The sequence below is a fragment of the Ranitomeya imitator genome, chromosome 2 (assembly GCF_032444005.1).
Source record: "Ranitomeya imitator isolate aRanImi1 chromosome 2, aRanImi1.pri, whole genome shotgun sequence".
Classification (NCBI taxonomy): Eukaryota; Metazoa; Chordata; class Amphibia; order Anura; family Dendrobatidae; genus Ranitomeya; species Ranitomeya imitator.
Genome location: NC_091283.1, coordinates 202,064,147 through 202,208,325, shown reverse-complemented (window position 1 = coordinate 202,208,325; position 144,179 = coordinate 202,064,147). Strand labels below are relative to the sequence as shown.

At 46.3% G+C, this 144,179-nt stretch overlaps 1 protein-coding gene across 11 annotated transcripts; it reads right to left on the bottom strand.

Annotated features, from left to right (window-relative positions):
* Window positions 1-42,219: 42,219 nt before the first annotated feature.
* On the bottom strand, window positions 42,220-132,490 carry GAPVD1 (GTPase activating protein and VPS9 domains 1). 11 transcript variants are annotated; one of them, XM_069748494.1, is made up of 27 exons: window positions 132,377-132,490; window positions 91,429-91,640; window positions 89,843-90,686; window positions 88,979-89,065; window positions 88,023-88,157; window positions 87,307-87,493; window positions 86,129-86,209; window positions 78,591-78,742; window positions 75,892-76,021; window positions 74,635-74,760; window positions 74,374-74,547; window positions 70,866-71,006; window positions 70,268-70,414; window positions 70,050-70,169; window positions 68,056-68,208; window positions 67,414-67,775; window positions 67,070-67,157; window positions 66,287-66,364; window positions 66,075-66,197; window positions 64,407-64,536; window positions 63,621-63,730; window positions 61,778-61,937; window positions 60,755-60,942; window positions 59,944-60,157; window positions 51,956-52,028; window positions 47,851-48,048; window positions 42,220-45,125 (listed from the first exon to the last, which is right to left on the bottom strand). In XM_069748494.1, the coding sequence occupies exons 1-27, from the start codon at window positions 132,488-132,490 to the stop codon at window positions 44,985-44,987; spliced, it is 4,668 nt and encodes a 1,555-aa protein (XP_069604595.1). In that variant the 3' UTR covers window positions 42,220-44,984. The 11 variants fall into 11 exon arrangements, with proteins under 11 accessions (XP_069604595.1, XP_069604599.1, XP_069604597.1 ...); XM_069748498.1 differs by having other exon boundaries at window positions 68,056-68,139; XM_069748496.1 differs by having other exon boundaries at window positions 70,268-70,402.
* Window positions 132,491-144,179: the final 11,689 nt, after the last annotated feature.

Genomic DNA, 144,179 nt, shown 5'->3' with positions numbered 1-144,179 from the left:
GTACAGTGGCCACTTTCTCCAGTGAAAGTTCTCATGCAGCTCCTAGGTCACCGGATCATAACAGTACAACTGGCCAACAATGAGTTAATTGCATCTCAGAAGAAGGGAGGAAAGGTTTTGAGCCATTTTTTTTTCTCAGCCTGTTTTGTCTTCTCCTCCCTCTTAATCTCTGGGTGACTGAGGAACCTAGTACTAACATGAATGTTCAGGAGTTAGCTTCTCGTGTGGATCAGCTTGCTGCTAGGGTACAGGGTATTTCGGATTATATTGTTCAGACTCCTGCTTTTGAACCTAAGATTCCCACTCCTGATTTATTTTTTGGTGACAGATCAAAATTTTTTGAGTTTCAAAAATAACTGTAAACTGTTTTTTGCATTGAGACCCCGGTCCTCTGGTGATCCCATTCAGCAGGTTAAAATCATCATATCCCTGCTGCGTGGTGACCCACAGGATTGAGCATTTTCTCTGGAGTTTGGCAATCCTGCTTTGCTTAATGTTGATTCTTTCTTTCAAGCATTGGGGTTATTGTATGATGAGCCTAAGTCTGTGGATCAAGCTGAGAAGACCTTGTTGGCCCTATCTCAGGGGCAAGAGACGGCTGAATTGTATTGTCAGAAATTCAGAAAATGGTCTGTGTTGACTAAATGGAATGATGATGCTTTGGCGGCAATTTTCAGAAAGGGTCTTTCTGAATCCGTTAAGGATGTTATGGTGGGGTTTCCCACACCCTCCAATCTGAGTGATTCTATGTCTTTGGCCATTCAGATTGACCGGCGCTTGCGGGAACGCAGAACTGTGCGCGCTGTGGCGTTATCCTCAGAGCAAATTCCTGAGCCTATGCAGTGTGATAGGATTCTGTCTAAAACGGAACTACAAGGTTTCAGACGTCTCAACAGGTTGTGTTTTTATTGTGGCGACGCTTCTCATGTCATTTCTGTCTGACCTAAGCGGACAAAAAGGATCGCAAGTTCAATTACCATCAGTACTGTACAACCTAAATTTCTGTTATCTGTGTCCTTGATCTGCTCATTGTCGTCATTTTCTGTCATGGCGTTTGTGGATTCAGGCGCCGCCTTGAATTTGATGGACTTTGACTTTGCTAGGCGTTGTGGTTTTCCCTTGCAGCCTTTGCAGAATCCTATTCCTTTAAGGGGCATTGATGCTACACCCTTGGCTAAAGATAAGCCCCAGTTTTGGATACAGGTGACCATGCGCATGGCGCTAGCCCACCAGGAAGATTGTCGATTTCTGGTGTTGCATAATTTGCATGATGCTGTCGTGCTGGGTTTCCCGTGGTGCAGGTCCATAATCCTGTTTTGGATTGGAAGTCCATGTCTGTAACTAGTTGGGGTTGTCAGGGGATTCATAATGATGTTCCTCTGATGTCAATCGCCCCTTCTCCCTCTTCTGAAATTCCGGAGTTTTTGTCTGATTTTCAGGATGTATTCGATGAGCCCAAGTCCAGTTTCCTTCCACCGCACAGGGACTGCGATTGTGCTATTGACTTGATTCCAGGCTGTAAGTTTCCTAAGGGCCGACTTTTCAACCTTTCTGTACCTGAACATACCGCCATGCAGAGTTATATTAAGGAGTCTTTGGAGAAGGGGCATATTCGTCGATCTTCTTCACCGTTGGGAGCAGGGTTCTTTTTTGTTGCTAAACAAGATGGTTCTTTGAGACCCTGTATTGATTATCGCCTCTTAAATAAGATCACGGTCAAGTTTCAATACCCCTTTCCTTTGCTTTCTGATTTGTTTGCTAGGATTAAGGGAGCTAGTTGGTTTACTAAGATTGACCTTCGGGGGGCTTATAATCTTGTTCGTATAAAGCAGGGTGATGAATGGAAAACTGCGTTTAACACGCCCGAAGGCCATTTTGAATACCTTGTGATGCCATTCGGACTCTAATGCTCCATCTGTTTTTCAGTCCTTCATGCATGATATCTTCCGGAGTTATCTTGATAAATTCTTGATCATTTATTTGGACGATATTTTGATTTTTTCCGATGATTGGGAGTCTCATGTGCAGCAGGTCAGGATGGTTTTTCAGATCCTTCGTGACAATGCCTTGTTTGTGAAAGGGTCTAAGTGTCTTTTTGGGGTGCAGAAGGTTTCCTTTTTGGGCTTTATTTGTTCTCCCTCATCTATTGAGATGGATCCGGTTAAGGTTCAGGCCATTCATGATTGGATTCAGCCCACATCCGTGAAGAGCCTTCAGAAATTTTTGGGTTTAGCTAATTTTTATCGCCGTTTCATTGCTAATTTTTCCAGCGTGGTTACACCCTTGACTGATTTGACTAAGAAGGGCGCTGATGTGGCGAATTGGCCCTCTGCGGCTGTCTCTGTTTTCAAGAACTTAAACGTCGTTTTTCTTCTGCTCCAGTGTTGCGTCAACCGGATGTTTCTCTTCCGTTTCAGGTTGAGGTTGACGCTTCTGAGATTGGGGCAGGGGCCGTTTTGTCTCAGAGAGATCCTGTTGGTTCCTTGATGAAACCGTGTGCCTTCTTTTCCCGTAAATTTTCGCCTGCGGAGCGCAATTATGATGTCGGCAATTGGGAGTTGTTGGCTATGAAGTGGGCATTTGAGGAGTGGCGACATTGGTTTGAGGGAGCTAAGCACCGTATTGTGGTCTTGACCGACCATAAGAATTTGATTTACCTCGAGTCTGCCAAACAGTTGAATCCTAGACAGGCTCGATGGTCCTTGTTTTTTTCTCGTTTTGATTTTGTGGTCTCGTACCTTCCTGGTACTAAGAATGTTAAGGCTGATGCCCTCTCTAGGAGTTTTTTGCCTGATTCTCCTGAGGTTTTGGAGCCAGTCGGTATTTTGAAGGAAGGGGTGGTCCTTTCTGCCTTTTCTCCTGATTTACGACGGGTTCTTCAGAAATTTCAGGCTGACAAACCTGACCGTTGTCCTGTGGGGAAACTGTTTGTTCCTGACAGATGGACTAGTAGAGTGATTTCTGAGGTTCATTGTTCTGTGTTGGCTGGTCATCCTGGTATTTTTGGTACCAGAGACTTGGTTGGTAGGTCCTTTTGGTGGCCTTCTTTGTCGCGTGATGTGCGGTCTTTTGTGCAGTCCTGTGGGACTTGTGCGCGGGCCAAGCCTTGTTGCTCCCGTGCTAGTGGGTTGCTCTTGCCATTGCCGGTCCCCGAGAGGCCCTGGACACATATTTCTATGGATTTTATTTCCGATCTTCCTGTTTCCCAAAGGATGTCGGTTATCTGGGTTGTTTGTGACCGATTCTCTAAGATGGTTCATTTGGTGCCTTTGCCTAAATTGCCTTCTTCTTCTGATTTGGTTCCGTTGTTTTTTCAGCATGTGGTCCGTTTGCATGGTATTGCGGAGAATATTGTGTCCGACAGAGGTTCCCAGTTTGTTTCTAGGTTTTGGCGGGCCTTTTGTGCCAAGCTGGGCATTGATTTGTCTTTTTCTTCTGCATTTCATCCTCAGACAAATGGCCAGACTGAGCGAACTAATCAGACCTTGGAGACCTATTTAAGATGCTTTGTGTCTGCTGATCAGGATGATTAGGTGGCTTTTTTGCCATTGGCCGAGTCTGCCCTTAATAATCGGGCTAGTTCGGCCACTTTGGTTTCGCCTTTTTTTTGTAATTTTGGTTTTCATCCTCGTTTTTCTTCTGGGCAGGTTGAGCCTTCTGACCTTCCTGGTGTGGATTCTGTGGTCGACAGGTTGCAGCAGATTTGGGCTCATGTGGTGGACAATTTGGTGCTGTCTCAGGAGGAGGCTCAACGTTTTGCTAACCGTCATCGGTGTGTTGGTTCCCGGCTTCGGGTTGGGGATCTGGTTTGGTTATCTTCCCGTCATGTTCCTATGAAGGTTTCTTCCCCTAAATTTAAGCCTCGATTTATTGGTCCTTATAGGATTTCTGAGATTATTAATCCGGTGTCCTTTCGCCTGGCGCTTCCGGCCTCTTTTGCTATTCATAATGTCTTCCATAGATCTTTGTTGCGGAAATATGTGGAGCCCGTTGTTCCCTCTGTTGATCCTCCGGCCCCTGTGTTGGTTGATGGGGAGTTGGAATATGTTGTTGAGAAGATTTTGGATTCTCGTTTTTCGAGGCGGAAGCTTCAGTACCTTGTCAAATGGAAGGGTTATGGCCAGGAGGATAATTCTTGGGTTTCTGCCTCTGATGTCCATGCTGCTGATTTGGTTCGTACTTTTCATCGTGCTCATCCTGATCGGCCTGGGGGCTCTGGTGAGGGTTCGGTGACCCCTCCTCAAGAGGGGAGTACTGTTGTGAATTCTGCTTTTGGGCTCCCTCCGGTGGTTGTAGATGGTAATGCAGTTGTGCCTGGACTGCAGGATTGGACAGGTGTATCTGCTAATTGCAAGGCTGACTGGGGTATTTAGCTTTGCAGGACTCTTTAGTCCCTGCCAGTTGTCAATGTTCCTTGTGAAGTGTTGGATCACTTTCTGGCTTCTCCTGCTCGCTGCCAATTTCAGCAAAGATAAGTGTTTGGTTTTTGTTTCTGTGGCACACTGCTGCTGTGCTTGTTTCAGTTTTATTCCTGCTCTTATTGTAGGATTCACTGGAGTTGCAGATATACGCTCCTGCATCTTCTAGTAGATGTAGGAAATTTTTGTATATTCTGCAGTGGATGTTTTGAAGGGTTTTATACTGACCGCACAGTACTCTGTCCTATCTAGCTAGAGTGGCCTCCTGTGCTAATCCTGTTTTTCTGCCTGTGTATGTTTTTTTCCTCTCCGACTCACCACCAATATTTGTGGGGGGCTGTCTATCCTTTGGGGATTTTCTCTGAGGCAAGATAGTATTCCTATTTCCATCTTTAGGGGTGTTTAGTTCTCCAGCTGTGATGAGGTGTCTAGGTGTGTTAGGTACACTCCACGGCTACTTCTAGTTGCGGTGTTAAGTTCAGGATTGCGGTCAGTACAGTGGCCACTTTCTCCAGTGAAAGTTCTCATGCAGCTCCTAGGTCACCGGATCATAACACACTTCCGTCTTTCTGTCTGTCCTTCTGTCTGTCTACGGCAGCAAAATGGCTGCTTCTTCCTCCCCGCAGTCAGTGCCCGCTCCATACTTCCCTCCAGTCAGCGCTCACACAGGGTTAATGGCAGCGTTGACCGCGGTGTAACGCACTCGGTTAACGCTGCTATTAACCCTGTGTGACCAACTTTTTACTATTCATGCTGCGTTTGCAGCATCAATAGTAAAACGATCTAATGTTAAAAATAATAAAAAAATAAAAAATAGTTATATACTCACCGTCCGTCGCCCCCCCGGATCAGGAACAGGCCTTTCCCGCTCCTCGCGACGCCTCGGTGACCGCTCCATGCATTGCGGTCTCGCGAGATGATGACGTAGCAGTCTTGCGAGACCGCTACATCATCATCTCGCGAGGCCGCAATGCACTCTTTAGACCGGAGCGCGCGAGGAGTGTCGGTAACCGCTTCGATCCGTGGGCCAATGGAGGGTGAGTATATCACTATTTTTTATTTTAATTCTTTTTTTTAACAGGGATATGATGCCCACATTGCTATATACTGCATGGACTGTGCAATATACTACGTGGGCTGGGCAATATACTACGTGGCTGGGCAATATACTGCGTGAGCTGTGCAATGTACTGCGCGGGCTGTGCAATGTACTGCGCGGGCTGTGCAATATTGTACGCGAGCTGTGCAATATTGTATGCGGGCTGTGCAATGTACTATGCAGGCTGTGCAATATACAGCGTGGGCTGTGCTATACACTACGTGGCCTGTGTTATATACTGTGTGCATGGTACTGCGCGGACTGTGCAATACACTACGCGGGCTGTGGAATATACTACGTTGGCTGTGCAATATACTCTATGGGCTGTGCTATATACTCCCTGGGCTGTGCTATATACTCCCTGGGCTGTGCTATATACTTCCGTGGGCTGTGCTATATACTCCGTGGGCTGTGCTATATACTACGTGGCTGTTCAATATACTACGTGGCTGTGCTATTTAGTACGTGGGCTGTTATATACTACGTGACTGTGCTATATACTACGTGGCCGGCCGCGAACAATCAGCAACAGGCGCAGTCCTGTCTATTCAATGTATTATTCTAAAATCTTCATAAATAAACTACATACATATTCTAGAATACCCGATGCGTTAGAATCGGGCTACCATCTAGTGTAATGTATAATTATATACCATGTAATATAGGAAATCTGCATGCAATGTATAATTATATACCATGTAATATAGATAATACATATGTAATATATAGTTATATACCATACTAGATGGTGGCCCGATTCTAACATATCGGATATTCTAGAATATGTAGGTAGTATATAGCACAGGCTACGTACTATATTGCACAGTGACGTAGTATATAACACAACCGACGTAGTATATAACAGAGCTACGTAGTATGTAACACAGCGTACGTAGTATATAACATAGCCACGTAGTGTATTGCACAGCTATGTAGTGTATTGGTCAGCCACGTAGTATATAGCAGAGCCACGTAGTATATAACATAGCTACGTTGTATATCGTAGTATATTACACTGCCACGTAGTATATAACAGAGCCACGTAGTATATTGCACAGTTGACGTACTATATAACAGAACCGACAGAGCCGTATAGTATATAGCACAGAGCACGTAGTATATTGGACAGTCACGTTGTATATTGCACAGTGATGTTGTATATTGCCCACACACAGCCCACGTAGTATATAGCAATGTGGGCACTATATGCGTAGTGGGTCCTCCACCTCTCTGTGAGGGTCCACTCCTCTGAAAGTGAACCTTAGTCTTTTGCTTCTGCGAGTCCAAACTGACTCCATGTGCAATCTTAGCAAGATCGCCTGGGGGGCAGGATCTCCAATCTGGTCTACTTGCCATCACCTTCTCTCTCACATACTTATCAATCCCTTGCATATATGCATGACTTAACCGGGAGTGTAAGTATGTAGTGTTTGTTTTTTTTTACATTTACACTGGTAACCAGGGTAAATATCGGGTTACTAAGCGCGGCCCTGCGCTTAGTAACCCGATATTTACCCTGGTTACCAGTGAAGACATCGCTGAATCGGCGTCACACACGCCGATTCAGCGATGTCAGCGGGAGATCCAGCGACGAAATAAAGTTTCAAACGATCTGCTACGATGTACGATTCTCAGCGGGGTCCCTGATCGCAGTAGCGTGTCAGACACAGCGAGATCGTAAGAATATCGCTGGAAAGTCACGAATCGTGCCGTCGTAGCGATCAAAATGCCACTGTGTGACGGTACCCTAACCCATATCAGACCATCGTTGTTGCAACCTGTAGAAATAATCAATGGGGAGCTCCTTCGGGTCCTGTACACAGTCTTCCAAATGCACCAATACTTCCTCCTGTCTAATCTTACAGGCTTTTTCTAGTGCCTCAACAAAGTCAGACCCTGACCTGGCATTGTTAGATTCTCCGCCTTGGGGACCATTTCCCCCTGGGTACATTTTAAATGTCTCAGCTGTCAGTCGGGTAGAAGGTGTTCCCCCAGGGCTGAAAGCACTAACTGTTGCATGTCCTGTCTGGTTGCCTGGTAAGTGTGCTGTATCACCCCACACTGTCTGGCAAAAGTCATTACTGCCCTTACTGCTGTATGGGGCCCGGTCAGCAGCAGTACACAGAGGGGCCCGCAGATCCGTGGCCCCACTGTTGTGCTTCTACTGATTGGGCCCCATCATGCACTAATACTGTGCACTGCAGCGCACACGTCAGCGCTGGGGCGCGGGAGCCTTCTTGGAGCTGTGCACGGCCGTCTCACCTAGTCGGCTGTAGCTAGTATGTATGGGCTCCTGTCAGGTCCTCTCAGCAGCCCATACATTCTAGCTGCTGCTTCACTGCTGACAACACTAGACTCCCCAGGAACGACTGAGGTAAGTATGAAAAACATTTTTGTTTTTTTTTTAAATGTGTGAGACTGCAGATGATGGAGTGTGTTGGAGGGGGTACTGCACATGGTGAAATGATAGGGGGCTGCAGATGATGAAATGATAGGGGGCTGCAGATGATGAAATGATAGGGGGCTGCAGATGATGACGACGTGTGTTTGAGGGGGCTGCAGATGATGAAATGATAGGGGGCTGCAGATGATGAAATGATAGGGGGCTGCAGATGATGAAATGATAGGGGGCTGCAGATGATGAAATGATAGGGGGCTGCAGATGATGAAATGATAGGGGGCTGCAAATGATGAAATGATAGGGGGCTGCAAATGATGAAATGATAGGGGGCTGCAGATGATGAAATGATAGGGGGCTGCAGATGATGAAATGATAGGGGGCTGCAGATGATGAAATGATAGGGGGCTGCAGATGATGAAATGATAGGGGGCTGCAGATGATGAAATGATAGGGGGCTGCAGATGATGACGTGTGTTTGAGGGGGCACTGCGCATCATGAAATGATAGGGGGCTGCAGATGATGACGTGTTTGAGCGGGCACTGCGCATGATGAAATGATAGGGGGCTGCAGATTATGACGTGTTTGAGGGGGCACTGCGCATGATGAAATGATAGGGGACTTCAAATGATGAAGTGTGTTTGAGGGGGTACTGCACATGATGAAATGATAGGGGGCTGCAGATTATGACGTGTTTGAGGGGGCACTGCACATGGTGAAATGATAGGGGGCTGCAAATGATGAAGTGTGTTTGAGGGGGTACTGCACATGATGAAATGATAGGGGGCTGCAGATGATGAAGTGTGTTTGAGGGGGCACTGCGCATGATGAAATGATAGGGGGCTGCAGATGATGAAATGATAGGGGGCTGCAGATGATGAAGTGTGTTTGAGGGGGCACTGCGCATGATGAAATGATAGGGGGCTGCAGATGATTAAATGATAGGGGGCTGCAAATGATGAAGTGTGTTTGAGGGGGTACTGTACATGATGAAATGATAGGGGGCTGCAGATGATGAAGTGTGTTTGAGGTGGTACTGCACATGATGAAATGATAGGGGGCTGCAGATGATGAAGTGTGTTTGAGGGGGTACTGCACATGATGAAATGATAGGGGGCTGCAGATGATGAAATGATAGGGGGCTGCAGAAGATAACGTGTGTTTGAGGGGGCACTGCGCATGATGAAATGATAGGGGGCTGCAGATGATGAAATGATAGGGGGCTGCAGATGATGACGTGTTTGAGGGGGCACTGTGCATGATGAAATGATAGGGGGCTGCAGATGATGAAATGATAGGGGGCTGCAGATGATGAAGTGTGTTTGAGGGGGTACTGCACATGATGAAATGATAGGGGGCTGCAAATGATGAAGTGTGTTTGAGGGGGTACTGCACATGATGAAATGATAGGGGCTGCAAATGATGAAGTAAGGGGGACTGCAGATGAAGTGAAGGGGGATAGGGGACTGCAAATGATGAAGTGGGGGTGATGGGGCATTGGGGACTGCAAATGATGATGTGGGGGTGATGGGGATTGCAAATGATGATGGGAACTGCAAATGATGAAGTGGGGGTGATGGGGACTGCAAATGATGATGTGGGGATGATGAGGACTGCAAATGATGATGTGGGGATGATGGGGACTGCAAATAATGATGTGGGGATGATGGGGACTGCAAATAATGAAGTGGGGGTGATGGGGATTGCAAATGAGGTGGGGGTGATGGGGATTGCAAATGATGGAAACTGCAAATGATGATGTGGGGGTGATGGGGATTGCAAATGATGATGGGGACTGCAAATGAAGTGGGGGTGATGGGGACTGCAAATGATGAAGTGGGGGTGATGGGGACTGCAAATGATGCAGGGGTGATGGGGACTGCAAATGAGGTGGGGGTGATGGGGATTGCAAATGATGGAAACTGCAAATGATGATGTGGGTGTGATGGGGATTGCAAATGATGATGGGGACTGCAAATGATGATGTGGGTGTGATGGGGATTGCAAATGATGATGGGGACTGCAAATGATGAAGTGGGGGTGATGGGGACTGCAAATGATGATGTGGGGGTGATGGGGACTGCAAATGATGATGTGGGGATGATGGGGACTGCAAATGATGATGTGGGGATGATGGGGACTGCAAATGATGAAGTAGGGGTGATGTCAACTGCAAATGATGATGTGGGGGTGATGGGGATTGCAAATGATGATGGGTACTGCAAATGATGATGTGGGGGTGATGGGGACTGCAAATGATGCAGGGGTGATGGGGACTGCAAATCAGGTGGGGGGTGGTGGGGATTGCAAATGATGGGGACTGCAAATGATGATGTGGGAGTGATGGAGACGGCAGATGATGAATTGTGTGTTGAGGGGTACTGCACATGATGAAATGATAGGGGGCTGCAAATGATGAAGGAAGGGGGACTGCAGATGAAGTGAAGGGGGATAGGGGACTAAATGATGAAGGTGGACTGCAAATGATGAAGTGGGGGTGATGGGGACTGCACATCAAGTGACTGTGAGGGACGGGGACGACAATTGAATTGAAGGTGGGGGTGGGGAGAGCAAATGGTGTATTGAAGGTGGGGAGAGCAAATTTGTGGGTGGGGAAGAGCAGTTGATAATGAATAGAGAGTGGGAGAGAGAAGACATGACAATGAATTGAGGCAGAAGGGGCATGTAACTATAATGAATCGGGGTAAGGGTTAGAGCGGGAGGTACATAGTGGGGTCGTTGAGGATAAAGTGACTGGCAATTAATTGGGGGAGATAGTACATGTGCTCATTAATTTATATAATAGCGAAAGTGGTTATGTACAGATAGTTGGGGCACAGTGGCGGATTATAATTTATATTTGGAATGGTGGGTTGCATAATAACCAATTATATATTAATGGTGGGTGAACATCTGTATTCAGATGTGTAGGAGAAAGGGAAAAAGTGGGGACTGTGCTCTGGAAGCGGTGCTCTAGATAACTGTTAATTTATGCAGAGACGAGTCCTGGCTGAAAGAAGTGATGGCGGTCTGCGCTGGATTAAAAGAAAAGCAAAGATGAAGGATTTCAGCTAGAAACGTCACTGGTGAGTCAGTGTGTTACCTGTACACTGACACCATACACTGTATACTATATACAGAGCTCCTGTGTATAATGTCACTGATGATCACTGTATTACCTGTACACTGTACCCTATATACAGAGCTCCTGTGTATAATGGCATCGGTGATCACTGTGTAACCTGTACACAAACACTGCATACTAAGTACAGATCTTCTGTGTATAATGGCACTTATGGTGATAGTATTTTTTTTTTTTAATTAATGATCAGTATTGTACTATTCAGTCACAATGTGGTGGTAATATGTTGTCTGGTCATGGTGTGGCGGTATTTGTTCCTTGTATGTGCTATTATTTGGTCACTATGTGGTGGTAATATGTGGTCTGGTCACGGTGTGGTGTTATTTGGTCCTTGTATATGCTATTATTCGATCACTGTGTGGTGGTAATATGTGGTCTGTACATGCTGCGGTGGTATTTGTCCCTTGTATGTGATATTGTTCGGTCACTGCGGTGGTAATATGTGGTCTGTACATGGTGTGGCTGTATTTGTTCCTTGTAGATAGTATTATAGGTCAGTATGTGGTGATAATATGGTGTTTGGTCATGGTATTGTGGTATTTGTCCCTTGTATGTGGTATTATTGTTCATTTGAAAAATTGAAAAATAAATAAAAATATACCTAAATTGTATTGCATATTTTAACAAATGTTTAATAAGTTAGAGTAGAGTAGGGCCCAGCCAAAATAGTCTACCTTGTCGTCGTGGCAGATTAAAAAAAACCTTTTGGCCAAAACAAAATCGGCTGTCTGTGTGTGATCTGGTGATGAGAACTGTTAATGTGTAATTGGTGAGAAGTGGAGTTTTTCCAAGAGAGCGGTGGGGCTGTGGACAGTTCAAGGGGTGGAGGCAGGGCTGGGGTGGAGCCTGGGCGGAGTCTTAAGGGGGCCCCGAAAAGTTTGCCAGTATGGGGCCCTGAAATTCCTAGTGGCAGCCCTGGCTGCCATTATTGTTCTCATGGGCAGTCACACGTACAAAAAATCGTCCATCTGAACAGTCATATTACATGACATTGATCAGTGCGCTGTCCGTGTGCGATCTGATTGATAATCAGACGGCACACGGACAACGTAAACGCTCGTCTGCATGGGCCCTAACGCTCCGTTCACACATCCATTGAGAGTGATAAAAGCCAAGAGAAACAGCCCAATGTCTCCTCAGTGCCGTCCTAGTTGACCCTATTTGCTTCTGTGTGGAGGGGTCTCACGGATCCCCATAGACCCGAATGACCGAGTCTGATCCACTGATGGGATCAGATTAATCTGTGCCGAGTTATAGGATCTCACTACGAAATCCATAACGATGTGTTAATACATCCATTCTACTCTATGGGACGCAGTGCTATCCGAGGGAAAAATACAAATCAGACAGCACCCTGAGGTGAATTATCCTGAGGTGCAGTCAGACGGCCGTGTAACATGGACGACGATCACATCGCAGTGCTCGGACTGGCCGGCGGCTCTCCTCACCCGAGCGTGACAGCTGTATAGACATACACTCAGGTCAGGAGAGCCGCCGGCCAGTCCGAGCACTGCGATGTGATCGTCGTCCGTGTTACATGGCCGTCTGCCTGCCATAAGGTCCTGCAATCAGGATTTTGTGCACAAAATCTGCAGCATCAAAAACCCATCACACAGCTTAATGTGCTTGTCTCCAGCTGCGGTTTTGCATTTAAAAATGCAAGTTTTTTTTCATGCGTTTTTTTTCATGAAATCACATCCACTTTGCTTGGAAATTTAGACCGTGTTCACATGTAGCTTAAATGCTGCTCGTTTTCTGCTGCTTTTTGTGCATAATCTGTCCCATCTTTCTATTGTTCAAAAGTTGGGAGGTGTGTAGCTTGCACACCCATCTAGCATGCACCCCCCATGTACCCCACATATATCCTGCATCACTATATGTACCCCCCACACACACAGCCTGCGATCCCATGATGTACCCCTATTCCCTAATTACCTGTCACCAGTGCCTCTTCCTGCCCCAGAAAACACAATCGCTTGTAATGTGAGGCATGGCTCCGCCCGTAAGTCACTTGGGCATGACATCATCAATGGTCCTTCATCTCTATGATCCTCTTACATCGGGGCAGGAATCTGATCGATGCTCCTCTGATCATGCACCCTCCTCGAAAAAATAATAAAGAAGGTGGTTTTCCACCTCAGTCAGGCAGAGGTAAGAAAAAGCGGGAGATTGAAAAGAAACAAAAACATTTTTTTTCCAAATCTTCCTTGATGGTGGTGCCGCCCCCTGCAACCTGCCACCCTAGGTACTTGTCCTTGGGTTCCTAATGGCAAATACAGCCCTGCATGTAATATAGGTAATACACATGTAATGTATAATTATAGACTATGTAATATAGATAATAGCTATTATTACTACTGTTTAATTAACCTATTAAATGCCACTGTCAATCACAGACCTCGGATCATATGTACATATAGACATGTAAAATTCCGCATTTAAAGGGCTGATTATTTTTTCTTGTTTATCATTAGGGTGCCCCAATGGGTAAAATCCATTCTGGAGGTGTCAGCTAAGATGAAGGATGACAAACTACGCAGGAGGAAGGCATACAGAATGGTGCGGAGACAATTGGTATGTTACGAGAGCATGACGCCAGACCCAGTTTTGTGACTACCCAACTGTTAATTGTAAAGGAACCTTCAGGTGATTTATACAGTCCAGACTGTGGGAGTGTATACCGTCCAGTCTGTGGGAGTGTGTACAGTCCGGTCTGTGGGAGTGTGTACAGTCCGGTCTGTGGGAGTGTATACAGTCCAGTCTGTGGGCATGTATACAGTCCGGTCTGTGAGGATGTATACCGTCCGGTCTGTGGGGATGTATACAGTCCGGTCGGTGGGGATGTATACAGTCCGGTCTGTGGGAGTGTATACAGTCCGGTTTGTGGGAGTGTACACAGTCCAGTCTGTGGGCATGTATACAGTCCGGTCTGTGAGGATGTATACAGTCCTGTCTGTGGGAGTGTATACAGTCCAATCTGTGGGCATGTATACAGTCCGGTCTGAGGATGTATACCGTCCGGTCTGTGGGAGTGTATACCGTCCGGTCTGTGAGGATGTATACCGTCCGGTCTGTGGGCATGTATACAGTCCGGTCTGTGGGCATGTATACAGTCCGGTCTGTGGGCGTGTATACAGTCCGGTCTGTGGGAGTGTATACCGTCCGGTCTGTGGGGATGTATACAGTCAGGTCTGTGGGAGTGTACACAATCCAGTCTGTGGGCATGTATACAGTCCGGTCTGTGAGGATGTATACAGTCCGGTCTGTGAGGATGTATACAGTCCGGTCTGTGGGAGTGTGTACAGTCCGGTCTGTGGGAGTGTGTACAGTCCGGTCTGTGGGGATGTATACCATCCGGTCTATGGGAGTGTGCACAGTCCAGTCTGTGGGAGTGTATACAGTCCGGTCTGTGGGAGTGTGCACAGTCCGGTCTGTGGGGATGTATACAGTCCAGTCTGTGGGAGTGTGCACAGTCCAGTCTGTGAGAGTGTGCAGTCCAGTCTGTGGGAATGTATACCGTCCGGTCTGTGGGAGTGTATACCGTCCGGTCTGTGGGGATGTATACAGTCCAGTCTGTGGGGATATATACCATCCGGTCTGTGGGAGTGTGCACAGTCCAGTCTGTGGGGATGTATACAGTCCAGTCTGTGGCAATGTATACCGTCCGGTCTGTGGGAGTGTATACAGACCGGACTGTGGGAGTGTATACAGACCGGACTGTGGGAGTGTATACAGTCCAGACTGTGGGAGTGTATACCGTCCGGATTGTGGGAGTGTGCACAGTCCGGTCTGTGAGGGTGTGCACAATCCAGTCTGTGGGAATGTATACCGTCCGGTCTCTGGGGATGTATACAGTCCGGTCTGTGGGAATGTATACCGTCCGGTCTGTGGGGATGTATACAGTCCAGTCTGTGGGAGTGTGCACAGTCCAGTCTGTAGGAATGTATACAGTCCAGTCTGTGGGAATGTATACCGTCCGGTCTGTGGGAATGTATACCGTCCGGTCTGTGGGGATGTATACCGTCCGGTCTGTGGGAGTGTGCACAGTCCAGTCTGTGGGAATGTATACAGTCCAGTCTGTGGGAATGAGTTGAAATAGTAGCAGAGAAGCATTGGAATGGGGATGAGGTGATATTGGAGAGGGTAGATACAGCTTATTTTGTGTTTTTTTTTGTTTGTTTTTTTTTAACCTAGCGCTATTGGCTCCTGTTAAAATGTATTTGTACTTGCTGGACAATCCCTTTAAGACTTTTCATTTCTTTCAGTCTTGAAAACGAACCTTAGGCCGGGGTCACACTTGTGAGTGCAATGCAAGAAACTCGCGCCTCAATATCCAGCACTCGAACCGCAGTGTGCGGCTCCATGTATTTCTATGCAGCTGAACGCTCCGGTCCGAACAGCCGGCAGCAGTGCCAGGTATTGAGAGTTTCTCGCTTTGCACTCGCAAGTGTGACCCCGGCCTTAGTCTAAACCTCTGAGTTCAAAAAAAGTGTCTGGAAAGCAGCATATGCATGGCAGGCGGTAATCTTCTGGTTGTATATTGCTTGCAGATTACTGTGTGTGTGTGTGGTTTTTGTTCTAGCAGTTTGATGGCTAGAAGATGATGGTTGTATCAACTGACCAAAAGATTATGGACTGTATAGAAATTAGTATGTTAAAGCAGATCTGAAACCAGATTTCACAACATAAACTGCATACATTAATAAACGGGTATCTTAGACCTGATAATATAGGTGTACTTACTTTGAAAATTCCCATATGAATGACAGTATACTCCTGCTATTAAAATGAGCATAGTACAAGTCCAACTAAGTATGAGAGAGCTAAGGCGTCCAAGTCTATTCTGTCTCTGCAGCTGCCCCTCCCTACAGCCTGACTTACAAATGCAGCTGCCTTGTGCAGTGTGAGACCCCAGCAGGGAGGAGGCACACTGAGCAACTATCAATCAGGATAGGTGGGCAGAGATTGAGTTTCAGGCCACACTCACATTATCAGTATTTGGCCAGTATTTTCCATTAGTATTTGTAGCCAAAACCAGGAGTGCGTGATAAATTCAGAAGTGGTGATGAGTTTCTATTAATCGTACTTTTCCTCTGATTGTTCCACTCCTGGGCTTGGCTACAAATACTGATATAAAACACATGCAAATATTTAGGCCACGGCCAGTATTTGGTCAAAGATTAACGACCATTGTGATCTGAATTCTCACAGTAAGTACACCAGCCTCATCAGGTCTGAGATATTTTTCCATGAAGTATGCAGCTTGTATTGTGAGATCCGGTGACTGAATTGCTTTAAAGACCACTGGAACGTTTCGAGTGTTTAGGAGGCCGATTACAAGGGCTTTCAGCAGCTTTCTCCCTTTTCCGTTTCTGGATATTATATATTTGATGAATCATTCGTGTGTCTTCTCTTAGTGGGCTGCTGGAATAGGACTTGACCGTGTTTCCTTCCCAACCTACGTGTACCCGGGAAATCTGAAGGCTTTGATCAGATCGCTGTTCCCAGAGAATATCTGCAACTATCCTGATCCTGATCATGATAAGGTAAAGCTTTTCCTGAATCCTGCACATCCAAGTTATTTTTGTTGGGATGATCAATGTTGCTTTCTAATTATCATTATTGTAAAATCCTTCAATTTGTTTTTGAGGTGCTTTCTATTCCCCATTCAAGGAATTCTCCAAGTAATTGTGCTCAGTGTCTGGGAAATGGTTTCTGGAAAAGGAGGCTATTTTGGGCACATATTGTATAAAGGAGGCTATGTGAAGGCTCACATTGTACAGTGCCTTGCAAAAGTATTCGGCCCCCTGGAACTTTTCAGCCTTTTCCCACATATCATGCTTCAAACATAAAGATGCCAAATGTAAATTTTTGGTGAAGAATCAGCAACAAGTGGAACACAATTGTGAAGTTGAATGAAATTTATTGGTTATTTTAAGTGTTTGTGGAAATTCAAAAACTGAAAAGTGGGGCGTGCAATATTATTCTGCCCCTTCACTTTCAGTGCAGCAAACTCAGGGTGGTTTCACATTTGCGTTTTTGCGGTAAAAAACGCAAAAAAACGCATGCGTTTTTTTCCCTATACTTAACATTAAAAACGCATGCTTTTTTTGCATGCGTTTTGACGCGTTTTTGCAACGCATGCGTTGTTTTTTATCTGCATGCGTTTTGTTGCAGAAATGCAGCATGTAGTAATTTTAGCGGCGTTTTTTTTGCCGCGAAAAAACGCATGTGTTTTTTTCGCGGCAAAAAAGCCTATTGATGTCTATGTAAACGCATGCGTTTTTAAGCACATGCGTTTGCATGCGTTTTTATAGAAAAACAAGAATACACACCTATAAGCCACCCCCCAACCCTAACCCAAACCCTAACCCAAACCCTAACCCAAACTCTAACCCAAACCCTAACCCCAACCATAGCCCAAACCCTAACCATAGCCCTAACTCTAAGGGATCCTAACCCTAACCTTAGGGTTTGTGTTAGGGTTAGGGTACCTTAGGGTTACGGTTAGGGTTTGTGTTAGGGTTAGGGTACCTTAGGGTTACGGTTAGGGTTTGTGTTAGGGTTAGGGTACCTTAGGGTTACGGTTAGGGTTTGTGTTAGGGTTAGGGTACCTTAGGGTTACGGTTAGGGTTTGTGTTAGGGTTAGGGTACCTTAGGGTTACGGTTAGGGTTTGTGTTAGGGTTAGGGTACCTTAGGGTTACGGTTAGGGTTTGTGTTAGGGTTAGGGTACCTTAGGGTTACGGTTAGGGTTTGTGTTAGGGTTAGGGTACCTTAGGGTTAGGGTTTGTGTTAGGGTTTGTGTTAGGGTTTGTGTTAGGGTTTGTGTTAGGGTTTGTGTTAGGGTTTGTGTTAGGGTTTGTGTTAGGGTTTGTGTTAGGGTTTGTGTTAGGGTTTGTGTTAGGGTTTGTGTTAGGGTTTGTGTTAGGGTTTGTGTTAGGGTTTGTGTTAGGGTTTGTGTTAGGGTTTGTGTTAGGGTTTGTGTTAGGGTTTGTGTTAGGGTTTGTGTTAGGGTTTGTGTTAGGGTTTGTGTTAGGGTTTGTGTTAGGGTTTGTGTTAGGGTTTGTGTTAGGGTTTGTGTTAGGGTTTGTGTTAGGGTTTGTGTTAGGGTTTGTGTTAGGGTTTGTGTTAGGGTTTGTGTTAGGGTTTGTGTTAGGGTTTGTGTTAGGGTTTGTGTTAGGGTTTGTGTTAGGGTTTGTGTTAGGGTTTGTGTTAGGGTTTGTGTTAGGGTTTGTGTTAGGGTTTGTGTTAGGGTTTGTGTTAGGGTTTGTGTTAGGGTTACGGTTAGGGTTTGTGTTAGGGTTAGGATCCCTTGTGTTAGGGTTTGTGTTAGGGTTAGGATCCCTTGTGTTAGGGTTTGTGTTAGGGTTAGGATCCCTAGGGTTAGGATCCCTTGTGTTAGGGTTTGTGTTAGGGTTTGTGTTAGGGTTTGTGTTAGGGTTTGTGTTAGGGTTTGTGTTAGGATCCCTAGGGTTAGGGTTTGTGTTAGGGTTAGGATCCCTAGGGTTACTAGGGATCCTAACCCTAACCCTAGGTATTTATGTTTATAGTGGGTTTTCCAGTTTATTTTGATGATTGGCAGCTGTCACACACTTCTCATCATGCGTTTCAAAAACGCAAACGCAGGAAAAACGCGTTTAAACGCGTCAAAACACGTTTAAACGCAAAAACGCATGCGTCTAAAAAACGCACCAAATGCGTTTGCGTTTAAAACGCAAGTGTGAATCCAGCCTCACTCCAGAAGTTCATTGTGGATCTCTGAATGATCCAATGTTGTCCTAAATGCCTAATGATCATAAATATAATCCACTTGTGTGTAATCAAGTGTCCGTATAAATGCACCTGCTCTGTGATAGTCTCAGGGTTCTGTTGAGGCACATGGAGCATCATGAAGACCAAGGAATAGAACAGGCAGGTCCGTGATATTGTTGTGGAGAAGTTTAAAGCCGGATTTGGATACAAAATGATTTCCAAAATTTTAAACATCCCAAGGAGCACTGTGCAAGCGATCATATTGAAATGGAAGGAGTATCATACCACTGCAAATCTACCAAGACCCGGCCGTCCCTCTAAACTTTCATCTCAAACAAGCAGAAGACTGATCAGAGATGCAGCCAAGAGGCCCATGATCAGTCTGGATGAACTGCAGAGATCTACAGCTGAGGTGGGACAGTCTGCCCATAGGACAACAATCAGTCGTACACTGCACAAATCTGGCCTTTATGGAAGAGCGGCAAGCAGAAAGCCATTTCTCAAAGATATCCATAAAAAGTGTTGTTTAAAGTTTGTAACAAGCCACCTGGGAGACACACCAAACATGTGGAGGAAGTTGCTCTGGTCAGATGAAACCAAAATCGAACTTTTTGGCAACAACGCCAAATGATATGTTTGGCGTAAAGGCAACACAGCTCATCACCCTGAACACACCATCCCCACTGTCAAACATGGTGGTAGCAGCATCATGGTTTGGGCCTGCTTGTCTTCAGCAGGGACAGGGAAGATGGTTAAAATTGATGGGAAGATGGATGGAGCCAAATACAGGACCATTCTTGAAGAAAACCTGTTGGAGTCTGCAAAAGACCTGAGACTGGGACAGAGATTTGTCTTCCAACAAGACAATGATCCCAAACATAAAGCAAAATCTACAATAGAATGGTTCACAAATAAACGTACCCAGGTGTTAGAATGGCCAAGTCAGAGTCCAGACCTCAATCCAATCGAGAATCTGTGGAAAGAGCTGAAAACTGCTGTTCACAAACGATCTCCATCAAACCTCACTGAGCTTGAGCTGTTTGCCCAGGAAGAATGGGCAAGAATTTCAGTCTCTCCATGTATAAAACTGATAGAGACATACCCCAAGCGACTGCAGCTGTAATAGCAGCAAAAGGTGGCGCAACAAGGTATTAAGTTAAAGGGCCGAATAATATTCCACACCCCACTTTTCAGTTTTTGAATTTCCACAAAAAATTAAAATAACCAATAAATTTCTTTCAACTTCACAATTGTGTTCCACTTGTTGATTCTTCACCAAAAATTTACATTTGGTATCTTTATGTTTGAAGCATGATATGTGGGAAAAGGTGGAAAAGTTCCAGGGGGCCGAATACTTTCACAAGGCACTGTACATAGGAGGCTATGTGATGGCTCATATTGTATATAGGAGGCTATGTGAGTATTGATGAGCGAGCATGCTCGGGTGACCTCCAAGTATTTGTTAGTGTTCGGAGATTTAGTTCTCATCACGGCAGCTGAATGATTTACAGCTACTAGCCAGGTTGAGTACATGTGGGGGTTGCCTGGTTGCTAGGGAATCCCCACATGTATTCAAGATGGCTAGTAGCTGTAAATCATTCAGCTGGGGTGGTGAAAACTAAATCTCTGAACACTCAAAAATACTCGGAGATCACCCAAGCGTGCTCAAGAAAACCCGAGCAACGCGTATCCTCGCTCATCACTATATGTGAGGGCTCATATTGTAACTAGTGGACTGTGTGTGGGCTTATACGGTATATGGAGGTGATGTCAGCATACTTAATTCTGCTCAATATTAAGTTATACAATTAATTAATATTAATCATAATTAATTTCAATCTATTGGTTCAGCCCTCTACAACAGTCAGAGTCTCTCATGTGGCCGTTAGGAAAATTGCCCACTCCTACCCTAGAGGAATTCCTTGAGGTCTTTTTGGGAGTGTTTTGTTTTGGCACCTCGGGTCCTTGGTAAATCTGAATGGTAAAAATATCCAAATGGAAAGACGACCCCCAAAAACCCACAAGATGTTCCTTCACTTTATGAGGCCTGCGTATGAGTCAAGTAGGGCCAGGTCAGACATATTTAGTTATAGTAAATATTACGCTGTCTTAAAGACGTGAAACATGCGAGGTGGAGCCTCAAGCATAGCGCTTGAGCACCCGCGATGTGTACCCTAGCACCCCAATGCACGCTCGCTCATCACTAGTGACTACCTAAAGAATCCTTCCATGCTGTGTGCGATTAAGTATTATTACATAGTCGTCATTCTTGATGAATTTAGCGCATTTTTCAGCTACAGTGCGGCGCCCCCAGAATTGTACTCCAGTCATAGATAAGAGTAACCTTCTGTTGTGTCTGACACTTTTTTTTTGTCATAAATTATGCTGAGTATGTTTGATATTCTTGACCATGACCGCTCTCGACTAGTGTAAAAAATACAACCAACCAAAATTTCATAATGTTTGCACAAATACTAGTTTTTGCTACATTTCAAGCGATATTATGCCAGAAAACTACATGATAAACCGGGGCCAAAAATGTAGATGACATCAGATCAATTGAAGGTGTGACTTATTTTATATCATTGGCTTAGATATTTCAGAAATCGGTAAGAACGCTCCAGCTTCCATATTTACTTATACAGCCATGAGAATTTGTCTGGATTTCAGACATAAAATATATACACTGTTCAAAAAAATAAAGGGGACACTAAAATACCACGTCCTAGATATCTCTGAATGAAATATTCCAGTTGCAGATTTTTATTCATTGCATAGTGGAATGTGTTCAGAACAATAAAACCTAAAAATGCTCAATGTAAATCAAAATTGATATCCCATGGAGGTCTGGAGTTGGAATGATACTCAAAATCAAAGTGGAAAATCAAATTACAGGCTGGTCTAACTTCTGTGGAAATGCCTCATGACAAGGAAATGATGCTCAGTAGTGTGTGTGGCCTCCACGTGCCTGTATGACCTCCCTACAATGCCTGGGCATGCTCCTGATGAGGCGGCGGATGGTCTCCTGAGGAATCTCCTCCCAGACCTGGACTAAAGCATCCACCAACTCCTGGACAGTCTGTGGTGCAACGTGACGTTGGTGGATGGTGCGAGACATGATGTCCCAGATGTGTTCAATCGGATTCAGGTCTGGGGAACGGGTGGGCCAGTCCATAGCTTCAATGCCTTCATCTTGCAGGAACCGCTGACACTCCAGTCACATTAGGTCTGGTATTGTCCTGCATTAGGAGGAACCCAGGGCAAACCGCACCAGCATATGGTCTCACAAGGGGTCTGATGATCTCACCTCTGTACCTAATGGCTACCTCTGGCGAGCACATGGAGGGCTGTGCCACCCCACACCATTACTGACCCACTGCCAAACCGGTCATGCTGGAGGATGTTGCAGGCAGCAGATCACTCTCCACGCTATCTCCAGACTCTGTCACATGTACTCAGTGTGAATTTGCTTTCATCTGTGAAGAGCACAGGGCGCCAGTGGCGAATTTGCCAATCCTGGTGTTCCGTGGCAAATGCCAAGTGTCCTGCACGGTGTTGGGCCTTGAGTACAACCCCCATCTGTGGACGTCGGGCACTCAGACCATCCTCATGGAGTCGGTTTCTAACCGTTTGTGCAGACATGCACATTTGTGGCCTGCTGGAGATCATTTTGCAGGGCTCTGGCAGTGCTCCTCCTGTTCCTCCTTGCATAAAGGCGGAGGTAGCCGTCCTGCTGCTGGGTGGGGGGGAAGAGTGTGGGCGGTGCGTGGGCGGACACTAGGTGTCTGTGTGTGCCTACCGGGGCTCTATGCGGGCTGCCGGGGCTCTATGCGGCGTGCTGGGGGTCTGTGCGTGTGTGCAGGCATCGTCCGATGGTACTACAAGTCCCATCGGATGATGCCTGCTACACTGACAGTGATTGACACATTAGCCAATGATGGGGCAGTAGTAGTCCCATCATCCGGCTAATGTGTTGAATGAAAAAAAAAAAAAACTCCATACGTACATTAAACATAGAGTTCATACTCACCATTACGTGTCACTTTGTTCCCGAAGCCAGTGTCAACCTGTAAAAAAGATTAAAATAACAAACAACCAATATACTCCCTGTCTGCAGAAATCCACGAGTGTCCCACGACGATCTCCTGTGGAGAACAGCAGCAACAGCTGATGCGACCGCCTTCCAGGGGCCCCAGAAAAACAATGACGGGAGGAAGGTTTTCCTCCGCCGCTGTAAAAATAAAAAAAATAGTCCCTAGTCTGACTTATGGCATTGCTGGTGAGTCATTTTCCCACGCAGCAATTTCCATAAAGTAAGACTTTGAACTTTAGTAACCTCAGTGATGCACTGCAGGAGCCATTGTCTCCTGTCAGTATGTCACTGAGGGTCCTATAGAGCAGTGACATCACCCGATGTCACTGTTCTATAGGGGAGATCTGTTATGGACCTGGTGGTTAAGAGCACCCGGAACGACCTGATGGTTAAACTCACACAGGACAAGCTCTGGGAAGTGGGAACTCTGCTAACCGCAACCCCTAATCCTATCACACAACTAGAAATAGCCGTGGAGCGTACCTAACACGACCTAGACGCCTCTACACAGCCTAAGAGCTAACTAGCCCTAAAGATAGAAAATAAAGCCTACCTTGCCTCAGAGAAATTCCCCAAAGGAAAAGGCAGCCCCCCACATATATTGACTGTGAGTAAAGATGAAAGTCACAAACACAGAGATGAAACAGGTTTCAGCAAAGGGAGGCCAGACTTACTAAACAGACTGAGGATAGAAAAGGTATCTTTGCGGTCAGCACAAAAAACTACAAAAAACCACGCAGAGTGTGCAAAAAGACCTCCGCACCGACTCACGGTGCGGAGGTGCCACTCTGCATCCCAGAGCTTCCAGCTAGCAAGACAAATATATGATAGCCAACTGGACAAGGAAACAATGAACAAATAACTAGCAGGGACTTAGCTTCTGCTGGAGTAGACAGGTCACCAGAAAGATCCAAGAGCGAACTGAACCAGTACAAGAACATTGACAGCTGGCATGGAGTAACGATCTGAGTGGAGTTAAATAGAACAGCCAGCCAAAGAATAAACTACGTCACCTGTGGAAGGAGCCTCAGAAGCAGCAGCTCCACTCACAGCCACCAGAGGGAGTCCATGGACAGAACTCGCCGAAGTACCATTCATGACCACAGGAGGGAGTTCGATAACAGAATTCACAACAGAGATCGTCGTGAGACACTCGCTATTAATTGGACTACGGCGGACAGGGAGTATACGGTTTATTATTCTACGTTTTTTGCAGGCGCTTAAGTATGGTTAAATGAAGAATATTAAAATACTTTTTTCCTAACGTGTGCGTGTTTTATTAACCCTTTCTTACTATTGGATTAATAATGGATAGGCGTCTTATTGATTGATGCCTCTCCGTTATTAACCCGGCTTAATGTCACCTTACAATAGCAAGGTGACAGTAACCCCTTATTACCCCATATCCCACCACTACACGGGAGTGGGAAGAGAGGGGCTAAGTGCTGGAATTGGCGCATCTCAATTCAGCTGCCCCGCTCATGCATAGTAAAACTCGTACAATCAACAGGCAGCCCTGGCTGACCAGCCTGACCAAAGAATTGAGACGGGCTTCCAGGATTGCCGAGCGGGGATGGAAGCAATCCCGCTCTGCTGACCACTTCACTGCATACAAGCAGTCCCTCGCCAGCTTCAAGTCTGCGCTCACTGCCGCAAAACAAACTTACTTCTCATCTCTCATATCCTCCCTGTCTCACAACCTTAAACAGCTTTTCAACACTTTCAATTCTCTACTCCGTCCCCCAGCACCTCCCCCCTCCCCCCTCATTTCTGCTGAAGACTTCGCCTCTTTCTTTAAACAGAAGATCGATACGATCAGACAAAGTTTTGGCCCACAGCGCCCACTGCCCCTCTTAGCTGCTCAACCCTGCTCCTCCAAAACCAGCTTCTCCACCATGACAGAAGATCAGCTCTCCACCCTCCTGTCAAGATCACACCTCACCACCTGCACGCTTGACCCGCTCCCGTCCCACCTCATCCCTAACCTTTCCACGGTCTTCATCCCAACCCTAACGCACCTCTTCAACCTCTAACTCACAACAGGTGTCTTCCCCTCATCCTTCAAGCATGCCAAGATCACACCCATCCTCAAAAAGCCCTCCCTCGACCCCATCCTCTGTGTCTAGCTATCGCCCGATATCTCTTCTCCCTTATGCCTCCAAATTGCTGGAGCAACACATCCATCTTGAACTGTCCTCCCACCTCTCCTCCTGCTCCCTCTTTGATCGGTTACAATCAGGCTTCCGTTCCCATCACACAACTGAAACTGCCCTAACTAAAGTCACCAATGACCTACTAACTGCCAGGAGCAAGCGACACTACTCTGTCCTCCTTCTCCTGGACCTGTCTTCTGCCTTTGACACTGTGGACCACTCCCTTTTGCTACAAATCCTCTCATCTTTTGGCATCACGGACTTGGCCCTTTCCTGGATCTCGTCATATCTGACAGACCGAACATTCAGTGTCTCCCTCCCCAACACCACCTCCTCACTTCGCCCCTTGTCAGTCGGTGTTCCTCAAGGCTCTGTTCTAGGACCCCTACTCTTCTCCATCTACACTTTCGGCCTGGGACAGCTCATAGAATCCCACGGTATGCAGTACCATCTCTACGCTGACGACACGCAGATTTACCTATCCGGACCTGACCTCACCTCCTTACTTACCAAAATCTCGCACTGTCTGTCTGCTATTTCAGCCTTCTTTTCTGCTCGCTTTCTACAATGTCAGTGGCTGCTCACTTTCCTCAGTCCCACACGCCCGGTGCCTCGGGGTGATCCTCGACTCTGCCCTCTCTTTCAAGCCACATATCCAAGCCCTTGCCTCCTCCTGCCGTCTCAAACTCAAAAATATTTCCCGGGTCCGTGCTTTCCTTGACCGCGACACCGCTAGTGCATGCCCTTATCATCTCCCGCCTCGACTACTGCAACCTCCTACTCTCTGGACTCCCCTCTAGCACCACTCCAATCCATCCTACACTCTGCTGCCCGACTAATCTACCTGTCTCCCCGCTATTCCCCAGCCTCTCCCCTATGTCAAGCCCTTCACTGGCTTCCTATCGCCCAGAGACTCCAGTTCAAAACCTCCACAATGACATACAAAGCCATCCACAACCTGTCTCCTCCATACATCTGTGACATGGTCTCCCGGTACCTACTTACACGCAACCTCCGATCCTCTCAAGATCTCCTTCTCTACTCCCCTCTCATCTCTTCTTCCCACAAACGCATCCAAGACTTCTCCCGTGCTTCCTCCATACTCTGGAACTCTCTACCCCAACACATCAGACTCTCGCCTACCATAGAAACCTTCAAAAAGAACCTGAAGACTCACCTCTTCCGACAAGTCTACAGCCTGCAGTGATCCTGAAGTTACTGAACCGCCGCACAACCTGCAGACTGTGAGCCCTCGCGGGCAGGGTCCTCCCTCCATATGTACCTGTGTGCCTTATTTGCTCATGTTTAATGTACTTGTCTATATTTGCCCTGTATTCACATGTAAAGCGCCATGGAATAAATGGCGCTATAAAAATGTATAATAATAATCTCACAGATGCACCGTTTCTGGGGCGGCTGCGGACTGATATTTGTAGCCGGGGGGCCCTCTCTAGGCTATGAATATCAGCCCGCAGCTTTCTGCGTAGCCTTTACTGGCTATTAAAATAGGGGAACCCCCCAAAAAATGACGTGGGGTCCCCCTATTTTAATAGCCAGTAAAGGCTACGCAGACAGCTGCGGGCTGATATTCATAGCAGGCTACAAATATTGGCCCCTGGCCGTCGGCTTTCCCCCTCTGGCGCAGAAAATTGCGCTGGAGCCCATGCCGTTTTTTTCTGATATATATTTTTTTTTTAAATTAACCGCTCATTAAGGCCTCTTTCATACTTGCGTCGATACGGGTCCGTCGCTATGCGTTAGGCCGATGTACCGACGCACGTTGTGAAATTTGTGCACGACGTGGGCAGCGGATGCAGTTTTTCAACGCATCCGCTGCCCATTCTGAAGTCCGGGGAGGAGGGGGCGGAGGTTCGGCCGCGCATGGGCGGTAGAAAATGGCGGACGCGACAGCCAAAAAAAGGTTTACTTGAATGTTTTTTGTGCCGACGGTCCGCCAAAACACGACGGATCCGTTGCACGACGGACGCGACGTGTGGCCATCCGTCGCTAATACAAGTCTATGGGTAAAAAACGCATCCTGCAAGCACACTTGCAGGTTCCGTTTTTTTCCGCCGGATCCGTTTTTTTCTCATAGAGTTGTATTAGCGCTGGATTGCGCCTGATGGCCACACTTTTCATCCATTTTTTGCATCATCCGTCAAAAAAGCTGTTTCCGGCGGACGGAAAACAGAGAGGAACGGTTTTTCTGTCCTGAGAAAAAACGCACAGCGACGGATCCAGCAAAAAACGGATGAAACAGATGTGAAATGATGAATCCGGCCTCCAAATCCGTTTTTTCATGCATGTTTCCATTCAAATCATGCACATTTTCCGTTTATTTCCAAAAACTGCATCAAAACTGCACCAAAAACTGCATCAAAAACAGCATAAAAAAATCAATTTTTAAAGCAGATTTTGATGCATTCTTTTGGTGCAGTTTTTGGTGCTGTTTGTGATGCAGTTTTTGATGGTGTTTTTGATGGTGTTTTTGGTGCTGTTTTTGGTGCTGTTTTTGATGCAGGTTTTTGCTGCTGTTTTTGGTACTGTTTTTGATGCAGTTTTTGGTGCAGGTTTTTGATGCTGTTTTTGATGCAGTTTTTAGTGCAGGTTTTTGATGCAGTTTTTGCTGCTGTTTTTGGTGGTTTTTGGTGCAGGTTTTTGATGCAGGTTTTTGATGCAGCTTCGGGGGCAGTTTTTGATGCAGGTTTTTGGTGCTGTTTTTGATGCAGGTTTTTGAGGCAGGTTTTTGGGTGCCGTTTTTGATGCAGGTTTTTGGTGCTGTTTTTGATGCAGTTTTGGTGCAGTTTTTGATGCAGGCTTTTGGTGCTGTTTTGATGCAGTTTTTGATGCAGGTTTTTGGTGCTGTTTGTGATGCAGTTTTTGGAATTAAATAAATACATAAACGGAAAATGCATGATTTGAATGGAAACATGCATGAAAAAACGGATTCGGAGGCAGGATTCATCATTGCACATCAAAAACTGCATCAAAAACTGACTCAAAAACCTGCATCAAAAACAGCACCAAAAACTGCATCAAAAACAGCACAAAAAACCTGCATCAAAAACCATCAAAAACAGCACCAAAAACTGCATCACAAACAGCACCAAAAACTTCATCAAAAACTGCACCAAAAAATGCATCAAAACCTGCTTTAAAGCTATGTGCACACGTTGCAGATTTGGCTGTAGAATTTTCTGTGCAGATTCTGCATTTCTTGGCAGAAAACGCAGGTCAGAATCTACACCTTTTTAGGCCACATTCACACGTTGCGTACTGTCCTGCGGGTTCTCCCGCAGCGGATTTGATAAATCTGCAGGGCAAACCCGCTGCGGTTATCCCTGCAGATTTATCACGGTTTGTCCTGCGGGTTCCGCTGCGGGATTTTACCCCTACTATTGATGCTGCATATGCAGCAATATGCAGCATCAATAGTAGTGTTAAAAATAATAAAATAATTATATACTCACCCTCTGATGTCCCGATCTCCTCGGCGCTGCAGGCGGCGGTCCGGTTCCAAAGATGCTGTGCGACCAGGACCTTCGTGACGTCACGGTCATGTGACCGCGACGTCACCGAAGGTCCTGGTCGCATAGCAAACCTGAGACCGGACGGCCCCGTGCAGCGCTGAGACTTCAGAGGTGAGTATAGCTTATTTTTTATTTTAATTATTTTTTTTTTACCACAAATATGGTTCCCGGGGCCTGGAGGAGAATCTCCTCTCCTCCACCCCGGGTATAACCCGCACATTATCCGCTTACTTCCCGCATGGTGTGCACAGCCCCATGCGGGAAGTAAGCGGATCAATGCATTTCTATGGGTGCAGAATCGCTGCGATTCTGCACAAAGAAGTGACATGGTCCTTTTTTTCCGCAGCAATTCAGCGCGTTTTTTTTTCGGGATTTTCCGCATCATGTGCACTGCGGTTTTTGTTTACCATAGGGTAACATTGTACTGTACCCTGCATGGAAAACAGCTGCGGACCCACAGCGGCAAAATCGCGGCGGTTCCGCAGTTAAAACCTTATAGTGTGAACATACCCTAAAATGCTGTTTTTGATGCAGTTTTGGGAAATAAATAAATGGAAAATGTGCATGATTTGAATGGAAACATGCATGAAAAAACGGATTCGGAGGCCGGATGCATCATTTCACATCTTAGTTTCATCCGGTTTTTGCTGGATCCATCGCTGTGCGTTTTTTCACCGGACAGAAAAACCGTTCCTCTGTTTTCCGTCCGCCGGAAACAGCTTTTTTGACGGATCATGCAAAAAATGGATGAAACATGGCCATCAGGCGCAATCCGGCGCTAATGCAACTCTGAGAAAAAAACGGATCCTGCAAATGTGCTTGCAGGATGCGTTTTTTACCCATAGACTATATTGTATTAGCGACGGATCGCGACGGATGGCCACATGTCGCGTCCGTCGTGCAACGGATCCGTCTTGTTTTGGTGGACCGTCGGCACGAAAAAACGTTCAAGTGAACTTTTTTTTGTCCGTCGCATCCGCCATTTTCTACCGCGCATGCGTGGCAGAAACTCCGCCCCCTCCTCCCCGGACTTCAGAATGGGCAGCGGATGCGTTGAAAAACTGCATCCGCTGCCCATGTCGTGCACAAATATCACAACATGCGTCGGTACGACGCATACCGTGTTTCCCCGAAAGTAAGACCCCCCCGAAAGTAAGGCAGGGTGGGGGGTTTCGGGGGGTCCGCCAATGTAGGGCACCCCCCGATTGTAAGGCAGGGTAGCGGGAGGGAGGGGGGCCGGGGAATGTAAGGCTGATTGGCCGATCAGCCTGTTCGTCACAGGCTCCCTAGTCCCTGCTGGCCATCAGCTCGAGCTGTGATTGGCAGTAAGCCGGCTCGCAGCTGATTGGCCGAATCAGCTGCGACGTCACCGCCTGCAGGCTCGCTCCGATTGGTCCAGCTTCCCCGGCATCCGAATCGTCAGCCCGGCACCGCAGAGGAGATCGAAACAGAAGGAAAGTAACGTTAAGTTCCGAAACTCTCTCTGTGTGTGCGTGTGTGTACGGTATGTGTATGGGTGCCGTATGAGGCTGTATGTGTCAGTGTGTGTACGGTACCGGTACGATATGTGTGTGGGTGCCGTGTGGGGCTGTACCGGTACCGTATGTGTCAGTGTGTGTGGTGGCAGAGTGGGGGGCAGAACCACTGTATGGGGAGGCTGCAGGAGGGAGGATGGGGTGGATGCCGGACTCTCAAACAATGGGGATGCTGCAGGGGGGAGGATGGGGTGGATGCCGGACTCTCAAACAATGGGGATGCTGCAGGGGGGAGGATGGGGTGGATGCCGGACTCTCAAACAATGGGGATGCTGCAGGGGGGAGGATGGGGTGGATGCCGGACTCTCAAACAATGGGGAGGCACCAGGGGATGCCGTACTGTACCATACAACAATGGGTAGGCTGCAGGGATACTGTATGGGGAGGGATGTCGGACTGTACAACAATGGGGAGGCTGCAGGGATTGCTTGCTTGTTGAACAGTCTACCGTAATGTAAAGTACCGTACTGTAAAACAGATACGGAACCAGAAACAATGCTGATACCGTATATTTTTACCCCCAGATGAGCTCTTCCGGTCCCGGTAAAAGAAAAAGCTACTCTGTGGAGTACAAAAAAGGGATAGTGGAGGAATCTCAGGGCAAGAATCTTGCGGAATTCTGCAAACAAGATATTCTTGAGACATTTGTTTGATTATTTGTTTGACCATACTGTTCAGCCTGTTAATAAATGTTAATTTTATTGTTAAAAAAAATTGTCATTTTTTTCCCCAATGTAAGGCCTCCCCCGAAAGTAAGGCAGGGTGGGACTTTTGGGGGTAAAATTAATGTAAGACAGGGCCTTACTTTCGGGGAAACACGGTAGCGACGGACCCGTACCGACACAAGTGTGAAAGAGGCCTTAAAAGAGCGGTTAATTTAAAAAAAAAAAAAATCTGAAAAAAACGGCTTGGGCTCCCGCACAATTTTCTGCGCCAGAGGGGGAAAGCCGACGACCAATATTTGTACCCTGCTATGAATATCAGCCCGCAGCTGTCTGCGTAGCCTTTACTGGCTATTAAAATAGGGGAACCCCCAAAAAATGACGTGGGGTCCCCCTATATTTTATAGCCAGAAAGGCTATGCAGACAGCTGCGGGCTGATATTCATAGCCTAGAGAGGGGCCATGGATATTGGCCCCCCCAGCTACAAATACCAGTCCGCAGCCGCCCCAGAAATGGCGCATCTATAAGATGCGCTAATTCCGGCACTTAGCCCCTCTCTTCCCACTCCTGTGTAGCAGTGGAATATGGGGTAATAAGGGGTTAATGTCACCTTGCTATTGTAAGGTGACATTAAGCCGGGTTAATAACGGAGAGGCGTCAATAAGACGCCTATCCATTATTAATCCAATAGTAGGAAAGGGTTAATAAAACACACACACATTAGGAAAAAAGTATTTTGATATTCTTCATTTAACCATACTTACCATACTTCAGCGCCTGCAAAATACGTAAAATAATAAACCGTATACTCCCTGTCCGCCGTAGTCCAATTAGTAACAAGGGTCTCACGACGATCTCCCCTATAGAACAGTGACATCGGGTGATGTCACTGCTCTATAGGACCCTCAGTGACACATTGACAGGAGACAATGGCTCCTGCAGTGCATCACTGAGAGGTTACCTTAAGACAAAGTCTCACTTTATGGCAATTGCTGCGTGGGAAAAGGTCTTGCCCAGCAATGCCATAAGTCAGACTAGGGACTATTTTTTTTTTTACAGCGGCGGTGGAATACCTTCCTCCCGTCATTGTTTCTGGAGCTGTTGCTGCCGTTCTCCACGGGAGATCGTCGTGAGACGCTCGTGCATTTCTGCGGACAGGGAGTATATTGGTTGTTATTTTCATATTTTTTACAGGTTGACACTGGCTTCGGGGAACAAAATGACAAGTAATGGTGAGTATGTAATCTACTAGATGGTGGCCCGATTCTAACGCATCGGGTATTCTAGAATATGCATGTCCACGTAGTATATTGCCCAGCCACGTAGTATTTTGCACAGTCCACGTAGTATATTGCACAGCTCACGTATATTGCCCAGCCACGTAGTATATTGCCCAGTGACGTAGTATACAGCACAGAGCCACGTAGCATATTGCCCAGTCACGTAGTATATTGCCCAGCTACGTAGTATACAGCAGAGCCACGTAGCATATTGCCCAGTCACGTAGTATATTGCCCAGCCGCGTAGTATATTGCCCAGCCACATAGTATTTTGCCCAGCCACATAGTTTATTGCCCAGTCACATATACAGCAGAGCCACGTAGCATATTGCCCAGCCGCGTAGTATATTGCCCAGCCGCGTAGTATATTGCCCAGTGACGTAGTATACAGCACAGAGCCACGTAGCATATTGCCCAGTCACGTAGTATATTGCCCAGCTACGTAGTATACAGCAGAGCCACGTAGCATATTGCCCAGTCACGTAGTATATTGCCCAGCCGCGTAGTATATTGCCCAGCCGCGTAGTATATTGCCCAGCCACATAGTATTTTGCCCAGCCACATAGTTTATTGCCCAGTCACATATACAGCAGAGCCACGTAGCATATTGCCCAGCCGCGTAGTATATTGCCCAGCCGCGTAGTATTTTGCCCAGTCGCGTAGTATATTGCCCAGCCGCGTAGTATATTGCCCAGTCAAGTAGTATATTGCCCAGTCGCGTAGTATATTGCCCAGTCGCGTAGTATATTGCCCAGTCGCGTAGTATATTGCCCAGTCGCGTAGTATATTGCCCAGCCGCGTAGTATATTGCCCAGCCGCGTAGTATATTGCCCAGCCGCGTAGTATATTGCCCAGCCGCGTAGTATATTGCCCAGCCGCGTAGTATATTGCCCAGCCGCGTAGTATATTGCCCAGCCGCGTAGTATATTGCCCAGCCGCGTAGTATATTGCCCAGCTACGTAGTATATTGCCCAGCTACGTAGTATATTGCCCAGCTACGTAGTATATTGCCCAGCTACGTAGTATATTGCCCAGTGACGTAAAATACAGCACAGAGCCACGTAGTATATTGCCCAGTCACGTAGTATATTGCCCAGTCACGTAGTATATTGCCCAGCCACGTAGTATATTGCCCAGCCACGTAGTGTATTGCCCAGCCACGTAGTGTATGGCCCAGCCACGTAGTGTATGGCCCAGCGACGTAGTATATTGCCCAGCCACATATGTAGCAGATTACAAAACAAAACATTCTCACCTTCCGAGGGCCAGTTGTAGTTCGATTACATGACCGTGACGTCATGGCAGGTCCTTCTCCCATACCACCGGAACCTGCCGTTTGCATGGAGCGGTCACTGGACCGTAGCCAGGAGCGGGAAAGGCGCTGGAAGGTAAGTATATAATGATTTTTTATTATTATTTTTAACAGATGTTTTTACCATTGACGCCGCATAGGCAGCATCAATAGTAAAAACTTGGTCACACAGGGTTAATAACGGCGGTAACGGAGTTACCCGCTGCATAACGCGGTCCGTTACTGCTGGCATTAACCCTGTGTGAGCGGTGACTGCGGGGAGTATGGAGCGGGCGCCGACTGCAGGGGAGTAGGGAGGGACTAATCGGACTGTGGCCATCGCTGATTGGTCGCGGCAGCCATGACAGGCAGCTGACGAGACCAATCAGCGACTTGGATTTCATAACAGACAGAGGCCGAGACCAATGAATATCCGTGACAGACAGAAAGATGGAAGTGATCCTTAGACAATTATATAGATGTTTAATGTACTGTATGTCTATATGTATGTCATGTATGTAATGTACTGTATGTAGTATGTTGTCTGTATATGTAGTATGTATGTAGCATGTATGTATGTATGTATGTAGCATGTATGTATGTATGTAGTATGTATATGTAGTATGTATGTAGTTTTTTTTTTTTCATTCAACACATTAGCCGGATGATGGGACTACTACTGTCCCATCATTGGCTAATGTGTCAATCACTGTCAGTGTACCAGGCATCGTCCGATGGGACTTGTAGTCCCATCGGACGATGCCTGCACACACGCACAGAGCCCCGGCACACACGCACAGACACCGCCCACACACACAGTCTCCGCCCACACACCACCCACACTTCATTATACTGCATAATTGCACTATAGGAACTTCCGATTCCGGTATCCGATATCGCAAAAGTATCGGATCTCGGTATCGGAATTCCAGTACAGCGAATATCGGCGATATCCGATATTTGCAGTATCGGAATGCTCAACACTAGTGGTCTGTGGTCCCCACCTGCAGAACCACTCCTTTATTGAGGGGGTCTTGATAATTGCCAATAATTTCCATCTGTTGTCTATTCCATTTGCACAACAGCATGTGAAATTGATTGTCAATCAGTGTTGTTTCCTAAGTGGACAGTTTGATTTCACAGAAGTTTGAGTTACTTGGAGTTATATTCTGTTTAAGTGTTCCCTTTATTTTTGTTGAGCAGTTTGTTTAACAGATGTTCATTTTTTTTACATAGCCACACTTCTAACATTATCTACTTTTGTGTTCCTATCAGGTTGTAAAGGTGACGATGGAGGATCTGTTCCTGGTGAGCGATGAAAAACCTTCAAACGTGTGAAAGAATATCCAGAGTCGCAACAATAAAAGTAATAGAAAAAAAAGTTGTATAAGTCAATAAATTTCTTATATAAACACCAGGTTACGTTACCTGTGAAGCCTTTCATGCATTGAAGGTGGTTATGATCGGGGAGAATTCTAGATTCTGTACACCGGTCTTACATAGATCCGTGTTCAGGATGCTCCGATTTTATTCCGCTCGCCTTGTAATTGACTTGCCGCTTCTTTCTCTTCATATCTTCTCCCGTCTTAGAGATATAATTTATGTCTCTATCGGGCAAATCAGACGGATGTTGGCTCGGCCGCTTCCTGCACTGGTAGAAGTTAAAAAGTTGCACATTTTGGCACAAGTTGCGAAACTTTTTTTTTAGAAGAAAACTAGTCAGGCAGGTAAGACCAGTCATTCCCCTTCACTTTTATAGGAAATGCTGCACTGGTCTGTATCTTGTATCTGTTGCCCGAGCAGCCATAAAGAACGTTTCCCAGCTCATGACATATCGGTAAGATGGGGGGAGGCAACTTTTCTGTTCCCCAGTGCAAAGTCGTACTTTAAGCCACTATCTATGTAGAAAATTGCAGTTGGGCCCCATTGAAGTAAAAGGAGCGCAGTCCGTGACCAGGAGTGACGCCATGAATGGCAGCTTAGTCATGTAGTGCTTAAAAATTATCATGGTGCCACGTTTTTCAGAGTCGGTGACCGTCTCAGCAGTTGGACCCAAACTGATGATATTTTGATGATATATAATTAATGCTCAATAATTAACCACAACTTGTAGTTTGTTTTATTTTTATTAACCCATTAAAGAACCACCAGCATTACCAGCAGTAAGGGCTCGCGGTGTCCTGGGCTCGTACCCTTCTTTATTAGGAAACTTATTCGATGCCTCAAAAGCTTGTTCCATTATTCGATAATGACAGTGGCTCACATAAATAAACGTTAATATATCCATACAAGCAGAGACCATCCCAAAAGATATCCTCTTTCTGTAGACCTCCAATGAGCGTGGCTTTCCTCACTCATCGGTGGATGCCACGTGGCACAGCAGGGTTTGCAGACCCCCAATTCTGCAAATTGTGTACAGGCTCAATGGACCCAATTTCAGAAACATGAATGTCGTCAAGCATAGCCACACGTTAGTAACTGGTAGCCAGGGGCGGATTATAAGAAAGTCAATATGGGCGGTAGCCCAGGGCCCAGTGGTGTGGGGGGGCCCTGGGCTACCGCACAGATTGCCCGCTAGCATTTATGGGCCCCTGGACCCGGTGAACAGAGAGAGGGGGCCCGCATCAGGCCCTGTCTCATCTGCTCACCGGACCCCTTCCGACGCTGCGGCGGTTTCCTATTGACGTGCAGGCGCGCGCCCGCACGTCAATAGTTAACAACAGCCGCCAGCCAATTGGAGGCTGGCAGCTGAAGTCGGCCGCAGGCGCAGCGCACACGTCGCCGGCGTCTGATGTCATTGTCAGTCGCTGGCGAGTGCACACTGCTGGAGGGAGCTCGCCGCTGGAGCGCACAGGTCAGGTGAGGAGACTCGTTTTTTTTTTTTGTTTTGTTTTTTGATAACCTAATGGTGGACATACTGGGGGCAATGCTGGAGGACACACTGGGGCAGATGATTGCTGGAAACACTGGGGCAATACTGGAGACACCGGGGCAATGCTGGAGACACTGGGGCAGATTGCTGGACACACTGGGGCAATGCTAGAGGACACACTGGGGCAGATTGCTGGACACACTTGGGCAGATGATTGCTGGACACACTGGGGCAGATTGCTGGACACACTGGGGCAGATGATTGCTGGACACACTGGGGTAGATTGCTGGACACACTGGGGCAGATGATTGCTGGACACACTGGGGCAATGCTGGAGACACTGGGGCAATGCTGGACACACTGGGGCAGATTGCTGGACACACTGACGGCAATGTTGGACATACTGGGGCAGATTGCTGGACTCACTGGGGGTAATATGCTGGACACACTGGGGGTAATATGCTGGACACACTGGGGCAGATTGCTGGACACACTAGGGGCAGGACTGGAGGCATGGGCAGAATGTAGATACGGGGCATGATTGGAGACACAGGGAGAATGAAAGACATGGGGCAGAATTGGATCATGGGGCAGGATGGATACGATGGAGACAGATGGGGCAGGATGGGGAGATCATATGGGGTAGAATGGATACTCATGAGTGCAGGATGCGAGAACATATGGCTGGAGCCAGGAATGAGATAAACAGGGCCAGGATGGGGGAATATTATTACCATAGGGGCTAATTAAGGGATATTATTACTGCAGTGATGTATTTATTTTTTGAGTATTCTGTTTTAAATGGGGGGGGCAGTCCTGTTACTGTGCAGTGACACTATATCGCCTTTTTTTCTTCATGTGGTGTAATGTAGAAGTTGTGAAAAATTAAGTAATGTGTTCTGCAAGCGGAGATCGAGATAACTGTTATTTCCTGCAGAAACGAGTCCTGGCTGGAAGAAATGATGGCGGTCTGTGCTGGATGAAAGATGAAGGACTTCACCTAGAGACGTCACTGGTGAGTCAGTGTTACCTATAAACTGACACTATACACTGTATACTATATACAGAGGTCCTGTGTACAATGTCACCAGTGATCACCGTATTACCTATACATTATATACAGAGCTCCTGTGTATAATACCACCAGTGATCTCTGTATTACCGCTACACAGACACTGCATACTAAGTACAGATCTCCTGTGAATACTGGCACTTATGGTGATAGTATTGTGTTTTTTTTTTATTACTGATCAGTATTGCAGTATTCAGTCACTATGTGGTGGTAATACAGTGGGGCAAAAAAGTATTTAGTCAGTCAGCAATAGTGCAAGTTCCACCACTTAAAAAGATGAGAGGCGTCTGTAATTTACATCATAGGTAGACCTCAACTATGGGAGACAAACTGAGAAAAAAAAATCCAGAAAATCCCATTGTCTGTTTTTTTATCATTTTTTTTTGCATATTATGGTGGAAAATAAGTATTTGGTCAGAAACAAACAATCAAGATTTCTGGCTCTCACAGACCTGTAACTTCTTCTTTAAGAGTCTCCTCTTTCCTCCACTCATTACCTGTAGTAATGGCACCTGTTTAAACTTGTTATCAGTATAAAAAGACACCTGTGCACACCCTCAAACAGTCTGACTCCAAACTCCACTATGGTGAAGACCAAAGAGCTGTCAAAGGACACCAGAAACAAAATTGTAGCCCTGCACCAGGCTGGGAAGACTGAATCTGCAATAGCCAACCAGCTTGGAGTGAAGAAATCAACAGTGGGAGCAATAATTAGAAAATGGAAGACATACAAGACCACTGATAATCTCCCTCGATCTGGGGCTCCACGCAAAATCCCACCCCGTGGGGTCAGAATGATCACAAGAACGGTGAGCAAAAATCCCAGAACCACGCGGGGGGACCTAGTAAATGAACTGCAGAGAGCTGGGACCAATGTAACAAGGCCTACCATAAGTAACACACTACGCCACCATGGACTCAGATCTTGCAGTGCCAGACGTGTCCCACTGCTTAAGCCAGTACATGTCCGGGCCCGTCTGAAGTTTGCTAGAGAGCATTTGGATGATCCAGAGGAGTTTTGGGAGAATGTCCTATGGTCTGATGAAACCAAACTGGAACTGTTTGGTAGAAACACAACTTGTCATGTTTGGAGGAAAAAGAGTACTGAGTTGCATCCATCAAACACCATACCTACTGTAAAGCATGGTGGTGGAAACATCATGCTTTGGGGCTGTTTCTCTGCAAAGGGGCCAGGACGACTGATCCGGGTACATGAAAGAATGAATGGGGCCATGTATCGTGAGATTTTGAGTGCAAACCTCCTTCCATCAGCAAGGGCATTGAAGATGAAACGTGGCTGGGTCTTTCAACATGACAATGATCCAAAGCACACCACCAGGGCAACGAAGGAGTGGCTTCGTAAGAAACATTTCAAGGTCCTGGAGTGGCCTAGCCAGTCTCCAGATCTCAACCCTATAGAAAACCTTTGGAGGGAGTTGAAAGTCCGTGTTGCCAAGCGAAAAGCCAAAAACATCACTGCTCTAGAGGAGATCTGCATGGAGGAATGGGCCAAGATACCAACAACAGTGTGTGGCAACCTTGTGAAGACTTACAGAAAACGTTTGACCTCTGTCATTGCCAACAAAGGATATATTACAAAGTATTGAGATGAAATTTTGTTTCTGACCAAATACTTATTTTCCACCATAATATGCAAATAAAATGTTAAAAAAACAGACAATGTGATTTTCTGGATTTTTTTTTCTCAGTTTGTCTCCCATAGTTGAGGTCTACCTATGATGTAAATTACAGACACCTCTCATCTTTTTAAGTGGTGGAACTTGCACTATTGTTGACTGACTAAATACTTTTTTGCCCCACTGTATGTGGTCTTGACATGGTGCGGTGGTATTTGTTCCTTGTATGTGATATTATTCGATCACTGTGGTTGTAATTTGTGGTCTGGTCATGGTGCGGTGGTATTTGTTCCTTGTATGTGATATTATTGGTCAAAATATACCTAAATTGTATTGCAGATTTTAACAAATATTTAATAGGTTACAGTAGAGTAGGGCCTGGCCATTTTTCTGGAATTATCTGGTTCGGGTATATCATGCCCCCGTCACATGACCCCCGTCACATGACCGGGGGGCCCACAGTGTCTGAACAGCCTGGGGCCCTGGCTACCCTTAATCCACCCCTGCTGGTAGCCCACAAACAGAACACGGACACCTCCATTGGTGATTATTTATATATTTGCTTGATTATACAGAGAAGCAATGCAAACTTCATTAAAAAGGCGAACACCTCTGAATTTGGTGCATATTGCTCCAGCGAACCCCGGATAAAGAATGGCGTACAGGACACCGGTCTTTATAGCAATGAAATGTCTATGATCCTGATAGACTTAAAAGGGGCCAGTATGTAACAAAACAAAAACACTATTACCCTGTAGATTAATCCCAAATCTGCAGGTTAATGATGTTCCAAAGCTGCTCGGCTGCTGGGAAGAAATGAACTTTATTCCTCCCAGCAGCTTCTGGCTTTCAGTCATGGAGGGGTGGCTATAATCACTGCTCAGTGCATAGTGAGCAATAGCTGTAACCACACAGCGGCACTGACTGAAAGTCTGATCTACAGTGCATAGTCGGCTGTCAGTCAGTGCCCGTGTGTGGTTACAGCTGTCACTCATGATGCTCTGAGCAGTGATTAAAGCCGCGCCTCCATGACTGAAAGCCAGATGCTGACAGAAGGAATAAAGTTTATTTCTTCCTTGCAGCCAAGCAGCTTTAGATCATCATTAACCTACATAAATTAACACCATATTTAAATGATTTTTTTTTTTAAATGACTGATTCTCTTGAAAGAAAATCCTATAGATTCCAGCGACGTGTCACTTACTGGGCTGTTTTGATAAAATCAGTCTTTAATCCTGTAGTGATCATTTCCTGCTGATAAATTGTCTTGTGCCTCCTGGTCCAACCCCACCACTGATTGGCAGGTTTCTGCCTATGCACATTGTACACATAAAGCAGCCAATCAGAGGTGTGGGCCGGGTTATACAGTGCGGAGAGCTCTGCAGCACAGCACACTGTGGTTCTATCTAAACTACTGCACCCAGTAATTAAGTGACTCATCACTGGAATCAGGGTCTCTACTGTCAGATTACATAGCAAAATGCTATACCGTAAATGCTCTTTACAAGTATTATCTCATGGGAAAAAAATGTATTCATGCATTGATCTTTTAATACTACTTTCTCCCCCATTCTTAGACTGTAGCTTTTACTAATATTATAAAACAAACATCAGATGCATGTGAATTAACAACGACACGTGCGTTACTGGTCAGTTTTTATTTCAGGTTAATAATTTAAAAAAAAAAAAAATATATATATATATATATATATATATATATATATATATATATATATATATATATATATATATATATATATATATATATATATATATATATATATATATATATATATATATATATTTTTTTTTTTTTTTTTTTTTTTTTACAGCAAAGCAGATGAATCAGTTTAGTTTGGAAACACTTCCAGACTCTCTCTAGAAACCTTTATGAAGGACTATGGGAGAATCTGAACCAGACATGAACTACTTCTTGGCGGTTACATGAGAGAAAAAAAACCTAATTATTCTGAAAATTAGGCGACTATAAGAAACCTTCAGAGTATGAGTACAGTATTGTCTAAGACAAAATGAAAACTGTTGTTGTGGATCAGGCATGTTGACATTGTTCTGTTCTCCAGAGGTGTCTGGCAGAAAAGGATTGGACATGTTGAAATCGAACATGCCCAATCTTCTCTCTCCCAGACACCTGCTGGCAGGAGGGAGTCCGTAAACCCCTATACACAGTAGACCTGTCTCAGAAATTTCCTGGTGTAGCTTACTTTGCTGTGAATAGAGGAAAATGTAGGTGTTCTAGTGGATAGCACCATTGATAGAAGACGTTAAATTCCAGTTTTTAGGCTTGGAATAAAATGAATATATTATATAAACCTTACATAGCTGCTGCCGGCTAATCTTATACCATTGCAGGATCGAAAAACGCGATAACGACGAGTTCTTGTAAATGGAGGAAAGTGAATGTTTAGTGCCAAGACCAGCTCAGGATATTTCTGAGGATTTCCTAGAGATGCAGCACATGTGCTGCTGAACGGAAAGAGCAAAAAGATATTAAGGCCGGATTCACACATCGATGGACCGTGCTCGGACTGACCAGGCTGCAGGGGCGCGAGCGACATGCTTCATATATGGCTGTGAGATCGGGAGACCCGGCGGTCGGGCGAAACCCTCCGATCTGACCACGGTCCGTGTTTCACCAGTCCAGTATCAGTCTGGGGTCAAAAATTAGCCTTTCCCTTTTTTAAAGAGAACCAATCAAGTTGAACATGTCCTATCAGATGACAGCCATGTGCTTAAGTGTCCAGTGGGCGGTGCTGTCCTTCTTCGCGGTTCCTTTATAAAGGGGAAGGCTTTCAATAAATAAGTGTTATAACGATGTGGGCCATTAATCTGCGGAGATCCCTCCTGCTCTACTCCATGCCGTCTGCGCACAGAAATCGCAAAGTCAGCACATTGGAAATTTGGTGTAGTAGTAGGAGGATGGATTACTTTCCCCATAGACATGTCAATTTCTACAATGAGCCCTTGAAAGGAGGAGGTTAATGTAATGCAATTCTACCGCCTAGGTCAGCGGCATTAGGGCATCATATAATACAGACGCCTGAGAATCCGTTAGTGGAGCAAGGTCTTAAAGCAAAAATTGTCCAAGATAAGAAAAACCTCTACTTCCCACCCCAGAGACAGCGCCACTCCTGTCCACAGGTTGTGTCTGGTACTGCAGCTTCTCTGTAAGATACAACCAATTGAGCGATGGAGCTGGAACGTTCCTTAGAATCAGCGGACATCTTTCACAACGGAATAAAGAATTGTAGGTGACAGGACGGGTTTCCTTCAGAATGTTTATTAGAGCTTCTTAGGAAACATTACAGAAAACAACCATCTGTTCTGCGCTACCTCGAGCTTACTGATTATACATGTTAAATTCTGTAATAATATAGAAAAAAGTTACACAAAACTGTGCAATCTGTGTGTGCAGCTAGAGATATGTAAACACAGGAAAATCCTTCTATAGAGAACCTGTCCGGGCCCTCGACTGTTCCTACCCGCTAATATAGAGGTATACACAGGGACTACTGGAATCTGACCAGGCGTGCCATGGGGCCTATGATCTCTGCAGGCTCTGACACTGGCAAATTAAAGTTAATCTTTACATACACTAATAAAGCAGGACTAGCCCAGCATGGCGTGCATTCCCTCTGGACTAGTCCTGCATTTCCACACGTGATGGACAGCCTGCATAGCAATCATATCACCCAGGAAGGCATGACTCCACAGCACCTCCCCCCCGCTGGACTAGACCAGGGGAAGAGACGCCCCCCCCCCGCTGGACTAGCACAGGGGAAGAGAAGCCCCTCCCCCCCACTGGACTAGCCCAGGGGAAGAGACGCCCCCCGCTGGACTAGCTCAGGGGAAGAGATGCCCCTCCCCCCGCTGGACTAGCCCAGGGGAAGAGACGCCCCCTCCCCCCGCTGGACTAGCCCATGGGAAGAGACGCCCCTCCCCCCGCTGGACTAGCCCAGGGGAAGAGATGCCCCTCCCCCGGCTGGACTAGCGCAGGGGATGAGACGCCACACCCGACTAGACAAGGGGATGAGATGCCCCGCTAGACTGGACAAGGGGATGAGACGCCACGCCTGACTAGACAAGGGGATGAGATGCCACGCCAGACTGGACCAGGGCATGAGACGCCCGCTGAACTAGCCCAGGGGAGGAGACGCCCCTCCCCCGGTGGACTAGCCCAGGGGAAGAGACTCTCCTCCCCCTCGCTTGACTAGCCCAGGGGAAGAGACGGCCCGCTGGACTAGCCCAGGGGATGAGATGCCCCGCCAGACTGGACTAGCCCAGGGGAAAAGAATGTAGCACTTGGAAGCAGTCAGGGGGGCGGACAGATTCCCTTTAACCCGACATTCAGTTATGACTATTCCAAGAATCCAGCACCGACATGCCTAATAATCCAGACTCTTGCATGTCTAAAGTTGGAAGACTGATCGCAAACTATTTTACCTTGTTTGAAATCTTCCTAAAGGTTCTTGAGCATCTTTCACCAGATTCCGAATATGAACGGCACACATTATTAAAGGGGTTGTCCGATGAAAACAAGTTATTGCCCATTGACAGGATAGATGACCAGCGCCACTTACTGAAGGGGTGACAACCACTAGGAAACGCACCAATCGGAAGAACAGAGAATTTTTATCCCAGTTACAAAATGGAATGACCGACTGTCTATTCATTCTCTATTGGGCTGTGGGAAAAAGCCAATCACTATGCTCCACAACCCTAAGTTAATGGATGAAGTGGGGGGCGAACATGCGCACTGCAGCTCCATACCCAATTCCTCTAATGTGTGCATGTCCCGGCGGTCAGACCCCCACCGATCAGCCTATGGATAAGCGGCAACTTGTTTTCAAGAAATAACCCCGTTAAATAGATCTCATCCCTTCTGGGACTATTGTACTTACTTTGAAAGCCTTCTCAGAATGGTTGTATAATATAGTATGACAATGTCTCCCTAATGCCAAAATTAAATAGCTGTGTTTTGTTCTGTTTCAAAATTAAATAGCTGTGTTTTGTTCTGTTTTTTGATTAATACATTCACTCTGATATAGATTTTCAAAGTAACTCCACCTGCCTCATCCGGTCTGAAATCCAGATATTGTGAAATCTGGTGGAATGATGAAGTAATGTCAGATTAAATGAGTTTCACCATGTGTACATATGTCCAGACATGCACGGCTCTACACATCCGCCTATGTTACAAGATTTACAAGGCTTTTGTATAGGGCCCGACTGGGCTTTTGACCACTGAGAATTTACTGGCCCTCGACATGTACAATAAAGAAAACCCTGTGATAGTTCTTCCGTTGAAGTGCTCGGATTCACACCTCCCGGCGGGCATGTAGTCATATAGTAATCTTTATACATAGATTGTGCCTCCGGGATATCAATAATTATCATTAAACTGCATTCTGACTATATTAATTTACAGATGGCTACTAAGCAATCTAGAGTCCTGCCATCGTATATGTTCAAGGCCAGAGAGGAAAGCGATAAACAAAAAAAACCATCCCGTTCACATTCTACTTTTGGCAATATTTAGGAGGCAGTATGGTAAACCGCTTCTCTTTACAGCCGAGCGGTCACGGTTTAGGGGCGCGAAGCTTTACTCCCAACAGGCAGTAAAGCGAGACTCTCCTGAAATTGCCGCTAATCCCTAGAGATACTTTGATAATGAAGTGATCACAATCATGGAGTTGAGGATCTTCAACCTAAAATACTTGAAAATATCATGGTCCCTTTTTTTGTTTTACATTTAGAAACCCCCTCCGCCCACACCAAAGAAAAATAAATAAAAATCCAAGCAAAATAAAGGTTATTTCTGTATTAAGTTTAAAAGGATGTAATATTAGAAATAGGGACGGGATGTAATGAAGGAAAAACAAAACCCCAAATAAATGCACCGCAGGCCTCTCCTACCCAGAAAGGGTCCGCTAACGCCTCTCTGTACAGCTATGATACAAGACGCGGGGCTCTGCTGCCCTCTGCTGGCAGGAAGATGGCACATCCTTTCAGAAAGCAGCCGGCTGACATTACTTGCGATCGTCGATGGTTTTAATGAACTCCACAGCAGCCGTGAACTGCATCCACCAGTACGACTCCTCTCCGGTGAGACGGTTTGAGTAGAAGTTGTTGATGTACTGTACAGTGGACAGGAGGCAGGGCGGGTTAGCCTGGAAAAGGGAACAGAGGTGACTTGTTATTTCCACATAAAAGCATCCATGGAAAGCCCCCCACGTGGGGCGACGTAGCCCCCCTGTCATCGTTGCTCCTACTGCGTCTCAGTCCCATTAGCTTGATGCCAAGCCTAAAAGTGTAAGGGATGAGGAATCAATATAATACCAAGAAAACGCCTTTAACGCCTGTTTACACCGTCCTGACCGGGCACAATTTCACAATTCTGACCAGCGTCACTTTAGGTGGAAATAACTTTAATATCATAGGTTCTGAGAATGCTTTTTGTGACACGTTGTACTTCACCTTAGCTTAGTTAGTGTTACATTTTAGTAGTTATAACATGCACTTATTTCTGAAAATATCTAAAATTTGAAGAAAAAAAAATTTGGGGAAAATGTTGCCAGTTTCAAATTTGGATTTTTTATCCCCTTAAACCAGAGAGATATGTCACACAAAATAGAAAATAACGTTTCCGCATGTCTACTTTACAGGAGCATCACTTTTTAAACATTTTTTTGGGGTTAGGAAGATGGGTTAAAAGTTAATGAGCAATTTCTCATTTTTCCAACAAATTTTACAATATCTTTATTTTTATTGTTTTAGGGACCTCATCACGTTTCAAGTGACTTTGAGGGGCCTATGATATGAAGTTTATTAAACCTTCACCTTGAGGTGCTTCATAGAAATTTAACCAATGTGGAAGGAAAAAATGACAATGTTAATTTATAACCATAAACAAATGTTGCTTTAGCCCCAAATTTTGACTTTCACAAGACTAAAGGAAGAACATGGACCCAAAAATGTGTTGTGCAATTTCTGAGTATGCCGATACACCATATGTGGGGGAAAACTACTGTATGGGTGCACGGCAAAGCTCGGTAGGGAAGGAGCACTGTTTAACTTTTAGAACATAAAATTGGCTGGAATAGATTGCGATGCCATGTGGCGTTTGGAGAGCCCCCCGATGTGTCTAAACAGTGGAAACCCCACACGAGTGACCCCATTTTGGAAACTACACCTCTTGATGAATTCATCCAGGGATGTAGTGAGCATTTTAAAGGGAATCTTAGTAGGATCAATCCTCCTAAGCCATCAACATTGGCAGGTAGCCAATAGAAAGTTCATTAAAATGACCCCTTCAAATCTGCGATCCCATGTTTTTTTCTAGAGAAATCCATGTTTTTCTTATATGTAAATGTTGTTCTTCATTTTCTGATTTTTTTTTCTTAATATTTTTTTTGATAATTTTTCTCCTAGCCTTCTAAATACTTTGATTGCTGGAGCTTGGCTATCATTTAAGCCGAGCCCGGTGGCGATTGTGTGGACATCTCCTGTGCCCACATGATCACCATGATGTACTGGTTCATCCATTTGTGGAAAAGCGTTAAAGGGAACCTGTCACCCCGTTTTTTCAGATTGAGCTATAAATACTGTTAAATAGGGCCTGCGCTGTGCGTTACTATAGTGTATGTAGTGTACCCTGATTCCCCATGTATGCTGAGAAATACATTACCAAAGTCGCCGTTTTCGCCTGTCAATCAGGCTGGTCTGGTCAGGTGGGCGTGTTCACAGCGCTCTTTTCTTCTCCAGCTTTCCGTTGGTGGCGTAGTGGTGTGCGCATGTCCAAGGTCCGAATTCCCTGCGCCCACGTGAAGACACAGCGCGCGATCTGCGCGGTTATCCCTTGCATCGGTGGGGGCGGCCATCTTCCTGGGGCCGCGCGTGCGCAGATGGAGTGCTCTGCTGCACGGGGCTTCAGGAAAATGGCCGCGGGATGCCGCGCGTGCGCATTAGAGATCGCGGCGGCCATTTTCCCAAAGCCGAGTTTGCATCTCGGCTTTGGAAAAATGGCCGCCGCGATCTCTAATGCGCACGCGCGGCATCCCGCGGCCATTTTCCTGAAGCCCCGTGCAGCAGAGCACTCCATCTGCGCACGCGCGGCCCCAGGAAGATGGCCGCCCCCACCGATGCAAGGGATAACAGCGCAGATCGCGCGCTGTGTCTTCACGTGGGCGCAGGGAATTCGGACCTTGGACATGCGCACACCACTACGCCACCAACGGAAAGCTGGAGAAGAAAAGAGCGCTGTGAACACGCCCACCTGACCAGACCAGCCTGATTGACAGGCGAAAACGGCGACTTTGGTAATGTATTTCTCAGCATACATGGGGAATCAGGGTACACTACATACACTATACTAACGCACAGCGCAGGCCCTATTTAACAGTACTTATAGCTCAATCTGAAAAAACGGGGTGACAGGTTCCCTTTAAAGGGGCCGTCTTGTCTAAATGGGTAAAATTGGAAAGTCCTTGTAAAAGCAATTAGCACCGCAATTTACCACTAACTAAAAGTAGAGATTTATTATAACAGAGGATTGCTTTTATTCTATAGCTTACTGCTCACTGACTAAGTACCAACCACCTCAATCAGCAGCGGCCGATCTTCTAGGCACGGAGTGCAGCGCTTACAAGCTCTTTGCTTTAGATCTTGCAAGTGACGCTCCGAGACAGCCTCAGCTCCACTGAAATTGCACAGCCAAAGTGGTCTCTGCTTGGACCATGGGAGAACGCACAATGTGGACCCCTCATTAAGGGAAATAGAAGAATTGGCCCATTGTAGGAATGTAAATATAATGTAATTCCTGTAGTATTCCTGTAGTATGTATTGGGTCAATGCAAAGGAAAGTGGCAAAAGCAAAGCAGCCCTCTAGATCCTCACCTTAATGAGCACAAACACCAGAACAGGGACAAAATCATCCGCTCCGGGGACGGAGTACTCATTGGCGAGACTGAGGAGGTTCATGATAGTAGAGCACATGCGCATGATACACTGCACCTTATCACTGGGGGTCTTGTATGCACTAATGGTGCGGATCTCAGCCTGCGCCGAGGGCCACGGAGCCTCCCTCAAGTAAACCTAAGACAAACAGGAATTATTATTCTGCACCTGTGAAGGAAGCAGCCATACACTAAACCACCATACCCTTACGCTAAATTACACACCTCCCTTCCTGCAACACTAAACCCCCCCATACTCTATACAGCACACCTCCCCTGCTGTGACACCAACCCTCCCCATACGCTAAACTACACACCACCCCTCCTGTGACACTAACCCCCCACATACTATACAACACACCTCTCCTCCCGTATAGCATATGTCACGGGAGGGGAAGTGTGTTGTATAGCATATGGGGGGTTAGTGTCACAACACACCTCCCCTCCAGTGACACTAACCCCCCACATACTATACAACACACCTCCCCTCCAGTGACACTAACCCCCCACATACTATACAACACACCTCCCCTCCAGTGACACTAACCCCCCACATACTATACAACACACCTCCCCTCCAGTGACACTAACCCCCCACATATTATATAACACACCTCCCCTCCAGTGACACTAACCCCCCACATATTATATAACACACCTCCCCTCCAGTGACACTAACCCCCCACATATTATATAACACACCTCCCCTCCAGTGACACTAACCCCCCACATATTATATAACACACCTCCCCTCCCGTGACACTAACCCCCCACATATTATATAACACACCTCCCCTCCCGTGACACTAACCCCCCACATATTATATAACACCTCCCCTCCCGTGACACTAACCCCCCACATACTATACAACACACCTCCCCTCCCGTGACACTAACCCCCCACATACTATACAACACACCTCCCCTCCAGTGACACTAACCCCCCACATACTATACAACACACCTCCCCTCCAGTGACACTAACCCCCCACATACTATACAACACACCTCCCCTCCAGTGACACTAACCCCCCACATACTATACAACACACCTCTCCTCCCGTGACACTAACCCCCACATACTATACAACACACCTCCCCTCCAGTGACACTAACCCCCACATACTATACAACACACCTCCCCTCCTGTGACACTAACCCCCCACATACTATACAACACACCTCCCCTCCAGTGACACTAACCCCCACATACTATACAACACACCTCCCCTCCAGTGACACTAACCCCCACATACTATACAACACACCTCCCCTCCAGTGACACTAACCCCCCACATACTATACAACACACCTCCCCTCCAGTGACACTAACCCCCCACATATTATATAACACACCTCCCCTCCTGTGACACTAACCCCCACATACTATACAACACACCTCCCCTCCAGTGACACTAACCCCCCACAAGCTTTAAACATGCCACAATCACACCTATCCTCAAAAAGCCCTCTCTTGACCCATCCTCTGTATCTAGCTATCGCCCTATATCACTTCTCCCCTTTGCCTCAAAACTACTGGAACAACATGTCCATATTGAACTGTCCTCCCATCTATCTTCCTGCTCCTTCTTCGACCGCTTTCAATCAGGCTTCCGGTCACACCACTCCACTGAAACTGCCCTAACTAAGGTCACCAATGACCTATTAACCGCCAAGAGCAAGCGACACTACTCTGTCCTCCTCCTCCTGGACCTGTCCTCTGCCTTTGACACAGTGGACCATTCCCTGCTGCTGCAGACCCTCTCATCCCTTGGCATCACAGAATTGGCCCTATCCTGGATCTCATCATACCTAACTGACCGTACATTCAGCGTCTCCCACTCACACACCACCTCCTCACCTCGCCCCCTATCTGTCGGAGTCCCGCAAGGTTCAGTTCTAGGACCCCTGCTCTTCTCCATCTACACCTTTGGCCTGGGACAGCTCATAGAATCTCACGGCTTTCAGTATCATCTCTATGCTGACGACACACAGATCTACATCTCTGGACCAGATATCACCTCCCTACTAACCAGAATCCCTCAATGTCTGTCTGCTATTTCATCCTTCTTCTCCACTAGATTTCTAAAACTTAACATGGACAAAACAGAATTCATCATCTTTCCCCCATCTCACGCGATCTCCCCAACGAACCTATCCATTACAGTAAACGGCTGCCCACTCTCCCCAGTCCCACAAGCCCGCTGTCTTGGGGTAATCCTTGACACTGATCTCTCCTTTAAACCACATATCCAAACCCTTTCCACTTCCTGCCGCCTCCAACTCAAAAATATTTCACGGATCCGCACATTCCTAAACCAAGAATCTGCAAAAACCCTAGTCCATGCCCTCATCATCTCCCGCCTTGACTACTGTAACCTCCTGCTCTGTGGCCTCCCCTCTAACACTCTTGCACCCCTCCAATCTATTCTAAACTCTGCTGCCCGACTAATCCACCTGTCCCCCCGCTATTCCCCGGCCTCTCCCCTCTGTCAATCCCTGCACTGGCTCCCCATCACCCAGAGACTCCAGTACAAAAGCCTAACCATGACATATAAAGCCATCCACAACCTGTCTCCTCCATACATCTGTGACCTCGTCTCCCGGTACTTTCCTGCACGCAACCTCCGATCCTCACAAGATCTCCTACTCTACTCCCCTATTATCTCCTCTTCCCACAATCGCATACAAGATTTCTCTCGTGCATCCCCCCTACTCTGGAATGCTCTACCACAACATATCAGACTCTCGCCTACCATCGAAACCTTCAAAAAGAACCTGAAGACCCACCTCTTCCGACAAGCCTACAACCTGCAGTAACCACCGATTGACCAAACCGCTGCACGGCCAGCTCTACCCTCACCTACTGTATCCTCACCCATCCCTTGTAGATTGTGAGCCCTCGCGGGCAGGGTCCTCTCTCCTCCTGTACCAGTCGTGACTTGTATTTTTCAAGATTATTGTACTTGTTTTATTATGTATACCCCTCCTCACATGTAAAGCGCCATGGAATAAATGGCGCTATAATAATAAATAATAATAATAATAATACTATACAACACACCTCCCCTCCTGTGACACTAACCCCCACATACTATACAACACACCTCCCCTCCAGTCACACTAACCCCCCACATACTATACAACACACCTCCCCTCCAGTGACACTAACCCCCACATACTATACAACACACCTCCCCTCTAGTGACACTAACCCCCACATACTATACAACACACCTCCCCTCCTGTGACACTAACCCCCCACATACTATACAACACACCTCCCCTCCTGTGACACTAACCCCCCACATATTATATAACACACCTCCCCTCCTGTGACACTAACCCCCACATACTATACAACACACCTCCCCTCCAGTGACACTAACCCCCACATACTATACAACACACCTCCCCTCCTGTGACACTAACCCCCCACATACTATACAACACACCTCCCCTCCTGTGACACTAACCCCCCACATACTATACAACACACCTCCCCTCCTGTGACACTAACCCCCCACATATTATATAACACACCTCCCCTCCTGTGACACTAACCCCCACATACTATACAACACACCTCCCCTCCAGTGACACTAACCCCCCACATACTATACAACACACCTCCCCGCCAGTGACACTAACCCCCCACATACTATACAACACACGTCCCCTCCAGTGACACTAACTCCCCACATACTATACAACACACCTCCCCTCCCGTGACACTAACCCCCCACATACTATACAACACACCTCCCCTCCCGTGACACTAACCCCCCACATACTATACAGCGCTCCTCCTGTCCCACAACAGCTCCGCTTCCCATACTCTACACCCCTCCCCATACAGACGATTTTCCTGGCAGCCCCCCAGCTGTAGACAATAAAGGACCCGGCCAGTGGAACCCACCACACCACACACAGAACCCGTGTCACTGTCCGCCACACATCTCATGACTCCACTTATTATCCGATTGTCTGGACAGCGGACGTCTGCGCTTCCACCAATATAACTGCACTCTGATCTGGGAACTGACCTCCGGGATCTGCAGTGCTCTGTGATTGGCGGTCACCACTTTGGCCAGTCTTTGGATGTGTTCGTAGAGGACCCTGTTTGGGGGAAAAAAGGCAATGAATGAATGGAGTACAAGTCCTAGTCTATCAGACAGAACCTGACCATACGGCTGGCTCCACATTGTTCCAGTCTTGGTCAATTTTCCCTTTTGAGTGAATTAACTATAATAAAACCTATAAAATCAGCGATGAGCAGTCAGTCTGTGACATAAGGGCTTCCGGCCAATTCAAGATTTTTATAAACTGCTCAGAAGGGTGTAAAATCACAAGTCACCTTACTGAATCCCTCATCTGCTGGCCAGACGTGACCGCTGCAGCCATTCACTGGTTGTAGCGGCTGTGGGCAGTGATTGGCTGCAGAGGTCACGTCTGTCCAAACACGGGAATATCAGAGACCTGTAGGGAAACCTGGGACAGAACAGGAGTAGTGGGGAGGGGAATTGGTAAAGTATTACTTACAATACTTTTGTTAAGCAACAGGGGGCTATATTAATTTACTATATTATTAAAATTGTTTTTTTTTCTATTTTTCATTTTGCAAGATCCAATAGAAAAAAGTAATATATTGGTGGACCAACTCCTTAAGCCCTTTACCCCCAAGGGTGGTTTGCATGATAATGATCGGGCCAATTATTGCAATTCTGACCATTGTCCCTTTATGCTTCAACGGATCCCACTGATTCCGAGAGTGTTTTTTCAGGATATATTGTACTTCATGTTAGTGGTGAAATTTATTCGGAATTACTTGTGTTTATTTATGGAAAAAAACGGAAATATGGCAAAAATGTCCAGCTTTGAATTTTTATGCCCTTAAATCAGAGTTATGTGACACAAAATAGTTAATAAATAATATTTCCTCAGCACAATTTTGGAACCAACATTTTTTTTTTTAGTTAGAAGGGTTAAAAGTTGACCAGCAATTTCTCTTTTTTCCAACAAAATCATTTTTTTTAGGGACCACATCACATTTGAAGTCACTTTGAGGGCCTATATGATAGAAAATACCCAAATGTGACAATTCTAAAAACTGCACCCCTCAAGGTGCTCAAAACCACATTGAAGGAGTTTATTAACCCTTCATGTGCTTCACAGGAATTTTTGGAAAGTGGGGAGAAAAAAATGAGAAATCAAGAAATTGACTTCAGATCCAATTTTTTTTAATTTTGACAAGGATAACAGGTAAAAATGGACCCGATAACTTGTTGTGTAATTTCTCTTGAGTACGCAGATACCTCATATGAGTGAGAAAACCACTATTTGGGTGCACGGCAAGGCTCGGAAGGGAAGGTGCACCATTTGACTTTTTGAATGCAAAATTTGCTAGAACAATTGGCGGATGTCATGTCACGTTTGGAGAGCCCCTGATGTGCCTAAACAGTGAAAATCCCCCACAAGTGACACCATTTTGGAAACTAGACCCCTCAGGAAATTGATCTAGATGTGTGGTGAGCACACTGAACCCTCAGGTGCTTCACAGAAGTTTATAATGTTGAGCCGTGAAAATAATAATAAATAAAAAAAATCTAATTTTCCCCACAAATAAGTTTTCAGCACAAAATATTGCATTTTCATAAGGGTAACAAGAGAAATTGCACTATACAATTTGTTGTGCAATTTCTCCTGAGTGCATAGATATCCCACATGAGGGGAGAAAACTACTGTTTGAGCGCACAGCAGGGCTCGGAAGGGAAGGAGCGTCATATGACTTTTTTGTAATGTAAAATTTCCTGGAATCATTAATGGACGTCATGTTCCATTTGGAAAGCCCCTGATGTGCCCATCAGTGGAAATCCCCTATAAGTGACCTCATTTTGGAAAATAGACCCCTCAAGGAATGTATTTAGATGCATGGTAATCACCTTGAACCCCCAAGGTGCTTCACAGAAGTTTATAACGTCGAGCCGTGAAAATAATGAATCACATTTTCCTCACACAAATGTTGTTTTAGCCCCAAGTTTTTCATTTTTCTAAGGGCTAATAGGAAATTTTGGATTTTTTTTATTTTTTTACAACAAACTGAGGTCCACTTTTTCTTGAATGTGCCAATATCCTACACAAAATATTTTTCAGGCACAGTTCAAAGCTCAGAAGGGAAGGAGCGCCAGATTTTACTGTTATGGTTTGCAGGTGCCATGACCCACTGGGAGAGCCTATGAGGTGCCAGAACAGCATAACCCCCCCATAAGTGACCCCATTTTACGAACTACACCTCTCAATGAATTCATCTACGGATGCAGTGATCATATTGACACCACTGTTGGGTCACAGAATTTTATACCATTGGGCAGTGAGGACAAAATGACTCCATTCTAACCATCAAAATTTAGTTTTAGCCCAAGATTTTACATTTTCACACAAGAAGTGGGTAAAAATAGCACCAAAATTTGTCCCACAATTTCTACTGAACGTGGCAATACCCCATATGTGGCTGTACAGTACTGCTGAACCATATGGTGAGGAGCCATTTTGTTTTTCCAGAGCCTTTGTGCTACCAGTAACATGCAAGCCCCTATATTTCCGTTAACAGATGACGGACCTGAGTGGGGACTTGCTTTTATTGTGGATTGAGTGGAAGCTTTTATTGGGAACATTTTACATAACGCTGAGATCACATTTATCCTGCGCTCTATGCTGAGCACTTACTTTGGGGTTTCCATCTAAATCTGAGTGACGTAATTCAGATGAAACCCCCGAGGGATTCATTCACTATAAAGAGGCAGCAGAGTTACTCTGGACTGCGTCTGGCCTCTGTTCATAGGTGTCCTTTTCAGAAGAGCAGAAAACTGGGGCCGATGGCACTACAAAAAAGATGGACACAGCCGGATCACAGGTCCTATGGCGTCCACAGTGTCTCCATCTGCCTCATTATAGGGAATCTTCAGCGAGGGGTTCTGTCTGAATCACGTATTTCCGAGATTTACATGGAAACCCCGGTGTAAGCATCAGCATACAGCACAGGATAAATGTGTGCCGGGCCTTACTGTGATCTTCGGGAGGCAGAATGGAAAAAAATCAACAGCAGGTGAAGAATTGGTTTTACTTATTTTTTATGCCGTTCCTCATGTGGTATACGTGATTAGGTGACTGTATTCTTCGGATCAGTGCGATTACAGTGACATCAGATTTATATCGAGTTTTTATGTTTGGCAGCTGTCACACACTAAAAAACAATTTGTATTGCAAAAAATAGTTTTGCATCACCATATTTTGAGAGCTATAATTTTTCCATATTTCAGCTGACAGTCATGTGATGGCTTGATTTTTCCAGGAAGAGTTGACGTTTTTATTGGTACCATTTCGGGCACATGACAGTTTTTGATCACTTTTGTATTCTGATTTTTGTGAGGCAGAATGAAAAAAAAAAAAACAGCAATTCTGGAATTTTTTTTTTGGGTGTGTGTGTGTGGAGGGGGGAGGGGGGGAGGGTTGGCCATTCCGTGGGTGGTAAAATTGATAAGGCAGTTTTATTCTTCGGGTCAGTACGATTACAGCGATACCTCATTTATATCTTTTTATGTTTTGGCGCTTTTACATGATAAAAACTATTTTATAGAAAAACATCATTTTTACATCCCCTTATTGTGAGAGCTATAACTTTATTTACTTTTTCGCTGATGGAGCTGTATGGTGGCTCGTTTTTTGCGGTACAAGATGATATTTTCAGCGGTACCATGTTTATTTATATCTGTTTTTTTGGATCGTGATTTATTGCACTTTTTGTTCGGTGGTATGACAAAGCATTGTTTTTTGCCTTGTTTTTTTATTTATTTTTATGGTGTTCGGTTTTATAGGTCGGATCATTGCGGATGACGCGATAACAAATATGTGTACTTTTATTGCTTATATTATTAAATATTTAAAGATACAATATATTTTAATTTTTTTTATTATTTTTTTTTTATATTTTTACAATTATTTAAAAGCATTTTTCGTACTATGGGACAATATTTTTTGTAAGCTGATCGCTTCTATAGCATGGAGACGAAGCAGCATCCCCCATGCTGTAGAAACTGTCAGCCCTGCACCGACAGAGACTTGATGATCATGCACTGCACATGATCAGCATGTTTCCTAGCTCTGGTGACCCGGATGTCATCATGATGACATCCAGGTCACCATGGCAACGATCGGGACCCCACGTCACGCCACGGGGTCGCCAGCCCTCGCCCTCCACCCGGAATGCTGCGGTCATATTCAATCACAGCATTTCGGGGGTTAAAGTGTCGGGAGCGTCCTGTGACTGCTCATGGCACTTAGTGCCGAGTGTCAGCTGTCAGAATCAGTTGACACCCAGCGGTGATAGCCCGCACACCACCCTTGTGCGTGGGCGATGGCTATGTAATTTGACAGCAGCATAATGTAGGGGCAGAGACCCCGATTCTATGGATGTCACTTGCTGAGCAGCTTTCTGTAGTTTCAATACAATCAAGTGTTTTATCAGCAGGAGATTATCACTGCAGGACTAGGACTCCCGTGCAAGGCAGTCAGTTCAGTTAATCTGTGTAACCCCTCCCCCACCACTAATTGGCAGGAAGCGGCCAATCAGTGGTGTGGGCGGGGTTATACACAGCTCAGCATTCTAGCAAAGCTACGTCTACAGCAGACAAAAAAAAAAACAGATTTTTATTATTTTTTTTTTTAATCAAAACTACACTAAGCAGTCCAGTTAATGATACATTGCTGGAATCAGGCTCTCAGCCCCTACATCATGCTGATCTTACACTACATAGCAAAAATCTATTAAATTAAATGTTCTGCAACTTTCATATATACCGTATATACTCGAGTATAAGCCGAGATTTTCAGCCCATTTTTTTGGGCTGAAAGTCCCCCTCTCGGCTTATACTCGAGTCATATACCCGGGTGTCAGCAGGGGAGGGGGAGCGGGGGCTGTGTAGTCATACTTACCTGCTGCGGCGTGGTCCCTGCAGTCCCTGGCTTCTCCGGCGCTGCAGATTCTTCCTGTAATTGAGCGGTCACATGGCACCGCTCATTACAGAAATGAATAGGCGGCTCCACCCCAATAGGGGAGGAGCCGCATATTCATTGCTGTAAATGATCGGTGCCATGTGACCGCTCAATTACAGGAAGAAGCTGCAGCGCCGGAGAAGCCAGGGACTGCAGGGACCGCGCCGCAGCAGGTAAGGGGAGCGCAGCGCTATAATTACCTGCTCCTCGCTCCGGCTCCGTCTGCAGCGTCCTCTAGCAGTGACGCTCAGGTTAGAGGGCGCTGTGACGTAGTCAGTGCGCGCCCTCTGCTGAGCGTCAGTGCTGGAGACGGAGCCGCAGAGGAGCAGGTAATTATTGAAAGCGCCGGCGTCCTGAGAAGAGAGGTGAGTATGTGATTTTTTTTTTTTTATGGCAGCACCAGCAGCATTCTAAGGAGCACCTATGGGGCCATAAAGGTGCAGAGCATATAAGGGGCACAGCATTATAAGGAGCACCTATGGGGCCATAAAGGTGCAGAGCATATATGGGGCACAGCATTATAAGGAGCACCTATGGGGCCATAAAGGTGCAGAGCATATAAGGGGCACAGCATTATAAGGAGCACCTATGGGGCCATAAAGGTGCAGAGCATATATGGGGCACAGCATTATAAGGAGCATCTATGGGGCCATAAAGGTGCAGAGCATATAAGGGGCACAGCATTATAAGGAGCACCTATGGGGCCATAATCAAAGGTGCAGAGCATATATGGGGCACAGCATTCTAAGGAGCACCTATGGGGCCATAAAGGTGCAGAGCATATATGGGGCACAGCATTATAAGGAGCACCTATGGGGCCATAATCCAAGGTGCAGAGCATATATGGGGCACAGCATTATAAGGAGCACCTATGGGGCCATAATGAAAGGTGCAGAGCATATATGGGGCAGCATTCTAAGGAGCACCTATGGGGCCATAATCAAAGGTGCAGAGCATATATGGCACAGCATTCTAAGGAGCACCTATGGGGCCATAAAGGTGCAGAGCATATATGGGGCACAGCATTATAAGGAGCACCTATGGGGCCATAAAGGTGCAGAGCATATATGGGGCACAGCATTATAAGGAGCACCTATGGGGCCATAAAGGTGCAGAGCATATATGGGGCACAGCATTCTAAGGAGCACCTATGGGGCCATAAAGGTGCAGAGCATATATGGGGCACAGCATTCTAAGGAGCACCTATGGGGCCATAAAGGTGCAGAGCATATATGGGGCACAGCATTCTAAGGAGCACCTATGGGGCCATAAAGGTGCAGAGCATATATGGGGCACAGCATTCTAAGGAGCACCTATGGGGCCATAAAGGTGCAGAGCATATATGGGGCACAGCATTATAAGGAGCATCTATGGGGCCATAAAGGTGCAGAGCATATATGGGGCACAGCATTATAAGGAGCACCTATGGGGCCATAAAGGTGCAGAGCATATATGGGGCACAGCATTCTAAGGAGCACCTATGGGGCCATAAAGGTGCAGAGCATATATGGGGCACAGCATTATAAGGAGCACCTATGGGGCCATAAAGGTGCAGAGCATATATGGGGCACAGCATTCTAAGGAGCACCTATGGGGCCATAAAGGTGCAGAGCATATATGGGGCACAGCATTCTAAGGAGCACCTATGGGGCCATAAAGGTGCAGAGCATATATGGGGCACAGCATTATAAGGAGCACCTATGGGGCCATAAAGGTGCAGAGCATATATGGGGCACAGCATTATAAGGAGCACCTATGGGGCCATAAAGGTGCAGAGCATATATGGGGCACAGCATTCTAAGGAGCACCTATGGGGCCATAAAGGTGCAGAGCATATATGGGGCACAGCATTCTAAGGAGCACCTATGGGGCCATAAAGGTGCAGAGCATATATGGGGCACAGCATTATAAGGAGCATCTATGGGGCCATAAAGGTGCAGAGCATATATGGGGCACAGCATTCTAAGGAGCACCTATGGGGCCATAATCAAAGGTGCAGAGCATATATGGCACAGCATTTAAGGAGCACCTATGGGGCCATAATCAAAGGTGCAGAGCATATATGGGGCACAGCATTATAAGGGGCATCTATGGGGCCATAATCAAAGGTGCAGAGCATATATGGCACAGCATTCTAAGGAGCACCTATGGGGCCATAATCAAAGGTGCAGAGCATATATGGCACAACATTATAAGGAGCATCTATGGGGCCATAATCAACGGTGCAGAGCATTCTATATAGCACAGTTGTATATGGAGCATCTATGGGGCAATAATGAACGGTATGGAGCATCTATTTTTATTTTTGAAATTCACCGGTAGCTGCTGCATTTTCTACCCTAAGCTTATACTCGAGTCAATAAGTTTTCCCAGTTTTTTGTGGCAAAATTAGGGGGGTCGGCTTATACTCGGGTCGGCTTATACTCGAGTATATACGGTACTTAGTTTTTAATTTCTTCACAACTTTAGCGGTATAGTATAACATTGAAGAACTTTATGATGACTATTTCACTAGATCTGGACAATCCCTTTCAGGAATAACTCTGGATTTTAAAGGCGGTTTCCCCATCAGGTCTAACCCTGTCCCTATGTTGTTTGTCTGAAGGGGACCCTGCTGAGAACTAGGAGCCCCTCTACAAGAGCAGCCCCCACTTGGGTGGCCCAGTCCCACCCATACATCACATGGACGTTAGTATGAATGTCGGCCATGTCAGGCTACATTTCCTTAGGACTGCAGGGTAATGTGCAGCAGGTCGAGGCTTCTTGGTCCTCACAGGTGAGCAGGACCAGTGGCTCATCGCCTTTCAAGACTAGATCCGGCTTACTCCCATTAGCTCGAACAAAAATCTTAATAAATATATTGGAATACTGCTGTGTATACCCTCGGTGTAATGCCCTAGATCCAGAGGTATACCCTAAGAGTCTCCTGCCCCTCCTGCTGTCACTCACTTCTCCCATCTGCCTCCTTTTCCCTCCAACTCACTGGTCACGTAGTACGTCGGCATCCTGGTTGGGGTTGAAGGCGAGCTTGAAGATGCGATTCATCACGCTCCTCTCAATGGCAATTTGTGCATCTTGTAGCTGCTCCTCGCTGGCGTTTTGCCAAATCACATCTTGTGCCATAGCTCCGTACAGAGACTGCAAGAACTCCTCCACTTGGGCAGTTTTATCATCGGCGGCCGTCAGTTTCTGGAAGTCTACAGACAGAGAATAGAAGAACACAAAGTACACCCCTTACAGCAGTACTCATACCTAGTGTTTCTCCATATATGGCGGGGTACCAGCGGTGTCCGCAGGGGCCAGGCGGCACGTGGATACAAGAAACCGCACCGGCATCCGGGCAAGTCAAAGTAATGCAGTTTAGATCTCATAAAACCAGAACGCTGACGCGTTTCAGGCACCAAGGTCCTAGGTAATAGCAGCGGCCGATGCCGGAGCCGTTTCTTTTTCCATCACAATTCCATTTGGGCTCCTGAAGTAGAAGCAAGGGCCGTGTCGTGCGGCTGGACAGCTGCGGTCAGTGACTGACAGCAGTATTTTAGCGGTTAGTGTAGAAAAACTATAAATTGATGTATTTGCAATAAAAACAAATATACATCCCTGACCAAACCACTTCAATAGATGAATGAATTAGTGTGGACAAATTCAAATAAATGCAGATGTGGCCATTAGTGATGGCCGGCGGTCACTTATGGGGGTCTTGTAGGTGAAGACATGGCAAATCTTACATTTACCCTCCGACCTTGAACACAAAAACGACTTGGCGAGATCATTGCGCGAACACAAAGATTTACCTTGAATGAACTCTTGGATCTTCTTCTCTTTGCTCTCTAACAAGAGGCGGACGCAGACCGTGGTGAAGTAGCGGGTGGAGACCTCCTTATCCCGCAGAACTCTCTGCAGCAGTCGTTCCAGGTGAGCCTGTGTGCTCTGCAGCCCCTGCCGACACCTCGTTAGATATGCAATGTATGAGGCTCTTTTCCTACAATGAGCAGCGGATCAAGAATAAATCAGCGCAAAGCAAGGGTTAATGAGAAGTATTCAGACATATTTACCCCGATAGCCCCCTACTGGACCTTGTGCTCAGTGGACCCCACTCTAGTAGACCTGGTCTGGCCATGTGATACAAGTATTACTTCTTACGCCCATTGATAACAGATAAGTTCTGATTGCTGCGGTTAACCATTTACATGCTGCTGTTAATCTCTAAATCTCTTTCAATTAAACAGATGCCAGTTTACTCCAACTTCCATCGGGACCCCCAAGACGTGATGGTGGGGCAGCAATAAGTTACCATGGCAGTCGGGGGGCCTCGTTGCTGCCATCTTGGTACTGCTCCCTAAAAACATACACTTAAAAGAGATCATGTCAATGGAACAACAAAAAATCCGGCATGGATTTTACTCTTAGCAATTGCATTGAAATACCTCACAAAATTGACATGCTGTGTATTTAATCTTCGCACAACGTGTCAATTTCTTGTCCACTTTGCTGGTACTGTAAACCCCCTGGAAAACACACCGTAGGCTTTCAATTCAGATCTGCTCAATGGAAGCATACCTTTACAGTTATATTAAATGGGGTAACCGGCTCTAGTCACTTCATCATGTGGAGGTTGTCGTTGTCCAGTGACGTCACGTCTACAGACTGCTGGCCCGCGTGCACAATTGGCAGGTGTCACCCCTCCTGTCCTGTTAGCTGGGCAGATCTATCCTAGTGTGACGGCACCGACTCCGATAAACTCCGACATTGAAGAGATCAGAGTCGGATTGCCACTTTAATCGCCAACTTTTCTACCTGCCCGAGCCCCTCCGTACCTGTAATCCTCCGCTATGGATGCTAGGATCTTGCTGCAGGTCCGACTGTCAAATCGGCTCACACAGCGCATGGTCTCCTGAATCTGGGCCATGAGGTTCTTGTCCTGTAGATTTATGGCTTCTGCAAGCTGAACTTTCAGAAAGCACACAATCTCATTGTCTGGGGGAGAAAAAAAAATTATATTACACACACACACACACATATTATTTCTAATAATGAACAGCTTTCCCAAATTCCTTAAAATGAATAAAAATTGAGCTTAAATAGTAAAATCTTCCTTATGTCCAGAATAAGAGTGGTCTCACACATCCTGACTGCGATGCACGCACAGGTCGCACACATCCGGACCACGATGCACGCAGCGGTCTCACACATCCGGATCGTGATGCACGCAGCGGTCTCACACATCCGGAGCGGTCTCACACATCCGGACCACGATGCACGCAGCGGTCTCACACATCCGGATCGTGATGCATGCAGCGGTCTCACACATCCAGACCGCGATGCACGCACAGATCTCATACATCCAGACCATGGTGCACGCAGCTGTCTCACACATTCGGACCGCGATGCATGCAGCGGTCTCACACATCCAGACCGCGATGCACGCACAGATCTCACACATCCGGACCGCGATACAAGCAGCTGTCTCACACATCTGGACCGCATTGCACACACAGATCTTACATCCAGACCGCGATGCACGCAGCAGTCTCACACATCCGGACCGAAATGCACGCAGCGGTCTCACACATCCGGACCACGATGCACGCAGCGGTCTCACACATCCGGATTGTAATGCACGCAGCGGTCTCACACATCCAGACCGCGATGCATGCACAGATCTCACACATCCAGACCATGGTGCACGCAGCTGTCTCACAAATTCGGACCGCGATGCATGCAGCGGTCTCACACATCCAGACCGCGATGCACGCACAGATCTCACACATCCAGACCATGGTGCACGCAGCTGTCTCACACATTCGGACCGCGATGCATGCTGCGGTCTCACACATCCAGACCGCGATGCACGCACAGATCTCACACATCCGGACCGCGATGCAAGCAGCTGTCTCACACATCTGGACCACAATGCACGCAGCAGTCTCACACATCCGGACCACGATGCACGTACATGTCTCACACATCTGGACCGCGTTGCACACACAGGTCTCACACATTTGGACCATGATGTACGCACAGGACTCACACTTCCGGACCACAATGCACGCACAGGTCTCACACATCCGGACCACTATGCACGCAGCAGTCTCACACATCCGGACCACGATGCACGCACAGGTTTCACACATCCGGACCACGATGCACGCACAGGTTTCACACATCCGGACCACGATGCACGCACAGGTCTCACACATCCGGACCACGATGCACGCACAGGTCTCACACATCCGGACCACGATGCACGTACAGATCTCACACATCCGGACCACGATGCACGTCCAGGTCTCACACATCCGGACCACAATGCAAGCAGCAATTGCAGGACTCCTGACCTAAACGCTGCAGCCTTATAGGCATATGTGAAGCTCTCGAGTTTGGGTTAGGAGACTGGAGGCCAGTGCATGCATCGTTGTACAGAAACGGACTGCAAAACACGCATGTGTGAATCTGGCCTTATGGACAAAGTTTATAAAAACTAAAAAAAAATAATAATGACATCTGTCGGGACATGCTGGAAGTTTTAGTTTCACAATAGTTAAAGGATAGCAGGTTGGAGACTAGTGCCTTTATATATTTCTAATCACATAAAAGGCTTTGGGCACTGTTACAATGCAATATTAGTTGTAGTGGTGGTTATAATATGTAGAGGTTTACCGTCCGGGTCAGTATGATCGGGCAGGCCATTCCGCGTAGAGTGAGAAAGCATCGGGAATGCTATAGAGTCCGCAGAACATAACGCTAATCGCAACTTCTTTTTTGCATCCCTAAAGACACAGAAATAGGATGTTTAAACCTTTATACAGTAAATTTGTGAATACACTCCTCTTCACTGCTCTACAAGACCAATTAAAGGGCTATTCTCCACATTTAAAAGTAACTTATGGATCGGTTTTGTGTCTGACCCCTGGGACCCCCACAGATCCAGAGAATACCACGCCATTCATTCTCTGTCACTGCTGGAGATAAAGCGCTGTGCTCCATCTATGGCAGTCCCACACAAAATGATTGGTTCATGAGCAGATATTGCTCCATAAGGGCGGGGGTGGGTGATAACTAGTGATGATCGAGCTTGTTCGGCTAAGGTGTTATCAGAGCATTCTCATGTGCTAATAGAGTGTCTTCAGCGTGCTCGAAAAATATGTTCAAGACCCCATGGCTGCACGTTTGGTGGCTGTTCAACAGCTGCCACACATGCAGGGATTGACTAACAATCAGGCAATCCCTGCATGTGTTGCGGCTGTCTATCAGCCTCGACACGTGCAGCCGCAGGGACTCGGACATAGCGTTTGAGCACACCGAAGACACTCTTTGCACCTGAGCATGCTCAGATAACACTTTATCCGAGCACATTCGCTCATCACTATAACCTTTTAATTGATCATGGAGACAACCAATTGAAAAGGAGATAAATCAATTAATACAAGGAGTAATTCCACCTACCTGTACGAGAAGGAGGAGTCTGGAGGACGAGCTGTTTGGCTGGCAGAATCCGGAAGATCATCGGACGTCATATTCTGCAAGGCTTCATCTCTAGGTGAATCGTGAAGACTTTCTCCATCGCCAACCACATCTGCAGACATCAAAACTACATATTAGAGAATGGCATGCACAAGAAATGACAGATCAGTCTCCTCTGAAACATTTAGGATACAGCATGTTATCTTAATTAGCCAGTCGTTTATTTTCAGCAAGCCAGGAAGAATATTCCTAAGTGTTGTCTTTTGAATTTATGTGTTTCTTTCAGGTTGGTCAAGAAAACAGACTTTTGGCCTTGTAAGCCTGTAATATTGACTTGTAAGTTGTAACATTGTGCTCTTGTCCTGGATGACTAGTGATACAAGGTGTGGAGACACAGCATTGTATCTTAATTAACCAGACAACTATTTTTAACAAGCCAAGAAGAATAGACTGTTATCTATATGTTGAGTTTTGAATGTTTGCGTTTCTGGTTAGTCAAAAAAAACTGACTTTTGCTCGTGTTAGCCTGTAATATTGACTTGTAAGTTAGCATTTGATGTAACATATTGCACTCATCCTTTATGATTAGTGATGTTTACTGTTATGCCAGATAGTTTGCTGACTTTCAAAACAGAGGAGGAAAATCTATGCAAATCGATAACATAAAACAATGCAACTTGCTGGTCACCATTCTTCCCCTTATCTGTGATGCTGGATTGAAGGACACTTGTTAAACATAAAATGAGGTGATACGCCTCTAAAGGTACCTTCACACTGAACGATATCGCTAGCGATCCGTGACGTTGCAGCGTCCTGGCTAGCGATATCGTTCAGTTTGACAGGCAGCAGCGATCAGGATCCTGCTGTTCCATCGTTGGTCGGAGCAGAGAAAGTCCAGAACTTTATTTCGTCGCTGGACTCCCGCAGACATCGCTGAATCGGCATGTGTGACGCCGATTCAGCGATGTCTTCACTGGTAACCAGGGTAAACATCGGGTCACTAAGCGCAGGGCGCTGTGCTTCTCTGCACTGGCTGTGAGCGCCGGCTGGCCGTAAAGCACAGCGGTGACGTCACCGCTCTGCTTTATGGCTGGCCGGCGCTGACAGTGCAGGAAAGCACAGCGCCGGGGGACAGACACCGGAATGTAAGTATGTAGTGTTTTTTTTTTTTACATTTACGCTGGTAACCAGGGTAAACATCGGGTTACTAAGCGCGGCCCTGCGATTAGTAACCCGATGTTTACCTTGGTTACCAGGGGACCGGCATCGTTGGTCGCTGGAGAGCTGTCTGTGTGACAGCTCTCCAGCGACCAAACAGCGACGCTGCAGCGATCGGGATCGTTGTCTAGATCGCGGCAGCGTCGCTAAATGTGACGGTACCTTAAGAGAAAGAGACAGAGTTTCAGCCAAGACATCAAGACTTCCAGAGACAGGACAGCACGAGGGACACAGATTTATTATTTTACAAGATGCCCGCTTAGGTGACCTTGGGCCCGACTGGAAGAATACAGATCTGCTCAATTGACCATCGCAAATCCATGGATATGTTTGGAGAAAGCCAGGATTAGGACCTACTGATTGCCTGGCTCCATGGAGATGTTCGGAGAAGCCAGATTATATAATAGATGGAGAAATGATACATGGTTTTACCTGCTCCCTCATATGAGCCCGTAGCTCCATCACTTGGGCTGGTCCTCTTGATGGCATTCCTATACTTATCGAGAATGTCTTCTGCCGCCTGAGAATGGGGACCAAGTCTAGAGGTTGCATCATCTGTAAGTAAAAAGCCCATCGTCCTGTCAGGTTTTCTGTGGCTCCTCTAATGGACATTACTGTGCAGAAATTGGAAACTGAACCTGCACCTGGCATAGAGAATCTGTCCGCGCCCATTTCTTCCTTCTCTTTATCCTGCTTTTCCTTCTTCCTGAAGGGAATAGGAGCTGAGAAAAGAAAATCACTTACAGGTGAGGTGCCAGATGCCATCTACAGTCGCAATCGAAAATTAATATCAACCCTCCCGCCCCCAATTGCAAGTAAGATTAATTGCAAACAGCAGAAATGTTGTAAAATTAGTTAATAGCTAAAACATAACAAGTGACTTCTGTGAATTCACCATCAAATGCCACTTTTTAACACACTACTGCAGTCTCAGAATTATTCACCCCCTTTGTGACAAGCATCAGTAGTACTTGAGCCCTTCTGGCTGTTATAACCTGCTGCAAACGTGACAACAGCTTACAATGTGTCCAGCACACTGAAAAAAAAAAAAAAGGATACTGCATTTCATGTAGAACAGAAAAAAACAAAAACTGATGCGTTCAACCGATCTAAGGCACCTACAACGAAGCATGATGGGAGCTCATCACCTCCTAAGACAAAGCATGGAGGGAGTGCTGCAGCGCTTACAATGAAGTATGGTGGGCGCTCAGCGGCACCTACAACGAATCATGGTGGGAGCTCGTCAGCTCCTAAGACAAAGCATGGCGCGAGCGCTGCAGCGCCTACAACGAAGCATGGTGGGGGGCTCAGCGGCGCCTACAATGAAGCATGGTGGGGGGCTCGAAGTCTTGCAACACCTGTCACAATTGCCTGACTTGAACATGTGTACCAGGTTCAATAAATTATCCGACAGAATAACAATGTACCTTTAGGCATTGCTGACACAAAGCGTTTCCTCCACCAAGGCTTGTTACGGTCTGAACGCTCGTCATCACTGTCTTTTCTCTCTTCCGGCTACAAAAATAATACATTTTTGTATTATCAATAAAATAACAAATTTTAGGTAATGACTTAAAAAAAAAAAAAAAATCACGAGGTGAAAACTTGTCTCTGACAGTCTGTCTGGGACCTTTTACATATGTGCTTTCTGATGTGGGTCTATGGCTACTACTGCTGGTCGTAGCAGGTCAGTGCTGCTCCTCAAAACCAAAAATTGCATTAAGCATCACATGCAAGATGGATGCATAAATAAGATTGAAACCGGATGTACCTCTCCCCTTGAAGAGTCCTTGCTCGGCGAGGAGGATGAGGACTGAGAGGCATTGATCCCGGCATATGCCCCCAATATGATTCCCCCAGGCGGGTGCTCTCGCTCTTCGTTTCCTGCTCTTCTTGCCCAGCCGGGATCACTCATGGGCCGCCGTATGGATGTGGCGATGTCGGAGCTGCGGCTACGTACGAGCCTCTCGGGGCAAGAGTGCCTTTGTCTGTAAGCATCAGAGTCCGTGGGAACAAAGACATGGGAGCCGAATGTGGGCAACCGAGCTTCATTGCTTCCTATAGCGCCTTCCATGATGGGTGGATCTGGAGGGGGGTGAGAGGGTCTGGCATAGTGTACCTTAGGCCGTACCACTGAAAGAAATCCAAAAATAATAAGCGGTTTATAAAGAAAGAAACATCTGGAGGACACCCCCCCACATCAGAGGAGAGACATTTGTCTGGATAGTGACAGGTAATCAGGTGACATTTTTATAGGAAGGGGAATTGCATAAGGAGCACTTCCTAAATTTAATGAACAGGCATCTATGCAATTCCCTTATATAAAAAACTGTATGGTTTATTTTTGGTGAGTTTTGCAAAAATGAAAAAACGAGGTTACAATAGAGAAACGTCTGTAACGCTGTGATGTTACCTTCACTAGATGCTGGTGCTAAGGGATCGAACATGGCTAACAAGGACTCGGCCTGGGATGGGGGAGACGTGGTATGATGGATGCCTGGAAATAAACAAGGCATATTACTCGTCTTTTTTTGCATGGGATCCGTAGACGATCTCTGTGAAAACACTGAAGAATAGCAGCAAGTAAGAACTACAGTACTGGAACATATTACGTATTCACTGTGCATTAGCCACATAGACATAGGAAAGCAGAGTGTGTGGAGGAATCAATGGTTTCTATTGGAGAGTGCTGTGGGCATGCTCTATGATCTGTGCAGAAGTCAGAGCGCAGGGAGGTGGAGGACACCACCTAGAATATTCTCCAATTGTCTACATAGGTGATAATTTTCATTTTAATCCAACCTGTGAAGATGAGACTACTGAATTTGATTTATTTTTTTCCAGAAGAGAAATGGTCACACTAATATTAAAGGAGTTGTCTGGGAAAAACAAATCAACACCTAGCAATAGGTGGGGGTCAGCTGGACTTGTACCAGTCGGCAGAATGGGGAAGTTTTATTCCTGTTATGAATGGAGTGGCAGTACATATGCTTGAACCCGTTCCATTCCTTGTCTATGTGGCTGCCCAGAGCTTTTTTACGGCGCCACTCTATTACTTCTCTATGAGGGTACCAAGAGTTTTTTCCGGCGCAGCTCCATTCCATTTCTATGAGGGTGCCAAGAGCATTTTCAGGCACTGCTCCATTCATTCTCTACGAGGGTGCCAAAGGCTTTTTCCGATGTCGCTCCATTCCTTCTTTATGAGCGTGTCAAGAGCTTTATCTGGCGCCGCTCCATTCTTTCTCTGTGAGGGTGTCAAGGGCTTTTTCTGATGTCACTATATTCCTTCTCTATGAGCGTGTCAAGAGCATTTTCAGGCGTTGCTCCATTCTTTCTTGATGAGGGTGCCAAGGGCTTCTTCTGATGTCGCTCCATTCCTTCTCTGAGGGTGCCAGGAGCTTATTCAGGCACTGCTTCTTTCCTTCTCTATGAGGGTGCCACGAGCTTTATCTGGCGCAGCTCCATTCCTTCTCTATGAGGGTGCCAAGAGCTTTATCTGGCGCCGCTCCATTCTTTCTCTGTGAGGGTGTCAAGGGCTTTTTCTGATGTCACTATATTCCTTCTCTATGAGCGTGTCAAGAGCATTTTCAGGCGTTGCTCCATTCTTTCTTGATGAGGGTGCCAAGGGCTTTTTCTGATGTCGCTCCATTCTTTCTCTGAGGGTGCCAGGAGCTTATTCAGGCACTGCTTCTTTCCTTCTCTATGAGGGTGCCACGAGCTTTATCTGGCGCAGCTCCATTCCTTCTCTATGAGGGTGCCAAGAGCTTTATCTGGCGCCGCTCCATTCTTTCTCTGTGAGGGTGTCAAGGGCTATTTCTGATGTCACTATATTCCTTCTCTATGAGCGTGTCAAGAGCATTTTCAGGCGTTGCTCCATTCTTTCTTGATGAAGGTGCCAAGGGCTTTTTCTGATGTCGCTCCATTCCTTCTCTGAGGGTGCCAGGAGCTTATTCATGCACTGCTTCTTTCCTTCTCTATGAGGGTGCCACAAGCTTTTATCTGGCGCAGCTCCATTCCTTCTCTATGAGGGTGCCAAGAGCTTTATCTGGCGCCGCTCCATTACTTCTCTGAGGGTGTCAAAAGCTTTTTCCAGTGCCGCTTTTTTCCGTCTCTCTGAGGGTGCCAAGACCTTTTCTGGCAACCCCTTAGAAAATTATTGGAGCAGCAGTCGGGCATCAGACATGCTGCTCCATTTTATAAATAGGAATTAAAGTGCCCAGTTGGTGAAACATTTTTTGTCGGACCCCCACCAATCAAGTTAGTTTTAAAGCTCTTTAAAACAGTTATTGGAGAGAACCAGATTTTTTTCCCCCAATCATAGATCGTAATAATGATAAATTATATATATATATATATATATATATATATATATATGTACACAAAACTCATAGGACCAACATCACTTACTGTGAACACAGTCCTCCACTTCAGGACTTGTTACTGAATCCTTTCCTCCAAAATCAGAGCTGCACTCGGAGCGGAGGTCTTCGATCTTGTTGGGGATGTCCTCGGAAGTTGCACTAATGCCTTTAAAAAAAAAGAAAAAAATAAGTCATCTATTTGGTTCCTAATCTCTTACCAATGAGATCTAACTTTTTTTTTTCTTCTTTTTTAATGGATCTTACCGGACACAACGCTCAGGCCTGGCGTGCTGGGTCTGGAGCTGACCTCTCGCACCTCGGTGTCGTCGGACGTACTCCCCAGCCCCGAGCAGCTCTCCAGCTCCTGCAGCCGCTCTTCCTGCTTCAAATCTGGGGCTTCTGGGAAAAAACCTGCTGCGTCATCAAGACGTTTGAAACTTTCCCATAACGAGATATCAAAAAATGAATTGCATTTGGCTACAGATGTCAAAAATTAGCCCTTCGTGAGTGATATTATTCCAGTAGGAAGACGCAGCGATAATCCCGTAGAACGCACCGCACTGGCTCCGGGACTGAGACCAGATTACAGCTCTGGCCACTTCTGCACACAAAGGCACTATGTTACAAGAGCAGTCATTTGCAAAAAAAAAAGGCACAGATTTTTATTTTTTAATTGCAAAAAAAATATATATATATTTGATACCACCCAGTGTCCTATAAATGAAATCTCATTTAAAGCCGTGGGATCTGGAAACTTTTTGTAATAAAAGTTAAGGAAACTTTTCTATAGACGTTGTATGGTCACCTTTCTTACAGTGGACGCATATATAATCCGCATGTGATGCCTAGTATTGAGACTCACCCGAATCACTGGGCAGGACCTCCACACTCCAGGCTTCACTGGTGGTCTCGGAGATGGTGGATCCAGTACAAGGGTCTAGTAGTATGGAGCCTGACCCAGGCAAGCACAGCAGACTGCCCAGCATGTTCTCTGCAGCTGCACCTGGAAGAAGATGGAGATTTACCGTCATTAATGAGAATGTGCTCCAGCCCTCCTTACCTCGCCTAAGCCCTTCCTTATATGCACTGATTAAGTCACGGCTTTTAGAAGAAGGCAAAACATTATTTTTTGGGGGGAGGGGTTATTTTTCTAAACTTCTTTAAGAAAAAAAAACTATATATAAACTACTCTTTATGTACAAACAAAATGTAAGTCTGCAAGGACAGGGTCCTCTCCCCTCTGTACCAATCTGTCATTGTACATTTGTTTACTGTAAACGATATCTATAACTCTGTAGGTGACCCCTTCTTATGTACAGCACCATGGAATTAATGGCGCTATATAAATACATAATAATAAAATAATATAAAGAAAAAAAAAGGTCTCCTCTGCATCCTTAAGGCCACAATAGGCTGTACTCCAAGGGGTTAACAAGTAATGTAGTCAGTCTACAGTCCTGTAAGTGACCACTAGAGGGAGCCGGGCAGTCACCAGAATTGCGCGGCGGAGCGTGACCTTCCATCTAGTCTTTAGCGCTTCCCTCTATTATTTTTAGAGTACACAGTGCTCGTGACCTTGCACAATAGCACCCGAGAAATCCTCTGACGTCAGTGCGTGGCGCTGCCAAGGCGGACAACGGGGAAACGACCGAAACCGCAGATGGAACCTTCACTAAAGATGCTTACGAGGACATTTTTCATTGCTGCTGTTCACACCGCATTCCGGCAATATGGTGAGAGTATTCTCAACATTAAAAGTTACGCCCCATATCCATGGGATAGGCGATAACTTCCTGACCGCTATGTGAATGGAGCAGTGATCAACCAAGCGTGCTGCAGACCCGCCTGAGCGCTGCACACCGAAAGCGGGCCCAGCGCTGCACACCGAAAGCGGGCCCAGCGCTGCACACCGAAAGCGGGTCCAGCGCTGCACACCGAAAGCGGGCCCAGCGCTGCACACCGAAAGCGGGCCCAGCGCTGCACACCGAAAGCGGGCCCAGCGCTGCACACCGAAAGCGGGCCCAGCGCTGCACACCGAAAGCGGGCCCAGCGCTGCACACCGAAAGCGGGCCCAGCGCTGCACACCGAAAGCGGGCCCAGCGCTGCACGCCGAAACCGGGCCCAGCGCTGCACGCCGAAACCGGGCCCAGCGCTGCACACCGAAACCGGGCCCAGCCCTCCAGACCTGCCCGAACGCAGCACTGCACAGCCGCCTGAGTGCAGCGCTTAGTTATTTCTGGCGCTCCCATTAGGAAGGGCTAGAGCAGCAATACGCATGATTGACCATTGCCCTATTCATACAGGGTTCTCAATCCTGGCTTTCTGAATCTGTGGGTTCCCAGTCCCGGGTTTCTGAATCTGTGGGTTCCCAACAGTCAGAACTCCAGCGATAAAAAAAAAGTTATTGCCTAGCAAATGGATAGAGGATAACTTTGAAACATGAGCCGACGCAGTATCAGACACATCCGCATGGACGTGTGTCGTTACCTGCTGACCACACATTTGCAACCCATGTTAAAAGGGATCGAATGCCACATTTCACAATACAAACTGTACCCATTATTAAGTAGATCTTAAGACATGATGAGGCAGTTGTAATTATTTTGAAAATATGACAAAATGGTTGTATAATCCTGATCTGATATTGAAATTACCATTTTTTGAATACCGCTATACAGTGAGATCTCATAAGTCCAAAATAATTCAGTTTCTGCCTACAAAGCCTAACAGCTACAGCTTGCACTGAGAACTGAGTGATCTCAGCAGCAGGAAGGACACCGAGGAGTAGTCAATTAAGCTAAGTGGGAAGAGATTCAGCAGCAAGGAGGAGGAACAATGAGGAGCAGTCAACCAGGCTAGGTGGGCGAGGATTCAGCAGCAGGGAGGAGGGACACTGAGGAGCAGTCAGGATAGGTGGGCGAAGTTTCAGCAGCAGGGAGGTGGGACACTGAGGAACAGTCAGCGAAGCTGTGTGGGCGGAGATTTAACAGTGGGGAGGAAGGACACGGAGAAAGCAGCCAACCAGGCTACAAAAAGGAAAAATTCAGCAGCAGGGAGGTGGGACACTGAGGAACAGTCAATGAAGTTATGTGGGTGGAGATTCAGTAGTAGGGAAGAGGGACACTGAGGAGCAGCCAACCTGGCTAGGTGGGCACAGATTCAGCAGCACGGAGGAGGGACACTAAGGAGCAGCCAACCAGGCTAGGTGGGCTGAGATTCAGCAGCATGGAGGAGGGACACTGAGGAGCAGCCAACCAGGCTAGGTGGGAGGAGATACAGTAGCAGGGAGGAGGGACACTGAGGAGCAGCCAGGCTAGGTGGGCGAAGTTTCAGCAGCAGGGAGGTGGGACACTGAGGAACAGTCAGCGAAGCTGTGTGGGCGGAGATTTAACAGTGGGGAGGAAGGACACGGAGGAGCAGCCAACCAGGCTACAAAAGGGAAAGATTCAGCAGCAGGGAGGTGGGACACTGAGGAACAGTCAATGAAGTTATGTGGGTGGAGATTCAGTAGCACGGAGGAGGGACACTGAGGAGCAGCCAACCAGGCTAGGTGGGCTGAGATTCAGCAGCATGGAGGAGGGACACTAAGGAGCAGCCAACCAGGCTAGGTGGGAGGAGATTCAGTAGCAGGGAGGAGGTACACTGAGGGGCAGCAAACCAGGCTAGGAAGGTGGAGATTCAGCATCAGGGAGGTGAGACACTGAGGAACAGTCAATGAAGTTATGTGGGTGGAGTTTCAGCTGTAGGGACGAGGGACACTGAGGAGCAGCCAACCAGGCTGGGTGGGTGGAGATTCAGCAGCACTGAGGAGGGAAACTGAGGAGCAGTCAATGAAGTTATGTGGGTGGAGATTCAGCAGTAGGGACGAGGGACACTGAGGAGCAGCCAACCAGGCTAGGTGGGCAGAAATACGGCAGCAGGGACACTGCGGAGCAGTCAATGAAGCTATGTGGATGGAGAATAAAGTTCAGACTTCCAAAAAAGATCATGTAGTCACTCTGTCTTGTGGCAGCCTGGTTTTTGGCAGTGCAAGGTGTACACTTTATCATAATTCTAGGGCACTAAAAATTTTTTAAACTATTAAAAACCTATTTCTACTATCTTCGATGCATCGCATGGACTTCTAATACGGATGTCTTCAGTGGTAAAATAAGCCCTTGGGCTCCTTAAGGAACTTGTTACACATCAACACAAAGTGGTTTTATCGCCCATGTCGTATAGTTCACTATCCAGGCGTCATATTTCCGAATCATTCATGTATACATCATGCAAAGTATCCACATTGATAAACACATCATAAGTAACTCGCTGAAGAAAAGACACCCCCTTTAAGCCTTACAAACTACACAAAATCCTGATTTCTGCCTTACCGGCAATTTCTTGAAGTCGATCTTCATCAATATTGGGGTCAAAGTCGCTGCCGAGAACGTCCGTGCTCCACGTCTCACTGACCGTCTCGGAAATGTCTCTATCTTCAGTCAGTCCCATCATATCCCGAATTTCAAACTTGCGCAGCTTGTCATCCAGATTGTCCTGTGTGGTGGCTGCACGGAGGAATAACGACACTCAGCCTACATCTAATATATCAGATGTATTATCAGCCGGATGTTGGTATCAGACGGATTGCTCACCTTGCTCGTGCTCCAGCAGCTGCAGTGCCTCCACCCCGTTGCTGCCCGACGGCCCGGCCCCCAACTCCGACACAGACTCCCCTTCCAGGTCCAGGGAGGACACGGAGTTGGATCGGTTTGAGGGTCCTGTAGAGACAAATTTTATTTGTTTTAATTTTATTTGAGTCGACAGCCAAATCATTTGAAGCGTTGAAGACATATCTTAAAAGGGGCTGTCTAGAACTGTAAACAACCGACGGCCTATCCTTAGAACAAGTAATCCATATTAGATTGGTGGAGGAAGGAGGGTCTTACGCTTGACACCTACGACAATAAGCGGTTTGAAGGAGCGATAATGGTTTTAAGACCCTTCAACTTTTGCTTTTCTCCACTGCGTTGAAGATTACAAGGCTATTAACGTTCAGGGCCCCAAATATGCAGATTACTTCATCAACCAAGAGGGAAGAAACAGATAGGCGTTCACTTTTCCCCCTCTATGACGCTGACCAAACATAAGGCGGCGTGATGCAGGAGAAAAAAAAGAAGCAAAAGCCCCTGGAAAAGATCAGAAACAGGAATTTTCACAATGATCTAGCAAGACTTGAGGTGTCACTAAATCATGCAGAGAACTCTTTACTCCTGTGGTATTCTGGAATTATAGAGCCCGGAGAGAAAATGGCACCTACTGCAGGTATACGGGCATAAGAAGATGAGACCTACTGCAGGTATACGGGCATAAGAAGATGAGACCTACTGCAGGTAACGGGCATAAGATCAGACCTACTGCAGGGTAAGGGGGCATAAGATGAGACCTACTGCAGGTAACGGGGCATAAGATCAGACCTACTGCAGGTAACGGGGCATAAGATCAGACCTACTGCAAATAACAGGGCATAAGATCAGACCTACTGCAAATAACAGGGCATAAGATCAGACCTACTGCAGGTAACAGGGCATAAGATCAGACCTACGGCAGGTAACGGGGCATAAGATCAGACCTACTGCAGGTAACAGGGCATAAGATCAGACCTACTGCAGGTAACGGGGCATAAGATGAGACCTACTGCAGGTAACAGGGAATAAGATGGGACCTACTGCAGGTAAGGGGGCATAAGATAGGACCTACTGCAGGTAAGGGGGCATAAGATGGGACCTACAGCAGGTAACAGGCATGAGATGGGACCTACTGCAGGTAACTGGGCATAAGATCGGACCTACTGCAGGTAAGGGGACATGCCATACATGTCTGTTGTAAGACAGTCCCTTTAAAGCCCTCACCTTCTGAGATGCCTTCCAAGTTATCACTACAGAGAGAAAATCGCAAGGTCTTGTCAGGCTTTCCATGAAGCTTTGTTTCATCCACGGGAACATCGGCTTGCCCGCCATCCACGAGCTGCATGTTCAGAACCTGAAACCACAGAAAGTAATAAGAAGCAGATACATCTTCCACAATAAGTGGCCGGACACTGGACACTCTGCTGCAGTTTGTTTTAACAAAAAAAAACTGTTCTCCACTCACCAGACTAAGGTCCAGAGCAGAGTTTATGCCGCTGCTCACAGAGTCTTTCTGCCTGCAGCGCTGACGTTACATCAACAGCGCTGCAACCAATCACTGAGCTCAGCCGCTCAGACAATCAACTCAGGCAGAGCCGCCAAGCTCAGTTGTTGACTGCAGCGCTAAGTGACGTCAGACCCGCAGCCAATACCGGACACCAGGAGCAGCGGTAAAGACTCAGTGCTGGACCCAGAAAGGGTGAGTAAGGTACTTGTTTTCTTTTTTTTTTTTTTTTTAAACAAACTGCAGCTGAGACACAGGGGTTTTCCAAAAACTAGCAGACCCCCTTTAAGTCATGTACCTATCAGAACCAAACTGTTGGTGAAAGGTAATGTGAAGCCCTAATGTTCCAATATTTAAAGGGGTTGTCCACTTCTTCTCATGCCCCAACGCTTGGCCCCAATAAAATAAAAAAAGCTTATACTCACCTCTCATAGCGATACTCACGATCCCAGCACTCTCGTGCGGTTGCATGACACACGTTGCCCGGCGCCCAATCAATGCTGGTGTAACTGTCCCCGCCTTCAGACAAATTGAGCATGAAGAGGAAGTCAGATCGGCTGCAGCCCGGACTTCCTCATGTTCAGTTTGTCCAAAGGCGGGGACAGTGATGCCAGTGCTGATTGGGCGCCAGGGTCACATGTCACAACACAGCACGAGAACCCCGGGACATCGTGTGCAGTGCAGATACCGCTGGAACGGCGCCAGCTTGGGGGGGTAAGAGTATAGGCTTTATTATTTTATCAGCGCCAAGAGTGGGGAATGAGAAGTTGTCCTAGAAGTGGTTAAACACCACAATGTAACTCCAAGTCAACCACACTTCTGCAACATCAACCTGTCCAGTTATGAAGCAACACTGATTGTGAATCAATGTCTCCTGATGTTGTGCAAATGGAACAAACAGGTAGAAATGATAGGCAGTTATCAAGACAACCCCTATAAAGGAGTGGCTCTGTAGGGGGTGACCACAGACCATGTCTTTATTCTCAGTTTCTGGCTGTTTTGGTTACTTTTGCATTTTGTCATTGCTCTCACCCCTAGAGGTACTGTACAGTAGCATGAGGCGGTGTCTACAACCCACAAAAGTTGCTCATGTAGCGCAGCTCATCCAGGATGGCACATCAGTGCGAGCTGTGGCAAAAAGGGTAGCTGTGTCTGTCAGCATAGTGTCCAGAGCAGGGAGCGGATACTAGGAGACAGGCCAGTACACCAGGAGACATGGAGGGGGCTGTAGGCGGGTAACAACCCAGCAGCAGGACCATTACCTCCTCCTTTGTGCAAGTAGCAACAGGAGGAGCACTGCCAGAGCCCTGCAAAATGACCTCCAGCAGGTCACTAACATCCATGTGTCTGCTCAAACTGTCAGAAACCGACTATGACGGTGTTATAAAGTGCCCGACATCCACAAATTGGTTTTGTGCTCACAGCCCAACATCGTGAAAGGCGATTGGCATTTGCCACAGAATACCAGGATTGGCAGATTTGACATTGGTGCCTTTTGCTCTTCACGGACGAGAGCAGGCTCACACTGAGCACATGCGACAGACGTGACAGAGTCTGGAGACGCTGTGGAGAGCGATCTGCTGCCTGCAATATCCTCCAGCATGACCAGTTTGGCAGTGGGTCAGTAATGGTGTGGGCATTTATTTGGAGTGACACACAGCCCTCCATGTGCTTGCCAGAGGTAGCTTGACTGGCATTAGGTACCGAGATGAGATCCTCAGACCCCTTGTGAGACCATATGCTGGTGCGGTTGGCCCTGGGTTCCTCCTAATGCAGGACAATACCAGACCTCATGTGGCTGGAGTGTGTCAGCAGTTCCTGCAAGATGAAGGCATTGAGGCAGTGGACTGGCCCGCCCATTCCCCAGACCAGAATCCGATTAAAACACATCTGGGACATCATGTCTCGCTCCATTCACCAATGCCATGTTGCACCACGGACTGTCCACGAGTTGACTGTGGCTTTAATCCAGGTCTGGGAGGAGATCTCTCAGGAGACCATCCGCCGCCTCATCCGGAGCATGCCCAGGTGTTGTAGGGAGGTCATACAGGCACGTGGAGGCCACACACACTACTGAGCATCATTTCCTTGTCAAGAGGCATTTCCACTGAAATTGGATCAGCCTGCAATTTGATTTTCCTCTTTGATTTTGAGTATCATTCCAAATCCAGACCTCCATGGGATATTTATATTGACTTGCATTGATCATTTTTATGTTTTATTGTTCTCAAAGCATTCCACTATGTAATGAATAAAAATTTGCAACTGGTATATTTAATTCAGTGATATTTAGTATGTGGTACTATAGTGTTCCCTTTATTTTTTTGGGCAGTGTACATACACACACACACACAACACACACACACGTGCATGTACTCTAAATGGAGCTAATTCACAAGCAGGGGGCGACTGTACATACCTCATTCTCAGACATCATGCCAGGTGTAAGTTGTGGCCCCGTTCCCAGTGAAATTACAAGCACTTCCTCGAGTTGATCTTGGGTCGCGGCGTCTTGCGCTGGCCCCTCGTGTTCAGCCTCCAGAAGGCTTGATTTGCTCCTGCTGCGAGTCACTGCCGTCAGAGAATATAAGAGTTACTTCATCAATGCTAATATGACACGTGGTGAAAAGTACGGAGAGTCCTGCACAGCACAACTGTCCACTTGTCAATACCCCAGACACAGAAAAGCCATTTCTTCTTTTTTCACTACTAATGAAAAAAAAAAAAACCTGCACAAGTAAAACTAGATAAAAAAAATAAAGCTTTTTTTTGTTTGTTTTTTGCACTAGTGTCAACCTTTTTTTCTCACATTAATTTACACAATTTTTTTCACAGATTTGTTGCATATTTTACATACTTAAATGTGCTGCAGGTGGCAATCAGGGTCCACAGACCTGCATCGTTCACTCCAGGCGCTACTGTGAAGCGCGCGCCACATGGGCGTCAGGAGATCGCGGCACACGGCGAGGCGTCAGGAGATCGCGGCACCCAGCTCCCGTATATGTAAAGACTGTCTAAGCAGTCACAGCAGATGCGAGATGTGATAACAGGAACGTAGGAATATCCCTTTAAAAGGAACTTGTTATTGGAGCATGTAGTCCCCAGCGACTTGTGATCTAAAGTGTTCGTGATCCATATAAATCGTATGAAAAAAGAAGAATCCATGTACAGAGGGATGCAATAAAAGCCACAAGGACTGATGCAAATATATTATAAAAGCAGGCTCTGAACATCCGACACATGGACGTAGACACTTCTCAGTCTGAATGACACACAGTTATGGACACATGCGCGTGATGAATAATGCAGGCTGCCGATGCCGTGATGATGAGATTCAGCAGAGAGAAACCAGACGTAAGCCAGGCTTGCCAGAAATAACCAAGAAGCGCCAAGGAGCATGCCAGGTGGAACAGCGGAAAAATAGGGATTTTTGTGTGTACTCACCGTAAAATCCTTTTCTCCGAGCCACTCATTGGGGGACACAGGACCATGGGTTATGCTGCTGTCACTAGGAGGCTGACACTAAGCTGAGACAAAAAAAAGGTTAGCTTCTCCCCTGCAGTATACACCCTCGTACTGGCTTCCAGACACCCAGTTCAGTGCAAAAGCAGTAGGATAGTAACAATATAACAAGTAACAATAGAATATAACATGTCAAACAAACAGTCAAGATCAAAAAACAAGATCACGAGCCGAAAGGCTACCAGGGTGGGTGCTGTGTCCCCCAATGAGTGGCTCGGAGAAAAGGATTTTACGGTGAGTACACATAAAAATCCCTATTTCTCCTACGCCTCATTGGGGGACACAGGACCATGGGACGTCCCAAAGCAGTCCCTGGGAGGGAAACAATACAACCAAATAACTCCGTGTACCATCTGACTACAAATGCGCAACGGCCGCCTGCAGGATACGCCTGCCAAGGGCCGCGTCTGCAGAGGAGTGAATGTGAACATTGTAATGCTTTGCGAAAGTATGCAGGCTGGACCACGTTGCGGCCTTGCAAACCTGCTCCGCTGTTGCCTGGTGCCGGATGGCCCAGGAAGCACCCATCGACCGAGTGGAGTGAGCTCTAATCCCCGCCGGGATAGGACTGCCCCTGACCAGATAGGATTCCTGGATAGCAGATCGGATCCATCTGGCTATCGTGGATTTAGACGCAGCCAAACCCTTTCTGTGACCCTCCGGGAGCACGAAAAGGTCGTCCGATTTTCTGAAGTGAGCCGTTCTGGAAATGTACCTCCTGAGGGCCCTTACCACGTCCAGAGTATGGAGAGCCTTCTCGACCCTATGTTTGGGCTGCGGGCAAAAGGAGGGAAGAATGATGTCCTCATTGAGGTGGAAAGATGAGACCACCTTCGGAAGAAACGCCGGAGAAGGACGTAGGACTACCTTGTCCTGATGAAAGGCAAGGAAAGGAGCCCGGCAGGATAAAGCGGCGAGCTCTGAAACCCTTCTGATGGACGTCACCGCTACCAGGAAGGCAACCTTCCAAGAGAGGACAGAGAGCGGAACGTCTTGAAGGGGTTCGAACGGAGGTTCCTAAAGAACCCCCAGGACCAAGTTGAGATCCCAGGTCTCTAGCGGCATCCTGTAGGGAGGAACCACATGGGAGACTCCCTGGATGAAAGTCTTGACCTGAAGGTTGGTGGCGATCCTACGCTGGAAAAGCACGGATAACGCTGAGCTCTGACCTTTGAGGGAACTCAGGGCCAAACCGGAGTCCAGACCAGACTGAAGGAAATTCAAGATGCAAGGGATAGAGAAAACGAGCTGAGGGTGACCCCGGAGCCTGCACCATGAGAAGAAGGTTTTCCAGACGTGGTGGTAGATGGAGGCGGAAGACGCCTTGCGAGCACTTAACATGGTGGGGATGACCTGCTGAGAGAAACCGGCACGAGTTAGAATCCAGGTTTCAACAGCCACGCCGTTAAACGTAGGGCCCCTGAGCTCTGATGGTAGATCGGTCCTTGGCAAAGCAGGTCTGGGCGGTCTGGCAACCGCAAGGGAACGTCGGCTACGAGCTGAACGAGCTCCGCGTACCAAGCGCGACGAGGCCAGTCTGGGGCGACCAAGATGACTGGAACTCCCTCCGTCTTGATCTTTCGGATCACCTTCGGCAGTAAGGGGAGGGAACACGTATGGGAGCTGAAAATGATGCCACGAAGAAATCAGCGTGTTCACTCCTATGGCCTGGGGATCCCGAGATCGAGCAATGAAGTTGTGGACTTTGGCGTTCAATCTGGACGCCATCAGATCCACGTCCGGGGTCCCCCAGCGAAGACAGATCTGGTGAAAAACCTCTGGGTGGAGTTCCCACTCCCCCGAGGCAAGGCCCTGGCGGCTCAGGAAGTCCGCCGCCCAGTTCTCGACTCCCGGAATGTGCACCGCAGAGATGATGGAATGGTTGGTTTCGGCCCAACGAAGGATGAGGGAGACTTCCTGCATCGCCGCCCTGCTGCGGGTACCCCCCTGGTGGTTGATGTAAGCCACCGCCGTGACGTTGTCCGATTGGACTCGTACTGGGTGACCCGCGAGCAGGGCGTGAAAGCGACTCAGTGCAAGTCTGATAGCACGAATCTCCAGGATGTTGATGGGGAGTTTGGATTCCCGAACTGTCCAGCGGCCCTGGGCAGAGTGGTGGAGGAACACCGCCCCCCAGCCAAGAAGACTGGCGTCGGTAGTTACCACTAACCAGCGGATCGGGAGGAAGGACTTCCCCTGGAGAAGAGATGGGCCCAGGGTCCACCATACGAGAGATTGTCTGACCCGCGGGGACAGGGGACAAGGGCGGTCGAGAGATGAGATACTCCTGTCCCAGTTGTCCAGCAAAGCCTGTTGCAAGGGACGGAGATGGAGTTGAGCAAAAGGAACTGCTTCGATTGCTGCAACCATCTTTCCCAGGATCTTCATGGCGAACCGAATGGTTCGCGGGCGAGGATGACAGAGCGTTCGGGCTCCCTGCTGAAGTGCTTGGGCCTTGGACCGAGGAAGCAAGACCAGCCCCCTCGAAGTGTCCAGGATCATTCCCAGAAAAGAGATCCGACGGGCAGGAACGGGAGAGGACTTGTCCAAGTTGATCAACCAACCTAGGCGCGAAAGAGAATCCAGGGTAATGTGGACGCTCGACTCGCAGGCTTGAAAAGACGGGCCCTTTATGAGGAGATCGTCTAAGTAAGGTAACACGACGACTCCTCGAGAATGAAGGATGGCCATGACAGCCGCCATGACCTTGGTAAATACCCTGGGCGCCGTGGCGAGACCGAAGGGTAAGGCCGTGAACTGGAAGTGATCCTCCAGAATGGCAAAGCGGAGGAACCTCTGATGAGACGGGAAAATTGGGATGTGAAGATAGACATCAAGGATGCCTATCGAGGCCAGAAATTCCCCTCTTTCCATCGAAGAGATGACCGATCTGAGTGATTCCATCCTGAAGTGCCGGACTCTTACGCACTTGTTCAGGAGCTTCAGATCCAAAATGGGCCGCACTTTTCCGTCCTTCTTTTGCACGACGAAGAGGTTTGAGTAGAAACCTTTGAACCTCTCGTGTTCCGGGACCGGGACAATGACCCCGCTCTGGCGGAGGATGTGAATGGCGGAAAGAAGGGCGCGAGACTGAGCTGCCGAACTGGGAAGACGAGAGGGGAAAAACCGAGTTGGAGGAGGAGAGGAGAACTCTATCTTGTAGCCAGACGATACCAGATCCCTGACCCATTCGTCGTGCACGACGGAGAGCCAGGCTTGCTGAAAAAGGAGTAGGCGTCCGCCTACTCTGATGGTATCGACTGGCACCGTTCCCGAGTCATTGAGACGGGAATCTGGGAGGTCTGGAACCTCGGGTTCTGGGCTGCCTCGGTTTCCCGCGCCAGGAAGGATTCGGCCTGAAGGAGGGATGAGCGTCTCTGTCTGTGCGAGCGGAACGGTCTGGTCTGGGAAGACCGGAAGGATTGGACCAGGCTGGGCTGGTACGAAAGGGCCGAAAGGGAAAGTAAGGCTGGCGCTGGAAAGCCGCCTTGGGCCTCTGTTGGGGAAGGAACTTGCTCTTTCCCCCCGTGGCATCGGAAATAAGCTGGTCAAGCTTTTCGCCGAAAAGGCGCCCGCTTTGAAAAGGGAGAGAGATCAGGGATTTTTTTAGAAGAGGAGTCTGCGCGCCACTCTCTGAGCCAAAGAGCCCTTCTAATAGCGATGGCGTTAGAAGCCGCCGATGCTGCGCAATTCGCTGCGTCGAGAGATGCGTACATTACATAATCGCTAGCCATGGCTAACTGCTTAGCCAGGTCCGCCATCTCAGACAGGAGGTCCTGTTCCTGAATGGATTTCGCTAGAGCGTCCGCCCAGGAAACCATAGCCTTGGTCACCCAAGCCGCGGCGAAGGAGGGGGACAGGGAAGAGCCAGAGGCTTCATACACTGAACGAGCTAGAGAGTCTAGCTGGCGTTCAGTGGGACTCTTAATTGAAGCGCCCTCCGGAACTGAAAGAAGCGTTTTAGAAGCTAGGCGTGAGACCGGCGGATCTACTAAAGGGGGATCCGTCCAGTCTTTCACGAGATCCGCTGAGAAGGGATACTTCGATACCAGGTCCTTCTTACCCGTGAAACGCTTATCTGGACGCTCCCTGTGACGCCTGACTATATCCAGAAAGGCTGGATGAGAGGCAAAAGATTTGTGGGAACGTTTGGATCTGGTAAAAGAGACCGCGTGTTCCGGCGCGGAATTAGCGTTATCATCCACCTTAAGTGCGTGATTGACTGCTACAATGAGGGAGTCAACCGTAGCTCTGAACTCCGGAGCCTCCGGGTCCAATGATACCTCGGACTCATGTTCAGAGTCGTGAACGCTGTGAGCCCCCAAAGAGGGTGAGCGAGAGGTGGAGCTGCCAGAGTCTGAGCGGCGAGGAGAGCGCTCAGGAGAGGTAGTGCGGATCCGTTTTCTGGATGACCGTGCCTCTTTAAGTGGAGAGCGGCCCCTGCTGGCCGACGATTCCCCTGCTATGGAGGGGTCTCTTAACGCCTGTAACGGATTACCCCGTTCCCCGGGAGGATTTTGAATGGATTTGATGGCGTTGGCTAAAAAATCCACGGACTGCGAGAGTGAAGCGACCCACGGGGGGGGGGGGGGGACTAGGTACGCCAGAGTCGGTGGCGGTGGAGGGCTCCTGGGCACATGGAGCATCGCAGGCAGAGCAGAGGGGAGAACTTTGAGGCCTAGGAAGTGGGGCCTGGCAGGTGGTACAGGCAGAAAAAAAGGTCGTATGCACCTTAGAGGATTTTTTGGACCTTGACTGCGACATGATTCTAATGCAAGAAAACCCACAGGGACTAATCTATGACCGTGCCTGGGAAGCAGACGGTGATGCTGCAGAGGAGAAGCTGACGATGTCTCCTTACCCCGGTCCTGTGTCCCGCTGTCCTGGGAAGCCGAAGTGTGAAGCCTGAGATAGGAAACTGGCTGCACGTGGGCGCTGTGACACCGATATGCGGCAGAGCTGGGGCGTGCAGTGAGGACCAAGATGGCTGCGAGAAGCGCCAGGGACCGGGGGGCGGCGCCACCGATGACGCACAGGGGTGGGCGGAGCCTATCGGCGGCGACTAGCGGCTAGGCCGAAGCCTAAATTTGCGGCCTCGGCCCGGCGCGCGGCCGCAAAGTCCTGACGCTTCAGCCCACCGATACTGCGCTACAGCCCACCAATGTGCCATGCTTAGGAGGAGCCCTCCGGACCGCCGGCGACCCCCCCATCCCCCACGAGACACTTACCCCGAGGAGGTGAGAGGAGCCTTAGGATGGCTGGGACGGTGCAGGGGTTGGGAAGCCTCCATCCACCAGCCCCAGACAGGGGGGTGGAGAGGAACCGTCCACCACCTGAGTCACACAGAACATTGGTGATGCAGTGTGGTCTGCACGGACACCACAGGGATAGGGCCACTGTACAGCCGAGGGTAGAACCTGGTGGACAGGGCAGATGTCCGGCAATAAAAAGGCCTGGCTGCAGGAGGAGGATACTGGAGGTAAAACACCAGTGCTCCTCTGTACAACATGGGGAGATCGGCACCCTTTTAGGGAAAAAAACCGTCACCCAAAAAAGGTCAGCTCAGGCAGTGGCTCCCAAGTCGCAGGAGAGGATACGGTGAGGTGAAACTCCCGTTCTCGCCTGTTGTTGGTTCGGGGGAGATCGGACCTTGAAAGAATCCGTCGCCCCCTTCGTCCGGAATAGATTAAAAAGAAAAAAATCCGTGAGATGAAAAATCAGTGTGCCTCCTACGGACACTAAGCTTGAACTGGGTGTCTGGAAGCCAGTACGAGGGTGTATACTACAGGGGAGGAGCTAACCTTTTTTTTGTCTCAGCTTAGTGTCAGCCTCCTAGTGACAGCAGCATAACCCATGGTCCTGTGTCCCCCAATGAGGCGTAGGAGAAAACACTGAAATCTCTCCAGAAAGATTTCACTTATTTGTTTTGAAACAATTCAGACTGTCAGATACTAAAATGACCATGGGGTAAATAAATGGCACCTCCAAAACATCCAACCGGCATTAAGAGGTGTTGTTAATTTTCCTATAGAGAAATTTGTCTTTTCCCTTAAAATTAATTTAAAGGGAAAGGAAAACTTGATCATTTTGCTGCAAAAATGCAGGACAAATCCACTGCAGTCGGATCAAACTGGACCCTGAAGGGGATTTTGGCACCACGTGTTATATATATTTGGGTGACTACTAGATTGGGATTTTGTTCTGATCTGTTACAAAATGGAAGCAAAGTGCTATGGTGATCAAGTACCGCGACGGTGGTACGCACATGCATAGCGGGTACACAGCCCTTCGACATGATGACTATGAAGAGCGATGCCACATGGCACGAGTGACATTTATTTCTACTAATAAAGACTTCTCCCTCCCCATCAAGCTGTTACATGCCGAAAATGGGTAAAGCTCCCGTCACGACAGAAGGATTTCCGAATTACACACCAAAAGGAGTCACCAGGTTTATGTGTGCGGAGAGGTTAGAAGCGGACGTGTCCCAGACTGTCATGGCTGCCAGCTGCTGCCCTAAGGAGTCAATATGGTTTATTTTGGAGTTTGCAAAAGAAAAAATAAAATTAAATCACAAATGAAACATCCGACACATAAAATACCTACAATATTTTCCCAGCAAGCACTTAGGCAAATTTAGGCTCCTGTTTACACTGCAGGGAGCCTCCATGGCAAATTCTGTCAAATTTGACAGGAAGATCAAGCATTTCCATTACCCTATTTTGCGACAGACAAAATATTTACAGACTGGCTGCCATTTAATAGCCCTGCTTCAGATACACACTGAACGGTCAGTGATAGATTGTTGGGTAACCATAGGCCGCCATCGTAGGATGATGTGCTGCCAAGAACGAGGATGTTTTCTCCAGCACAAAAGATCATTTCACCCTACGAACAAGTGTTTCAGCAGCCTGTTTATGCTGCATGATTAGCGTGAAATGAGGGTTCCTTTAAAAAAAAAAAGAAAGAAAAAAAAAAGGCGTGTCAATAATGGTGCCATATTAATGGACCTTAACGGCACGCATGGCCCCACTGAAACAACTTATTCGGGATTTATGTGCCACAGATACCAAATAATGTGACGTGGCCAGTGCCAGGATCCTGCAAGCCAGCACCGTCATAGAACCAAAAAAAAATAGATCTCCATCAGGATATGGACATTGCTGTAGATGAGGATTTTGGCCGCCAAAACCAAGGACTAGTGATTAGTGATGAGCGAGCGTGCTGGGACCAGGTGTTATCTGAGCATGCTCGGGTGCTAACAGAGTGACTTTGGCGTGCTCGCTAAGTATGTTTGAGTCCCCGTGGCTGCATGATTAATAAACCGCGGTGACTCAAACATACTTTTTGAACATGCTGAAGACACTTGGTTAGAACCCGAGCATGCTCGGATAACACGTTAACCACGATTTAAAGGGGTATTCCGCCTTGGCATCGGGAAGTGAGCAGGGATGCTGAAGACACATCTAACTCTTTAAGTAATCTGTATAAGGCTACCTGCACACCGGATGGATCTGTATCGACGCCTCCGTGTACATGGAGCTCTTATGTCTCATGTCAAATACAGGGAGATTTGCTGAGACGTATCGACACCCATGACGCCTCACCCTTACCTATAGGGAGTCTGTTCTTTCGACAGGCCGGAGTGGTGGCTGGAGACAGCTGTGGGGTGCTGTAAGGAGTACCGTCATAGTTGTTCTTGCCTGGCTTTGCTTGCGGCACAGTAGCCAGTAGGTTCTCCAGGGCCATTCTATCCTCATCTCGTAGCTGATCAGATATGACGCCACGCAGGAAGCCAAGCTGCAGGAAAAAGCAACATTACAAAGTCTTAAAAGGATTTTCTGGATTCAGATCACCCTTCCAGCCCAGGTGCAGTTTAATATAAGAAAATTTAAAAAAAAAAAACCACATTTTATTCACCCTCCCCAGGTCCAACACTGAGTCTCTGTCGCTGCTCCTAGCGTCTGCAGCGCCAATGTCACGTCGACAGCGCTGCAGCTAATGATTGAACTCTGGCGCATTGACAGAACGAGCCGCTGAGATCACAGATTGGTTGCAGCGGAATCATGACTACAGACAATAAAGGGGCTGTGAGAAGCAGTCAAGACTCCGCACTGGACCGGCGGAGGGTGATAAGGAGACTATACGAAACTGCAGCGTACGGCACACACTGACTCTGGCGCTACCGCTAAGGATGACACATTTGGGAGGTCTCTGGTTTAGGAGAAATTGGCGACCATGTTTATCCAAATGTAGGATGAAGAATTACATTTCTAGTCCAAAGAAAAAGCTAATGAAGTAGGGAAGAAAAAAAAATTCCGGAGCTCACCAAAGTGACCAGCTGTCCGTACGTCATATACACAACAGTGCGACTTAACCCTTCCAGGAGGTTTATAGAAGATAACGGAGGAGTTTCCACCGCCCGGCCTCCAATAACTACATCCAGGAAAGCAGCAACGCAGCCCTATGGGGGAGAGGAAAGAAATCCGGTTATGTATAGAAAACCTAGGGAATTCAGGTGAAATATTACCCATGTCATACCGGGCTGTCCATAATCTATCCCCTCTATAGCCATGACATAAATGTACCGATACCTCCTCACAAGACCTCTCCTAATATCTGCTCCCCACAGAGAGTCCAAGATTTCTCCCGTGCTTCCCATGTACTCTGGAAGGCACTACATCAGCACATCACACCAAGTTTGAAGGACTTTTCCCTTTGAACAGCACTTTAAAAAAAAAAAAAAAACATTCCCAGGTCCAGTGCAGTGTCTGACGCTACTCCCAGTCTGTTACTGTCTGCAGCGCTGACTTCATGTCGACAGCACTGCAGCCCATCAGTGAGCTCAGCTGGAGTTGACAGCATGAGCCGCTCAGCTCAATGATTGGCTGCAGTGCTGTAAATATGATGTCAGTCCTGCAGACAATAGCACGCCAGAAGCAGTGGCGGAGACTCAGAGCTGGACCCGGGGAGGATGAGTGAAGAACATTTAAAAATGGATGCAGTTTACTCCTCTTTCCTTACAAAAAAAAAAAATCCTTACAACTGTTTGCTAGGAAATCCTTGAATGTCTTGTGGTTATCAAACAGCTGCGAGACATCGAGCAACGGGACTCAAACATATTATTCGAGCACACCGAAGACACTCGGGGTTAGCACCGCAGCATGCTCAGATAACACCTTACCCCAGCAAGTTCACTCTTCACTACTCTGAAGGAAATCTCCGTCACTAGCGGCTGGGGAGTCAGTGCTTCAATCGTCTTTGTCTCCCCATTACATTACTTACTTTGTCAAATTTACTGAGATTGTTCCTGCTGCGAGAATCACCTTCCTCGAATCCAGTCAGAGCCAACTGCTGCAGGAGGCGGCCGACCTAGAGCGCCGGGGAGAAGAGACAAGGAGCTGAATGGCGGGTTTGTTATATGCAGATCGGCCGTATTCAATGACTGCCCCGGACGCTGCCAACAGGACTCCCATCCAGCCCGGCCTTCCTATAATGATTTCTTTGACATGCTATCAAAGGGGAAACAGCGGAGTGGGGATTAGATTTATTAGCTGGGGGGTGGGGGGTCTTCGTGCCTGCTGAGATCAAATGTGACTTGTGTGGCTGCGATCTCACACAATGGCCATGAAGGTGACCATTACACCCAGCAGCTCTTATAGGGGCCCAGATACATCACTGATCCAATCTTTCTGTGTGGAGTTAGAAACACTTTTTACACCACGTTTTAGGCACAATATTCTGTGCTGATCAATTCCAGGCATCTTAACTATGTAAAACCACAGTCCGCACCCTCAGGCCCGGCACCCTCAGGCCCGGTGTGAAGACAGCCATGTTGGACCACATCAGGGCAGTGCAAATCTTTTTGCTTAACGCTCCGGAGGGGGCAGAACCTGATATATCGTGTGGACAGTAAGAAATCTTTAAGAGGTTCTACCATTTCATAAAGTGCATGAGGTCAGAATCGGGAGGCATTTAATAAATTTGACATATTTTCAAGTGTTACTGCACCAAAATCAACTATATCCAAATGAACACGTGCATTTGGATCAATGAGCAGAACATTTTAGCAGGGATCATCAGTGGAACTATTCTAACCATGTCCAATTGAGGGGAACACTGTGCCGAGACCCACCGCGGCTTACATACCTGCATCAAGTTGAATCGAGCCACTTCATTGATTGGCGCATCAGAAATAATCCCATACTGCTCTGGATTCACTATGGCGGGGCAGATGAAACATGTCAGTAGGAGGTCGGTGCACATAGACCTCACCTCCCCAACGTCCTGACCTTCCACACATGAGAGGGTTTTGTACATCTGAGATACGATCCACCTCAGGCTGTGTGGGAAGCAGTAGGTATTTTGCTTTAAATATCCAATAAACTTGTTGACCAGTGTGACCAGTTTGGCTTCATTGGACTCGACCATCTCCTGGACCTTCTGTCTAAAGCGGTCACTGCCCTTCTCCCCGAATAATTTTTCTTGCTGCGCTGGGGAGAAGCGCTCTGTCAGTTTGCTTGGATCTATCTCCAGATGGTCTTCATCCTCAACTAATAGCTGCATGATGGGTTCATGGAGAGTCGCAGTTAGGAAGAGCTTGGCTGAGAACAGACCCTCAGAGAAGAGTTTGAAGATTATGCTGAAAGCACAGGTACCTTTCCGGAGCAGACGACGAGGATTGTCGCTTTCCTTCAGCTCAAACTCAATCAAGTAGCGTAACACCTGGAGCAGGTAGCTTTCATCCTCCTGCATGATACAGTTTCCATAAAGAGACGTGAAGACTGTGTGGATAACGCTCTGAGCATTTTCCTGGTTTAGCTTCTCCCCAGCCACAAGACAAGAAGCAATCAGTCTTGGGTTTTCACGAAGTCGATTAAGAAACTCGCCATATGCGGTCTCCTGAAATCCGAGCTGCTTGTAGCCGTCCACAAACTGGGTGTCCTCAAGCTCCTTGGCATGCTGACAACATTCTGCAGGTGACGCTTCAGCACTAGGAATAAGAAATAAATCAAGTGACTTTTTGTGCCTTGTATATGTGATGACTAACACAAGAGAAACGACAAAAGGGACCACCGAGGGAAGAGAAACGACAAAAGGGACCACCGAGGGAAGAGAAACGACAAAAGGGACCACCGAGGGAAGAGAAACGACAAAAGGGACCACCGAGGGAAGAGAAACGACAAAAGGGACCACCGAGGGAAGAGAAACGACAAAAGGGACCACCGAGGGAAGAAAAACAACAAAAGGGACCACCGAGGGAAGAGAAACGACATAAGGGACCACCGAGGGAAGAGAAACGACAAAAGGGACCACCCAGGCAAGAGAAACGACAAAAGGGACCACCGAGGGAAGAGAAACGACAAAAGGGACCACCGAGGGAAGAGAAAAGACAAAAGGGATCACCGAAGGTAGAGAAATGTCAAAAGGGACCACCGAGGGAAGAGAAACGACAAAAGGGACCACCGAGGGAAGATAAAGGCACAAAAGGGATCACCGAGGGAAGAGAAACGACAAAAGGGACAAAAAAGGGAAGAGAAACGACAAAAGGGACCACCGAGGGAAGAGAAATGTCAAAAGGGATCACCGAGTCATAAACATTACACTGCTCCATCTTAACATCCTGGAAATGTGTAATAAAGCAAATTGACCAAAGATGGGATGATTGATCGGATTTGTGAAAACACCCATAGAGTATAATGTATCCTCATTCACAAGTTGACAGGATACTTTACCTAGTGAGTATAAGTCTGTCCAAATTTATTCTCTGCTGTTTAGAAATCCAAGATGTGCGGTACAGCTTCTCTGCCGTCTTCAAGACATCTGCATTCAGCCTCTGGATCAGCTGTTTTTCCGAGTTGACGTAGAGGCGTTCCTGCTTGAGATGGCGGGCGAGCGTGTGGATATCCGGCTTCACCATTTTGGGACCCAACGAGAACCGCTTGACCTACAATATATATACATATATCAATTAGTATGACGATATTAGTCTTTGCAGACAATCCAGCACAATTATCAACGATCGGCCAACGACTCAAAAAATCTACAATTTACTAAAAATTCAATTTTTGGTCATTTCATGCAAAATAAAGGTTTTTGAAACATTTAAGGTTATATCAATTTCCAGCGAAATCCTACTTATTTGGTGTTCACACTGCAGAGATCTACGTGTTCGCAGCTTCCCCTGGACCACCTTGCATGAAGCCGTGTGATGATCTACCTTGCCCACCGTACCAATAAATACTGCCGCTACTATATATATATTACAGCAGTATTCGTCTGAGGCGGCATTTATTTTTACCAGCGAGTTTATGACATTACTCTGGGGGCGGCAGTGACAGCATCAGGATCTGGTGGAAGCAGAGAATCCCATAATAACTACATTATTGGAATATGTGGATGATGATGATGATGATGATGATGAATAGGCCCCTTTCACATGCAACTTTTTCTATAAACTTTTTGGCAACTTTCCTGGTACAGATTTATGTAGAATACGGTAGAAGAGATTTGTATGCAGTTGGACATCGCGTAGACATATACACGGCTAGTACCTAAATTTAACAAAAAGCTTGTATGGCCCGTACCCTGAAGTCAAATGTTCCTCTGCCCTCTCATTCCCGCTTCCCTAAAAGGTCTCCTTGCACTTTTGATATGTCAGTTGTAGCAGAAGTTTTGAGACACCCACTGACTGCAGAAATGGAATCATAGGCTTCATCTTCAAAGTGAAATAAAACTGGACGTGTTACAGAGCGGCTCCTGCTACCAGGCCACACAAAACCTAATTAGTGCCCATCTGTGCAGCGTTTTTTGGGCCAGAACAGGCGCAGGAGCGCCGGGGGACTAGACCGAGTCACCCAATAGTGATCTGCGGCGACCGGAAGACGGGGGAGATGGCGTGGGAGCTTCGGCCGGAGGACGCGGGCGCCATCTTGGCGCGCAATCGCCACATCCCGGCACATGCGAGAGAGGACGGGTTGAAGAGAAAGGAGACGCCTGGTTCATCGCCGTACGCTGAGGAGATTAGCCGCACGCCTGCTGGGGACCTATCGGCGGTTATCAGCTAACGACGCCACACTCACCCTGAGAAAGCCGGCTGCGCAGGTGAGAGCTGGGAGTCTGGGGAGCCCTCGGCATGGGCTGGCCGGGCGGGCGCGCTGAGAGGAGGTCTGCTGATCACCGCTGTGCTGGGGTGAGGCGGCTGAGCCCTGGGAGGGAACTGGCTGCGGCTGAAGACCACCGCTGCGCCCAGACAAAAGGGAAGTCCCGCTCTCATCTATCCCTGCTCCTTGTCGCTCCCCTCCTGGTTGCGGTTGTGGGACACAGCAAACCGCATAGTCCCTCTCCAGATAAACTGCAGCTACGGTCTTGGCCTTTTCCTTTCGGCCTGGACTGTACCCTGGAGCCCTGTGTCCTGCTACTAAAATTGGTTCAACGAGCATAAGTTGCTGCAGCAGACAACACACGGACATAGCACTTCTTATCATATACCGAGAGGCTGGGATGAGCTTTCCAGCAATGAAGATGAGCTAAACACCTAACCTGGCGCGCAGGTGATATTTTTTTTAAAAACAGGCGCTCAACATAGATATAATGGTTAAAACTAGTAAGGAGCGCTGCAAAATCTCTACTACTACCTCACAGCAAGAAAAACAAAACGAGATGGAGAAATACCTGAAACGCAAACCTCTTACAGTTCGCGCAGCACATAAAAATTCTCATTCTAATAGTGCACTGGAAGAACATATAGAGGACTCTGATTCCAGCGATGTCGCTTCAGAGAGTGATGTTCCCCAAGGGCACTCTGGAGGAATAGCTACCGTATTTTTCGGACTATAAGACGCACCGGACCATAAGACGCACCTAAGTTTTAAAGGTTGAAAATAGGAAAAAAAATATTTTGAAGCAAATAACGGGGTAAAATATTTAATAACATAAATAACATAATATTTCACCAATGCAAATGTAAACAGAACTCAGCAGCAACATTAACAACCATTACTGATTTAAGTACAGAAACTCCTCAGTCATCAGGGAACCCCAAGAACTCCTCCTCATCACTACTGTCCGTATTTAAGAAGCTCGGTTCCTCAGAATCACTAGTATCACTGTCTTCACTCTGTTCATAGAGGATGTCATCTTCAGAGCCATCTAAGGCATTGCTGATGCCACATATTTTGAAGGACTTCACAATGGTTTCATCCTTAACGGACTGCCATGAGGTTTTCACTCACTCACAAACTTGGGTGATTGTGGGTCTCTTCATTCGTCCAGTTGGTGTCAGATCATGGTTTCCAGCTGCCATCCACTTATTCCACTCTTCTCTCATGAAAACTTTAAATGGCTTGTTGATGGAAACATCCAAAAGGTTGCAACTGATTGGTAAGCCCCCCAGGAATTACGGCAATATGGGTTTTCTCTTCTTTAAATCTCCTTTTTGGGGCTTCAGTGATATGTGCCCTAAACTGGTCCAGCACTAATAGAGCAGTTTTTTTCAGGAGCCCTCCAGGACGTTTGGACCACACTTTTTCTATCCATATCTTCATGCCATTTTCATCCATCCATCCCTTGTCGTGAACATGGACAATGACTCCTTTTGGGATTGCCTCTTTTGGCATGGTTTTTCTCTTGAAAATCAGCAGTGGAGGCAATTTGGTGCCATCTGCACAGCAGGACAACACAACGGTATAATGGGTTTTCTCATGCCCTGATGTCTTCACGGCTATAGTTTTGGCACCTTTCACATCAACCGTTTTGTTTGACAGAACATCGAAGGTCAATGGGACTTCATCCATGTTCCCAATCTGAGTCATTTCATATCCATTTTTCTTTCTTGCTTCCAGTACAAATTTGTGAAAAGACACAATCTTGGTTTCGTATTCTTTAGGCATTTTTTTGTGCAATCCTAGTTTTTGTGCGCATAGCAAGGCCACATCGCTTCATAAATCTATAGCACCATGATGGTGTTCCTGTGAAGTCCTGAATGCCTTTCTCTGCAGCAAGACGTTTAGCTTCATAAATGATCATTTTGGTCGATACAGAATATCCATTGTTCCTGTGACGTATGATCCACTCTTTCACATCCACTTCTAAATGTGGCCACTTTGCAGCATGCCCACGTAAACATTTTTTATTTTTGTCCATTTTTTGAAGCTGATCCTCCTGTTTCCTCCATTCCCGTATCATTTTTTCTGTTGGAGGTGGCCCAAAGTGTCTCTCCGCTGCCCTGTTCCCATGTTCTTTGGCGTACTTCACTACCTCCAGGTTAAAAGGGATTTTATATGAAATCCTTCTCTGCTTGGACATCTTTCCAGGAGAGTATGGTAACGTACGGTATCTTTCTGCAAGAAAATACAAAATTATGGTATCAGTACGGTACTTTGTCCTGCTGCTGACACGGTTATGGTGGGGGATCTGCTGCTGGAGGGCCACAGGTAGTGCTACACTCTTTTACCGAACAACACCCCACCAAGGAGAACATTTGCAAGGAGTTTGTATGTTGTCCCCAGGTTTGTGTGGGTTTCCTCCGTATTCTCTGCTTTCCTCCCACACTTCCAACATACCTATACAGATAGAGATATTGTGAGCCCCAATGGGGACAGTGATGATAATGTCTGTAAAGCACTGTGGAATAGGATAGTCGAATATACGGTACCGTAGGCAATGCATAATAAAAAATACGGTAATACCGATACCGTAATTGACCACTACCGTAACTCTGTGGTACGGTAATTTTTCTGTTCACCGTATGTGTGAGGTTTTTTTTTAGCAAGCTGGAATTTTTATTGGTACCAATTTGTGGTATGGCACCGTAGTTACGGTATGATTTTCAATCACTTTTTTATGCGGCGGGATGAAAAAAAAGTGTGTACACAGATTGGTGACATCTTGTATTTTTTGATGGGTTAAAAGGGTTTTTCTGGCACCGTTTGCTTCAGGATTGGAAAGTGAGTAGTGCTGACATCCTACCATCAAAGTGAACCAAGGCACCGGCATGACACTGTAGTTACCGTACCAATCATGCATCTGTGTACATGTGAATGCAGCTCACCTCCCAATGCGGAAGTACCGTAAACACTACGGTATAAAGGGAACCTGACAGCTGATACATGCTACCGTAATCCACGGACAGCATGTATCAGACACTGGCTGTATGATCTACCGTAAGCCAGGTATGGTATGCTTCACTCTGAAATGCTACGGCGTTTCAGAGAAAAACACACTGTACCGTACCTTTGGCTTTTCCCCTCCTGCTGCCAATCACTGACAGGTCACTCATTGGGAGCAGATGGGGAAAAGCGGCTGGGGACCTGTCTGACTAGTCTTTGGGTGGCTTTTAAAGTACGAGCTTTTCAATGCATAGTCAGCATGTACGGTATTAGCCTAACAGTGGGCTGTATGACTTTAGCCACTTTTTTTTCCTCTGAAATGCTGTGGCATTTCAGAGAAAAAAGTGGCTAAAGTCATACAGCTTGCTGCTACACTAATGCACGCTGCCTACGCATTGGACAGCCTACGGTATATTTAGAAAACATCACCTTTAATACCATATGTCATAGGTGCCATTTATTGTACGGTATGTTTCCACGTTCATTCAGGAAACGCAGTGCTTTGGAGGCAGCGGATGCCCCGCTCCACCCAAAGCATCACCCCCTGTTGTATGCGTGGTGATTCCAAATGTGTTACCGTAATTGAGCACATGTGGAAGCACCGCATCGTATTCATTGACTGGTATTTACGATATCTTGCTGAGACGCAGCGTCTCCGCAAGATAGACATGCTGCAGTCTATAGAGACGCGCTGCATGTCCGGATACACAGGGCCGCCGTATGCGGCCCTGCACGCATAGTGGAGATGGGATTTCATAAAATCCCCTCCACTATGCTGTAACATATGGACGCTGCGGATTGGATGCTGTGGATGTACGCAGCTTCCAATCCACAGCAAATCTGGATGTATTATGCCACATGGAAACAGGCCCTAACTCTCAACATGCAGCTCCTGTAACATGCTGGGAGTTAGGCTAGGTTCACATTGCGTTAATGGGTGTCCGCTAGCAGACTCCGTTACATGGCGAAATTGTCGCAATTAGCGCCATGTAACGGGTCCGTTAGCGCACCCATTGACAGCAATGTGCTAACGGGTCGCCAACGCATCGCTAGCGCGTGCCATTTTCGGCACGCGCTAGCGATGTCCCGTTATTTTCTGACGGACCTTGGACGCTGCAAGCAGCGTCAGAGGTCCGTTCCTTGCTAGCGCAGATCGGGCATCTGCGCTAGCGGGATCGGCAAACGCGATCCCTAAAGTGACATTGCGTTAGTGCAATCCGCTAGCGCTATGCGCTAAACGGATTGCTCTAACGCAATGTGAACCTAGCCTTAGAGTTCATGAGTGTGAGTGTTTTAGTGTAACTTTTTTTTTTTTTTACTTTTAATGCAAATTACCGTGAAGGGAAGACGTTCTCCTATCCAGATCACGAGCCACAGTGACAGTAGCTGATGAGACAGGGCCAGTACGTCACTGCAGCACGTGACCGGATGTGAGACCTCCTACTTCCTGTTGCCGCAGTATACCGATTCAGTACAGTGGCTGCTCTAAGACCTCCAGGAGCTGCTCCGCCGACAGACCTCAGCGACTCCGCCGGCGGCTCCCACAATGCGCTCCACCACCGGCGGCTCCGACATGGCCGCTGCACCGGACTCCGCCGGCGGCTCCCCCACTGCCGGCGGCTCCGGCTGGTGGCTCCCGCAGTGGCCGCTGCACAGCAGGCGGCGGTCGTAGTGGCCACTCCAGCAGGGCCACTCCGGACAGACCTCCGCCGGCGGCTCCGGCTGGTGGCTCCCGCAGTGGCCGCAGCACAGACTCCGCCGGCGGCTCCCCCACTGCCGGCGGCTCCGGCTGGGCCGCTGCATTGCAGGCGGCGGTCGTAGTGGCCACTCCAGCAGGGCCACTCCGGACAGACCTCCGCCGGCGGCTCCCACACTACCGCTTCACTGCCGGTGGCTCCGGCTGGGCCACTGCACTGCAGGCGACTCCTGTAGTGGCAGCTCCGGAACAGAGCTCCGTGACTCCACCGCTGGCGGCTCTGGCAGGGCCGCTCCACTGTCGGCAGCTCAGGGAGTTGCTGTAACACCGCCGGCGGCTCCCGCAGTGGCCGCTCCACCGCCGGTGGCTTTGGCAGCGCTGACAGACCTCTGTCCCAGCTCCTGCGAACCCCATCTAAAAGGTACATTCCATCTATAAGACGCAACCTCATTTCCCCCCTGAACTTGAGGGGGGAAAAGTGCGCCTTATAGTCGGCAAAATACGGTAAATCCTTTCTCAAAAAAGCACTAGCTTTGGCGATGAAGCCGTTAATAGCTGAGGTCTCGGGCCTAAGAACAGACATACAACAAATCGGAAATAGGGTGGAGGCTTTGGAAACTACTCAATCTTCCATAATAAGCCACTCAAACATCATCAAAGATCACCTGGAATTTCACAGATCACAACTTAACTCTGAATCCTTGCTTCTAGAGCAGGGGTCCCCAACTCCAGTCCTCAAGGCCCACCAACAGGTCATGTTTTCAGGATTTCCTTAGTATTGCCCAGGTGATAATTGCATTACCTGTGCAAAACAAAGGAAAACCTGAAAACATGATCTGTTGGTGGGCCTTGAGGACTGGAGTTGGGGAACACTGTTCTAGAGGACCAAGAAAAGCGGAGCCGCAGAAAAAAATATTAGAATTAAAGGCATACCGGAAAGCGTCTCTAATGAAGTCCTTGAGAAATCAGCCCAAGAAATTTTCGCTTTGCTACTTCCACAAGAAAAATGTGTCCAGATGATAATTGAAAGAATACACCGTTCACTTCGGCCCAAACCCAAAATCTCAGACCCCCCAAGGGATGTGATATGCAGCCTCCTGAGCTACCTGGATTCTTCTGCAATTCTGAACGCGGCTAGAGATGCGAAGAAAAATTTATCTTATGAGGGATCGTCCATACAACTTTACCAAGACTTGGCCCCCTCAACTCTTGCAAAACGGAGAATCCTGAGGCCCCTTTTAGAGGTTCTTCGGGCAAATAAAATTCCGTACAAGTGGTTATTCCCATTTGGACTGTTAATCCATGGCGGAGGAAAACAAGCCACGATACGCCACCCTGACGATCTCGTGAAGGTTTGGGACATCTTTCAAATTGAGGTTCCCTCTTGGCTGCTCCTTGACACCTCATTGAATGCTCCCCCTAAACTCAACCCGTTGAAAGACCAGGGAGACTGGTCCCCGGTTAAGAGATTTTCATCACCAAAACAGGGGAAATCTGGAGCTAAAAAGAAACCCCCTCCCTGAGTTTCCCTTGAACTCCCGAGGCTTCATATTGTCCGCTCGCCTTTCGCGAGCTCTACAGGCTCTACAGCTAGCTACTATAACAATAGCTTCGTATAATATTAAGGGTCTGCGTTCCCCAAACAAACGTGGCCAGATCATGAGATTCCTACACTCCAAAAATAACATTCTAGTATAATATTTTTTCAAGAAACCCATTTTAAAACTGGTTGAACCCCAGATATGTCACGGTCGTTTTTCCCTACCTGGTACCATAGCACAGGTCTCTCGGCGTCCAGGGGTGTAAGCATTGCAATTAAAAAAAAAATGTTCCATTTAGCTCACAGGACACTCTTTTGGACCCAGAGGGAAGATATGTCATGGTTAAAGGGCTTTTAGCTAACACGCAAGTTACTTTTTGCAATTTCTATGCCCCCAATAATAATCAAATCAACTGGATCTGCAAGGTTTTGGATACACTTACCGTAGTTTGTTTAAAGAGGGTCTTTTGATAGTGGGAGGGGATCTCAATGTCTCATTTACCCCCTTGTTGGACACCTCATCGGGCAGATACTCAATTTCACAAAAAACTCAGAAACCTTCATTTGGGCATTCAAGCTTTACAATTGACTGACCCGTGGAGAACTCTATTCCCAACAACGAGAGATTATACTTTTTTCTCGCCCCCTCATAATAGCTATCATAGAATAGATTATTTAGTAATCCAATCTTCACAGCTAAAACTAGTGAAATCAGCTGACACAGACGTCATCTCGTTATCCGATCACGCACCGATCTTTTTGGAAATATCTGTTAGCTCCCTGCCTAGGCCCTCTTTCACTTGGACATTAATTGAAAAGCTTCTAGATTCCACCTCACATATAACCAAATTCACAACCATCCTTGACCTTTGTTTCAAGGAAAACTCCCTCTCTGGTCCTTCCACGCCAATGGTTTGGGAGGCGCACAAAACTGTTTTAAGAGGAGAATTCATAGCTCTAGGATCGTACCTAAAGAAGCAGAGGTCAACGGTGGTGCTTTCTATCCTCCACCAGATAAATTCATTTGAAAAATTTCATTAAAAAAAAAAATCACAACTGGAGGAGGTTCAGACGAAGCTCACGGCACTTAGGTCCTCTTTAAAGGACCTCTTAAATGTTCAATCGGCCAAACTCTACATGAGAAGCCAACAGAGGTTTTATCTACATGGCAATAGAAGCAGCAAACTTATGACCTCTCTCCTGAAAAAACACAGAGGCCATACTTTTATTTCTAATTTGAAATCCTCCAGAAGCTCTGTGGTGTCTGAGTCATCTGATATTGCTAATGAATTCCAAAACTTCTACTAACGCCTTTATAACATAGATATACCGGACGATATGAGAGACCCTGCTACATCAATAGACTCTATAGACAGATTCCTATTCCTCGTTATCGAGTGAGGACTACACATTTCTACAAACACCAGTTACGCCTGACGAGGTGCTGGACGTTCTTCCAACCATCCCTAATGGAAAAGCCCTGGGCCCAGATGGCCTCCCAATAATTTACTATAAAAAAATTAATAAAACCATTGTTACCGCATCTAGTAGCCCTCTTCAATTCTTTCCTCGCAGGGAACTATCCATACCAGCAAGCTCTGGAAGCTTTTATTACAATTTTACCAAAAGAAGGTAAAGACCCGAAGTTTTGCGCAAGTAATAGACCAATATCTCTTCTTAATACAGATATAAAATTATGGGCAAAAATTCTAGCAAACAGACTAAGAGATATTCTCCCTAAATTAATCCATCCTGACCAAGCGGGGTTTGTCCGGGGACGAGAGGGCAAGGACAACTCTACTAAAATACTCCAATCTATCATGTATGCCAAAAAACGAGGCATCCCCCTGACTCTTCTATGCACAGATGCTGAAAAAGCATTTGATAGGGTGAGCTGGAGATACATGGAACAAGTACTACTCAAATTTGTTTTTCCTCCACAATTCAATGTACCTGCTGATTGTTTGTTAACCCCTTCCCGACCCATGACGCCACGTAGGCGTCATGAAAGTCGGTGCCAATCCGACCCATGACGCCTATGTGGCGTCATGGAAAGATCGCGTCCCTGCAGATCCGGTGAAAGGGTTAACTCCCATTTCACCCGATCTGCAGGGACAGGGGGAGTGGTAGTTTAGCCCAGGGGGGGTGGCTTCACCCCCTCGTGGCTACGATCGCTCTGATTGGCTGTTGAAAGTGAAACTGCCAATCAGAGCGATTTGTAATATTTCACCTATTATAACTGGTGAAATATTACAATCCAGCCATGGCCGATGCTGCAATATCATCGGCCATGGCTGGAAATACTAATGTGCCCCCACCCCACCCCTCCGATCGCCCCCGCCCATCTGGCCGGTACACTGCTCCGGCTCCCCTCCGTCCAGTGCTCCGCTCCCCCCGTGCTCTTGTCCGCTCCCCCCGTGCTCCAATCACCCCCCCGTGCTCCAATCACCCCCCCTGCACTCCGATCCACCCCCCCCTTGCTCCGTTCCAGCCCCCCGTGCTCCGTTCCAGCCCCCCCGTGCTCCGATCTTCCCCCCCGTGGTCCCCCCCCCATCATACTTACCGATCCTGCCGGGGTCCCGTCCGTCTTCTCCCTGGGCGCCGCCATCTTCCAAAATGGCGGGCGCATGCGCAGTACGCCCGCCGACCGGCAGATTCGTTCCAAAGTGCATTTTGATCACTGAGATAGATTATATCTCAGTGATCAAAATAAAAAAAATAATAAATGAACCCCCCCTTTGTCACCCCCATAGGTAGGGACAATAAAAAAATAAAGAAAATTTTTTTTTTCCACCAATGTTAGAATAGGGTTAGGGTTAGGGGTAGGGTTAGGGGTAGGGTTAGGGGGTAGGGCTAGGGGTAGGGCTAGGGGTAGGGTTAGGGGTAGGGCTATGGGTAGGGTTAGGGCTAGGGTTAGGGTTAGGGCTAGGGTTAGGGCTAGGGTTAGGGGTAGGGTTTCGGTATGTGTACACGTATTCTGGTCCTCTGCGGATTTTTCCGCTGCGGATTTGATAAATCCGCAGTGCTAAACCGCTGCGGATTTATGGCAGATTTACCGCGTTTTTTTTCTGCGCATTTCACTGCGGTTTTACAATTGCGATTTTCTATTGGAGCAGTTGTAAAACCGCTGCGGAATCCGCAGAAAGAAGTGACATGCTGCGGAATGTAAACCGCTGCGTTTCCGTGCAGTTTTTCCGCAGCATGTGTACAGCGATTTTTGTTTCCCGTAGGTTTACATTGAACTGTAAACTCATGGGAAACTGCTGCGGATCCGCAGCGTTTTCTGCAGCGTGTGCACATACCTTTAGAATTAGGCTATGTGCACACGGTGCGGATTTGGCTGCGGATTGGCCGCTGCGGATTCGCAGCAGTGTTCCATCAGGTTTACAGTACCATGTAAACATATGAAAAACCAAATCCGCTGTGCCCATGGTGCGGAAAATACAGCGCGGAAACGCTGCGTTGTATTTTCCGCAGCATGTCAATTCTTTGTGCGGATTCCGCAGCATTTTACATCTGTTCCTCAATAGGAATCCGCAGGTGAAATCCGCACAAAAAATGCGGGAAATCCGCGGTAAATCCGCAGGTAAAACGCAGTGTCTTTTACCCGCGGATTTTTCAAAAATGGTGCGGAAATATCTCACACGAATCCGCAACGTGGGCACATAGCCTTAGGGTTAGGGTTGGAATTAGGGTTGTGGTTAGGGTTGTGATTAGGGTTATGGCTACAGTTGGGATTAGGGTTAGGGGTGTGTTGGAGGTAGAATTGAGGGGTTACCACTGTTTAGGCACATCAGGGGTCTCCAAACGCAACATGGCACCACCATTGATTCCAGCCAATCTCGTATTCAAAAAGTCAAATGGTGCTCCCTCACTTCCGAGCCCTGACGTGTGCCCAAACAGTGGTTTACCCCCACATATGGGGTACCAGCATACTCAGGATAAACTGCACAACAATTACTGGGGTCCAATTTCTCCTGTTACCCTTGTGAACCTAAAAAAACGCTTGCTAAAACATCATTTTTGAGGAAAGAAAAATGATTTTTTATTTTCACGGCTCTGCGTTGTAAACGTCTGTGAAGCACTTGGGGGTTCAAAGTGCTCACCTTACATCTAGATAAGTTCCTTGGGGGGTCTAGTTTCCAAAATGGGGTCACTTGTGGGGGGTTTCTACTGTTTAGGCACACCAGGGGCTCTGCAAACCCAATGTGACACCCGCAGACCATTCCATCAAAGTCTGCATTTCAAAAGTCACTACTTCCCTTCTGAGCCCCGACGTGTGCCCAAACAGTGGTTTACCCCCACACATGGGGTATCAGAGTACTCAGGAGAAACTGGACAACAACTCTTGGGGTCCAATTTCTCCTGTAACCCTTGGGAAAATAAAAAATTCTGGGCTAAATAATTATTTTTGAGGAAAGAAAACGTATTTATTATTTTCACGGCTCTGCATTATAAACTTCTATGAAGCACTTGGGGGTTCAAAGTGCTCACCACACATCTAGATAAGTTCCTTTCGGGGTCTAGTTTCCAAAATGGGGTCACTTATGGGGGGTTTCTACTGTTTAGGCACATCAGGGGCTCTGCAAACGCAACGTGACGCCCGCAGAGCATTCCATCAAAGTCTGCATTTCAAAACGTCACTACTTCAATTCCGAGCCCCAGCATGTGCCCAAACAGTAGTTTACCCCCACATATGGGGTATCACCGTACTCAGGAGAAACTGGACAACAAATATTGGGGTCAAATTTCTCCTGTTACCCTTGGGAAAATTAAAAAATTCTGGGCTAAATAATTATTTTTGAGGAACGAAAACGTATTTATTATTTTCACGGCTCTGCATTATAAACTTCTGTGAAGCACTTGGGGGTTCAAAGTGCTCACCACACATCTAGATAAGTTCCTTTGGGGGTCTAGTTTCCAAAATGGGGTCACTTGTGGGGGGTTTCTACTGTTAAGCCACATCAGGGGCTCTGCAAACGCAACGTGACTCCCACAGAGCATTCCATCAAAGTCTGCATTTCAAAACGTCACTACTTCACTTCCGAGCCCCGGCATGTGCCCAAACAGTGATTTACCCCCACATATGGGGTATCAGCGTACTCAGGAGAAACTGGACAACAACTTTTGGGGTCAAATTTCTCCTGTTACCCTTGGGAAAATAAAAAATTGCAGGCTAAAAGATCATTTTTGAGAAAATAATTTTTTTTTTTTTTTTCATGGCTCTGCGTTATAAACTTCTGTGAAGCACTTGGGGGTTCAAAGTCCTCACCACACATCTAGATTAGTTCCTTTGGGGGTCTAGTTTCCAAAATGGGGTCATTTCTGGGGGATCTCCAATGTTTAGGCACACAGGGGCTCTCCAAACGCGACATGGTGTCCGCTAACAATTGGAGCTAATTTTCCATTCAAAAAGTCAAATGGCGCGCCTTCCCTTCCGAGCCCTGCCGAGTGCCCAAACAGTGGTTTACCCCCACATATGAGGTATCGGCGTACTCGGGAGAAATTGCCCAACAAATTTTATGATCCATTTTATCCTACTGCTCATGTGAAAATGAAAAAATTGAGGCGAAAAGAATTTTTTTGTGAAAAAAAAGTACTTTTTCATTTTTACAGATCAATTTGTGAAGCACCTGAGGGTTTAAAGTGCTCACTAGGCATCTAAATAAGTTCCTTGGGGGGTCTAGTTTCCAAAATGGGGTCACTTGTGGGGGAGCGCCAATGTTTAGGCACACAGGAGCTATCCAAACGCGACATGGTGTCCGCTAACAATGGAAATAATTTTTCATTCAAAAAGTCAAATGGCGCTCCTTCCCTTCCGAGCCTTACCATGTGCCCAAACAGTGGTTTACCCCCACATGTGAGGTATCAGCGTACTCAGGACAAATTGGACAACAACTTTCGTGGTTCAGTTTCTCCTTTTACCATAGGGAAAATAAAAAAATTGTTGCTAAAAGATAATTTTTGTGACTAAAAAGTTAAATGTTCATTTTTTCCTTCCATGTTGCTTCTGCTGCTGTGAAGCACCTGAAGGGTTAATAAACTTCTTGAATGTGGTTTTGAGTACCTTGAGGGGTGCAGTTTTTAGAATGGTGTCACTTTTGGGTATTTTCAGCCATATAGACCCCTCAAACTGACTTCAAATGTGAGGTGGTCCCTAAAAAAAATGGTTTTGTAAATTTCGTTGTAAAAATGAGAAATCGCTGGTCAAATTTTAACCCTTATAACTTCCTAACAAAAAAAAATTTTGTTTCAAAATTGTGCTGATGTAAAGTAAACATGTGGGAAATGTTATTTATTAACTATTTTGTGTCACATATCTCTCTGGTTTAACAGAATAAAAATTCAAAATGTGAAAATTGCAAAATTTTCAAAATTTTCGCCAAATTTCCGTTTTTATCACAAATAAACGCAGAATTTATTGACCTAAATTTACCACTAACATGAAGCCCAATATGTCACGAAAAAACAATCTCAGAACCGCTAGGATCCGTTGAAGCGTTCCTGAGTTATTACCTCATAAAGGGACACTGGTCAGAATTGCAAAAAACGGCAAGGTCTTTAAGGTCAAAATAGGCTGGGTCATGAAGGGGTTAAATTCATTTGTTGCATTGTATTACTTACTGCTGTACATCCATGCTGGGGTCACAGGAGATATTATTGTGTTCAAGGTGTTAGAGCATATGTTTGCAGGCAGGCTCAGTGCCTTTGATCATGTAACCTCCCCTGGGGTGTTGGCCAATTGCTAATTCATCCCAAATAAGGACCCACAATCCCTCTCACCTGATCCTTTACTCTGCCCTATAAATTTAGTAGCTTTTTACTTTAAGGGGCGCACGCGTGTGGGGTCAGGCATGCGCATTTCTGCAGCAAAGCATTGCGCAGCTAAGGCTACTTTCACACTAGCTTCGGGCCGATGTACCGACGCATCCTGTGACAACGCAGCACAACGGGGGCAGCGGATGCATTATTACAACGCATCCGCTGCCCCATTGTGAGTTGCGGGGAGGAGGGGGCGGAGTTCTGGCCGCGCATGCGCGGTCGGAAATGGCGGACACGACGCACAAAAAAAGTTACATGTAATGTTTTTTGTTCCGACGGTCCGCCACAACACGACGCAACCGTCGCACGACGGTTGCGACGTGTGGCAATGCGCCGCTAATGTTAGAATACGGGGAAAAAACGCATCCTGCAGCCAACTGTGCAGGATGTATTTTTTCACCAAAACGACGCATTGCGTCGTACGACACTAGTGTGAAATTGGCCTAAGCATAAAGACGCCGCAGTTATTTCAACGGCAGTTAGTCACGGCAGGAGTCATGACTCCACTCTATGATCTGTCTCTTTTGGGTATGTCTGCTGAGTTAGCACTTCTTATTACTTGGATCTAGCTTTTCTATTAACCCATTTTACTCCTTCACCATGTTTACCTATGCCCTTACAGTGTTTGTCCCACTAATCCTCTCTCTCCTTTGCTATCACCAACCCCAGCACTCACTAACCTAGTAAACATCTCCCCTTCCCTCTTACCTACCCCCACCTGTCCTCCTCTGCTCACCTGCTCCTCAACCTCAAATCTGTCCTAAAAAAACATAAAACAAGTCGGCCACTCTCTTTCTCCCACCTGCTCTCCCTTTCTCTGCTTCTCCTCACTGTTGGAGACATATCTACCAACCCGGGACCCACACAGCTCATACCTCCCACTACTACCCCCTCCTATCGCTCCCTATCTAATATGAACTACCGCTATCTATCCAAAATAAAACCCGTATCCCTGACGCCAACCTCCCTGTTCCTTCTCTCTGGAGTACTCTGGAATGCCCGCTCAATCTGCAATAAGCTTCACGTGATTCACAACCTTTTTCTCTCTCGCAATCTTGCCTTCCTTGGCCTCACAGAAACATGGCTAACACCCTCTGACACAGCCTCCCCTGCTGCGCTGTATTACGGAGGCCTCCACTTCACCCTCACCCCGGCAACAAACATGGTGGAGGAGTGGGTCTTCTCCTTTCTCCTAACTGCACTTTTAACCCAATCCCACCTCTACCCTCCCTTATCCTCCCCTCTCTTGAAGTACATTCTGTCCGCATCTACTCTCCCTCCAAACTCCAAGTGGCCATCGTATACCGACCTCCAGGCCCGGCCACTGCCTTTATTGACCAATTCTCCACCTGGCTTCTTCACTTTCTCTCTGCTGACACTCCCACCATCATCATGGGTGACTTCAACATCCCCATCGATACTCTTCAGTCAACAGCCTCCAAACTTCTGTCCCTTACCTCATCCTTTGGACTTATTCAGTGGTCCTCCGCAGCCACCCACATAGACCGACATACATTAGACTTGGTATTCAGCCTTCTCTGCTCTCTAACTTTACCACCTCCCCTCTCCCTCTATCCGACCACCATCTGCTCACCTTCTCTTCCTTGTCCTCCCCACCGGTCATCCATGTCCAGCAAAATGCGCACCCCCGCAGAAACCTTGCACACCTAGACACCCACACTCTCTGACTCTATCTTACCACTAGCATCCATATCCTCACTCCACGACACAGACAGTGCCACTGCTTTCTACAATGCCACTCTCGCATCAGTTATTGACACAGTTGCCCCTCTCGTCCATGGCAGAGTGCGACATATCAATAGACAACCTTGGCACAATAAAGCTCCGGCAAGTGTACAGGGTTGCGAAGCGGCTTTTGAAGAAAAAACACCTGCAAGACGACTTCACTGCATTCAAACAGGCAACACTCGCTTTTAAATCTGCCCTCACCTCTGCTAAACAGGTCTACTTCACAACCCTCGTATCTTCCCTATCCTACAACCCCAAACAGTTATTCAAAATCTTTAACTCCCTCCTCCGCCCCCCACTGCCCCCTCCAACCTCCCTCATCGATGCTGAGGACTTTGCCACACACTTTAAAAATAAGATCGACCAGACAAGGCAAGTCTTCATTGTTCAACCACCACAACCCCTTTGTATACCAGACCAATGCCCAAACCCCATAACCTCCCTATCCAACATCAATGAAGGGGTGCTTAATTGTCTCCTCTCCAAATCGCACCTCACCACCTGTGCACTCGACCCCATCTCATCCCACCTCCTCCCCAACCTCACCACCACACTTATCCCATCCCTAACCCACCTCTTCAATCTATCACTATCTTCTGGCACCTTCCCTACTGCTTTCAAATATGCCACAATCACGCCTATCCTTAAAAAGCCAACCCTCGATCCAACTGCTATGTGCAGTTATCGCCCAATATCCCTGCTCCCTTTCGCTTTCAAACTCCTGGAGCAGCACGTCCACTCTGAACTTTCCTCCCACCTCTCATCTAACTTGCTCTTTGACAATCTACAATCTGGTTTCCGGCCCCATCACTCAACTGAGACAGCCCTGACCAAAATCACTAACGACCTACTTACCCCGAAAGCTAATGGACAATACTCTGTACTCCTCCTTCTAGACTTGTCCTCTGCTTTCGACACGGTTGACAACTGCCTCCTACTACAGATCCTCTCCTCCTTTGGCATCAAAGACCTCGCCCTATCCTGGATCTCCTCGTACCTTTCCAACTGCACATTCAGTGTCTCCCACTCCCACACTACCTCCTCATCCCACCCTTTCTCTGTTGGAGTCCCACAAGGCTCTGTTCTAGGACCCCTACTCTTCTCAATCTATACACTTGGCTTGGGACAACTCAAAGTCCCATGGATTCCAGTACCACCTCTATGCTGATGACACTCAGATCTACCTCTCTGGCCCAGACATCACCGCTCTGCTGTCCAGAATCCCAGAGTGCCTATCAGCCATATCCTCCTCCTTCTCCTCTCGCTTCCTCAAACTCAATGTGGACAAATCTGAACACATTATCTTTCCTCCATCCCATAGATCTTCCTTACCTTACCTGTCTATCGCAATCAATGACATCATGCTTTCCCCCGTACCGGAAGTCTGCTGCCTCGGAGTAACCTTCGACTCTGCCCTGTCCATCAAACCGCACATCCAAGCTCTTTCCACCTCCTGTCGCCTCCAGCTCAAAAATATCTCCAGAATCCGTCCTTTCCTCAACCGTCAATCTACTAAAATGCTTGTGCACGCCCTCATCATCTCCCGCCTTGAATACTGCAACATCCTTTTCTGCGGCCTCCCTGCCAACGACCCTTGCACCTCTCCAGTCCATTCTTAACTCTGCTGCCTGACTAAGTCATCTCTCTCCTCGCTACTCCTCTGCTTCCCCCCTCTGCAAATCTCTTCACTGGCTCCCATTCACTCAGCGTATCCATGACGTCACCGCTGTGCTTTCCGGCCGCTGCGCTTACACATTGCAGAGAAGCACAGCGCCGGAGAGGACAGACGCCGGAATGTAAGTATGTAGTGTTTGTTTTTTTTACATTTACGCTGGTAACCAGGGTAAACATCGGGTTACTAAGCGCGGCCCTGTATTCTCATTACAATCTGTTTTCTTGTTTTTTTTCTTTTGCCTACTTAAATATCATTCACCGTATTCTCAGAAAAAGATACATTCAATAATGTTGTTTCGGAATTTTTCGTTCTCAAAATAAAGAATTTACACAAAAAAAAAGTGAAATAAAACTAAAAAATCTCTCCTTATCAAGTAGGGACGTTTCCAGTGCAGGACGCCGACCCACAAGTCTGTGTTTTAGCATAAACCCTGCAATCCACTGACAAAGGCGACATTGTGCTGTGCAAAACAAGTCAAGTTCCTATTCGGCAAATTCCAGTAGCGGAGGAGGGAAAGGATTAAAACTGGGACCAAGGAGGCAATTTATTATTTTCCTAACGACAGGAATAAGACCTCAAGCCGGGTGTCCCCCGTCATCCACAATGATCATTATGTAGGTGCCAATCCCCCTTCCTCCCATAGGATTCACCTGAGGTCACCGCGAAGGTTATTAGATTTACCTTTGGTGAACCTAAAAGAATATACTAAGGAACGGCAAGAAATAAACTTTGACTTTCTCCCAGCTGGCCTGCTGCGTTATCTGAAGCCGGTCCAATAATAATAAATTAGGAATCTGCTATTTATGTCATTGCCTAAAATATCCGCGTAGGTTCATTACAGATGAACCTCTGATGGCGTCTGCGGCTCTGTTCACATTGATGTCCTGGCTTTAAGTTTCTCAAGTTTCCACGGCCCATCGACACAGTAGACTATGCAACTCTGACCGGTAACCAAAAACCTAATGCACTCATTGCAAAAGAGATCAAAGTTTCCCAGGAACAACTGCGCCCCAAGCTGTGCTGCAAAACGCAGCCGGCAGCGCCTACGTGAAGGGGAAGCGCTGCAGTTTTCTGCACAGTGAGTGGTCAGGAGCGCAGCTGTGCAGGGAAGAAGACATTAACACAGCGCTCTCGTTCTCAGAGGGCGAAACCCAACCATCATCTCCTTGTCATGAGGCATTTCCACTGAAGTTGGATCAGCCTGTAATTTGATTTTCCACTTTGATTTTGAGTTTTTGGATTATTTTTGGATCACAATTAATATCTTCGATAGGATTGAAGGATGTTCATAGAGCAATGAGAATAATGAGTCTGCACTCTCTGACGGCACAGGATCATCAGGTACAGCCCGTCACATCCCTACAGAATCATGATCCCCGGAAACGGATCTGTTTTCATACTCTTCGTCTCTTTGTGCGTGTGAAGATTTGCACATTAAAAACCTGCTTACGTTCTCAAAACTGGTCACCTAAAAGAACTAAAAACTATTTTCATTACTCCCACAGAAACCACATGTTCTCATGAATCAGACTCAGTAAGTAATTATTAGCTTGCGGGAACCTCTTGCCGGGCACCGCTTCCCTTTAGATTCAGATGCCTACAAGAAGTGGTACTCCTCCTTTTACTTAATTCCCTATGGTGCATTTTGGTAAAAAAAAAAAAAAAAAAGCGCCTCTTAGATACCAGAAAATTCCGAAATTGGAGACAAGTTCAACAGGTAAAATTAGAGCGCAAACTTCCTTCCTCCCGGTGGAGAGAGCTAATCTGCATGCCTTAAACAAGGGGAGTACTACCTGGCCAATAAGTCTCCTTTCTATAAGGAGAAATAGTACCCCTCAACTTATGGTTGTCAGCAGTACCTTGTGCCCATAGAGCATTGCCTGGCAGATAAGTCTCAATACAAGGAAAAACAATGGCCCGAAACCTTCACTTGGGTACGCCGCGTTTCCATCCACACAAAATGATGTGCACTCATCCAGATCCATATTTGGTGATCCATTCCAGCTTGCACATTTGTTTTTACAGTTAATCGGTGCAACACATCGGCCATCAAAAAGGAGTGGAGCACACCTTTTTGCCAAGATTATCGGCCACATCCGAGATGGCCGGTTTCATGGGCAAGAAGAGTGCTTGCAAGCAGTTTGCTATACAGCTTGTAAGGGCAGCTCTGAAGCTGGCCGAATTGCTGGATACAGCGAGCTTTAGTGCTCCTACACTCCTCTGATACAGCAGAGGGAATGCTGCATCTGCTAACAGCATCGAGATGCACAGTTCAGGACGGTGGCTCAGCCATGTTGCTGGCACAAATTGTCAATCATCAAGAGCATTAGTGAAAGTAAAGGTCCAGCTGCCAGGTTAGAAAAAAAATCCAATATTCCTTCTGATGAATGACAATGCTAGGCCTCATGTGACTTTAGTGAGTCAGTCATTCCTGCATGATGAAGGCATTGAAGCTATGGACTGGCCCGCCTGTTCACCAGACCTGAATCCAATGAAGCACATCTGGGACATTATGTCTCCTTCCATCCACCAATGCCACGTTGCACCACAGACTGTCCAGGAGTTGGCAGATGCTTTAGTCCAGGTCTGGGAGAAGATCCCTCAGGAGATCAGCCACCTCATCAGGACCATGCCTAGGGAGGTCATACAGGCACGTGGAGGCCTCATACACTACTGAGCATCATTTCCTTGTCTGGAGGCATTTCCACTGAAGTTGGATCAGCCTGTAATTTGATTTTCCACTTTGATTTTCTGTATCATTCCAAATCCAGACCTCGATGGGATATTAATTTACATTGATCATTTTTATGTTTTATTGTTGTCAACACGTTCCACTATGTAATGAATAAAGATTTGCAACTGGAATATTTCATTCGGTGACATCTAGGATGTGGGATTTTAGTGTCCTCTTTATATTTTTGAGTAGTGTATATACAGGTGCTTCTCACAAAATTAGAATATCATCAAAAAGTTTATTTATTTCTTATTTCAGTTCTTCAAAACAAAAAGTGAAATTCATTATATAGAGTCATTACAAACCGAGTGATCTATTTCACGTGTTTGTTTCTGTTAATGTTGATGATTATGGCTTGGAAATGAAAACCCAAAAGTTATTCTCTCAGTTAATCAGAATACAGTTAGTCCTCGGGTTACGACGGTCTCGTGTTTCGTCGTTTCGTGGTTACGACGCTTTATACGACGCCTCATTCCGACTTACGCGGTTTTGCGTCGTAAGTCGAACTACGTGCAACGGCGGAAGAATAGAGTCCAGTACTGTACACTGTACCCGATTACACGAGGAAAGCGAGTCTCCTGCACGCCATAACACCCTAATTATGTAGGGTACTGTGTTAGGATAGGCTAAGTGTTTGAAGTACTGTACTGTTATTATGGTACAGTACTGTATGAACGTATGGTCCGACTTACGTCGAAATTTGGTTTACAACGCCTCGTAAGAACGGATCAACGTCGTAAGTCGAGGACTACCTGTACTTTATAATACTAGCTTGAAAAATGATTTTAAAATCCGAAATATTGTCCTACTGAAATGTATGTTCAGGAAATGCACTCAATACTTGTTTGGGCTCCTTTTGCATCAATTACTGCATCAATGTGGCGTGGCATGGAGGCGATCAGCCTGTGGCACTGCTGAGGGGTTATGGAAGCCCAGGTTGTTTTCATAGCAGCCTTCAGCTCGTCTGCATTGTTGGGTCTGGTGTTTCATCTTCCTCTTGACAATACCCCATAGATTCTTTATGGGGTTGAGGTCAGGCGAGTTTTCTGCCAATCAAGCACAGCGATACTGTTGGTTGTCAACCTGGTATTGGTACTTTCTGCAGTGTGGACAGGTGCCAAGTCCTGCTGGAGAATAACATTTCCATCTCAAAAAAGCTTGTTGGCAGAGGAAGCATGTAGTTTCCAAAATTTTCTTGGTAGACGGCTGCCCTGACTTTGGACCTACACCAACAGATGACATGGCTCCCCAAACCATCACTGGTTGTGGAAAACTTCACACTAGACCTCCAGCAGCTTGGATTGTGGCCTCTCCACTCTTCCTCCAGACTCTGGGATCTTGATTTCCAAATTAAAACAGAAGACAACATCTTGGACCCCTGAGCAACAGTCCAGTTCGTTTTCTCTTTGGCCCAGGTAAGACTAGGTTCACATTGCGTTAAAGAGATCCGTTAACGCACCCATTGCCATACATTATCGTAACGCATCCTAACTAGTGATGAGCGAATATACTCGTTACTCGAGATTTCTCGAGCATGCTCGGGGGTCCTCCGAGTATTTTTTAGAGCTCGGAAATTTAGTTTTTCTTGCCGCAGCTGAATGATTTGCATCTGTTAGCCAGCATAAGTACATGTGGGGATTCCCTAGCAACCAGGCAACCCCCACATGTACTTTTGCTGGCTAACAGATGTAAATCATTCAGCTGCGGCAAGAAAAACTAAATCTCCGAGCACTAAAAAATACTCGGAGGTCCCCCTAATCCTAACGCATGTCAAAATCGGCATGCGTTAGCGATGATGCGTTAATTTGTGACGCACCCTCAAAAGCATTCTATCACGTTTTCAGGTACGTTAGGTCTAACGCACAGCGAACAGACGCGTTCGCTGTGCATAGCCCTCTATTGCTAACGCATGCCAATGCAATGGAACCATGTGTTAGCGCCATTGTAGAAAAAAAGAGATTTAAGACATCAGCGTTAGCGCATCGGTTTAACGGATCGCCCTAATGCAATGTGAACCTAACCTAAGAAGCTTCTGGGGATGTCTATTGGTCATGAGTGGCTTGACACAAGGAATGAGACATTTGTAGCCCATGTCCTGGATACCTTTGTGTGTTTGTTTGTGGCTCTTGAAGCAATGACTCCAGCAACAGTTCACTCCTTGTGAATCTCCCCCAAATTTTTTAATGGCCTTTTCTTAACAATCCTTTTAAGGCTGCGGTTATCCGGGTTGCTTGTGCACCTTTTTCTACCACACTTTTTCCTTCCACTCCACTTTCCATTAATATTCTTGGATACAGCACTCTGTGGACAGCCAGCTTCTTTAGCAATGACCTTTTGTGGCTTATCCTCCTTGTGGAGTGTGTCAGTGACTGCCTTCTGGACATCTGTCAAGTCAGCAGTCTTCCCCATGATTGTGGAGCTACTGAACAGACTAAGGGACCTTTCTAAATGCTTAGGCAGCCTTTGCAGGTGTTTTTTAATTATTCTAATTTATTGAGATAATGTCTTTTCTTTTTAGCGTTTTCATTGGCTGGAAGCCATAATCATCAACATTAACAGAAATAAACACTTGAAATAGATTACTCTGTTTGTAATGACTCTATATAATATAGGAGTTTCAGTTTTTGTGTTGAAAAACTGAAATAAATTGTAACTTTGTGCTTTTGTGAGAAGCACCTGTATATTTTATGGGTTGGAATCCGAGGTGCATATACCATATGCTCACTGTGAGTTCCCCAATAACTGGACTAGTAGTGGAAGCAGCCGTGGCCTCATTCATCACTCGTCAGTCAATTGTGTAAATGTCCTGACGATTGGAGGCAGCGGAGTTGCGTCCCCCTGACAAACTGGTGGCAGCGGTGAGATCTGGGCGTTCTCTCCTATGTCATCTGTGACAAAGTGGTAACAGTAGTGGGATCAGTGCGACCCCTCGGGCTGTTATCCCTGAAAAAATGGAATAACACATTGCAGTAGTCAGGGAACCCCTCCCCCCACCTTGTTCCCTTCCAGGTCATCATCAGGAGCACACCAACTCCCAGCAAGCAGAGAGGTAGGTGATCGGCGCGACTATGAAGACTGAAGGCAGGCAAACCTTTTAACAAAGAAACAAGCACAAACAATTCATCACTAGTCAGATAACTCCCCCAGAAAAGGCCATGTTCAGGATAACTTCCCCAGAAAAGGCCATGATCAGGAGAACTCCCCCAGAAAAGGGCATGATCAGGAGAACTCCCCCACAAAAGGCCACGATCAGGAGAACTCCCCCACAAAGGGCCATGATCAGGAGAACTCCCCCACAAAAGGCCACAATCAGGAGAACTCCCCCACAAAGGGCCATGATCAGGAGAACTCCCCCACAAAAGGCCATGATCAGGAGAACTCCCCCACAAAAGGCCATGATCAGGAGAACTCCCCCACAAAAGGCCATGATCAGGAGCACACGATCTCCCAGCAAGCCAGAAGCAGGGGATCGGTGCGCTCGACAAGATAGAAATCGAGACAAACAATTTAACTAAAAAACAAGAACATAAACAATTCATCATTAGTAAGGGACCATTATCCGGCAGTTTTAGTACCACCCTGACAAGACTCCATACTACATACTGTAGTCAACAGAGAAGCACTCTGAACTACAGGGCCGTGCCCGCCGCTGTGACCCGTGCAGTGTTCTGCCTTGGCATGTTAAGCAGAATTTCCTCTGTTACAATTTAGTTTTTTTTTTCCCCAAGGGGGCGGTGATCACAGGATAATTATGCAAAGCAGAGTAAAGCCACGCCCCAGAGGATCCAGTGAGTTATACTTCTCCTTGACAGTACCATAAAAATTCACAAAATCAAAAAGGCCCTTATCTCTGAAACTATATGGCGGATCTTAAAGAAACAAAGACCGGATTATTCAGTGGAGCAATGGGAATATGTACAATCCCCCATACCTTGAGCGCGTACTATACATCTTTAGCATTGGAGACATATATTGGGCTAATGCACACACGTATCAGGTCTCATACAATAATGTTGACAAGCGAGGCTTGTCCTCCAGGTCGACGCTAAGTTTTTGGGTACGTTCCTAAAGCTGGAGGTGATTAGGACGAGAGGCGAAGTGTTCATTGGTCTGGCCAAGACCCTGCGGGAATATATGCTACATGAGATGCATTCTGAAGCTCCTTTGTGGCTAATGATCGGTGCAGGTCTGAAATCCGGAGCCCCCCGTGATCAGCTGGATGAAGGCAGAGAATGGAGCTGGACAGCACAGCTCCGTACATTGTGTAGTGGTCACTGCCAGCAGCAATAGGAGCTGAGCTTATGCCTGGGTGCTACAAAATCCGTGCAAATCTGCACACAACAGTACAGCATGACCCCATAAATACCCATGAGTATCCCTGCCTCATATCATCAGTGCCCGTACAAAATAGTAATAAACATCATGTTCATAAGGTACAATATTCATTTAAAAAGAAAAAACTTCTTAAAATGTCAGAGACATCAGCTCTGATCGGTAGCCGTCTTCAGAGGAAAGAACGAGGCGTCCTGGAAGAGATGATCCGGCCCCCGCAGATCCCTGATCTTACATCATCCAGTCTGTCTGGAGTTACATGGAGACCCCGGAGGATGTGTATAAGCCTCATACAGAGACGATCTGTGGTCATTTCTCCGAGATGTTTGGAACAACCTGTCATGTTCCTGTGCACAAGTACTAATGAGAAATGATAAATACTGAGGGGCGGAAACCAAATATTGATGCGACTTAGATTTCTTTTTTGTTCGTTCACTTTGCATTTTGTTGATTAAAAAACAAAACTAATACTTTTATTTTTTACCACATTCCAACAGTGAATAATTTTTTTTCACACCTTTCAAACTTTTGGCCAGTATTGTGTATGTAGATATATATTTTTTTGTAAATATAGTGTTCGCGTTTCAGGTAGAAATAAGCATGAAAGAATCCGCTGCTCCATCTGAGGACTATAAAATAATGACAGACACCCCGACTCCGTTACTTGGTCACTTTTTGTGCTAATAAAGAACTTTTCATAAAATTACAGCTAAAAAGGACTCGTCACTAGATCAATAGTGGCCAGTTTTTATTTTTTTATTCCTCCTTTGAGTGTCCAGTTGTTTGATTTATTTTTTTGTTCTCATTTTAATGATTTACAAAAAAAGATTCTCACAGGATCCTTGGGGGCGTGTCCAAGCGGCTGTGCATAATTACCTGGTGAGCCACACCCCCTTGGAAACTGCCATTAAAAGCAGCAATGATTTAATCCTTCCCGTATCTCAAGAACCGTAAAACGGATATTAAAACAACAAAAAATACAACACTCAGGGGAGCAGCGAGAATAAACTAAGAGCAAAACTGGGAATTATCTGGTGTCACGTTCTTTTTAACCCCTTCATGACCCAGCCTATTTTGACCTTAAAGACCTTGCCGTTTTTTGCAATTCTGACCAGTGTCCCTTTATGAGGTAATAACTCAGGAACGCTTCAACGGATCCTAGCGGTTCTGAGATTGTTTTTTCGTGACATATTGGGCTTCATGTTAGTGGTAAATTTAGGTCAATAAATTCTGTGTTTATTTGTGATAAAAACGGAAATTTGGCGAAAATTTTGAAAATTTTGCAATTTTCACATTTTGAATTTTTATTCTGTTAAACCAGAGAGTTATGTGACACAAAATAGTTAATAAATAACATTTCCCACACGTCTACTTTACATCAGCACAATTTTGGAAACAAAATTTTTTTTTTGCTAGGAAGTTATAAGGGTTAAAATTTTACCAGCGATTTCTCATTTTTACAACGAAATTTACAAAACCATTTTTTTTTAGGGACCACCTCACATTTGAAGTCAGTTTGAGGGGTCTAAATGGCTGAAAATACCCAAAAGTGACACCATTCTAAAAACTGCACCCCTCAAGGTGCACAAAACCACATTCAAGAAGTTTATTAACCCTTCAGGTGCTTCACAGCAGCAGAAGCAACATGGAAGGAAAAAATGAACATTTAACTTTTTAGTCACAAAAATGATTTTTCAGCAACAATTTTTTTATTTTCCCAATGGTAAAAGGAGAAACTGAACAACGAAAGTTGTTGTCCAATTTGTCCTGAGTACGCTGATACCTCATATGTGGGGGTAAACCACTGTTTGGGCGCAGGGCTTGGAAGGGAAGGAGCGCCATTTGACTTTTTGAATGAAAAATTGGCTGCACTCTTTAGCGGTCACCATGTCACGTTTGGAGAGCCCCCGTGTGCCTAAAAATTGGAGCTCCCCCACAAGTGACCCCATTTTGGAAACTAGACGCCCCAAGGAACTTATCTAGATGCACAGTGAGCACTTTAAACCCCCAGGAGCTTCACAAATTGATCCGTAAAAATGAAAAAGTACTTTTTTTTTTTCACAAAAAAATTCTTTTAGCCTCAATTTTTTCATTTTCACATGGACAACAGGATAAAATGGATCCTAAAATTTGTTGGGCAATTTCTCCTGAGTACACCGATACCTCACATGTGGGGGTAAACCACTGTTTGGGCACATGGTAAGGCTCGGAAGGGAAGGAGCGCCATTTGACTTTTTGAATGAAAAATTATCTCCATCGTTAGCGGACACCATGTCGCGTTTGGAGAGACCCTGTGTGCCTAAACATTGGAGCTCCCCCACAAGTGACCCCATTTTGGAAACTGGACCCCCCAAGGAACTTACCTAGATGCCTTGTGAGCACTTTAAACCCCCAGGTGCTTCACAGAAGTTTATAATGCAGAGCCATGAAAATCAAAAATAATTTTTCTTTTCTCAAAAATGATTTTTTAGCCTGGAATTTCCTATTTTGCCAATGGTAATAGGAGAAATTGGACCACAAATGTTGTTGTCCCGTTTGTCGTGAGTACGCAGATACCCCATATGTGGGGGTAAACCACTGTTTGGGCGCACGACAGGGCTCAGAAGGGAAGGCACGCCATTTGGCTTTTTAAATGGAAAATTAGCTCCAATCATTAGCGGACACCATGTCGCGTTTGGAGAGCCCCTGTGTGCCTAAACATTGGAACTAATATAGATGTGTGGTTAGGACTTTGAACCCTCAAGTGCTTCACAGAAGTTTATAACGCAGAGCCATGAATAAAAAATAAAATTCTTTTCTCAAAAATGATTTTTTAGCCCGCAATTTTTTATTTTCCCAAGGGTAACAGGTGAAATTTGACCCCAACAGTTGTTGTCCAGTTTCTCCTGAGTACGCTGATACCCCATATGTGGGGGTAAACCACTGTTTAGGCACATGCTGGGGCTCGGAAGTGAAGTAGTGACGTTTTGAAATGCAGACTTTGATGGAATGCTCTGCGGGCGTCACGTTGCGTTTGCAGAGCCCTTGATGTGCCTAAACAGCAGAAACCCCCCACAAGTGACCCCATTTTGGAAACTAAACCCCCCAAGGAACTTATCTAGATGTGTGGTGAGCACTTTCAACCCCCAAGTGCTTTACAGAAGTTTATAACGCAGAGCCGTGAAAATAATAAATACGTTTTCTTTCCTCAAAAATGATGTTTTAGCAAGCAATTTTTTATTTTCTCAAGGGCAACAATAGAAATTGGACCCCAGTAATTTTTGCGCAGTTTGTCCTGAGTATGCTGGTACCCCATATGTGGGGGTAAACCACTGTTTGGGCACACGTCGGGGCTCGGAAGGGAGGGAGCACCATTTGACTTTTTGAATACAAGATTGGCTGGAATCAATGGTGGCGCCATGTTGCGTTTGGAGACCCCCTGATGTGCCTAAACAGTGGAAACCCCTCAATTCTGACGCCAACACACCCCTAACCCTTATCCCAACTGTAGCCGTAACCCTAACCCCAACCCCAACACACCCCTAACCACAACCCTAACCCCAACACACCCCTAACCCTAACCACAACCCTAATTCCAACCCAACCCTAACCCTAAGGCTACGTGCCAACGTTGTGGATTCGTGTGAGATATTTCCGCACCATTTTTGAAAAATCCGCGGGTAAAAGGCACTGCGTTTTACCTGCGGATTGCCAGTGTTTTTTGTGCGGATTTCACCTGTGGATTCCTATTGAGGAACAAGTGTAAAATGCCGCGGAATCCGCACAAAGAATTGACATGCTGCGGCGCGTTTCCGCGTGGTATTTTCCGCACCATGGGCACAGCGGATTTGGTTTTCCATATGTTTACATGGTACTGTAAACCTGATGGAACTCTGCTGCGGATCCGCAGCTAAATCCGCACCGTGTGCACATAGCCTAATTCTAAAGGTATGTGCACACGCTGCAGAAAACGCTGCAGATCCGCAGCAGTTTCCCATGAGTTTACAGTTCAATGTAAACCTATGGGAAACAAAAATCGCTGTACCCATGCTGCAGAAAAACTGCACGGAAACGCAGCGGTTTACATTCCGCAGCATGTCACTTCTTTCTGCGGATTCCGCAGCGGTTTTACAACTGCTCCAATAGAAAATCGCAGTTGTAAAACCGCAGTGAAATGCGCAGAAAAACCGCGGTAAATCCACAGCGGTTTAGCACTGCGGATTTATCAAAATCCGCAGAGGACCAGAATACGTGTGCACATCCCGAACCCTACCCCTAACCCTAACCCTAGTTCTTACCCCAACCTTAGTGGGGAAAAAAAAAATCTTTATTTTTTTTATTGTCCCTACCTATGGGGGTGACAAAGGGGGGGGGGGTCATTTACTATTTTTTTTTATTTTGATCACTGAGATATAATCTATCTCAGTGATCAAAATTCACTCTGGAACGAATCTGCCGGCCGGCAGATTCGGCGGGCGCACTGCACATGCGCCCGCCATTTTGGAAGATGGCGGCGCCCAGGAAAGAAGACGGACGGACCCCGGGAGGCTCGGTAAGTATAAGGGGGGGGAGGGGGAAAATCAGGGCACGGAGCATGGGGGGGTGGATCGAAACACGGGGGGTGGATCGGAGTGCGAGGGGATGTGATTGGAGCACGGGGGGTGTGATTGGAGCACGGGGGAAGCGGACAGGAGGACGGGGGAGCGGACAGGAGGACGGGGGAGCGGACAGGAGGACGGGGGAGCGGACAGGAGGACGGGGGAGCGGACAGGAGGACGGAGGAGCGGAGCACAGATCGGGGGGCTGGGGGGGGCGATCGGTGGGGTGGGTGCACATAAGTGTTTCCAGCCATGGCTGATGATATTGCAGCATCGGCCATGGCTGGATTGTAATATTTCACCAGTTTTTTTTTAGGTGAAATATTACAAATCGCTCTGATTGGCAGTTTTACTTTCAACAGCCAATCAGAGCGATCGTAGCCACGGGGGGGTGAAGCCACCCCCCCTGGGCTAAACTACCACTCCCCCTGTCCCTGCAGATCGGGTGAAATGGGAGTTAACCCTTTCACCCGATCTGCAGGGACGCGATCATTCTGTGACACAGCATATGCGTCACAGGTCGGATTGGCACCGACTTTCATGACGCATACGCTGTGTCACATGTCGGGAAGGGGTTAAAAGCTACAGCGTCAGACGAGTGTTCCAGCTCTAGCTTTCCATGCATTGGATTCATTTAATAGCCCCGCCCACCTGCTTTTGATTGACAGCTTTCTCCCTATGTATAGTATAGGGAGAAGGCTGTCAATTAGCATCTGAAGGGCGGGCCAGCTGGCTGCACATTATTACGAGGAATGTATACTGTGCCTTCGATGCAATTTCGTGATAAATCATGCAAGATTTTTTTTTTTAAAGGAAACCCAATTGAATCCATTTTTAGCCCCCAAAAATATTGCCCCTTAAGGAGACGATGTCCCCGATTCTTCATTGTCTGTCCGATCTTCTTTTAGGGAGTAAGCATGTTTCAAACTTTTATGCTTATTCATTATTTAATATTCACCTTTTTAATTTATTTCTTGGGTTTGCATTTTTCTTCTATGTGACAACATGAGTCTTTTTTTCCTTATGCAGATGTTTTAGCCAAAATCAATTTTTTAAAAAAAAATATATATATTCCAACATTATTGTACAATTGTACTACGGTACCATGAGTAGAGTACACAAATCTCTATATTTTTTTTTTGCGTTTTTGACAATTTAAGTGGAATATTTTAAAAATATTAATTCATGCTCTAAAATAGCATGAAGAAAAAAAAAAAGCATTTTTCATTTGGTGCAAAAATTAACCTGCATGCGCAATTTTTCAAGAATTTCGAGCAAAAATGGCAATGAATAAAGTGAAACGATGGCACTCTCGCTCCTGTGTTCTCTGGGACGGCTGCACACAGACTCCTCTATTGCTGGCTCATCTTGCTGAGAACAAGAAGTTCAACAAGTCGGACGTAGAGATGATCGGATCGATTCCGTGTTTCCGGGCCAGGTCAGTGGAACCTGGCAGCTAGACGAGAGGCCTGTGAATTTCTTGCCTTTTGCCAGGACTGGCGCGACGTGACGCACTGATGACGTTGCGCCGACCTCAGCTAATCAAAAAGATGTTACAGCTGTCGATCACCTGCGAGACATGCAGCTGCAAAGACTCGAACATATTATGCCAGCAGGCCGGTTAGCACCGGAGCATGCTGAGATAACACCTTATCCGAGGACGTGCTCTCATCACTAATAAAAAACACTGTTTGGGAGGGTCAACTGAGATGGTGGACGCCCGAGTGATTGGCAGAAGCATAGTCCATCCGACAGACATTTAATGTGATGTCCGGCTGTAGATTTTCCTCCACACATGGTGGATACACGGCAGATTTTCTGATCAGATTTGGGGGTGGAAAGTCCAAGGAGTATTCTACAAGCAGCAATGTAGATGAGATATTACCAAATCTTACCCCCTCAAAAATCTAATCAATTTCCGCTGCAGATTTTATCCTTTGCAATCAGTGGTATTCCCCCCCAAAATCTGCAAGAAATCAGCATGTAACAGCTGTCTTTGCAGCAAAATCAGCTACAGAAAATGTGTATGTCTGGATGTGCCCTAAAAGCAAATTACACAGCACTCATAAATGACAAAGCAGCATCCCCACGCAGCTCATTATGTGACCCAACCCGCGTAACAGCCTGGAGCGCACACAACGCAAAATCCTCCAGTGATTAATAGTCAGATTAGAGGGGCTCTATGCTAAAAACCAGCGCTGAAAGAATGGAGGCGGGACAGGGTGTAACTCACACGTTACCCGTCCTCATTATACCACGCATTCTGATCGGAGATGGAAAATAAGAAATGGCGAAAATGGTAGCAAGGGGTGCATGTGCTCAGCTCCATTATAGGCTCCAATCACACGGCCCTAGAGCCTATACACAGCGCCAGGAGCCTCAAAAAGGTTCCCGCCTGGTATATACCATACATTCTCATGCTTCTGGACGCAAGTATTTGCCATATCGATTATATCGGCCTTCAAACTCAGATGTCAGATGAGAAAAGGATCAGGCAGATTTCAACATGCCTAATCCTTTTGTCACCAATGCCGAGAGAACATTGGAGAGATCACACAGATCCCACCAGTTTGTCAGGGGACTCAACTCCGCTGCCTCCAATTGGCAGAACAATTACGCAATTGACCGAGGAGTGATTGACACGGCTGCTTCCACTACTAGGTTTGTTAACCCCATATACCTCCCCTAGGTGAGCTCATATGGGGGGGGTTGTTCGTGGGATGAGCTAAGTCTTTTAGGATATCTTCCCATCACAATCTTACATTTCTATAGAGATGACACATGACATGGATAGCATCATCCATATGACTGATATTAAGTAGGAGGTTTTAGAATGACTATCGTGATATGAGTGAATGTATTATGTTCGTCCCTCCGCTACAACGCCAAAAATACCTCTCCCATAAATATCGGATTGATGCAAACCCCAATATTCACTGACCATTGGCTCCAGAGCATCTGAGATAAATCTTTTGAACAGAGGAAGCTTTATAGATTTTACATTTTTTCTCTACGACACCACCAGACGGGGTTTAGCAGCAGCCATAGTTGCATCTGGTCAACAATCGGCGGTGCTCATTCCCGATTTTAGGTCTGTGCAAATATGCAGGCAATCGCTCGTTAAGGGAGCAAAACACTAGTTCATGGAATATTTGGATCGCTTATGCCGGCATAAAAAAAATAATTTATATCAACTTCACATCACTTGTTGTTATCAGAGCATGCGCTGTCGAAATCATGATGCTGAACGGGGGCAGAGAAAATTGCATTAACAATGGTTCTGTTCCAGTTAGTTTTCATTGGCCAATCAACCTGTACTCGTTAACTTGCCAAAAATGGTCCATGTAAAGGGGATCTCTCCTCCTGCACATCTAGAACATATGGACTCATGTGAGAGCATTCTGAAACTTGCCGCTATACAATATGTATGGCCGGCTTCAAATCGGCAATCCAACACCACTCATGTCTACCGATATCTGCAGGGTTGCATGCATCTGTTGTATACCTACCCAGGATGTAACCACAAAAAGTCATAACTGGCCCTGATCACCTCCCGGCATAGATTGTGCGGAGCAAAATTAACCTCCTAAAGTTGGCCATAAAAGTGTCACTACAACCTATTAAACTTGCCTGGATTTACAGTCATCACCCCCAGGAATACCCCCAGGCTCGCTTTACCGTCCATGAGTAGTTCTAATGCTGTGGGCCGAGCATGCTCAGATGCACCTAGTGACCCTAACAAAACATTTCACAGCACGCGCAACACTGAAGATACCACCGATAAAGTAATGAGGTGCAAATATAGTTATCTAATTCATAAAAAAGAGATGCACCCATGACCCTGTTAAATAAAACAGACACTCCCACGGCATTCTCAGCCCCACAGCTCTGCGATCCCATGCACAGTTCCACTAAACATACACGAGAGAGTACTACCAAGCGCTAAAGAGACCCTTGACCCAGCAATGAAATATGGACTTCGGTCCAATATTGGGTCACAGTCACTATATTCAAAACCATCAATGGTCAACTCATCAGTATAAATTGTTCATGTTGGGATCCATCTCTATTGCTAAAACTATAGAAAAAGAATAGGGAGGAGCATGCAGCACAACGGAGAAGCATGCAGCACAAAAGAGAAGCAGGGTGCTGCTGGAAAATGTAATTTTAGCAGATAGGAATAAGACAGTCACTTGAGCTATGTGAACATGGATGAACAAAGGGGAAAGAGATGGGAAAAAAAGACACAAAAGGTACAAGGGTTTGTACTGAATATTAATAGTCATGCAGTAACTATTGCCATTGCAGGAAAAACCCTTTAAACTTTTCAATATTAGCAGCATTAAATGTATGTCGCACATGCGCTGTAGCGTACAAAGCAGTTTATGAAGCATAGTTACTGATCCTGTGATACATACATGATACACGCCTTGCACTGTACTACATACACATGTACATCTTCCAAAAAACATTTGGTTTTTCAGCCCTGCTTCTGTACTGGTGCTCAATCGTCACTTACTCTTATGATGGATTTCCAAGTGGAAATGATCTTTAGCGTGAGGACCAGTGATGAGCATCAGTAAGTTTAGTATACTGTGATATTGCAGCAGTGAAATCAGAGGAGCCAAAGAAAAAAAAGTTGCTAAAAAAATATGATATAAAAAGTTTAAATCAATTAGTTTTTCCAAATTAAAAATAAGAAATTTAAGGAAAAACAAATAAAACATTTGGTATCATTATGTAAGTAAAAGTCAGATCAAAACATAGTTACATAGTTATTAAGGTTGAAGGAAGACTAAGTCCATCTAGTTCAACCCATAGCCTAACCTAACATGCCCTAACATGTTGATCCAGAGGAAGGCAAAAAAACCCATGTGGCAAAGAGTAAGCTCCACCTTGGGGAAAAAAATTCCTTCCCGACTCCACATACGGCAATCAGACTAGTTCCCTGGATCAACGCCCTATCAAGGAATCTAGTATATATACCCTGTTACATTATACTTTTCCAGAAAGGTATCCAGTCCCCTCATAACATGAGGCCTAACATGGGCAGATGGCAATAAGCGTTCAATTGTCAGGAGGATCCGTCATAACTGCAGAGATTGGTGAAAATGTAGTAACCAGCATTATTGTACAGCGGATTCAAGGCCCTGTTCACATGTCCCACTGTAAACAGTTTAGAGCGGATCTAGTATTAAAATATATATACCGTATTTTTCGGACTAAAAGACACACTTTTTCCCCCCCCAAAAAGGGGGGAAAATGGGGGGTGCGTCTAATAGTCGCAATGCAGGCTTACCTAGGTGGCAGAGGTCCGATGGCAGAGGTGCGGTTGCGGGGGTGTGGCGGCAGAGGAGGCGCAGTAAGCGGGGTCCCTTTCCCCGGTATGGTGATGCAGCAGGCCAGGTATGCAGCAGAGCCGGGTGAATCCTCTTGTTATCGGTGGTGGCGGCCATTTTCCGGAGGCCGCGCGTGCGCAGATGGAGCGCTCTGCTTCCCGGGGCTTCAGGAAAATGGCCGCCGCGATCTCCATCTGCGCACGCGCTGCCTCCCGCGGCCATTTCCCTGAAGCCCCGGGAGCAGAGCGCTTCATCTGCACACGCGCGGCCTCAGGAAGATGGCCGCGCCCACCGATAACAAGAGGATTCACCCGGCTCTGCTGCATACCGGGCCTGCTGCATCACCATACCGGGGAAAGGGACCCCGCTTACTGCACCTCCTCTGCCGCCATACCCCCGCCACCGCACCTCTGCCACCGGACCTCTGCCACCGCACCTCTGCCACCTAGGTAAGCCTGCATGGTACGCCAGGGACCCCTCTCACGCCATACCTCTCACTGCACCTCCTGATCCCAGCACCTCCTGATCCCAGCATCACCCCACCTCTGCCGACACCTTGCCTCCTGTGACCCTGCTCTGCCACCGCCATAAGATACTGTAAATTCGGACAATAAGACGGACCCCCATGTTATAAAAAATCTTTTTTTCTGCAATTTTCACCCCAAATTTGGGGTGCGTCTTATGGTCCGGTGCGTCTTATAGTCCGAAAAATACGGTATACTGTACATACACACACACACGAGTAATCTAACAAACTTAGCAAAAAATGTCTGCAAAGTTTCTGTTTTTGAATATATATATATATATATATACACACACACACACACACACACACACACATACATGCACACATATACATACACAGTACAGACCAACAGTTTGGACACCTTCTCATTTAAAGATTTTTCCGTATTTTCATGACTATGAAAATTTTACATTCACACTGAAGGCATCAAAACTATGAATTAACACATGTGGAATTATATACTTTAAAAAGTGTGAAGCAACTGAAAATATGTCTTATTTTCTAGGTTCTTCAAAGTAGCCACCTTTTGCTTTGATGACTGCTTTGCACACTCTTGGCATTCTCTTGATGAGCTTCAAGAGGTAGTCACCGGAAATGGTTTTCACTTCACAGGTGTGCCCTGTCAGGTTTAATAAGTGGGATTTCTTGCCTTATAAATGTGGTTGGGACCATCAGTTGTGTTGTGCAGAAGTCTGGTGGATACACAGCTGATAGTCCTACTGAATAGACTGTTAGAATTTGTATTATGGCAAGAAAAAAGCAGCTAAGTAAAGAAAAACGATTGGCCATCATTACTTTAAGAAATGAAGCTCAGTCAGTCCAAACAATTGGGAAAACTTTGAAAGTGTCCTCAAGTGCAGTTGCAAAAAGCATCAAGCGCTACAAAGAAACTGGCTCACATGAGGACTGCCCCAGGAAAGGAAGACTAAGAGTCACCTCTGCTTCTGAGGATAAGTTTATCCGAGTCACCAGCCTCAGAAATCGCAGGTTAACAGCAGCTCAGAATAGAGACCAGGTCAATGCCACACAGAGTTCTAGCAGCAGACACATCTCTACAACAACTGTTAAGAGAAGACTTTGCGCAGCAGGCCTTCATGGTAAAGTAGCTGCTAGGAAACCACTGCTAAGGACAGGCAACAAGCAGAAGAGACTTGTTTGGGCTAAAGAACACAAGGAATGGACATTAGACCAGTTTAAATCTGCTTTGGTCTGATGAGTCCAAATTTGAGATCTTTGGTTCCAAGCACCGTGTCTTTGTACGACGCAGAAAAGGTGAACGGATGGACTCTACATGCCTGGTTCCCACCGTGAAGCATGGAGGAGGAGGAGGTGTGATGGTGTGGGGGTGCTTTGCTGGTGACACTGTTGGAGATTTATTCAAAATTGAAGGCATACAGAACCAGCATGGCTACCACAGCATCTTGCAGCGGCATGCTATTCCATCCGGTTTGATTTTAGCTGAACCATCATTTATTTTTCAACAGGACAATGACCCCAAACACACCTCCAGGCTGTGTAAGGGCTATCTGACCAAGAAGGAGAGTGATGGGGTGCTACGTCAGATGACCTGGCCTCCACAGTCTCCAGACCTGAACCCAATCGAGATGGTTGGGGTGAGCTGGACCGCAGAGTGAAGGCAAAAGGGCCAACAAGTGCTAAGCATCTCTGAGAACTCCTTCAAGATTGTTGGAAGACCATTTCCGGTGACTACCTCTTGAATCTCATCAAGAGAATGCCAAGAGTGTGCAAAGCAGTCATCAAAGCAAAAGGTGGCTACTTTGAAGAACCTAGAATATAAGACATATTTTCAGTTGTTTCATACTTTTTTGTTAAGTATATAATTCCACATGTGTTAATTCATAGTTTTGATGCCTTCAGTGTGAATGTACAATTTTCATAGTCATGAAAATACAGAAAAATCTTTAAATGAGAAGGTGTATCCAAACTTTTGGTCTGTACTGTATATATATATATATATATATATATATATATATATATATATATATATATATATATATATATATATAATATTCATATGTCTGCCGTCTACTACATCACTCAGATGGGGTACACACTCGAAAACGATGCACAACGGAACGCAAGTTCGCACCATTATAGTATATGTCCCCGTCGGCGCATCCGCCCGACATCAGTTTTGCATGGGGATTTGGGTGTAAGCCCTAATGGGAGCCACAGAACCGAACCCTGAATGCAGTGTGAAAGATCCCTAAAGGATTTACCACTTTTGGTGTCAAAAAAAGTCACAAAATTATGGTTAAAAAAAAAATGAAGCGGAAGAGTTTGGATTCAGTACCAAACTCAAATACTGATTGTGCCATTTTGAAGAATTTAGTGAAAAAAACAAATCATCCAAAAAGTCCCTTTAATAAATAGCAAATATTAAATTGGGCCCTTAGACATAAAGGTGGCAAACAAATTGAAACGGACGACACTTTTGTTCCCAATCAAATTAATGGATCCGGTGTTATGTTGTTGTTTTCATGAATCGAAAACATAAAACAAAAAAAAACCCTAACTACTGGACATGTGAACGGAACCCAGCTGCTCTTCACATGTCCGTTTATTTTTTCCGTTTCTCCTAAATGGAACAGAAAAACGAAATTAGAATCCCGATTCACATCACATCCACCGATTTATTTGAAGTCCGACTGGAAAGAAAAAAAGTTCTCTGTACATTTTACCTTGGTAAGAAGTCCAGAAAGTAAAACTTTTCCATTCTTAAAAATAAAAGGAAAACAACCGGATCCCAAATAAATCACTGAGCCGCTGTGTGTTTGTAAATGATGAGGCGTTTACAAGACGCTGTTTACATTGTCGATTGTCCGAAACGGGACAAACAGGAAAGATAAAAGAACATGTGAACGCTGCCTTATCAGACGCTAGAAAACAATGATACAGTTCTGCCATGATATGATACATCAGCAGCGGCTCCCGAACAGCTCATCCCTGGAGATCCGGGCCCTTCGTGTGCACAAATAATGGAAGAGCTGGAAACATGACCGCCTCTACAGCAGAGGAATCCTCTGCTTCCTTTCCATGATAATGGACCCCGGACCCTCAAACATCTGCAGGAAGAACAGTTCTCTGGTACAAACACCTGACATTTATAGCAATGGTAACTATTGTGATTGCAATAAAAACATCATTAAAACCGAGCGAGGCAGAAAAAGAAACAAAAAGTGCAACATTATAATAAATATAGAAAATACAATCCAAAACTAAATCACTCCAATATACTGCGCACAGCAGGAGCAGAGCAGTTTATCAAAAAAGGGCACTAGATCCAAAGATGGCGTCATGTCATTGGGGTAGCCCACCCAAAGAATCAAAGTGCAAAATAATCCCAGGCACCACCAAAAACAAAAATTATTCACCGGTCGCAGCTTCCTTGGTAACGTAAGCCTGGTCTTCCACCGGTTTGAGTAAGCCGACCTACAGCAAAGACATGCCGCTGCAGTGGTTATATCAGAACGCAGGGGGTACGGAGATCGGCGCGGCACCACGAGAGCCAGAGGCAGCGTGTGTAGTCTTCGGTAGCTTTTTTCTTTTTAAAAGAATATGTCACCAATTCTGTGTCTTAAAATCTGAGAGCGGCATAATGTAGGGACAGAGACCCCGATTCCAGCGATGTATTACTTACTTAGTTTTGATAAAATCACTGAAATTTTCTGCTGTATATCTAGCAGAGCTCTGAATGCTGAGCCCTGCATAACCCCGCCCACACCATTGATTGACAGCTTTCTGTGTACTCTGCGGTTGGGTTACACCGCGCAGGAAGACTACATGGCACAAGACACCAAGTAGTGATAATCTCCTGCTGATAAAACACTGATTTCATTGAAACAACAACAAGCAGCCCAGTGAGTGATACATCACTGAAATCAGAGTCTCATCCTCAACACCATGCTACTCTCAAACTAAATAGTAAAAACCTGCTGACAGATTCCCTTTAAATGTAAGAAGATCAGAAGTATTCCCTCGGGTAGCCTGCACATTTTGGTGTAGATTTCCGAGCAGCTTTCTCATGATTTGGTGCAGTAAGTGTGACCATGCATCATTTACGAGTTCTGTGTTTTTCACGGACACAACTCGTAATCGATCACAGTCTATGAGGATTTTCACATGTCCGTGCATTTTTCCAGATCGTGTTGGCCTCGACAAAACACGGAGACATAAGATTTTGATCCGAGTGTCTGATCTAACTCACAGATGCGAGTGTGTGCGTTTATACGAAGAAAAAAATATCTCCAGAAGAATGGAGGTAGCACTACATGGTCAAATAAAGTGAATGGATTACTGACTCATTGTGAAGGCGACGTTTCGCTCCAAGTGTAGAACTTTCTCAGGTTTGGAGCGAAACGTCGCCATCACAATGAGTCAGTAAACCATTCATTGTCTTTTACCCTGGAGTGCCGCCTCCATTCTTCTGGATATTATGGAGGTTTGGGTCTGCCTGGGGGGCTTCGCACCCATTATCTAGTGCTGCACCTATTGTAATAAATATATACTGCTATATATATTGGACTGCACTCGGATGCCAGCCTGAGTGCTGTCGGTTTTTCACTGGCCGATCAGAGAAACACCCATCACTCTTTTTCTGCATACAAGAACACTGATCAAATACGGATGAAAATCAGTCCATTTCTGCATGCGACAGAAGAACCAAGACAAACCCCTAAAATAATCAATGGGTCCCCTCTACATCACTAATTCCGAGCGGACACATGACTGTATCCTCATGAGGTTTCACCACAGATTGTACCTCTGCGACACCCGCAAGAGAAATCCCAATACTGCGCATTTATAAAGGTGAAAAAACAGGTGACTAGTCACCCTCCCCAGGTCCAGCACTGAGTCTCCACCACTGCGCCCAGTGTCTGTTATTGTGTGCAGTGTAGACGTCACATGAAAAGCACTGCAGCCAATCCGTGAGCTCAGCCCGAGATAACAGCATGAGCCACTGATGGGTGGCAGCGTGACTTCCGAGCTGCAGACAACAACACCAGGAGCAGAGCGCGAGACCCAGTGCTGGACCCGGGGAGGGTGAACAAGACCCACAGTTAAACAGCAGTTAGGCAAAAAGGCAAAATAAACTTTTAGCAAAAAACAAAGGCAGGTGAATGTCATGGTTGCTACCGCCCCATCCACGCGGCTTTTGCTGCGGATTTTATCACCTGCAGGTAAAATCCGCAGCGTTTATCCGCCATATCAGGTTAGCTATACAGTTATGGCGACTACACAAGCTGTGTACAGCGCTGCGGACTATGGTGGCGCTATGGAGGGACCCCACACTGCAGCCAGGACGTTATAAGGCAGCGGTGGGCACAGAAATAAGTCCCTACTACCACCCCCATCCTCCGCAGGGCACAGGGAGGTAGAGGAGAGGATATTACCAGGCACCTATGCTCACATATGGGGCATGGTCACTGCCCTATGACAACCCTGCCCCAACAACACCCATGTCCCATCACTACACACCCTGCCCCGGCACGAAGACCACGGAAACACGAGCACCCTGCTACCAGAACTACATACATGCCCCCCTGCAGTATGCCCTGCTCACACGGATCTCTGTGGCCCGATCTGCGCCCTCCGGTGCTGCCGGAATCCTTGTCAGCCGCAACCTCCCAGACACTGAGTTCCGCGCATGCGCGGGAACCAAAGTCAAATCCCGCATGACGCATGCGCTAGATGGTAAGCGCCGCACTACTCGCTTGGTCATGTGCAGTAGAGACTCCCAGAGCATGCGCAGTGCGGATGCTTAGTGTTTATGTGACTACGCATGCCTGCCGGAAATTCGACAACGTAGAAGGCTGGGTCACCCGGAAGTAGCCGGCACGTGGTAAGCGCATGCGTAGTAACATAATAACAGCCATAAGAAGCAATTGTCACCGCGTTGCTATAGTTAGTGTGAATTTGGCACTGTAAGAGATGTGTGTGACACTACAAGTACCAGCCTGCACAGGCAGGGCATTCTGGGACATGTAGTTTCTCAGCAACCTTTCTGAGCCACAGGTTCGAGGCCTCTGCAGTGCACAGTGGCTGCTGGATGACTGTGACATTATTGTGTAAAGGTAGAAAATCTGCAGCAAATTCACACGTAGCTTTTGCAGCTTTTGCTGTGTGAACATTTCCGTAATTGCCTGTTTTTAATATTTTTTTCTCCCATTGGATTAATTAGGCTATGTGCACACTTTGCGGATTCCACTGCGGATTTTTCCGCAGCAGAATTCCAAAATCCGCAGTGAAAACCCGTTGTGGCTTTTACTGCGGATTTATCGCGGTTTTTACTGCGGTTTCTTCTGCGGATTTTCATCTGCAGTTTTCTATTGGAGCAGGTGAAAATCCGCAGAAAAGAAGTGACATGCTGCGGAATGTAATCTGCAGCGTTTCCGCGCGGATTTTTCTGCAGCATGTGCACAGCGTTTTTTGTTTCCCATAGGTTTACATTGTAATGTAAACTCATGGGAAACTGCTGCGGATCCGCAGCGGTCAAATCCGCTGCGGATCCGCAGCAAAATCCGCAAAGTGTGAATATAGCCTTAGGGTAAGGCGAAATGCAGGGACCGGACGCCTGCCCTCAGGACTCTGCGAACAGGAGCTTATCTGTGGGCACTTCTGGGCTGTGGAGGTTCTGCCACCTGTGACCAGCTGATCTGATGGTCTCACCCTTGAAGGGGTTGTCCACAGTATCTAGTCTCAGAATTAGATCAGTGGTGGTCCGACACCCCCACCGATCACCTGTTCTCAGCTCTGGGGGATTCCAGATACAAACTTTATTCAATGTGTAGAGACCACTGCCTAGAACTGACCGCCAGCCCCTATTCTCTGCCGGTCACTGCTACACAGTGTGCACAGCCATGCTATTCAGCGAATTCATCGGGTCAGAGACCCTCTGATCAGACAGTGTAAGACCCTGAGGATAGGTCATCAGTATTACATACCCGGATTACCCCTTTAGAAGATTACCTATCATGTATGTATGTTCTCCGGGATGGGTGGAAGTCAGAAGGTCATCGACCTAAATGAAAACTTGTCATGGGGTACCGTGACACAGGGTGGCCTCCTCTATTTCTGGGGTCAGAAGATCGCAGCGTTTGGCTACATGCACCTCTGTACTGGTCGGCAGCTGTGCAGATTCCCCTTGTTCTTTTGTTGCAAGGGTTAAACAGTTCTGTTTGTCTCCCACAGCTTTCTGTCCTGAGTTCTCAGCAGTTCTGATTTCTCCACTGCCCTCTGGTATAAAGCACTCGCCTCTTAGCTTGGGCAGTTGCCAGTGATCGCTTACTATATCTTGGTATCGGTATGGAGGTGTGAGCCATGGTAAGAAAAGTCCTCTAGGAGACCAGGGCTGAGTCGAGGTCGGTGACCATTTTGATGGAGTCTCTATAAAATGGACCAACTCAGAGTCCTAAAATATATAATACACTGGGTACAGTGATTCAGTTCAGCATGTGATGTACATGTTTTCATAAGGATTTGGAAAAGTTATGAACTGTGTGTTCTATTCCTCATCTAAGGATCTCGGCTTTTGGTTGAGATGAATCTGTGCTGGAATTCATGTTTAATAGTGAAGCATGTATGAGGGAGTCAGGGAAATTGAGGAGTCGGAGTCATCTCCGGAGATTGCTGTTTAGAACTTTGTTGTCTTCCTTTTCTTTATCTCCCTTTTGGTTTGCTTCACCCTTCCTTTCTCTTTTCTGTACTCTGGGTGCGCTAAGAGTGATTGCTGCATCCTGTAACCCTTTGTCTGTTTCCTCTTGTGTCTTTGTCATAGAGCAGGACTAGGGTTCCTGCTGCCCCACGCACTAGCCAGGGCCAAGCATAGGGTAAGAAAGGGATAGGAACGTTATCGCGGCACGGGGTGAAAGAACACGTCTAGAGACATCAGGGCATGTTTCAGGGGTTGCCCCATTTATTTTTCCATTAGTGGCAGTGCCCCCTTCATCTCACCGTGTGCCATCTGGCTCCTTGGTGGAGCGTGACAAAAATGGTTTTGAGTGGGACAGACTTCGAAGGCTCAAATGGACCTTTAGTAAGAACCACCAGGTCTAGAGTTAAATTGGATGACCAATGATAACATGTTTTCACTGATCCACAGAAGAGGAGATAACTTACTTTACACACCCATTGTGGATTTATACTGCATAGTGCTGCAATTTATTGTATTCTTCATTGCCACATAATATCTTTATTCCTGCACTGATCCCAATACATGCTACATAGCCTTCAGTGCTCCTGTTCATTTTGCACATAGTTATCATTTTCCACATGTCAGATACCATGCTTTGGCTTTTTACATATTAATATGTTTTCTCATATTGTGAGGCATCCCCAGTATGAACCCTACCGTGAATGGTTGTATTTAACACTCTTTTGATTTTATGGTTATCCATTTATATATGTTGGTTTTTACACCATTTCCTTACCATGGTTTCCACGTTATTTTTGCCTCTCATATGTGTGGTCTTCCTGGTGGTTGCCGGGACTTTTTAAGTTCTGTAAGTGCTATCATTGCCTATCTTTTATTGTTTGTCTCAATAAACATTATATTTTATATTTTTAACTTTTGTCCTAATAATTGTGATGGCCTTGCTTGTTCGGTGTTTTCCTCCCTATCAATTATCTAGTGTCTTATGCGAATGGTCTGCCATTTATCCTCCAAGCTAGTATATACTTATATAAGACGTTCTATCCTTTACATATTGGTTTGATTGAAGTATATAATATTGCTATGGTTCAGTGTGCTTTTTCTCATGAACAATCTGGGTACAGGAGATTGATCGATATTATCGATTCCATCTTGAATGACTTGAATTTTACAATTTTAAGGTTTATGAATAGAACCCTGTCCCTTCCTGTTGTTTTGGGACCAGGATTAATACTGCTCTGTCTTCTAGGTCTAATAATTCTTTCTATAATGGCAAATGACTTAAATAAGAATCCTGATCTTTTGTGAACTCAAACGTGTGTTGATGTAGCGGAGAGAAAATCTAGTTTTAGACCTTGTACTAGATCGACTCACTTTGCTCCACATAGAGGTAGACACAGGAACACTGTCTCTTTAAATCTTCCACTGGTTTATTAAAAATACTGCATAAACCAGTGCAACGTTAGCAAAACAAACCCGGCCTAACAGGAAAACAAAAACATAACGTATGGCACCGTCCTTGTTGCTACTGGAATCCCCCGGCTTCAGGAACGAACAACAACACACAGCTCCAGAGCTTGCACCTCCAGGCCCACCCCACACTGAATTCTCTAGAAGGCTGGGTATTTATCCTCTGGACTCCTCCCACTCTACAGCTGTCCAATCAACCTGCCATTAAACATGGCCTATTAACCCCTTTCAGCATTTAGGGTGCTGGATCATTTGCTAGGTTGCTATCACTGAAGCTAACACCCTTAGTAAAGCCTAAATCTATTGTGTCCGGGATCCAATGGCTGGAATAAAAATTTGTTCAGGCATAGAGAAAGTGTTCAGTCTTTTGTGCACCTGGAGGGTGGCATCATTATTGGTTACACTTTTTGTTTTCAGAAGTGGAACCATCAATCATAAATCCTGTGTTTTTTTTCATTTATGTAACACTGTCTCTGGCTAATTTTTCTCCAGGACCAAAATGATCATCTGACTCTTGGGATAAAATTTTACCTAGAACTGGACAGAAGAGATATTCACCATGACACAGAATAGAACAGAGTCTTGATTTTGATTGATTGTCCTCTGATGAATATTTTAGCCATAATGCTTGACGGACTGCATTAGACAGCCAAAGATCTATCTGCTTGTTTAAAGATACCTGTCGAGGCTTCCAAGTTTTTTTCATCAACCCATCTGCCTTCCTGTCGTATCATAAGAACGAAACAACAAATTCCTAGATACTTTGGAGACCACTACATACATTTTTGAAGGTCTATCCCAGTTTACTGATGTTTCTTCTTGAAAAAGGATATTTACTTTTTACAATACTGGGAAGAAATCCTTTCTTGTTTTTTTTTTTTCACTCTCGTTTAATTAATGAACAAAATGAGCTCCTTGGGTTCATCGCTGTGTCTCGCCCACTGCCTCGAACTTTGTTATTTTGCTGCAGAGGTAACGTCACACCAACAGCACTGCAGACAATCACTGAACTCGGTGGCTTTGCTGATGATGGCACGGGCAACTGAACTAAGTGATTGTCTGCAGGTCTTTGTATAAGAATCAACTGCTGCAACCGAGCCACAGATCGAGGCAGTATTATCTCATGATACAGGGTTAGGGTCTTGCATGACAGAGTTCACGTCAAGATGATAATACATCACTTCCAGTGCCCTGGCATGGGGGAAAAATGCTGGTAACTTCTTCTTGTAGAAAAGGGTGAAACCAAGTTCCATTGATGGCGGATGTGAAAGAGCCAATATAAGCTTCTTTTTACAACACCTTGAGTGTTCAGATTATATCGTCATCATGGATGTGCAAAACCCTGTCCAATCTGAACTCTCCTTGGATGATTTTACACATGTTCTTGGTTGTGGATTTTCCAAAGCCTACGTTAAGCTACTTTATTATTCCATTTTTACTTTAGGAGGATTATGAGTCTCCTCAAAAGTCATCTTCTAATATTAAAAAGAAAGCTAAGAAATGAACTGCATGTGGCAAGAAGCTTTCACAGTCATATATGAATCAGTTTTCCATTGATTGTTCCTCTTTCATTAGTTTAGTTATACAATCTTCCTTTTGTAGCCGAAATGAGAGCAGTAATAAGAGAAGAGCTCCAGACCACAGTGGCAAGTCAGAAGAGGCTAAGACTGATTCTCGTTCTGGGGAGGTTGAAGGTGGCTCATACTACTCAGACGATAACTTAGAAGAAGGAGAACTAATCCCTGGGTTTAACTGAAGACAAGAAAAAGTGTTTTTCTTCGGAGAATGTAGATGTTTTATTACTGTTAATAACTTGTCCTGTTTCATGTGCCAGTCTCTGCTTCAGATCTTTTAATGCCATCTCAGGTGGCAGCACGCAGCCTGAGTATTGAGGTATTGAGCCCGCGCTGCTACCACATGTGGTCATCCTAGCTGAACCACCTGTCAAATCTCCTGTAATTTCCTCAATGCTCAGAAATATAGGCAGATACTTATCCATCATGCAATAAATTCAGAGAGGCGTCTTATTGGCTCCAATTTATTCTGTAGCAGGACAAGTACACCAAATATACAGCCAATGTTATTAAGAATTATCGAAAACTGCATGGACAGTTTGAGTAGCCATAAACAACCAAAGAGATCATAATTATAATGTCATTTTATTAGAAAACAAATTTATGATCAAACAAATATACAACATATAAAACTATCAAGGTTTATATATAAAGAGGAGACATGGGGAAAAAAACGTGCAAGAGAGGTGCAATCAAATGAGGAGTACGGGAAAAGCACTCAGACTACAGAGGAAGGAATGTCAGCCATTATATGGAATACATCCCCAGCAAAGATCATGCTATTGGGAACAACCTTCAAGCCATTCTCAGATATATAAATAGATACAAATGCTCAATATAGATCCTAGTTGCTTACCCAAAGTGTGCCAGCACTGCAAACAATCCTCTCCTTGCAGCCCCTGACGCGCGTTTTGTGAGGCTGCTTTCTCAAAGGGTTGTCATATGTAAAATCCCATCCCAGTGTATATATCTACACCAGCCATTAAATATTGATTGCTCCAGTTACCGCCGCCTCTCGGGTCACTACCTGTATGGCCATCTTCACCCCGTGCGCATGTTGGGTAATCTCTGACCCAGTGACATCATTAGACATGCGCACGGTGCTCTACAGGCAGCCCTAAGGAATGTGCACTCAATCAGTGGCCAATTTCAGATACACCATACACGAGGCCATATTTGTAGAGACATGAAAAGGCACCCAGTAATTTACATACATTGAAGAAATGCCTGTATGATCTTAGGAGAGGGGGTCACAGCCTAATGCAAAATCCGAACATCGGAACAGACGGCATAACCTGCATCAGTGCATTCACGCTATAGACCACATTTGTGGACAAAAATAATAGAAGAAATAAAATATAATGAGCAGGTAATGAGGTAGAAGAGGGAATAGTGCAAAGTGCACAGATGGTACAGAAAATTAATGCCACAAGCAACAGTATAGAAATTCAAGCAAACACTAATGCCATGAATAGCTGAATAACAAAGTGCAATAAAATTAAAAAGTGCCATTTATTAACGTGAACAAGTGCCATATATTACAATGTCAGAATCAAGGACACCAAGTAGTTGCCAGTGAAATATTGTGTAAGACATGTACAATGTTGAAAAAGAAGCACATGTACAATTAAATAGTAGACGACCATACGTGTGAAGTTGAAGATGTGTTAAATCTTGTATCCAAGATTCTGTGAATGGTGACAATATTGAAGGAATGATTAGAAAATATCATAGTCTGACATAAAACAAGGCAAGAATAATATAAAAAAATGAATAGATATGAACATGTGATATATCAATAATGCGTAGATGTGATCAACAACACCATGTCACCACAAATCTATAAAGAATTTCTGCCATTGGTCCCAGAACCTCAATCTGGGAAAGTCAGAGATGGATAGAGACAGAATGTTCCTCCTAAACATCACAAAATCAAAGAAAGAGAGCGAGTCCGACATTTGCGTAAATGTACGCCTGATGTCGGAAAGGAGTTAATCCTCTCCATGAGAGCTACCGATTGTCATTCAAATCGAGCATCAGTAGAACAGACCCGCCTATTCCTGAGGAATTGACCAACTGGGATGGCCTTGATTACTGGATATATATGTGTGCTGATGACACATGTAGCAGTGAATTCGCTGCAGTTTACTTTCCATACATGTCACAGTTTTTACAGCTCCTTCGTCACCGACACAATTGTATATCGAGAAAATCGATCTGAGTTTGATGCCATTTTTACATAAATTTAAGATTGAAGGTATTGTCATTGAGGTCCAGCATGAATTGGGAGAGGTCGATCTTGTTGCCCTGCCAGATCATCAGGACATCATCAATGTATCTGAACCAGCCTAATATCAGGTCCGCGGCGTGTGCTCTGTCACCCTGGAAAATCTGTCTCTCCCAAAAACCGAGGAACAGATTTGCATATGACGGAGCACATGCTGCGCCCATAGCCGTTCCTTGAATCTCTAAGGCTTCTTTCACACTTTTGTCTTCTGCTGTGCGTCGTTGTGCAGTAATATGAATTATCGACGGACGTCACGAAAATAGTGCAAAACGTGTGTGAGTGTAATGACGGATGCGTCGTTTGTGTTGTTGACCCAATTTCAATGGAGAAATTTCCGGGAATCAAAAGTCCGGGGAAAGGAGAGAGGCTTGCTCAGAGGGGAAAAACGTGATACGTCGCTGGATTCCTGTGTGTGACGGTCAGCGACGGATCCTGTGTCCAGAGGCTTCCATTACAGCCGACGACGGACAGCGCAGTACCCGTCGCTGACTGATTTTCCGAAGTGCAGAAAAAACGTTCCTATGAACGTTTTCTCCGCACGACGGACCACTATTTTCCGACGGATCCAGTGCACGACGGATGAAACGGATGGCCATCCGTCACAATCCGTCGCTAATATAAGTCTATGGGAAAATGCAGCATCCTGCATTCTCAAAAAACGACGGATTGTGACGGGAGCTGAAAGACGGAAGTGTGAAAGAGGCCTAAGAAAAACCATCATTGAGGCGTCTTATTGGCTCCAATTTATTATGCAGCAGGACACGTACACCAAATTTACAGCCAATGTAATTAAGAACTATCTTCAGCATAAAGAAGAACAGAGCCCTGATCTCAACATCATCAACTCTGGGTGGGATTGCATGAAGAGACAGAAGCATTTGCACAAGTGACATGCACAGAAGATCTGTGGTTCTCCAAGATGTTTGGAACAACCAAATTGCGGAGTTCCTTTAAAAACGGTATTCTAATGTAACACTCTGTATTGAGGAGGGGCAATATCTCAAAACACCGTGTCTGAAAATTGAGATTCTGATTTGGCATTTGTACTAGGCTCATATTTTCTAGGCTCGTTAAAGAGTCGATAATGACTTGTATGATTAATTTCTACTTCCAATAGGTGGTTTTGGAATTCAAGTCCTCTTTCTCTCTGAAGAGATTGTTTTCAAATGTACCTAAAAAAAATGATGCTTTGATGCTGTTTTTGACATCAAATATTAGTATAAACCACGTATAAGGTGTATCCAGATATGATACCCCTAGAGGTCCTCAAGACAGTAGGCAAATCAGCTAGGAGAACAACTAATATAAATACATAGACCTAAAACGTAACTTTTAATGAACAACGTTTAAAATATAAAATATCAAATGGATAATAGCGCAACATGTGATAAAGTGCAAAAACGTGCTCGTATAACCAGTGCTCTATTAAAAAATGGTTTTGTCTCACCAAATAGTCCTTTTTCTTTGCGGGAGCATCCAACAGTATTCTTAGGGGGAGGGGAGAGAGAAATTCTATACTACCCCAGTCGTGCCCCTGTATAGCTCCCCCCTGACAAGGGCAGTCCCCAAGTCAGCCTAGTATATTGTACCCACCAAAACAATGTAACCTTCCCAATTATCAAATATTAGTACCCTGGCATCAGAGTTAGCTTGAAATAACAAAATCTTACTGACTAACTTCTACGCCAGTTTGTCTAGCTAGATAAACTTGCTGGTAGAAACTTGCCAACCTCCTTGGACCAGTGGATTTCTTCAGCTATCAGAGTGGATTTACTTTTCAAGGAGAGACCAATGGAGTTGGTTCAAGATCTTCACGTTTCTTAAACCAGTTCATTCTAAGTTTTCATCAAGAGCAGCTGCACATTAGCTTATTCAAAATGGCTGTAAAACAATGTCTTCTTCTGAGAAATTCCATCACCTGGCAGAGGCACTGTTGTTATATTTTCGAGAAAAGAGTCATTCCCTTATGGACTGATTTGGATTTAAGGTTCATCAGCCCATTTCAAATAAGTGCGCAAATCAACCCAGTCTCATTCTCATTGAAGCTACATTCCTCTTCAAAGAAAATTTGAGAAAATACTATCCCTGACGTTCTGTGGAAGGCTCAACCTCCTGACCTAATGCTATGCAAAGTCCTCATACGTTCGTCTTGTGTAACGCATCACACTGACTATACTCCAGATTGGCTTTGCTTTTGTAATTCTCGGCAATGATTTTGCTTCCTGGTGCGCAAGCACCACCTGCTGGATGCCCACTTATATCATGGTGTAATAAGAAAGAAACCTCTGCTTATGATTATATTATGTTAGGCTGTTTTCGCACCACTGTCACTCTACGGTTGGAAAGGGAAACTTTTTTTTTTTTCAGATAGTTAAAAGTAGATGCCTTTACCATCCCGTTAGTGCTGGATTCACAGTGCATTTTGTAAATCTCCATACTTTACATGGCATTTTTAAAGGGTGTTTTTATTTAACGTTTATTGGTGCAGTTTTATATTACTATGAATTCTATAGCATAGTAACATAGTTAGTAAGGCCGAAAAAAAGACATTTGTCCGTCCAGTTCAGCCTATATTCCGTCAGAATAATTCCCCAGATCTTCGTTCTTCTAAAGAACCTAATAACTGTAAAGGTACCGTCACATTAAGCGACGCTGCAGCGATATAGACAACGATGCCGATCGCTGCAGCGTCACTGTGTGGTCGCTGGGGAGCTGTCACACAGACAGCTCTCCAGCGACCAACGATGCCGAGATCCCCGGGTAACCAGGGTAAACATCGGGTTACTAAGCGCAGGGCCGCGCTTAGTAACCCGATATTTACCCTGGTTACCTAATAAAACCAAACACTACATACTTACTTACATTCCGGTATCTGTCGCGTCACTCGCAGTCAGCTTCCCGCACTGACTGAGCGCCGGCCGTAAAGCACAGCGGTTACGTCACCGCTGTGCTCTGCTTTACGGCCGGCCCTCACAGTCAGTGCGGGAAGCTGACGGCGAGGGACGCGACAGACACCGGAATGTAAGTATGTAGTGGTTTGTTTTTTTTGAGGTAACCAGGGTAAATATTGGGTTACTAAGCGCGGCCCTGCGCTTAGTAACCCGATGTTTACCCTGGTTACCAGTGAAGACATTGCTGGATCGGCGTCACACACGCCGATTCAGCGATGTCAGCGGGTGATCCAGTGACGAAATAAAGTTCTGGACTTCTAGCTCCGACCAGCGATGTCACATCAGGATCCTGATCGCTGCTGCGTGTCAAACACAACGATATCGCTATCCAGGACGCTGCAACGTCACGGATCGCTATTGTTATCGTTGTAAAGTCGCTCAGTGTGAAGATACCTTAAGATACAATATTCCAGGAAGACATCCAGACCTCTCTTGACCCCCTCGACTGAGTTCACCATCACCACCTCCTCAGGCAAAGAATTCCAGATTCTCACTGCCCTAACAGTAAAGAATCCTCTTCTATGTTGGTGGAATAGCATAGCGTTATGGCCTGTGGACTTTTAAGAGGTTTATTGAATATTTTTTTTATGTGACAAGCTCCATGTATGGCATTTTGCTTTTTGTGTTTTTTTTTTTGTTTTTTTTTTATTCTATAGAATTCTTTATGGGACTTGGAAAACACTGATACAAACGCTATTAAAATTTTTTACAATCATTTTAAAACTCTAAAAAAAAAGAGTGTGAAGGACACCCACGGACCCTTATACATGACTGTAATTTGTATACGGACCATTTCATTACTTTTGTATACTTGACATTTTGTGCTGCTCTGCAGACTCCATGCTTGTGTCAATTCCTTAATAAGTTTTTCAGGAATTAAAATAACATGCTTTAATTGTAAGTGAACAAAAAAAAAGACCCTTTATATTCACCCTTGCCAAACAGCACAGGATCTAGTATACAGAATTTATTTAATGTTAAAGGGTTTGTCCAGGTTTGGGATACAACTCTACAGTGACTGCAAACTTGTGGCTCCTCACAGTGAGCAGTGTGCACACTGTCAGGATTCTCCAGTGGCAACGCCGGGAGCATAGTTATGGTCACGATTCGACTAGACTTGTCTGGCCTCACTCAATTTGCTTGTATTGAGCGAGGCTGCACACGTCTAGTCTGCATGCAATGGTATGTATGCAAACCACAAACATAGTGACCGCAGACTTGTACCACAAGCCTGGACAACCCCTATTAAGTTTAGCATTTAGGCTTTTTTTTATGTTATCCACCATGTTTTGATGTTTTCTATTGGCTATCGGTGCAAACCGCAGTCAACTGTGCTATTTCAAACAATGATATCCAGTAAAAAAAAAAAAAAAAAACGCTTAAATTAGGCTATTGTACAATGTTTCACAACTATAAATAACGTCTTGGTATTA

What these genes read in the sequence shown, in the direction of transcription:
- GAPVD1 (XM_069748494.1), bottom strand. Translation starts at nt 132,490, where the DNA reads ATGCGGGATTTGACTTTGGTTCCCGCGCATGCGCGGAACTCAGTGTCT. An exon ending in AGGACTCTTCAAGGGGAGAG is followed by an intron (nt 67,158 to 67,413) that starts GTACATCCGGTT and finishes TTATTTTTGTAG; the next exon opens with CCGGAAGAGAGAAAAGACAG. An exon ending in TGGTGTTTGTGCTCATTAAG is followed by an intron (nt 45,126 to 47,850) that starts GTGAGGATCTAG and finishes TCCCTTTTCCAG; the next exon opens with GCTAACCCGCCCTGCCTCCT.